The sequence below is a fragment of the Narcine bancroftii genome, chromosome 1, assembly GCF_036971445.1.
Source record: "Narcine bancroftii isolate sNarBan1 chromosome 1, sNarBan1.hap1, whole genome shotgun sequence".
In the NCBI taxonomy this organism is placed as follows: Eukaryota; Metazoa; Chordata; class Chondrichthyes; order Torpediniformes; family Narcinidae; genus Narcine; species Narcine bancroftii.
Window position 1 is genome coordinate 367,834,571 of NC_091469.1, and position 144,179 is coordinate 367,978,749.

At 40.4% G+C, this 144,179-nt stretch overlaps 1 protein-coding gene across 3 annotated transcripts; it reads right to left on the reverse strand.

The window, feature by feature from the left end:
* Positions 1-6,800: 6,800 nt before the first annotated feature.
* LOC138750776 (raftlin-like) lies at positions 6,801-111,261 on the reverse strand. 3 transcript variants are annotated; one of them, XM_069912928.1, is made up of 10 exons: positions 110,817-111,261; positions 107,580-107,738; positions 77,114-77,294; positions 58,975-59,083; positions 51,359-51,920; positions 44,336-44,536; positions 43,836-43,900; positions 22,130-22,233; positions 13,792-13,873; positions 6,801-10,569 (listed from the first exon to the last, which is right to left on the reverse strand). In XM_069912928.1, the coding sequence occupies exons 2-10, from the start codon at positions 107,725-107,727 to the stop codon at positions 9,955-9,957; spliced, it is 2,067 nt and encodes a 688-aa protein (XP_069769029.1). In that variant the 5' UTR covers positions 107,728-107,738; positions 110,817-111,261; the 3' UTR covers positions 6,801-9,954. The 3 variants fall into 3 exon arrangements, with proteins under 3 accessions (XP_069769029.1, XP_069769019.1, XP_069769025.1); XM_069912918.1 differs by having other exon boundaries at positions 43,836-43,942; positions 110,817-111,259; XM_069912924.1 differs by lacking the exon at positions 110,817-111,261 and adding an exon at positions 109,211-109,232 and having other exon boundaries at positions 43,836-43,942.
* Between the last annotated feature and the right edge of the window lie 32,918 nt (positions 111,262-144,179).

The following is a 144,179-nucleotide window of genomic DNA, read 5'->3' on the forward strand; positions in this document are numbered from 1 at the left end:
TTAATCTTTAGATTTAATTTTTTAAAAAATTTAAACATACATTACGGTAACAGGCCGTTTTGGCCCAGAAGCCCATGCCGCCCAATTACACCCAATTGATCTACAACCCTGGTATGTTTTGAAGGGTGGGAGGAAACTGGAGCACCTGGAGGAAACTCACGCAGACACAGGGAGAACGTACGAACTCCTTACGGACAGCGCTGGATTCATACCCGGGTCGCTGGCGTTGTAACAGCATTGCGTGTCCCCGGAAATGGGATGCTTCTGTTTTGAGGAAAGTCTGGAGAGGCTGATTTCCTTGGAGCACGACGAGGCTGATGGGAAGCCTGATCTGGATGCTGTTAGGTCTGCTTTGTTCATGAATGAGTGAGACAAACACCAGGCTGAGTCGAAATCAGGGTTCTTTGTTCTTTATTACCGGATTGTAACACTTGCGACTAAACATGTTAGTCGGAGAATGCATTCTGCCGTTATCAGCAAAATGGTGATTTTTTATACCCTTGGATACATGCTTAGAACATCATCATATCATTACTTGTCCAATGACTAAAACTGTTGCTATCCTTTCCCTGCTAGCTTCCTGCCTCTCAATCCATCAATGTCTCTCTTATCTTGTAAGTACAAGGATGCATTCACATCTTGTTACTGCCCTGTACATTCCCATCTCATGATGTTTTACCTAACAGGAGTACAAGGACACCTCCCCTTCTTGTTACTGCCCTGTACAGGGTAACTCCCTACACATTCCCATCTCATGATGTTTTACCTTACAATGCACAGAGAGGGAAGTGGCAGCAAAGGTCAAGGTCAAAAATGGTGCAAGGCACAAAGAGCTGGAGAAACTCAGCAGGTTATGCAGTGAAAGGCAATCGACGATTCAGGTCTGAGCCCTTCGTCAGGAATCTGGAGAAACAGGCAGAGGCCTGAGTAAAAAAGTAGGGGGAAGCCAAGAATTAGCAGGGCTTTAATGTAAAGGACCAATATGGGCTGGCATGTTGCTGATGAATGAATTAATTCGAAAGATTAATGCTTTTTTAAAAAGTTATAGTTTAGAACCTGCTCAGAAAAACTGTATGTTACTACTGTGCTCCTCGACAATAATTGCAAGGTTCCCACAGGATCCCCATTTTACTCATGGATTCCTTATATAAATGACTCAATTAAAAACAAGTCAGAGAGTATTTTATGCAGAAAATATAAGTACTGGTTTATTTTATTGCCCCTCAGTCAGAGTGCATTTTCATATAAACCTTTCCTTCTTCCTTCTTAGTTCCTTTCCAGTATCCTTTACCTCATTGCCTCTCTGCTCCCATGCAGATCAGCATCTCTGGTATGACACTTGTTAAAATCTGAAATACTTCTGTCATTATAATAATTACCAGTTTATTCCAAACTTGAATTGTGCCAAGGAATGAAATAGAACCATCACAAACACCAACAATGATTAAAAGATATGAAAATGACCATTTTTAAAAGAACATCAAATCTGTGAATACAGCTTTTAAACAGAGCATCAATTCCTTAGTCTGTGGCCATACAGTTATGTTTGTAACTTGTATGCAATCCCAATTTCTTAGGAATGATTTGCTCCCAGTCCTCTCCACTCTTAAAATGGCAGGGAGTAACTAAAATGGAATAATAGATCTGATGAAAATTCTCTGGAGAGGAGCCTAGGGCTTTATATATATGATGATTGAAATGTATGTTGCGGACACATGGAGATGAATAAACCCAGATGTGCAAGAACATTTCTTTTGCTCCCCGGTGCATCATTAACATTCTAGAATTGGCTTGGTGCTGCACCACAGCCCTTGATACACAGCCTTTCTGAAGCAGACATCAGAAGCTAAAATGCTTTTGATCCTTTATTGATCCTCAGAGGCCTCATGTTACCATACAAGAAATTGTGCACGAGTGATTCAATTAAATCTTGATACAAAATTCCTAGTTGTAGTTTCTAAAGTACCACTGACTATGACGACAACCTGGAAGGTCAAGTACGCAGGATTATATTATGAGTTTTTAAACAAGATTTAAGAGAAAATAAGGTGAAGCCTAAGGCCGTGAGTTCAAACAAAAAAGCAAGGCATGTAGGGAATGAGCTGTGGAGACTCAGTTGCTGAGTCTATTTCAGAGATAAATCAATAGCTTCATTGATATTCAGGGAATCTGGGATTAATGAGGGAAAGTGGTGCTAAGGGAAAAGATCTGCCTCAATTAAATGGCAGAGCAGGCATGTTACATCAAATGGCGGACTCCCGATTCTGTTAGGAAGTTCTGATGAGATGTGGATACAAAATAATGGAGAGGAAATTGACTGGTGACTATAGGATGCTTCTTCAAGGGTCAAACAGTGAGAAACAGCCTTCAGATACTCTGGCTGGTGCAGATGGAGGTATTGTGCCTCCCTGACCACCTCTTCATCCTGCAAGGAGTAATTAAAGAGCACCTTTCTCCCCATTCTGTACCTCCTCCGATCTGGAGAAGGCTGGAGAGTCTGAAAAGATACATCAACAGGCTAAAAAGAGTTTCTTCCCTGCAACCCTCTGGCTCCTGAATACATCTCAGAACAGTGCTTTCATGCTGCCCTTGCTTGGTGATCATGGACCTTCCTTTTCATTTTAATGCTATAGTCTGCAAATTTACTCTTTACACAGCTGTATTTAATGTTAGAGATGACCTGTTCTCAGAAGAATCCTTCTCACTGTACCCAGATATAGTGTGACATATAACAAAGTTAAACACCATGACAGGGAGAAAGACTGATCATGATTGGCAGTCTCTGGCCCAAAGAAGAATGAGCTTGGTACCATGGGAATTTTCTTTCCAATTTATGTCAGTACTCTTCTTCTTTCTTCTTCTTTGGCTTGGCTTCGCGGACGAAGATTTATGGAGGGGGTAAAAGTCCACGTCAGCTGCAGGCTCGTTTGTGGCTGACAAGTCCGATGCGGGACAGGCAGACACGGTTGCAGCGGCTGCAGGGGAAAATTGGTTGGGTGTTGGGTACTATGCACTACTTTAGCTACTAACATGGTTATGTCATAGAAACCAGGTGGCATTGACAAAGTGATTATTTTTTTCTGGTGGTAAAATCAGTTGTCTCATTAGGTGGGCTGGGAAATAATGTCATTTACCAAGAATAACACAATTTTTCCATCACATGGATGATATATAATGTATGCCCATAATTATAAATTGACAAATATTTCAGTAATTACAGCCTGCTCCACGTCATACTATATTTCCAAATTTTCACCCTCTCTCTCCTCTTTAGAGATTTGAAAATTTACCTGAACTCTTCAGTTTTGAGTGAGAAACAGTGTTAATTTTTTCAAATTAGTTACTTTCTTCATCAGAGGTCATGGAATATTATCTTGGTTTCCTTTCATGGATGCAGCCATAGCTGGATGTTTCCTAGCACGTCTGCCATTGTTTCAGATTACCAGCCTTTGCAGCATGATATTCTTGTCGTGAATTTATATAGTGCAACAAGGTTCTCTGAAAATGGAATGCCCCAGGTTTCTAGAAACTTAATATGAGCTGATAATTGAAACAATTCATACCGAAGATCTTACAGAACCTATGATCTCTGAACATAGGAAACATCTCACCTGGCCACACGGTTTAAATCTTGAGCGAAATCTAAATGAGGTGTATACCCAAGGAACCACAGATCAAGATTACTTTGACTTCCTTTGTTTTCTAGAGAGGTAATTCAGTACTCTTGTTTAGAAAAATGCAGCAAGATAAACCATAAACAATTACAATCGGCATTCAAAATTAAAAAAATGAAAATAGTTACGTTTTCAAGTTCAAGTTCTAAATGTAATTTAGTTTTAAATTGAATCTTTCTGTGTTTAACATTTCACCATGACTGTTTCATCATCCCATTTTGCCTCCAACAATGTCTGTTTCTATTTTAACAGTAAGAGGCAATCAGAGGAGATGGATCAGTAATTCCCATTATTAGTGAATTATAAACATTCTGCCATAGTTTTAATTTCTTTTTTGCTGAATCACTAGTTTTCTGAGACACAGGGCACCAAGCTGTTAAAGTGAGATAGGAAAAGCCAGACTCCTAGCTTGATGAAAGTGGCGACACAGGCAGACAGAGTGGCAAACAAAACATATGCACACTTGCCTTCATTGGTCAGGGCATTAAGTACAACACCATAGGCATGTCACAGCTGTAAGAGACATTGATGAGACCGGATTTGAAATACTGTGCACAATTCTGATTACCTTGTAACAGGAAAGATGCCATTAAACTAGAAGTGTTCAGGTTTTATCGAGGCGGTGACCAGGAAGGTTGATAGAGGAAAGGCTGTGGATGTTGTCTATATGGACTTTAGTAAGACCTCTGACAAGGTGCCACATAGGAGGTTAGTAAGGAAGGTTCAGTCGCAAGGTATTCATGGTCAAGTAGTGAACTGGATTCGACAATGGTTGGACGAGAGAAGCCAACAAGTAGTGGTGGCAGATTGCTTCTCAGATTGGAGGCCTGTGACTAGTTGTGTACCTTAGAGATCGGTGCTGGATTCATTGTTGTTTGTCATCTATATCAATGATCTGGACGATAATGTGGTAAATTGGATCAGCAAGTTTGCAGATGACACTAAGATTGGAGGCATTGTAGACAGTGAGGAAGGTTTTCAAAACCTGCAGATGGATCTGAACCAGCTGAAAAAAATGGACTGAAAAATGGCAGATGCAATTTAATGCAGACAAGAGCGCGGTGTTGCATTTTGGAAGGACAAACCAAGACAGGACATAAACAGTAAATGGTAGGGCACTGAGGAGTGCGGTAAAACAGAAGGATCTGGGAATACAGATGCACAATAACCTGAAATTAGTGTCACAGGTGGATAGGGTCGCAAAGTGAGTTTTTGGCATAAGATCCATCATAATGTCCGAGGGGCTCTTATCACCCAACTCTTGCATATTTAGGATCTGAATACCACATTCATGCTTGCTGAGTGAGATCCAGTATGTCCAGTAAAATCTGACAGAATCGGGTATACTTCTGGTCTGCTGGCAAGTTATCAAGATATCAGCTCACCTTCACAGCAGTAGCAAATCCAGGGTGCTGACTACATACAAAAATTTGGTATCCTTAGATGCGATGCTTCTGAGGTTAAATTGCACAGCAGACACTACATTGGTGACCCAGATGGTTCCAATGAAATTGGAACTTTTCAATAACTCTGCAGCTATGCAAGAGGCTGCATCAGCTGAAGCCAAGCCCTTGGCTGGTGAGCCCAAAAGTGAGGCAGTTGCAACTGATGCAGCCTCTTGCATGGCTGCAGAGTTGTTGAAAAGTTCCACTTTCATTGGAACCGTCAGGGTCACCAATGTAGGGCCTGCTGTGGCAGCGCTACTCAATAAATGCACACACTAGTCAGATATATTGGTGGAATGACTTTAATCTTACATCCCACTCTCTTTTAAGTCACTTTCGGTTCGGGGACCTGAATCCAGAAATAACGTCATGACGCATTCTGATGGGGTGATTCGGCCCATCCGGACCATGACCACTCTGCTCGCTACACTCTCTTTATATTAGCATTCAAGTCTTTTGGGTCCATGCACATGTGTAGGTCACCATTCTTTTTGACACACAACATCGAATTCACCCATTCTGCGGTCTCCTCCACTTTTTTTATGACCCCTAATGACGCCATTTGGTCAAGTTCTTGCATGAGCTTTTCTTTTAGTGATGCTAGAACCTGCCTCGGGGCATACACTACTGACTGTGCATACTCCTTTAACTATATGTTTTGGTGAATGGTAGAACTCCAAACCCCTTGAAGATGTCTGTAAATTGATCCAGTCTTTCATCTACACTGTTCCATGCCTTGGGCTATTAATGTTTTACACCCTCTTGACTAGGTTTAAGTTTTCACATGATTTGTCACCAAGCAGCAATTCATGTCCATCTTGGACTACCATGAACCTGAGGTAGTGTTCTTTATCTTTAACTTTCATCTTTAGTCTACATGTACCTTTCATGTCAATGTGCTGACCATTGTTGGCTTTGAGCTGCAGAATTTGAATGGATGTATGGCTTTATCTTCATTGCCCTGATGTTGCACTCACAGATCAAATTGGCCTTTCCCCCAAGTCCAGCCTGAAAGGAATCTCTGCTCCATTTGTATGCAATGACACAGTCCACCTGTCCTGCTCAACTTTGCTCATGCTTGGCTGTTCAGTGTCTGTTAGTTTAAAATCTTCCTGCACTACCATGCCCATGAAGAATGAGTCTGCCCTCTGCATTTGCTATGTACCTTTCTATAGGCTGGGCATTGTTTTGCTGCATATTCAGTGCCACATCGTTTACAATTGAATGTCTCTCCATCTTTTTGTGGTTTCCTATTTCTCATCTGTTTATGTGTGTGTTCAGACACTGTGGCTATGGCTATGCCTTCATTTTCACTAAGTCCATTAAAGAAAGTATCAAAACTCTCTGTCAGCAGCTGCATGGGTACATGATGCACGTACCTCTCAATCATTTCATTTTTCATCAAGCATCTCGATAACCTTGTCGAACTTGCCCTGGTCTTCTGCCTTGGCAAAAACAAATGTTTTGAAAGCCTCTAGTGCTTAAGTAGCTGTGCATCCAGTTTTCTAACAAGCCCAATAATTTGCAGATAGAGCGTGAATTGCTGCTTGGACAACCTCCACACGTGGTCAACGTTCACAGCATAAGGAGCCTTTACACTTTCCATGTTTTCTGCTGATACCAATTAATACACACTCCCAGTACCATGTGATGTTTCTTTTAAGTAATAAAGAAGCTTCGGTTCTTTCAGTATCAACTATATTTTATTAACAACGTGGTGCAGCTGTGTTCTTCATTTAACCCAAACTAAAATATTCATCGCTGACTCTCTCTAATGGTCAGGAATGTCACTAGCACTCTATCATGAAGACCCCTATCACCCTGCGCACAGCAATTTTCAGCTACTCCTATAGGCCAAGAGATACAGGAGAATCAGAGCCCAAACCACCAGGTTGAGAAACAGTTTCTTCCCATGAGCAATGAGCCTGCTGAATGACTCAGACAAACGCTCTGTGACTCAACTATTTAACAATAATTATTTATTTTAATATTTGTATATAAGTACTATGCATATGCATCATTTGTCTGTATGTGTGTTATGTCTGCAAGTGTGCTTGCAGTGTGTTGCACCGAGGACCAGAGAATGCTGTTTCCTCAGGTTGTAGTTGAAAGAAAGAATTGTACCATTAGAAGCAGAAACACTTCCTTGAAGATGTCTTAGGTATTGAAGCCCAAAGGCTTCTGAAGCATATCAGGCAGCATCTATGGAAAGCAATGACAGTTAATGTTTCAGGCCATAACTCTTCATTAGGAATAATAGAAAAGAAGGATAGAAGCCCAAATAAATAAAAAAAAAGAAGAGAAGGATAGGATTCCTTGGTGCCATGTGAATACAAGGGAAGAAATGGAAAAGGAGCTAGGAGTTACTTGAAGAGATACTAGAAGATACACTCTGATAGGAGGACAATGGATCATGGATCGAAGGGAAGGGGATGGGGACCTAAAGGAAGAAAGATGTGGGTGACAATAAGGTCAAGAGGGTGAGGAAGTGGAAAGAGAAGGAAAACATAAGTAGGGCCAGAGAAATCAGGGTAAGCAAGGGGAATGGAGTAGGGCAGCTATTCTCAACCTTTTTTTTGATTATGACCTGTTTAGGACAATTCAAAGTTTATGGTTCCCCTTCCCTGCGAAGCAGCCAAGTTTTGGTTTCTTCCATACTTCTCTCCTACCGATTATTTAAAAAATATAATATATTTGTGTTACATGAGATGTAAACAAGGGATTTTACTTAAACACGCTATGGCTCCCGGAAGTGGGAGGAGGAGTGGGCTGTGAAGGGCCTCACGAGAATGGCTGGAGAAGGGTTATTCAGATTTACATTGGGACTCATTATGGCATTAACAGAATAGTTTCAAGTTTACATTTATTGTCATGTGTGCCAAGGTACAGAGAAAATGTTTGTTTGCATTCTGTCCAGCAAGTCCATCCTTACACGAGCACAGCAGAATAAAACAGTACAGAGAGTCTGTTAACAGTGAGAGATCAGATGGAACAAGTAGGGCAATATTGTATTACCAGTGTAAGGTTAGTTCAAGAGACTGATATAGCAGGAAAGAAACATCCTTGTATCTGGTAGTGTGTGATTTCATACTTTTGAAACCACCCCATGGGAGGAGGGAGAAGAGAATGTGTGAGGGTTAAGATGAGTCCTTAGTGTGCCAGCTGCTTAATTGAGGCATCGTGGAGTGTTGATGGAGGGAACAGCAGTTTGTGTGATGGTCTGACCTGCCTCCACAGCCAGGATGGATTCCTACAAAAATAATCTGATTGTGATTAAATTACAAATTTGTTGGTTAAAGGATAAATCTTGGTATGAATAACTTTCTTGTCTTTTTATTAGTGTAGCATATTTCATGTTTACCTGAATGTCAGCACTTCTGACAAAACAGCTCTCCTTCAGTAGTGCACAGATATGACAGCCCAGTTTAGTTTGTACTCAAGACTCTCAAAATGGACTTGTATCCATGCCCTTCTGATTTAGCACTGAGTTTGTTGAAAGAATGACTTAAGTGATGTGAGCAAAGTCAAGTTTATTGTCATCTGATTGCACAAGTACAGCAGGATGAAACAGTGTTCTCCGGTCCTCAGTGCACAACATGCAGACACACAACCAGACGTAAACACGCATACAGTCAAACAATACATATACAGGACAAATACAATATTTCATCTGCACAAATAAATAAATATTGTTTTGTACATATGAAAGTTTTTAGATGGTTAGTGTGAGCAGTTAATTTGGTTGTTCAGTGTCTCTGGGAGGTGCACTTTGATGTGTTCCACCACCAGATGCTCAAAGCATTTCATAATTGTGGAGGTCAATGCCACAGAGTGGTAGACATTGATGCCTGTTATTGCCACCCTCTTGGGCACTGGGATGATGGGGCAGCATAGCAGCTTTTTCAGTACTTCTGTGCACTACAGCTGACTAAATATTGTTAAACACTCTTGCAAGTATCACTTTGTGTAAAGCATTTTTGTAAATCATTGTAAATGAATTGTAAGAATCAAAAACAAGCTGAATTCTATTGAATTATACACATGACAATAAACAATTCAATTCATAGTGAAAATCTACTCCTGAACTAAGCTCACACCTGTAATGTTGCCCCGTTCTATTTATAACTGACCTGTGTTTGTAACTCTGCACTCTGTACTGTTTTTCCTGTTATACTACGTATGGGTTGACCAGCTGGACTGCTCCAAAGTGACCTTTCTCACTGCACCTTCGTGCATATGGCAATAAACTTAGTAAACTAGGAGTTGTGGAGCATCATAATTAACATCTTAATACATATTTAACAAGGGTTAACAAATATGGTCCAACTGTTGATAACATCTATGTTTGAGTTTGAGATCCAATAACTCCATATGACCAGAATCTCAACCTGGTGTTCTAATTTTAGCATCACAGAATAAAACTTACAAATATGATGCTCAAAGTACAGATGTTGAAATGAGTTTCTCAGTGAAAAGAATCTTTTATTTAGAGGGATAATATAAAATTATAGTGGAGCACATAATCCTGTGAGAGAAAACTGCTAACAAACAGAAAGCATTTATTATTGTAATAAAAGGTTTATCTGATTGCATCCACAGAAATATACTATTTTACCTATAACATTAACTGTGACATGTGCACATTTCACCAAATTATTAGTTTTTATGTAAAAACACAAGATTCTCACAACATCTGCATATTTATTGCACAGCAAGCAAAGTTTTGTGTGTGAGCTGATGCACAGGTGCATGTCATAACCTCATCATAATTAGGACAGCAAGAGAATGCCACAAGAAAAAAATGGCATCATCTTTTTATTAACTAGAAAATTATTTTATTCTGTGAAGGTGGTCGCTCCTCCTTCTCCCTCTACAACTCCTTCTGTTTCCTTGTGGACATTGGTGTTTGTTTCTGTGATGGACCCAGTTACTTTCTTCAAGGCTTCAGCTGGCATTTCTGTAACTGGCCTGTTATCAAGGTGCTGCTTTGTGACAATATATTCGTCATTCACAGCAGTGTTAATTTTTGTTTGGCTAGCCTCATCTTCACTTCTATCTCTGGTATCATTTTGCCATTTATTCCCATGCTTCTCCTGGACTTCATTCACATCCACATTATCACACATATTATTGTTGCCACAGACTTTGCTGATTCCATGTTCTGGACCTGTGTTTTCCCCAGAATACCCACCCATTTCACCATTTGTCACACATATGTAGTTTTGGACTGCTTCAGGTGCAGGGATACCTTTTTCATTTCCCTCGGTTTCCAAGGCTATTCTATTTTCAGCATCTTCTTTGTCTTCATTCTTTGCCACACTTTGCTCCAGATTTTCTTTCTGATCAGAGACTCCAGTAGAGATCTTCATTTGAAGAGGCACTTGGCCATTTTTATCTTTTAAGCAATTTTTGTCTTTCTTGCTTGGTTTGTCATCTTTTCTTGATTTTTTCTGCAAAGAGAGGGAGAACAGCGTTGAATTATCACCAGGATTGTCTGCAGTTTTATTTCTCTGATCTTTACTTTTCCTAGAGAATGGCATCATTTTGCGTGGCCATCATATGGAATGTTTAACATCCTAAAGTCCCCAAACCCATGTAATTAAAATACACACCGCTCAAATGTTTCTAAGCAGTTCACAATATTGCATACTTGTTAGCGCCTGCTCCTCCCCCTCCTCTTTCTCCCTCCTCTCCTCTTCCATCCTCCACCCACCTTTTTATTCAGGTGCCTGCCCTTTTTTGCTTATACCTAATGAAGGGCCCAGGCCCAAAATGCTGGTTACCTTTGCATCCTATGGATGCTGCATGACCTGCTGAGTTTCTGCAGCATGTTTGTGCATTGCTCACAACATTGCTGCCTCAATTTTGCATTGTATCAGTACAATCTCTGGCAACATCAAGAACAGAAACAGAATATTTTATAAATAAAGTGTTTGTCCTGTTTGTTTTAGTTCCTTTCATATGACCCATTCAGTTCTATAGATTTCTTTTTCTGTAAGCGAATTGACTAAAATCCTTTCGTTGTTTAACTAAAAGTTTCTCCTGTAGCCCATGATGTTTATGTCTGGCCCAATGAAAGTACTCACTTATTAATTGGAATGAATCAATGCTGCAATATATTGTGTCTCTTCAGAATAATGTTGAAGTAATATTGATTTTCATGATAGTTATCTGTGTAGCTCCTCAGAAAAGCAAAGGGCACGTGGATCAAAGATAATTAGTAAAATGGGAAGTCTTAAACCACTGGGGAAAAATCGTGAAGATCACCAATATCATGAAGGTGTAAAGAGTAAGCATAAAAACCTCAAAGAGCAGAAATCTTTCTTTCAAGTGACACAAACACAATAACCAGTAGCAAAAATTCAAATACGGACTAGCAAGTCCTCTGTAAACTTTATATTTTTAATGGTTGCCAACACTAGGAGTGTTTAACAGGGGTTCTGCAGCCTGTAGAAAGTCAGCATGGGTTGCCAGCACCATTTATTTGACTGAATGGTGCACCAATAACAACCTTGTACTCAATGTCAACAAAACTAAGGAGCCAATTGTTGACTTCAGGAAAGGAAAGGCAGAGGTATACAATCCAATGATCATTGGGAGATCAGAAGTGGAGGGGGTAAGTTCTTGGGAGTCACTATCACTTCCTAGACCCAATACACCAATGGCATTGTGAAGAAAGCATGTCAGAGCCTCTACTTCCCCAGGAGTGCATGGAGGTTTGATATGATACCAGAACCCTTCGCAAATTTCTCCAGAGGTGTGGAAAGTGTGCTGACCGGCTGCATCACGGTCTGTTCTGGAGACACCAATACTAAGCCTAAATCCCTCCAAAAGGTACAGGACATCACAGGGAAAACCCTCCCCACTATTGAGTACATCTAGAGGGAGCGCTGCCATTAGAGAGTAGCAGCAATCATCAAGGATCCACACCACCTAGCGCATGATCTGTTCTTGCTGCTGCCATGAAGAAAGAGGTATAGATGCCACAAGACTCGCACCACCAGGTTCAGGAACAGCTGCTACCCCTCTACCATCAGACTCCTCAACAACAAACTCAATCAGAGACTCATTTAAGAACTCTTACTTGTGCACTTTATCCATTTTTTAATTCTCTCTGTATTGCAGTTTGTTTACATTGATTATCTGCCTACAGTTCTTTATCTGTTTACATATATATGCTGTGCATAGTTTTCTTTGTAATACCAATAAGTGGAAATTCTGCCTTGCCTGCAGATAAAAGAACCTTAGGGTTGTGTTTGATATTATGTATGTACTCTGACAATAAATCTCAAGTCTGAAATACTACAGAAATAAAATATAGGGGCACATGTCTTCTTGCGAACACCACCTAAAATGACCAAATTGATACATATAAAATTGTTTTTTCTCAATTCAAGATAATATGTTTTCCCTTCTAAATCCTCAATTCATGCAGATAGTTACTCCCTTCTAAGCTGGCAGTAACTACTTTTCAAAAGTCCTTGATCACTACACAGCTATCCATGGCCCTCGACCAAAGTGACTTTCCTAAACTTCCTACTCCTTGCAACATGGCCCATATCTGAAGGTTGCTACCATTGAAAATGAACTTCATATTGAAATTCTGCCATTGGGAGACATTGTAGCAACTGTATGCAATGACTTGAGCCACTTCTATAATCACTGCATTTATAGATGAACAGTTCTGAGACAATAAGCAAAGGAAGGGTGATGGATCTTCCATAGACATGTGCATGGACATAGATGGACATGAGCATGACTTGGATATGAGCATGGACAGAGACTGACATGGACATAGACATGGGCATGGATATGGCCATGACCTTAAACTTGGAAGGGTGATAGATGGAGGGAAAAATGATGTAACAAACAGGAGAGAAAAACATATATTCGACAATGAAAAAATAAGGATGGGAAAGGTAAAGGATATTGCCAAAAGCTAGAAACAGGGTAGAGAGCCAATAGACTGCAGATATTGGAATTTGGAGAAAAAAAGTAAACTACTGGAGGAACTGAGTGAATCAGTGATCCTGTAACCTGTGGAAGCTAAGAGGTGATGCATGTTTTGGACATATAATGCCAACTACCCCTTTGCCTCTGCAGATACTACCTGATCCTCTGAGCTCCTCCAGCCGTTTGTTTTTATTTTGTGTGAGAAACAGTGTGTTTGGTAACAAATTCAGAGAGGATTAAAGAGGACATCATCATTGCATTTGTATGACACCACTATGATGAATATAACACACTGCTATTGTCAATCTTCTCTCCTGGAGGTACAGATTGAAATTCATTAACTGTGAGTCAATTAGACTTGATAATCCTTGTTTTACTAACTTCAACCTACTTCAGACAAGCAAAATAAACCTGATGGACATTTATAAGATTGGGACAGGTACACTTATGAGGAAGGCTTGGAGGTTAATGAGCCAAACTCAGGAAAAAGGGACTATCTTGTTGAGCATGAACAGGTTGGGCTGAAGGGCCTATTTTTGTTCTGTAGAGCTCTATGACTCGATAACTCTATTTCAGAATTATGAATGGATTATAAGAGATGTGCTCAGCAATATTCACAACTTAAAATAACCCAACCTTCAATAGTATTGCTGTACAGAATGATGCATGAAGTTTAACTTGCCACCAAAAGAAAGGAAGAGGAATGTGAGGCCATTTACCTTTTGTTCTTTCATTTTTTCTTTGCAGGGGAGTGATGGTCTCTGGAGGAAAATAATCTGTTTTGTAGCAAGATTCCCATCACTGAAAAGTACATCACACCAAGAAAGACATTATATCATTTCATTAATCTCATACAATCTAACCAAATCCACCCAAACACATTAAATTACAAGATTTTGTTTCATCAGCTTCCATTCCCTGATGCTATGAAGAAAACAATGCCTGAAGACACGTTTATCTTGCTATTCCAGTAACAGCTACCCTGCTGCAGTAGCCTTGTTGAATAACATTAGTGAAACATGGAAGTCTGCAGACGCTGGGATTGTAGTAAAAACACATCAAAATGCTGGAGGAACTTCTTCAGCATCCGTAAAAAGTAAAGATATATTGCTGAGGTCTTGGGCCTGATATAACGTTAGCCCCAAGGTACATGTAATTTGCCCAATAAAGTGTGAAGGTACAATAGACATCGCCTCCTCATCATTTGGCTTGCACTCAATTACCCCTTCGAACATAGTTTCTGCTGCAGTTCTTTCCATGTATAGGAATCTCTGTTTGCAATTTCATTTCTACACCATGCAGTGATAGGGCTCAACAGGGCTCTAGGAATGTGGGGATATTGATGTCTACATCAATGGTGTTGCAGGATTGGAAAGATCATACAATGAATGTCTGAACTAGCCTGCAGTATTCCCTTCCTTACAATTGTGTTCTTTTGAAAATGTAATTGGAGCAGGCTCAAAGCTTCAGCTATGTAAGTCTAAATCTGATTGTAACCCCTTTCACACTGGCACCTTATCCTAGTAATTAACGGCCAATATGCAGGTTAAAGGGCAAAGGGCCAGTGTGAATGCTTGCGAAACGGCATGCAGGCGTCAAATCACTCTGGGGATGGACCGTCTCGGTAGGGTGTATCATCCCCAGGGTCATTTGCGTGCCCATTAGCCCAGTGTGAAAGGGACAGGGACTATCCAGGGATAAAGTAGTGAGGCGTTGATGAAGTTTTTGCATGAGTGCAGGAATGTGAAGGAACTAAAGATTAAAAAGAAGGTATAAACTTTAGATTTTATTTACTAAATCCTGATCAATGTATTATGATCTTGTATTTAAACAAAATTAATCATGCCTAATTATAACATAATTAAGCATTATGTTCAGCACTGTATGAGCCCTTCAGCCTCTGTTGTTGGCCCAACCTATATAAACCTTTATAAATTTATAAAGCACATAGACACACAGTTCATAAAGACTGTGGGAAAGTTGCAGAGAGAGAGAATGAGTGATGGTGAACCTGCCCTCGCAGAATTCCGTGGAGCAGAGAAATGGTTGTATGCACAGAAGACTTTTGGAGGAGTTTCTCGGCCACATGAAATTCGGTGGGGGAGGGGGTGGGCGGCAGGTCTGCCATCGCCTGATGTGTCACTCATACGTCACCAGTGGAGGATAGGCACCCTCTCCCTGGGGATGCCTGGTGGAAAGTGTGAAAGGATGCAGAGAACCGGTTAACAGTGGTCCAGCATGAACGGCAAAAACTGCTTCTTTAACCGGTTCATTGAATGGCCAATTTACAAGTTAGCCAGTGTGAAAAGGGCTACAGACTTGATGAATGTAACAGCCTCCTGAAAGTGTTGTAATGAAATATAAAAAAAATGAATATGAGTAAAACACCAACTAATTATAAGATTACACTAATGGTTTCCTGCAATAGAAGCAGCTAGCTTTGTGATTAAATAATCAAGAAAAAATGTATGAGCTACATTAGAGCATAAGATTTGTTGCAGTTGTATAAAGACATTGGTGAGGCCCCATCGAGAGTATTATGTTCCATTTTATTCATTGTGCTGCAGAAAAGATATCGTCAAGCTGGAAAGGATGCTGAGAAGATTAATAAAGGATGTTGCTGGGAGGGGGGTGGGCTGAATTATCGGGAGAGTTTAAGCAGGCTAGGGCTTTATTCCTTGGGGTGCAGTAAGATGGGGGGAGGGTGATCTCAAAGTGCTGTACAAAATCATGAGAGGAATTGGTCGGGTGATCGCAGAGTCTTTTCCCAAGAGTAGGGGAATCGGAAACTAGGGGATATTGGTTTAAGGTGAGGGCGAAAGATTTAATAGGACCACAAAGGGTAAGTTTTTTGTGGAGTGGGTGGTGGGTGTATGGAACAAACTGCCAGAGGAGGTAGTTGAAGCCAGTTCTGTTGCAATGTTTAAGAAACATTTGGATGGAAACATGGATAAGATGATGTGTTTAGAGGGATATTGGCCAAAAGCAGACATATGTGACTAGTGTGAGTGGGGCATTTTGGTCAGCATGGGCAAGTTGGGCCAATAGGCCAGAATCCACACTGTATGGCTCTATGACTATGACATAAAACAGCAGGTAAGACAATATGGGATCAATTTTAAAGCACATCAATGAGAGAAAATTAAATGTGATGCCTTAGTTACTGGATAATAAATCTCTGGGATGTCTATGAAATCACTGAGCTAATCTTAATAAGTTCATAAAATATGTGCTCTACTCTCAGCTCCATTAATCTGTGATCAACACCAACCTCTGGTGCTATGTGTGTGCTCTACTCTCAGGTCCATTAATCCGTGATCAACACCAACCTCTGGTGCTACATGTGTGGACTTTACACATGCTCCCCGTGTCCATTAATCTGTGATCAACACCAACCTCTGGTGCTATATGTGTGTTCTACTCTCAGCTCCATTAATCTGTGATCAACACCAACCTCTGGTGTTATATGTGTGGACTTTGCACATGCTCCCTGTGACAAGGAAGGTTATCTCCAGCTGCTCTGATTTCCTCCTCTATCCCAAAGATATGCAGTTGGTCGGTTAATAGGGTACTGTAGTGTATGAATGCATGGTAGAGTCTGATAGGTGTTAATGAAAACATGGGGAAAATAAAATGAACCAAGGTCGGATTAATGTAAATGGGTGATTGATGATCAGTATGGATTTGATTGGCTAAAGAGCCTGTTTCTATGCTGTATCTTTCTATGACTCTTTTATTCTTTCATCACTCTGGTTTTCATTCATGTCTTTCTCAATGTTTCTTGCTGGCTTAATCCTCTTTAAAATCTCTCCCAAGTAATCATTGCTCATGTGTGACACTTGGTACTGTGTGTTGGCATTGTACGCTGACCGACCAACTTGGTCCTTTGCTCATCCACCTTCCAGCTTTTTATTCTCCCTAACCTGACTCAGATGAACCAACTCTAGCATCTCTACCAACTCTAGCATCTCTATCAGGTTTATATCTATATGTTACCAAGAAATAAAGATTAAATTAAAACTATAATCATATATTATATAATTTTAACATTATAATTTTAAAATATAATTTAAATTGCAATTTCTCAAATTGTAATATTTTGCAACACACTGTATAAACTTATTAAGCTGCTAAGATTCTCATAATCAAGGGACAAATACAAAGTGAATATGGTCACTCTGAATTCAAACATCCAAAAAGAAAATTAAATTCCAATTATCATGGTGTTGATCCATTAATATAACAACGATTTCATGCTCTGATTATTCCTTCCTGACATTGGAATGAAGGAATATCTTCGATAGGGTGAGTCCAGATGAGTTAACATGGACCTACTCTGCTTCTCTCTCCACAGATGCTGCCTAATCTGTTGAGTATTTCCAGCATTTTCATTTTTTATTTCCTTTACCAATACAGTTAATAATCTCTGCAACATGTTGGGACAATCTGAATTATCCTTTTCAAAATATAACAATTTGGATTGTTATATTAACAAATGTAAGCATCTCAAAACTGTTCCACAAAGGTAAAAGAATTCATTTTACATGTAATCTAAGTAGCTGTAAAGCATAAATCAAGTCAAGTCACATTTATTTGTCATAAACCTTGCAGTGTACAGTGAAAACGAGATAGCGTTTCTCTGGACTGTGGAGCTGGTTATTTTCATGAGGCAATTTTTATAAATAACATATCACTTATTACATACATTACATGTGCTAGCCTTGTGTTTCCTCATGGCTTGGGGGAAAAAGCTGTCTCAAATGCTTAAGTACTTCTTCCCAGATGACAGGAGGGAGAACGGATTGCGGGAAGGGTGTGTCGAGTCCTTCACGATGTTTATGGCTTTCCACAAACACCAGCCATTATAAATGTCCATCATGGCAGGGAGAGAGACCCCAATAATCCCCTCGGCAGTCTTTACTATCTGCTGCAGGAATTTGAGATCTGAGATGATACAGTTCCCAATCCAGGCAGTGATGCAGTTACATAGGATGCTCTCAATGCATCCCCTGTAGAATGTAGTGAGGGTGGAGGGTGGAAGCTGAACTTCCCTCAACCTCTGCAGGAAGTAAAGGTATTGTTGGGCCTTCTTGGCAATGGATCTGGTGTTGGGGGACCAGAAGAGATCCTCCACCAGGAATTTGGTCTCTTGACTACCTCGATAGTGGAGCCATCATGCTCAGCGGAGAGTGGTCCTCCCGGGTTCTCCTGAAGTTGACCACCATCCCCTTTGTTTTGTTGATGTTCAGGTTTAGGTTGTTGTCTCTGCACCAGTCTGTTAGTGATTGTACTTTCTCTCTGTAAGCTGACTCATCGTTCTTGCTGATGAGCCCACCACAGTTGTGTATCAGTGAATGTGATGATGTAGTTTGAACTGTATACCGCTGCACAGTCGTGGGTCAACTGGGTAAACAGCAGTGGGCTGAGCACGCAGCCCTGGGGGGCTCCTGTGCTCAGTGTGATGGTGTTGGACATGCTGTCTCCAATTTGGACTGACTGATGTCTTCCAGTCAGGAAGTTGAGGATCTAGTTACAGAGAAAGGTGTTTAGGCCTAACAGGTTCAACTTCCTAATCAGGTGCTGCGGTATGATTGTGTTGAATGCTGAGCTGAAGTCTATGAACAGCATTCGAAAATAATATATAAAAAATGATGAAGACTCTAGAATGATCCTAGTATGTGTTAGCTTATGATTTCTTGCTTTATTCAATTATCATTAATTATTGTGGCTGATAAACTAAGCATGCATGTTCTGAGTTAACAAAGCAAAATGTCATACAGTTATGTGCCACATTCCTGCGATTGTGTGGAATGTTATAATTTCAATGCCCAATTATGTGACCTTTTCAATATCATCCCCGGCACAAAGATCAGTCAGCCTTGCTCATCTTTTACACTGGCTCCAGAGTTTAAGTGCTTGCTTTGTTCTTTAGTGACCCGAGCTAAAGGATCAACAAGAAGCACAAGGCTGTAAGTTTCAATAACAACATTCCATTGAGCTCCATCATCATGCTGAACTCAAACCATAATTAGGAGAAAGAAAATCTTTCATTTATATTGTGTTTTTCATGTCATTTTCAAAGCAACTTACTTAAAAGTATTTATTTGAATCACTGAGTTCTCATAGTGTGGAGATTTTTAAAGAATTTCAGGAAGAAAATGTGCTCTACGTTGAGAGGTAAGGATGTGAAATTAAAGGAAATTTATAATAAATTTCTCATTTAGGACTTTGGCTCCTGTGTGCAGTGGGCTAAAGGTGAGTTGTTATGCTTGAAATGTGACCACTCGCCTACATTCAGGGACTGCAGTAAACCAGGCAGGTAGTAAAACTCCTATCGCTGTGGATGTTTCATCTGGTTATACGTGTTCAGTCAGATGAACATAAATTTGAACTTGAATTCTGAATGATCCTTTTCAAAAAATATAACAATTTACCTTTACTGCATCTTTAAACCAAGTATCTCAAAGGTATGCCACACAACTAAAAGATGAAAACAGATGCACAAGAAGTTTTGGACAAAATAAAACTATTTCTTGTTAAGCCGATACTATCTCTCTACCAAAGGAAGTAAATTAGCAAAGTATACTTTGATTTTTGGGGAGCATATATAAGAAATGAAAATCAATAACCTATTCTAAATCTTCCTTAGATGTATCTAATGGATCTTATTTTTCTTTGCTCATTTGTTTCTAGATTAAAAGAGTACAACTGTACTATAGGCTCTTCCATCTAGTTTGAAGATTGGGAATTGGAATAAGGATGTGTTCATGCAGATGTTATTGCCAAAGCTCTGCAGTTACAATGGCATGACTGAAAAAGTGATAACTGAAAGTGAAGATATGACCAAGGTAGCTCTTGGATGTTGGAAAATCTTAATGAACATTTTCACTAATGTGAATGCAAAGAAGGTGCTTGCACCAGTAAATCAACTGAGTGTTTGACATTTGTGTCTACCACCTATTGCTTACAGAGAACATAGAGCATTACAAGCCTTCAACCCACAATTTCAGTGCCAGACCTGATGCCCAAAATAAATTAAAACTCTGGTCCTTGCACAGGATCTATATCCCCTGCATATCCATGTGTCTATCTAAAAGCCAGCTAAATGTTGCAATCATATTTGTTTTAATCACTACCCATGGCACACCATTCCAGGCACCTACCATCTCTCTGTAAAAAAAAAACTTGCCCACACATTTCCTTTAAAATTTCCCTTACCTCACCTTAAACAAATGTCATTTACCCTGCAAAAAAATTATTCTGACTGACAACCCTATCTCTATCTCAGATAATTGTACAAAATTCCATCAGGTCTCCTCTCATCCCCCGATGGTCCAGAGAAAACAACATATTTATTCAACCTCCCCAATGTCTTAAACCCTTCAATCCGGGGAGCATTCTGGTAAATCTCTTCTGCATCCTTTCTAAACCCGCCACATCCTTCCTGTAATTTTATTATCGGTATTCACACAGATGCTTAGCATTACACATGCCCATTTCGGCGTCAGAAAAGAGTGGTGACATTGGTTCAGGCTATTTTGATTCACACTGACTGATACTCCCATGGTGGAATTTGCTGTATGTGGAAATCATAATGTACCTAGTTTGAAAACAATTACCTGCAAAAACATTGTTCTTTCAACAGTAGGAGCAAATTTGGCTGTAAATATTAACTACATAAATACTAAGTAGTGCATGCAGACCACAGCCAATGCAATTACATCACTCTGGCTCCCTTTACATTTCTGTGAAGTTCACATGGAAGGGACAGTAGGGAGAGTGATCATTCTATATTTATTTTTGATTTACAAATTAATAATCTTCAAACTAATAGAATACTTCAGATACTGTAAATCTAAAACAAAAACTAAAAATGTTGAAAATATTCAGCAGGTTTTTTTTTGCACAACCAATAAGTGGTAATTCTGCCTCGTCCCGCAGAAAAAGGCTTTGCAATAATTCTTCAATTTCCATGAAGAAATGACTTCCTGAACCATTCCTATGTGTTTGTGAACATTATATTAATATTGAAGATATCATTTGCTTTGGATCTAATTTGCATTTAATAACAAATTGAATACCAAAACAGCACTACTGAAAATTCAATGAGGCAAAGATTCACGCACACTACCTCCAACCTCATCTGCTGCATTTGGTGTTCCTGATGTGGCCTCTATATTGCTGAGTCTAAGCACAGATTTTAGGACTATTTCGTAGAGCCTCTACTCTGTCCTCAATGGCCATCCCAAGCTCTCAATTCAGCTTCTCTTCCCATCCCACACCATCCTGCCTCTTGACCTTCTCCACTGCCAAGGTAAGGCCTAATACAAACTAAAAGAGCAACACCTCATTTACTGCCTGAGCATTCTACAACCCAACAAAATGAGTGTTGAATTCTCTACTTTTAGGCAACATTCACTTTCTCTCCTCCAATACACCTCCTCTGTCCTCTTTTCCATACCCCTCTCCAGCCTCCCCCCTACTAGTTCCATCACCTATTGCCCATACATTTCATCCATCAGACCCCCTCCACATCTGCCCTTCATCCCTCCCTTAATGATCCCTATTCTCACCTTACTTATCAGATTCTAATATCTTAGACTTGGTGTCACCTATAGCAGCCGTTTTCACATTCACCCTTCCTGCTCCATTTGACTATTTGTCCTTATCTGTTTCCATCTATCACTTACCTGCCTCTCTCCCAGGTCCATCCCTGTCCTCTCCCATCTGCCCTCATTCTTACCTCGTGCCTCCCCCTCTTCAATCTTAGTTCTGATGCAAGATTTTGACCTGTCACTTTCTTCCTCCACAGATGTTGTTCACTCTGTGTAGTCCTTCCAGTGTGTGTGTTTTGTTCTCTCTCTGCCCTCCAGATTCTAGAATTTGCAGTTTCTTGTGTCTGCAATGCTGAAAACTCAGTATTTGACCAACAAAAGAAATAAGAAACAGTGGGGATAAGGGAGCATTAAGCCAAATAGATCCTTATCCAATTTTCCAATCCTTAGATGTTTATTCAAGCTATTGAAGTTTCTCTCGTCATACCAGAAAATTCCCTACCTGTCTCTCCTCATTATAGGAGTAGGTAGAACACAGGTTAACTGCCAGCCATATGCAGCCAGAGAATTCAACAAAGGAACATAATCAGTTTTCACTTCATTTCCCTAAAGAAAGAAAAGCATGCAGTTAAAGATAGCCATGTTATTTGTGATTAATCCTGTCATTTTTAATTTTCCATTTCAAAATGTTGATTTTTAAAAATATTTTTTTATTTTTCACACTATAAACCACATTGATCAAGATACATACATTTTTCTTTTCAAATATATAGTGTCGTTTTCTCCCGCCCTCCCTCTTCCCATCCCACCCTTCCTACCTCCCCACCCATTCATTTAAAGTTCAGAATCTAAGATACATTAAACCCATCAAACAATGTTGTCACTCAGTAAAAATAAACAAGAAATTCCACTGAGTCAATTCTTTTCATTTCCTTCTCCTTCTGTCATTTTAGGTGGTAGATGTCCCCGGTAGGTTTTCTCTATTGTGTTTCATGTATGGCTCCCATATTTGTTCAAATATTGTAATATTATTTCTTAAATTATATGTTATTTTTTCTAATGGAATACATTTATTTATTTCTATGTACCATTGTTGTATTTTCAAATTATCTTCTAATTTCCAGCTTGACATAATACATTTTTTTGCTACAGCTAGGGCTATCATAACAAATCTTTTTTGTGCACCATCCAAATCAAGTCCAAATTCTTTGTTTTCTATGTTACTTAGGAGGAAGATCTCTGGGTTTTTTGGTATATTGCTTTTTGTGATGTTATTTAATATCTGGTTTAGATCTTCCCAAAATTTTTTCACTTTCTCACATGAATTGCATGAATTGTTGTCCCCGTTTCCTTTTTACAGCGAAAACATCTGTCAGATACTGTTGGGTCCCATTTATTTAACTTTTGAGGTGTAATGTATTTTAATGTTCCATTTTTTTTTAATGCAAATTATGTGCTTTCAATTTTTGATAAATTGAGGGTTGATGATTTGGAACTTGATTGGTTCCAAATTCAAAGCCATCGTCTGCTCAGTTGACATTCAACGTGTGTTGCTGCAAGGAGCCTGTGTCTCCTCAGATGTTTAGATTTTGAATTATCATTGGGCTGCTTAAATTGACTCTGGCAGAACATGGGTCTCTCTGGTGCTTTTAGATGCAATTAACAGTATTGGAGGCAATCTGATTCAGAAAATACCTCTGACGTAAAACTTTGCTGGAGTGTCAATTTGGATACAAGTTGGAATTTCCAAAGCTTATGCTTTTTGCTAAAATTACCAATCATCCAAATTTCATTTTCTCAAGGGTGAACAACAAAAATTTAAGACATAGATTCTAGTTTTATGGGAATTCAGTTGTGCTATTCACTTTAACTCTTATTTTCATTTCATATTTTTCCAATACTTCGCTCTCTTATGTGCTTCTTACAAGAAGTAAGCATTTTACTCATCAACTAACCTGGATGTAATCTGACAACTCAAAAAGCCTTTAGAACAATTAACATATGTAATTTATTTCAAAATTTACACTTTATATGCTTACCTCTCTGTTTAACGGCCAATTAATTTTATTTCAAAATTTGGTTTCTGCTAATTAATCCTTAAAGAACTTAACACTCATTTCCCAGAATAGTATTTCATGATTTCATGAAGAATAAAAAGAAGAGTAAATAATATTTTGAGAATGGATAAAAATTGTTCAGATTGAGTTAGGGTTATGTATAGTCATTTCCTCTTACTCTATTCAGAACATGTGAACATAATCAGATGTGAATGACTGCAGTAAAATTTGTCTCTCAAAACTAAATATACACTGTTAAGATGCACTCAAATTTCTTGCAGATTGCAACGCAAATCAGGCAAGTCAACACAAAGGCTTTTTAGAAATTATATCCAATGAAAGTTGAGTTGTCCTGATTTTGTGTTCTAATTTAGGAAAACATCTGTCCAGAAATCAGTTCCAGGCCAACAGAACTGTATTCTCACTCTGAAAATGCCAATCGGGGGGAAATTTCCAGCGATCAATGCTGGAAGCTGATCTCAAATCAAATAACTTGTCCCTATTTTCAAAGATCAACTTTGTTTGGCAGAGGGATGTCAATTTAAATGTTCACAAATTATTAAGCTGTTCCTGCTGTACTCCTAACACAACCCATGCTAGTTCTATTTAGTCCTTTCTCCTCGTATTAAAACCGAGTTACTTTCAAGTAGTCCCAATTCATTAAAATGTGCTTATTTTTCTTGACAATTTCATTTTCAACTGTAATAAATGTTTCAAGGAATTTTTATTGATGTTTTAAAGAAATTACAAGCTAAAACTCACAAAATTTTATTTCAACTACAACAGCAAATGCCACTGTGTTGGATTAGAGATTTGTTTCAACAATTCAGCACAGTTGCCCTTCTGACCCACGAAACCAATGAACCTAACAAGCCCATACATTTTGGAAGGTGGGAGGAAATGAGAGCACACACAGAGAAAACCCATCAGGTCACAGAGTAAAAGAACTAACTCCTCACCAACTGCAATGGATTTGAGCCCTGGTTTGCTGAAATACCATCGCGTTAATCGCTAACCTAAAAGGGCCCAACTGCAGTGTGGGGTGAAAATCAGCTTGTGTGTTTCTACAAGTGGGCAATGTGAACTTAGAACAGTTATATAGCAAGACTTAGACTTACAGATTGATTTGATTCATACATGAATCCTAGCTGTAAAATTATATTGTTTTATACCTTTCACCAAAAGGTAAATTATTTCTTCATGAAATAAGTAAGAGAAACCAAGATCCTGAGTCCACATAAGAAGTGACCTATCCTGGACGCAAAACATTTCCTTACTTGTCAGGAAAGAGCAACAGTTACTTCACGTCCTGATAAGACTGAGGCAGGCAAGGTTTTTGGCCACTATCCTACAGGAGCTCTATTGAGAGCATCCTGGCGAGCTGCATCACAATATGGTATGGTTGTTTTAGAGCCACAAATCAGAGGTCAATCCACAGGACCATAAGAGAGCCAGAGAAGATCACTGGGGTCTCCCACTCCCCCACTGAAGGGATATACTGAGATCATTATCTAAAGAGAGCTTTTGGTTTGAGGACTCCTACCACCCTGCACACAGCATTTTTCAGCTACTCCTGTTAGGAAAGAAATACAGGAATATCAGAGCCATAACCACCAGCCTGAGAAACAACTTCTTCCTTTGGGAAGGGTGACTGTTGAATGACTGATGAACTTCACATCCAAACCCTCCATGACTCAACGGTTTATTTAACAATAATATTTATTTATTTTAATATTTGTATACAGGTACCCCTCAACAAGATGGGGGTTATGTTACACTGTATAAGTACTGTGCATACACTATATATCATTTATCTGATTGTGTGTTATGTCTCTGTGTACTTGCAGTGTGTTGCATTGATGACCAAAGAATGCTGTTTCGTCAGGGTGTACTTGTACAATCGGGTAATAAATTAAATTGAATGTGAACTTGAAAACTTCTCTTTTTTCAAAGTTGCTCTTGAATAATATATTTATTTTTGATTCTTGCCTTTAAATTTTTATTTAACTCTGTGTTCTATTCTGGGCCAATCTAATACTTATGATTTTTCTAAATTATGAATACTAGCTGGTGAATAGAATTGGTGAAACTCAGTTAAATATCAAATCAGAAAATTTCATGCAAAATATTTTGCCTGGAATTGTCCATCTGTACAAACTGCCTAAAGAAATCTCTTGGGACTGCCTAAAGAAATCTCTTGGTGCCTGCCACATTGACCACCGCCAGTGGGCTGATAACGCCTCAAACCGTGCATCTTGGCGCCTCACAGTTTGGCGGGCAGCAACCTCCTTTGAAGAAGACTGCAGAGCCCACCTCACTGACAAAAGGCAAAGGAGGAAAAACCCAACACCCAACCCCAACCAACCAATTTTCCCTTGCAACCGCTGCAATCGTGTCTGCCTGTCCCGCATCGGACTTGTCAGCCACAAACGAGCCTGCAGCTGACGTGGACTTTTTACCCCCTCCATAAATCTTCGTCCGCGAAGCCAAGCCAAAGAGAAGACAATTTTTCTTGTACACCATATATAATAGAACATTCAGATTTTAACTTGAATCTTAAAAGTTTGAGGTGCTTTTGTCAGATTACTGTTAACTCTGTTCTTCAACTGAGCAGGAGGGCACAAACTGCCCACATTTCTCAGTTAAGGATCCTTCTCTTCATGTGGCAGAAATTTCTTTGCTCCATTGAACATGGCCAAGATTATGTATGAGCTGCATGCTTTTTCTGATCAAAATGACAAGATTTCCTCACAATTAAACTGTAAATATATGAAGCTGGAGTCTTTAGTTTGATCAGGAAGAAAAAAATACTACTTTCCACCAGAAGTGGAATGCTTCTATATTTTTTTCTTGAGTTATGTGCCAATTGCCAAGGGACCTGTTCAATTTCAGTCAGTGTTAAAAGCTGGACATAGAAGACCTTGGAGAATTTATGAGGTGACTGCAATGCCTGGTCCCTGACAGATTTCTATCTCAAAACTTTCTACGAGAAGGGAAATTTTCCAGATGTCAGATGGTATAAACCTATAGGTAATTCAATTAACATAATTTGTAAGAAGTGAATGTCAGTGGCATACATAGAAATGCCAACGCTCAGGACAAGAAAAATCTCCAGAGGATTGTTAATTTGGTCTGCGATATCTTCACTATCTTACTCCAGTAGGGTGTGGTACCCATCTGTTTCAAACAGGTGTCATTTTTCCAGTGCCCAAGAAGAGTGCAGTAACCTGCCTGAATGACTATCACCCAGTAGCATTTACATCAACAGCTGGAGATGAAGCATATCAGCTCCTGTCTGAGCAGTGACATGGATCCATTCCAGTTTGCCTATCATAGAAACAGATATATGGTGGATGCCATCTCACTGGCTCGACACAAAGCCCTGGAACACCTGAACAACAAAGATGCATACATCAGGATGCTCTTTATCGACTACAATTTGGCATTTAACACCATTATCCCTCAAAACTAATCTGCAAACTTCAAGACCTGGGTGTTAACACCCCGCTGTGTATATGGATCATGGATTTCTTCATCTCTAGACCACAATTCATGAAAATTGATAAGAACTTCTCCATAATCTTCATCAGCACTGGAACACCACAGGGCTGCGTTCTCAGCCAACTGCTCTATTTACTTTACATCTATAACACCTATTGGTAATGACAATAACTCCATCCATAAATTTGCTGACGATACCACAGTAGTAGGTTGTATAAAGGAGAGGGTGAGTCAGCGTGCAGGAGGGAGAATGAAAACTTAGCTGCATAGTGCACCAACAACAACCTTGCTCTCAGTTTCACCAAAACTAAGGAGCTGACTGTTGACTTCAGGAAGGGAAAGTCAAAGGTATACAATCCAGTGATCACTGGGGAATCAGAGGTGGAGAGGGTGAGCAAGTTTAGGTTCTTGAGAGTCACTATTTTGAAGGATCTTTCCTGGACCCAACACACGAATGGCATCATGAAGAAAACACATCAGCACCTCTACTTCCTGCGAAGTTTACAAAGGTTTGATATGGCACCAGAAACCCTGGCAAATTTCTACAAAGGTGTAGTGGAAAGTGTGCTGACTGGCCACATCACGGTCTGGTATGGGAACACCAATACCCCTGAGCATAAAGCCCTACAAAAGATAGTGGACACAGCCCAGGACATTACAGGCAAAACTCTCTCCACTATTGAGAGCATCTATAGGAAACACTGCCATCAGAGGGCAGCAGTAATCATTAAAGATCCTCACCACCCAGCACACATTCTGTTCTTGCTGCTGTCATCAGGAAAGAGGTATAGATGCCACAAAATTCACACCACCAAGTTCAGGAACAGCTGCCACCATCAGACTTTTCAACAACAAACTCAATCAGAAACTCATTTAAGGACTCTTACTTGAGCAGTTTATTGATTTTCTTTTGTTGTCTCTATATTACACAGTTAGTTTCTTTATATTCATTATCTCTTTACAGTTTTTTGTTTACATGTTTACACTGTGTGCAGTTTATTTTTGTACTACCAATTAGTGGTAATTCTACTGCGCCTAAAGGAAAAAGAATCTCAAGGTTGTATGCCATGTCATGTATGAACTCTGAAAACAAATCTGAAATCACAGGCACCAGACTTCACTCCATCGAGGACATCAATAAGAGGTGGTGTCTTAAGAAAGCAGCCTCAAGGACCCCCACCACCACTGCCCTCACCATGCCCTCTTTATTCTGCTACCATCTGGAAAAAGGTAGAAGAGTCTAAAGTTCTGCTACAATCTGGAAAAAGGTAGAAGAGTCTAAAGACAAGCACTCGACGACACAAGGACACCTTCTTCCCCGCTGCCAAAAGATTCCTGAATGATGAATGTACTAAAGACACTGCCTTATTTTTTTATTTATTTTTGTAAGGTCATTTACATGAACGTTTTCACTACGATTCTGCCACAAAAAAACAAACTTTGTGACTTATTCATGAGAATAAATTCTGATTCTGATTGACAAATCATGGGAAAATGTTTCATTGATAAAGACCTTGATGCTTTCACATCGGGAAAATTAGTCTCAAATTGCATTTGAATATGGTGCTGAAGTACAGGGCAGAGAGACAGTCTGATACAATGAATTTAGGCACAGCTGCATCAGTTGTTGGGTAATTCTCCTCCTATGCATACACTGAAGGCTTCCTAGTTGTACAAAGGAAATGTACCAGATGTATTGTTGCTGAAGACATTGGTATGTGAGTGACTAATATCTACCAAAGGTCTGCAGGGCAGGTTATCGGTCATTATTTGATGGCAACAGTAAGATTTATTGCCCTCCATGTGTTGAAGAGTGCAAAATATTACCCCTTTTCAGTCACTCTCAGCATTATTTAAATACAGGCAAAATATTCGCGAGTATTTTTCTGGCTCTTCCTTGTTTTTTTTTTACAGGGTTTACAACTATCCTTTCCAGTTGCAAATTCATGCATTGTGCAAGAATCAGATACTGATGGATTTTTTTTAACTTTAAGACCCTGAATAAAAGGGTCCTTAATGCTGACCCCAGATGTGTATATTAATGGAAAATAGTCTGACGTGAAGAATGAATAAAGAGCATACAGAGCAGCTCACGCTGCCAGAGATAAGAAGAAGAGGAAAGGGAGATGGATACTTAGCAGGAGGCCGGTTTTGTCCAGAGCACTCAGACAACAATTGTCTCAGCTGTTAGTCAGTGAAAAGTAGATGAAGGCAGCTGGCCAGGCCCGAGCATGAGCAGCAGGGTTAGGAACCCCAGTGCTGTCATCCAAAAGCACATTGTAAAACCACAGGGAAAAGCAGAAGCAATCCAAGTAATCAATCCAGAGGATGGACTGCTGTACTGCTACATGAACAGCAGGCTCCTTCTCATGCAATAGTCCACAGCAGTGAGAGAACAGACTAACACTCTATGAGAATGAACAGAAATTCTGGTGAACCGCATTATGTCATGCCAGTGGCCTTGGGTGGGACCAAATGCGCATGGCCATCACTTCCAATTCAAAAAAGATGAGGGGAAAACTGAATACAAAGGTTTTGGCACGTTGGTGCTGGACTCCTCTTTGACAATGAGCATAGCCTTCCCAATAAACCAAGTAACTCATTGTGTATACACATAACCTACTCTGTAAGGCTGCTCTTCCAAAGTCTCCATCTGAGCCCTCTGTCATGTAATCGATCAAAGAGCTTACACTTTAGCGAGGTGGTACCAGGATTCTCTTTGGCCCTATCACTTATGTCTTATCTTCCAGCCCTGCCCAACTTTCCAATACCCAAGTTGTTAGTTGAGATTATAAAATTTGAACAATGGTCCATCTTAATCATTACTGACTTTTGCCTTACCTAGGCTACTCTTCTCAGCTACCTGAAATGGTAGATGCAATGAAGGAGTTGTGCTAGTTGTGCTCAGGGTAGCAGGGAACAGGAAGTTATACCAACTGGCACAGAGAGTGGGGTCAATAGGACACGAGAAAGCTGATTAGGCCATAGAAGCCCCAATGATGGTCAGCATCATCTTCTCTAATATGGCTAGGTCATGATGGTGCATGGCCCCAAATGGCCTACTCACACTCTGCCTGCTCCTGATCATGTGTCATCATCTACAGGAAGAGGTGGGAGGTAGGAAAGTCATTAAAAAATATTGTACATTATGTTTGATGAGATGGTTAAATATTTTTGCATCATTTGTTAAGATTATCTTATTTGATGAGGAGAACATACGAATGTTTTGTTTGCAATTGCTAAGCCCTCAAGAATGTTGTAATATTTTGTATTAAGCTGCTTGACTTTTGCATTGTCTCATAGTGAGCTCAACTTTTCATAGGAAAAAGATGATCAGCAAATCATATGACTCTGGTTTCAGTATATTTAATACATTTTCATGTGCTTTGCAATAATAACAGGAAGCTGCAGTAGTTTTGCAAACTGCCACATTGCCCTAATGAAGCATCGACTAACACTTTCTGAACTTTGCATGAATGTAGAACAGGTTAATCATTATTCACAGTGTCTCAAAGTGTGCAGCTTATAACTGTAGCTAGCCTACATGAAATGTTAACAGCTAACAATTTAAAACTCCACATGCAATAGAAATAATCCTCATCTGACCTTGGTAAACTGAAATTATTCCTCAAAATAATCCAATTACTATAACTGTTTTGAAAGGATTTATACTGAAAATTATGTTCATTAAAATTGTATGAAGGCTTTACAGTCAGGCAATTTGGATCATAGTTTTACAGCATAGCAGCAGGCCCTTCAGCCCAACATACCCATGCCAACCAAATTGTCTACCAAAGCTGGTTCCATTTTCCTGTATTTAGCTAATATCCCTCCAAAATCTTTCTACCCACGCACCTAAATGTATTTTACATGTGAGATACAGAATGTTTTTCACCTATTACCATTTAGCTGGGTTCATTGCTGATGGTGGATCAGGATTTTAAATGACGAATTTTTAAACTGTGCCTTATATTAATATTGCACATTGGGATATTATCATGATAATAATCTTAATGATTCAATTGTAGTTCCATCAATGCTTTCCCTATTAATTAATATTTCCATCTGTCCCCACTGAACACCACTATAGTCACACAACACTTCAACAATTTGTTTTCCAGATTCTGCATCAAAAGTATAACATTCAACACACATTTTCTAGGATCAACAGTTCCAATCTCCCAGTTGCATGCAATTTCAACTCTACTTCCCATTTCATTCTCACGTCTCTCCACTGTTGAGTGCAATCTAGAACAACAACACATTATAGACCAGGTGGTCAGCGACTCAATGTCATGAACATTGAATTTTACAATTTCAGCTAAGCCTTACCTTTTATGTTCCCCCACTCCCTCCTTCCAATCCACCTCCAGTCCTTCCATTATTACTCCCTTTTCCATACCTCTTGTCAAGTCCAGTCATCAATATTCATTCCCTTCCCTCTCCCATTCTATCCAGTTGCTATCCACATACTTCACCCATCAGATATCCACACCCATCAGATATCCACCCCCACCATGCTCGATCTACCCTTCATTCTCAATGATTCCCATTATAACTTTCCTTACATATGATTCCAGCATTTAAAGCCTTGTGTCCATGCTCATCATCCACCAGACTCTACCTCTTTCCCCATCTCTTCTCCCCCCTCCACCTAGTTCCATGCGCCTAGTCTGCTTCCAACTATCCACCCACCTGCCTCAGTCTTCCAGCTCTACCCTCCTCCACCTGTTTCTGCTGATCACCCGCAACTCCCCTTGGTCCACCTATTATTTACAGGCTTTGCCTCATCCCCTGTTCCCCTCTCATCTTTATGGACATTTTCAATGCCTCACTGCAGCAGTCTACCTTTCTCGCAGGATTCAAAACAGTGACCATCATCCTTGTGCCCAAGAGGGCAAAATAACTGGTCTCAATGACTATCAGCCTGTGGTAGTGACCTCCACCATTATGAAATGCTTCGAGCATCTGGTGATGGAAAACATCAAAGCACACCTCTCAGAGACACTGAACCCATTTTGATTCGCTTTTAGAAGAAACCGTTCCGCAGACGATGCTATAGCCTTGTCGCTTCACTCTGTCCTGACTCACCTTGAGAACGACACATCATATGCCGAGCTGCTGTTCATTGACTTCAGCTCGACGTTTAAGACAATCATCCCCCAGAGGCTGGTGGAGAAACTGCCCTCACTGGGACTCAACATCCCTCTCTCTAACTGGATCATGGACTTCCTAATGGAAAGACCATCGTCTATATGGATTGGGAGAAGAATGTCGAGCATAATCACACTGAGCACTGGCTCACCTCGGGACTGTGTGCTCAGCCTGCTCCTGTTCACACTACTGACCCATGATTGCTACACTAGATCCAGCTCTAACTATGTCATTTTTGCAGATAACACAACATTAGTTGGCCTTATCAGCAACAACAATGAGTGGCTCAACAGAGAAGAGGTGCAAAATCTTATGATATGATATGGTACGAGAGTAACAACCTGCAATTCAATGTGGACAAGATGAAGGAGATAATCGTGGACTTCAGAAGGATCAGGAACAAACACCCTCCATGACACATCAACAATTCTGCAGTGGAGAGAGTGGAGAGCACTAAGTTCCTTGGAGTTCACTTAGCCAGTGACCTTTCGTGGACACTCAACAGTGACTGCATTTCCTGAGAAGACTGAAGTGGTCAAGGTGACCAGCCAGCATTATGTCAACCTTCAACCTATTGAAGGGACTTGGCCAGTTACATCACAGTGTAGTATGGTGGCTGGAGAGAAATGGACTGGAGGTCAATCCACAGGACCATGAAAGTGGCAGAGAGGATCACTGGATTCTCCCTCTCCATCATCGACATGATCTATTAGGTTTATCGTCTGAAGAGGGCATTCAAAATCATTGAGGATCCCTTCCGCCTGCACACAGCATGTTTAAGCTGCTCCCATCAGGAAAGAGGGAAAGAGCTACAGGAGTATCAGCATCACCAACTTGAGGAACAGCTTCTTCCCAGAGGTAGTGAGAATGCTGAACGACCGAAGGAACTGCTCACACTAACCATCCGAGACTCTCAAATGTTCAAAGCAATATTAATTAATTAATTAATTTGATTGCATATATGAATACATGGCCTGCATATGTATTGTTTGAAGTAAAAGATGAAAGTTTGCAGACACTGTGGTTAAAGTTAAAACACAATGCTGGAGAAACTCAGTTGGTCAAATAGTGTCCTTTATATAAGCAAAGATAAAGATACATAACTGATGTTTTGGGGTTGAACCCTTCAAGATAGGGAAAAATGTTGGCTGGCTTCCAAGCAAAAAAGGTTAAGGGTGAGGGGTGGGAGGAGGACCATGGTCCCAAAGGCAGGAGGTAATAGGGGGAGAAGGGAGGGAGGGCACAGCAGCAAGCAGGGGAGGAGGGAATGGATAGGTGAATAGAAAGGGAAGGGGAGAGGGGGAAAGGAGAGCAGGTTAGCAGAAACCGTAGAGGTTGATGTTAATGCTATCTGACTGGAGAATGCACAGACAGAAAAATCAGGTGATGTTCCTCCAATTCACAGGTGGTTTTGGTAGGTTAGTACATGAGGCCATGTGAGTATGGGAGTGGGGCACAGAACTAAAATGGTTGGCCATTGGGAGGTCCCTATCACTGGTGTGGACAGAGCAAAAGTGCACACCAAAGTGATATCCCTGTCTGCGGCTAGTCTCTCCGCTGTAGAGAAGGCCACAAAGGGAGCACTGGTTGCAGTAAATCAGTTCGGCGGATACATGTGAAGTGTTGCTTCACTTGAAAAGCCTGCTCGGGGCCATGAACTGTGGTAAGGGTGGAGGTGTGGGCACAAGTGTGGCAACTCCTGCGGCCACAGGGGAAGATGCTGAGCGGGTGGTTGGTGGGGTGGGATGTACACAAGGGAGTCATGGAGGGAGCAGTCCCTACAGAAGGTAGAGAGGGGAGGAGAGGGAAAATGTGTCTAGTAGCAGGATCCTGTTGTAAGGGCTGAAAATTCCTGAGGATAATGTGTTGGTGGGGTGATAGGAAAGGACAAGGGGAATCCTGTGTTTATTGTGTCGAGGGGCAGGGGGGGGCCAGGGCAGATGAGTTTGGAAATGGAAGAGATGTGGGTGAGGGCTGAGTTGATGATGTTGGAGGGAATGCCACATTTGAGAAGGCAGACATTTCGGATGTTCTGGGCTGGAAGACCTCATCTTTGGAGTCGGAGAAATTCTGAGAAGGGAAAAGAATCCTTGCAGGGGACAGGGTGTGAAGGAGTGTAATCAAGGTAGTTGGAGGTGTTAGTGGGTTTGCAAAATATGTTGGTGAAAAGCCTGTCTCCTGAAATAGAGGCAGAGAGATCCAGAAAGGGGAAAGTGTTGTTGGAGATAGACCAGGTGAGTTTGAGATCGGGGTGGAAGTTGGCAGAGAAATGAATGAAGTTGACGAACTCATCACGGGTGCATGAGGCAGCCCCAATGTAGTTGTCAATATAGTGGAGTAAGAGTTGAAGGCCTTGCCTGTGTAGGCTTGCAGCATGGATAGCATGTGTAATGTCTGCATGTGTTATGTCCGATTGTGCGTCTGCGTGTTTTGCACCGAGGACCGGAGAATGCTGTTTCATTGTGTTGTACTTGTCTAATCAGATGACAATAAACTTGACTTCCCTTCCTACTCTCAATTGTGATGCAGTTTTGACCCAAAAAGTTAACAAGTTCTTTCCTCCCCACAAATGCTGCTTGACCCACTGAGCAAGTTCCTCCAGCAGTTTGTTTTTTTTTTGCTCCAGATTCCAGCAACTACAATTCCTTGTGCCTCCATGAGCCAGTGGCACAATTGTTAACCAACACACAATCAGATTAGGGGATCAGGGATTGGGGTAGTTTTCACTTTACCTGGCAGATCTGTTAATGATGGTGTTGCACAAATACCATGAACATGAGGAGTAAGTGGAGGGGCCTTACAACAGTGGGTGTTTCTAGAACCCAGTGGAAAGCCAGGTAAAGAGGCAAACCGTAGAGAAGCTGCAGTAAATGGGCGACAAAGCCAAGTCCATATGGGGCCCCAACCCATATGGAAGGTTCAGAAGCCTGAAATTTCACTCTTCGATGTTCATGAACAGTTGCTTTCCAACAGTTAGCAGGCCTCCTGAAGCCCTTTGCATTACTCTCACTGTCATGCTTCTTCAGGGCCACCAGACTTATATTTCCACCTATTGATGAACCTTTTTCTTGCACTGTGACAAATTGCTCTTATTTATTTTTATTATTATTATCATTACTTTCCTCTTGGTTTTTTTTCCCCTCTTCTTATTTGTAGTTTTCTAGAGCTGTTGAGGAGTGTTTAAACTAGTTTGGCAGGGTGTGGGAACCAGAACTGCAGAGGATAGTGGAGAAGCATGATGCATGTGTTCTGAGTTTGCAAGTAAGGACAGGCAGGGGACAAACATAAAGGTAGTCATTTAAAGGGTTTGAAATGTAACTATTTCAAAGCTAGGAGTATGAGGAATATAGGCGACGAACATAGAACATGGATCAATATGAAGAACTACAACATTGTGACTGTTACAGACATTTGACTGGAGGAAGGACAGGCTGATGCAGATATTGGGGTTTAGGTGTTTTAAAAGGAATAAGTTCAGAAGTAAAGGTATGGGGATAGAGCATTACTGGATAGGGATAGGGATAGTATCACAGTTTAAAAAAAGGGGGATGCTGTTGAAGGAATGTCTACTGAGACGGTGTGGGTGAAAGTCAGAAATAGGAAGGGAGCAATCACTGTTCTGGGAGTAGTCTATATAGGCCCCCAACTAGCCCTCAGGATGCCCAGAAGCAGATAAGCAGGCAGATTTTTGGAAAGGTGCAGGAAATACAGGGATGTTGTTATGAGAAACTTCAACTTCCCTAAAATTGACTGATGCTTCCTGACTGCAAGAGGAATAGATGGAGCTGAATTTGTCAGGTCTGTTCAAGAAGGATTCCTGACACAGTGTGTGGACCAGCTGACGAGAGGAGAAGCCATATTGGATCTAATTCTGGGTAATGAACCTTTTGGTGGGTGAGCATTTGGTGAGAGTGACCACAACTCCATAAGCTTTAGCATAACAATGTATAAGGATAAAAGCAGACAAAATGGGAATGTGTTTAATTGGGGAAGGGATAATTACGATGGGATGAAACAGGAACTAGTGAGATTAAATTGGAAACAGATGTTCCAAGGTGAAATTACAAAACTAATGTGGAGGAAGTTTAGGGACCACTTTTGCTGGGTTCGGGATAGGTTTGTCCCAATGGGACAGAGAAAAAATGGTAGAAAAAGGGAATTGTAGTTGATGAAACAGATGAGGCAGCTAGTCAAAAAGAAGAAGGAAGCATACCTTAGAGACAGGAAACAGGAAGGGCTCATGATAATTAAATGTTAGCCAGGAAAGAGTTTAAGAAAGGACTTAGGAGAGCTTGAAGGGGGCATGAGAAGGTGGTAGATGTAATTTATATGGATTTTAAGGGCAGTAAATGTGGACTTTACTTGGTTTGGCTGTGAGTCGGAGGAGGAGCTTGGAGAGAGTCGGAGGCTGTGAGTTGGAGGAGGAGGAGCTTGGAGAAAGTGATGAGAAGGTAAGCTATAAAAGTCGGGGGCTTACCGGGGCTTGGGCCTACTTGATTTGGCTGAGAGTCGGAGGTGGAGGAGCTTGGTAATAGTGATGAGAAGGTGAGGTGAGCGGCCCGGTGAGCGAGCAACGCGGCGAAGGAGTGGGACTTCCAGGCTTTGGCTCAACAGGCTTAGGAGAAAGCAGGCGAGGAGAAAGGTAAGTGGCATTATTTTAACTCATTCAACCCTATGGGCTTAGTGCTTTGTACTGGGTGTCAGATGTGGGAACCATGGGTGAGTTCCACCCTCCCAGATAGCCACATCTGCGTCAGGTGCACCGAGATGCAATTCCTTAAGGACCGAGTTGGGGATCTGGAGCTGCAACTTGAGGACCTGTGGCTGGTAAGGGAGAGTGAGGAGTTGATAGATTCAACTTTCAGGGAGATAGTTACCCTGAGACCAGATGTGTCAGGTAAGTGGGTAACTGTCAGGGGAAGGAAGAAAAATGCCTGGAAAATGGAGAGCACACCTGTGACTACTCCTCTCAGCAACAGGTATATTGTGTTGGATGCTGTTGAGGGAGATGACCTGACAGAAGCTGGCCGCAGTGATCAGGTTGATGGCACTGAGCGCCTGGTATGGTGGTACAAAAGGTAAGAAGGAATGCAGTGGTCATTGGGGACTCCATAGTCAGAGGTACAGACAAGAGATTCTGTGAGCAAGATAGGTATACCCTCATGGTGTGCTGCCTCCCTGGTGCAAGGGTACGGGATATCTCAAATCGGGTCCAGAGTATTCTGAAAGGAGAGGGCAAGCAGCCTGATGTCTTGGTACATGTGGGTACCAATGACATAGATAAAAAGAGGGAGAAGGTACTAAAAAAGGATTACAGCGAGCTAGGACAGAAGCTAAGAAACAGGGTGGTGATCTCTGGATTGCTACCTGTGGCCAAGTGCAACTGAGGACAAAAATGGAAGGTTAAGACAAATTAATGTGTGGCTGAGGGGCTGGTGTAAAAGACAGGGTTTTGGCTTCTTGGACCATTGGGATCTCTTTTGGGGAAGACATGACCTTTACAAGAAGGATGGGTTACACCTAAACCCAAAAGGGGTCAATATATTGGCAGCTAGGTTTGGTGCAGCCGTCGGATGCAGTTTAAACTAATTTGGCTGGGGGATGGGAACCTGTATGATAGGGCAAAGGACAGGAAAGATAAAATAGGAAAAGTTGGGTTAGGCAGCGAAAGTAAAAAATCAGAAAGAGCAAGGAGGGTGATAAAAGCAAATCTGAAGGCTTTGTATCTTAATGCAAGAAGCATTCGGAACAAGGTAGATAAATTGGCTGTGGAAATTGAGACAAACAAATACGATTTGATTGGGATTACAGAAACATGGCTGCAAGGTGGGCAAGCCTGGGAACTTAACATCCCGGGGTATACAATATTTAGGAGGGATCGGCAAGAAAGAAAAGGGGGTGGGGTAGCTTTGATGGTGAGAGAAGGGACCAACACAATTGACAGGAAGGATATTAACTTGGAAGATGCGGAATCTATATAGGTAGAACTGAGGAATAGCAAGGGGTGGAAAACGTTAGTGGAGGTGGTATATGGGTCTCCAAATAGTAATGTAGAGGTGATGGAAGGCATAAAAAGAGAAATTAGAGAAGCGTGCAATAAGGGAACAGCTGTCATCATGGGAGACTTTAATTTGCATATAGATTGGACTAGCCAAATTAGTAAAAATACTGAGGAGGAGGAGGAATTCCTTGAATGTTTACGGGACAGTTATCTAGACCAATATGTCGAGGAACCAAGTCGGGAGCAGGCCATTTTAGACTGGGTATTATGTAATGCAAAGGGGCTAATGAGCAATCTTGTTGTACGAGGCCCTTTGGGTAGGAGCGATCACAATATGATCGAATTCTCACTCGACATGGAAGTGAAGAAATTAAAACCGAGACTAAGGTCCTGAATTTAAATAAAGGGAATTATGATGGTATGAGACGGGAATTGAGTAAGATTGATTGGGTGATGTTTATAGGGGGGTTGACGATGGATAGACAATGGAAAGCATTCAAAGATCTAATGGAAGAATTGCAGAAATCGTTTATACCAGATTGGCATAAAAATAAACCAAAAAAGGTGACTCAACCATGGATAACAAGGGAAATTAGAGACAGCATTAGGTCCAAAGGGAGAGCATATCAACTGGCCAAAAAAAGTACCAAATCCGAAGACTGGGAACAGTTCAAGATGCAGCAAAGGAGGACAAAGGGATTAATCAAGAGAGCAAAAATAAATTACGAAAGTAAGCTTGCGGCAAACATAAAAACCAACTTCAAAAGCTTTTATAGATATGTCAAGAGGAAAAAATTGGTGAAATTGCAGGAATATATAATGGGGAATAAGGAAATGGCAGACCAATTAAATTCTTACTTTAGTTCTGTTTTCACAAGAGAGGATACAAATAACCTCCAAAGGATTTTGGGAAACATAGAGACTAATGCAAGGGAGGAGCTGAAAGAAATCAGTATCTCTAAGGACATGGTCTTGGGGAAATTGAAGGGATTGAAGGCCGATAAATCCCAAGGGCCTGATAATCTTCATCCTAGGGTACTTAAAGAAGTGGCCATTCAGATAGCAGATGCTTTAAGAATTATTTTCCAGAACTTGATAGACTCAGGATCAGTACCCATGGATTGGAGGGTAGCTAATGTTACCCCACTATTTAAAAAGGGGGGTAGAGAAAAAGCGGGTTATTATAGACCAGTGAGCCTTACATCAGTAGTAGGCAAAATGATGGAATCCATTATTAAGGATGTAATAGCGGAGCATATGACTAGCAGAGAAGGGATCAGACAGAGTCAACATGGATTTACAAAAGGTAAATCGTGCTTGACAAATCTATTGGAATTCTTTGAGATGGTGACAGGTAAAATAGATGGGGGAGAGCCAGTGGATGTGGTTTACCTGAATTTCCAAAAGGTCTTCGATAAGGTCCCGCATAAACGACTGGCTTCCAAAATCAAGGCTCATGGGATTGGGGGCAAAGTATTGATGTGGAGTGAGAACTGGCTGGCAGATAGAAGACAGAGAGTTGGGATAAACGGCTCATTTTCTGAGTGGCAGGCAGTGACCAGTGGGGTGCCACAGAGATCTGTACTGGGACCCCAGCTGTTCACAATTTACATTAATGATCTAGATGAGGGGATTGGATGTAATATCTCCAAATTTGCAGACGACACTAAGCTCGGAGGGGTTGTGTGCACAGAAGAGGGGGTCAGGAAGCTCCAGTGTGATTTGGATAAATTGAGGGACTGGGCAAATACATGGCAAATGCACTACAATGTGGATAAATGTGAGGTTATCCACTTTGGTAATACAAACCGGAGGGCAGATTACTATTTGAATGGCAATAGATTGGAAGATTGGGAAGTGCAGAGAAACCTAAGGGTTCTTGTGCACCAGTCACTGAAAGCGAGCATGCAGGTACAGCAGGCGGTTAAAAAGGCAAATGGTATGTTGGCCTTCATATCAAGAGGATTTGAATATAGGAATAAGGATACCTTACTGCAGTTGTACAGAGCCTTGGTGAGACCACACCTGGAGTATTGTGTACAGTTTTGGTCACCTTATCTGAGGAGGGATGTTCTTGAAATGGAGGGAGTGCAAAGGCGATTCACCAGGCTGATACCTGGAATGGCAGGAATAACTTATGAGGAAAGATTGCGCAAATTGGGATTATACTCACTGGAGTTTAGAAGATTGAGAAGGGATCTCATAGAGACATATAAAATTCTGGCAGGACTGGACAGAATGGATGCGGAAGGGATGTTTCCAATGGTGGGGGAGTCTAGAACCTGGGGCCGTGGTTCGAGGCTAATAGGCAAACCATTTAGAACCGAGATGAGGAGGAATTTATTTACCCAGAGAGTGGTGAATCTGTGGAATTCATTGCCACAGAGAGCAGTAGAGGCAGGTTCATTGAATATATTTAAGAGGGAATTAGACATATTTCTTCAGTATAAGGGAATTAGGGGTTACAGAAAGAAGGCGGGGACGGGGTACTGAACTTTAAGATCAGGCATGATCTCATTAAATGGCGGAGCAGGCTCGAAGGGCCGAATGACCTACTCCTGCTCTTCTAAGTTTCTATGAAAGACTTCTTTAAAAGTCATGAGGCATGGGATCCATGGAACCTTGACTGTATGGATAAAAAAATGACTTGCAGTAGAAAGCAGAGAGTAGTAGTGGAAGGAAAGTATTCTGTCTGGAGGTCAGTGACTAGTTCTGGGACCCCTGCTCTTTATGATCTTAATAAATTAGCTAGATGAAGAAGTGGAAGGATAGGTCAGTAAGTTTGGAGGTGATATGAAGGTTGAAGGAGTTGTGGATAGTGCTAAAGGTTGTCATAGGTTACAAAAGGATATAGACAGATTGTAGAGTTGGCAGAAAAATGGCAGATGAAGTTCAATCTGGATAAGTGTGAGGTGATGCATTTTGGAAGGATAAAATCTGAGTTCAGGGTTAATAGTTGGTTATTTAGGAGTGTGGACGAAGAGAGGGATGTTGGGATCCAAATCCATACATCCCTCAAGGTCACTGCGCAGGTTGATAGGATAATTAACAAGGCCTATAGGACATTGGGCTTCAAGAGTAGAGCGGTCATGTTGCAAGTCTACAAATCTCTGGTGAAGCTACAACTAGAGTATTGTATTCAGTTCTGATCACCTAATTATAGGAAGGATGTGGAAGCTATAGAGAGGGTGTAGAGGAGATTTATCAGGATGTTGCCTGAATTGGAAAATAAGCCTTATCAGGCAAGATTAGCAGAGCTGGGACTTTTCTCTTTGGAGAGTAGAAGGATGAGAGGAGACTTAATAGAGATCGACAAGATTATGAGAAGCACAGGTAGGGTGGACAGCCAGCAGCTTTTTCTCAGGGCAGAAATAGCAAATACCAGTGGACATATGTACAAGTGAAGGGAAGGAAGTTTAGGGGAGACATTGGGGTAAGTTTTTTTTATATATACACACACAAATTTGTGTGTGCCTGGAATGCCTTGCCAGGGATGGTGGTGGAGGCTGAAACATTAGGGGCATTTCAGAGTCTCTTAAACAGGCACATGGATGGAAGAAAAATAGCGGGTTACAGGGTAGGGATGGTTTAGTATTTTTTTAAGGAATATATGGATCGCGACAACATCAAGGGCCGAAGGGGCTGTACTGTTCTATGTTCTGTGTTTTACAGTGCCCTCCATGATGTTTGGTACAAAATTTTTTTTTTGGTTTATTTGCCCCTGTGCTACACAGTTTTAAATTTGTAATCCAACAATTCACATGTGATTAAAGTGCACATTTTCAATTTTATTCAAGTTTATTTATATACATTTTGGTTTGATGATGCAGAAATGACAGCACTTTTTTTATACCTAGTCCCCTCATGTCAGGACACCATAATATTTGGAACATAGCAATAGCATGTATATTAGTCATGTTTAGTACTTTGTTGCATATTCCCATTACATAAAATAACTGCTTGAAGTATCTGATTAATAGTTATCACCAGGTGCTGAGTATCTTGCAGTGTAGCCTCTGTATTTCTGTTCATGAAATCTTCTGCACACAGTAGTCATTGACACGTCCGCACCTGCCTCCAGAAGAGTATTTTTGATCTGTCAGACAGGTGTTTGGGGACATTTCTTCATTGTGATGAGAATTCTTATGTCATCAACAGTGGAGGTCTTGGGTTACCAGTCCCTTTGCGATTACTGAGCTAACCAGTACATTCTTTCTCTTAATGATGTTCCAAACAGTTCATTTTGGTAATCCAAAGGTTTGTGTAATGTCTCTTACTGTTTTCCAGTCTCATATTGGCTTCTTTGGCTTTCATTGGCATAACTCGTCCTCATGTTGAAAAATGGCAATGACAGACTCCAAAGGTGTTCAAAAGCTTAGAGGGTGAGCTTAGCTCTCTTATACGTGCACCGATGAAGCTTTTAAACATACCTGAGTGCTCACAAACACCGGTGAAGCCAAATATCCAAACATTATGTGGCCCTGAAATGAGGGAACTATGAGGGAAGTACTGTAATTTCTACATGGTCAAACCAAAATGTATACAAATAACCTTGAATAAAATTTGGAATGTGCACTTTAATTACACGTAAATGGTTTGATTACAAATTTATAACCGTGAAGCACTGGAAATAAAGGAAAAAAAGTGTCTTTGTCTCAAACATTATGCAGGGCACTCTATGTACCTGGGAAGCTGAAGTAAATAAAACTTTCATTGCATCTGTACCTTGTACTTATGCATATGACAATAAACCATTCATTCATTCATATATAAACCAATTGGGGAATAATTGCCTGAGATGGTTTTGGAGTGCCAGTCTGATACCTGCCCACAGTCTTAAAGGAACAGGCTTCAATGTTTGTTCTTGCATCAGAGTCCACAGAGCACTGCATTTGTCTTTGAAAGATGTCAATTCTTGTAGATGATCGGATGGCACTGCACATGTTCAGAGTTTACCCTGTCAGCACATCAGAGGACCCCATTTGAAAATCAAAATGAGAGTCATAGACTGCCCTTCACATGTGTAGTCTCCAACTTTCATCGCACAATTTTATAGGCAAACATTTCTATCTCGAAGTGGTTCTTCATTCTTAGCCGTGATCAAGTTCTGCAAGCAAAGCTAAGTGGTGCATCTTACTTTGAGGAGAATGTGTGCAATCCAAGTCACTTAGACTGAAACTTTCTGAGGATTCCTTGGTAATGCTGTTTGGAAATTGGCCATTTTCTCCTTCACTGAGCACGGAGATGAAGAAAAAAAATTAATTTTAAGTTTATACAATAAATGATCATTTAATTTGGGTTCTTGAGAATAAATTTTAAAGGAATGAAACTTTGAAATACCTGAATATTTACCAAACTGCTAGTAGGTGTACATTTTAGGAACAATACTGAAAGGATCCTAGCCTTAGCTTTGAATTCATCAGTGGCTAGATGTATGCCATTGGCCCACATGTTAAACCGGCATGCTGTACTGCAGCTCACGCACCAACACTTACGTTCATCACTGTCCACTGCTCCACCACTATGGCATCATACATTTCATACTTCTCCTCAGAAACTCCTTCAAAGATAAAAAGCCCATCCACTGATTTAGATATTGATTCTGTCCAAACATGAAACACATTTAGTCAATATAGGTTCACAAATCGAATGAAAAAACTGCAAAAATTAACAATAAGCTAAATTAGACCTGATGTGTCCCAACCCTCATGCCTGCTCCAGCCTCCATAAGTTTGGTTCAGCTGATGCTCTGCTATCACACAGTCCTATCGAGTGCAGCCAACCAGAAACAGGTGGCTTTGACCATTTGCCTCTGGATAGCCTTTATATGAGTTATGTCATTCACCACCTCCCATAAGACATTAGGCTTGATGTACAATTTAGTTGTGTAAATTAGAGTCAGTTATAGTGTCATAGAGAGGTATAGTATGGAAAGAGATCCTTCAACCCTCCAAATTCACTAAGTTAATCAAATGGTAAATTATCTTTCTCATACCTGTCGAAGTTCCCAGACAAATCAAGGCATCCACTAACAAGGCTCCCTTTGTGAAGTGTTCTGTCATGTGATGTAGCCAGTCTGCTTCTAAACTAATGATATCCTGTCCTTTTTTACTGATCTTCAATGGAATTGTAGTTGTATAATACTTGCAAAATTTCTGGTTTACTTGTTTATTGAAAAGGAGGAATATCTCATTTTCTAGAAAGAAACAAATGTGTTAATTCTGTAAGCTTGTGTAAGTTACAATTCTATCATACATGCAAATTAAGGAACTTTAAAACATTCTATATTCCCATTACATGTATTCATTCAAGAACTGCTTGTAATTGAGCTGAAGAATGAACTATTAGTCTGATTTTTTTTAGCTGTCTCTCCTTGTCTGAGCCTCATGCAACATAATCAGGTCACAAGGGTGGGTCAGTCAGCCCTGCTTACAATCTGCCGAGGATAGAAGATAACAATGGCAACTATGCATCCTTACCTTTCCCATTTGTCAAAACTATCAAGTTTTGGAATACCTCTGAATTTTCTTGACATTCTTAAATTACATGACTTAGCCTATCATTACGCATAGAAAATCTGTCAGTGACCCATCGTGAAGATTGGGAAAGAACAATGCAATTGAATCTTCAGTAGGAGAGAAGATTGGGAAAGATGTGTAAACTAAAGGGTGCTTTAATGATAGGATGAGTTGAATTAACTTCATTTCAGTGGCTATCAGCAAATTTAAGGTTCTTGCTTTGTGTAATGAGTTGTTAATAGTAAGGGTAATGAGATATGTCCAGCAGGCTAGACTAGTGGATTCAGGAAAAAAAAAACTGACCCAATATGATCTAAAACAGAAAATAGAATCTGCTGGGGGGGAGGGGGGGGGGGGGGAAACCAAGCAGGTCAGGCAGCATCAATGGAAAGAGAGATGCTTAAATATTCATATATGGGACCTAAAGCTGGATAGCAGAAAAAATGTGGGTGAACACAAGGGAATTTCTCTGATGAGAGTGAAGGCACAGCAGATTTCCATCCAGTTTGCCAACATGCCTTGTGCCTTAAACCTTTGGACCAGCAGGACCTTGTCAAAAGCTTTACCAAAGTCCAAGTAAATCATCTCCACATTCAGAGCCTCCACACTATTTTGGGTAGAGAATTTGGAAGATTTACTACATTCTGTGTGAAGTAATTTCTTCTCACATCAGTAATGTATGGCCAAATTTAGGCAATGCCATGATTCATTTATTAATTCCATTCCTCACTAAACTAGACTAAACTATTAAACATGCTTTGAAAATGGCAAACCACCAGATAAATACTGTAGTAATTTCTTCCCACCTCAGAAATGAACGATTTATTTCTGGACACCCCAGCCAGGAGAAGCATTATCTCAGCCTTTACTTTGTCAACTATTTTTTAAGTTTATATGTTTCAATTAGATCACATTAAATTTTTCTAAATTCTTAGTCTATCAAGCCAAAGTGCTCAACTTATCCTTATAACTCGACACCTCAGGGATCAATCTCATGAAACTTCGCTGCACATCCTCAAATGCTCTTCCTTTACCCGAGAGACCAGACCCAGACACAACTTTGGACCAAAACTCTACAAATCCAAAATTAAAATGGAGAATGCTGGAAGCATTCAGCAGTTCAAACAGCACCAGTAGGAAGAGAAGCAGGGGAGAACATTTTGGGTAAAGACCTTTCAGCAAATGGAAAATTGAGAAAATAAATGCGTTTTAGGTTGTAGCAAGAGGACTGGAGAAAATGTTGTCAAGGTACTAGTGACTTCAAAAACAAGCAGTTGGAAAATAAACAAAAATAATTTGAAACATAGATAAAGCCACAGCCGTGGAGAGAAACTGTAATAAGTTCAATAATAAATCCTGAGTGCCTCAACATTCGGAAATTGACTATTTCAATGGTGGGATGGAGCGGGGTAAAAAGGCCAGTGTTGCACAGGCATTAATTGCATAGGAAAGTGTTGTGAGAAGGGAAGTGGATGTTGGGAATGGAAGAGAGGACTTAGCCGTCACAATGGAAATGGTTCTGGAATGCTGAATGGGGTGCCGGGAGGAGGTGGGGGGGGGTGGTGAGAGTGGAGAGGAAGATTTGTCTGTTGATGGAAATGCATTTTGATGGTCATAGAAATTATCGTTAAGAGTGGAGGGGTGGAAGGGAACCCTGCTCTGGCTGTGGAGCAGAGGGAATGAATGTGCTAGAAAAGACATGATTGAGATCCCTATCGGGGAAGTTTGATTACAAAGTGACCTTAAAGACACAGATGTGAAAAGTTGCACCATCAGAGCAAATGTGACAAAGACAAAGCAACTGGGAGAATAGAATTAAGTCCTTGCATAAAGCAGGGTGGGAGGAGGAGCAGTCAAGATAGTTGCAGGAACCATTGGGCTCATAATGGTTATTGACAGTGGATCTATCCCTGAAATGACATTAGAGATGTTCAAGTTCAATTTCAAATTTATTGTCAGAATACATTGATTACATTGCATACAACCCTGGGATATTAAGAAAGGGAAAAACATCTCCACAGATGAGACTGTATCTTTCTGTTTCAACATTTTTTGTTATTTTTAGTTTCCATCTGCTAGTTATTAAAGTAATTGTCACCCTGACAACATTGGTCTGGACCCGATCACATACATTCCTTCTATTCTCTCCACCCTCTACTCCTTGTCTGTTGGATAGGCTTGCATTGAGGGGGGATCTTATAGAAACATAAAAAATTCTTAAGGGTTTAGACAGACTAGATGCAGGTAGGTTGGTTCCAATGGTGGGAAAAACTAGAACCAGGGGTCACAGTTTAAGGATAAGGGGAAAGTTTTTTAGGACTAAGATGAGGAAAAATCTCTTCTCAGAGAGTGGTGGATCTGTGGAATTCTTTGCCACAGGAAGTAGTTGAGATGGTTCCTTGTCAATATTTAAGAGTAGGTTAGATTTGGCCCTTGTGGCTAAGGGGATCAGGGGGTATGGCAAGAAGGCAGGAACCGGGTATTATTCAGCCATGATCATATTGAATGGAGGGCCAAATGGCCTACTCCTGCTCCTATTTTCTATGTTTCTGATTTGATGGTCATTATCCTAAAACATCACTGCTTTTCTCCCCAGAGATGATGCCTGACCGCTAAATAATTTTCAGACATTTTCTGATTTTGTTTCTGTACAGAATATTCCAGCTGTGTTCTCACATTGCCATATATGGTGGAGCAGGACATCTTTTCTCATGCCCATGAATTCAGTTTTCCTTCCAAAACTCTAATTGTCAACATCAAAATTTATCTCTTCAGTTATAATTTATGTTTTTGTTCTTTTTCTGACTAGAACTTCCAATGCTACTTTGGACATTTCACATGAAAGATAACTTCTGAGTACAAATTATTGTTGCATACCATTCTATTTAACTAGATAACTGTAGATTTTACTAGTCCTTTGAAGCTCCTCCCTGTGTCTTCTTCTCATCTCTATTTATCTGATGGGCTGCCATTTTCAAAGCTTGTTTAATAGTTCAGTTGAGTTTAATGTAGAATGGAATTGATAAATGGCATTGCCTAAATGTTTATTTCACATTGCTAAACCAGAAGTATACAAACTGAAAGTGACCCTTGGTGTAAGTGTTTGAAGGCTGCTAGTTAATGAGGGAAACATTCTGTTAGTTTATAATTCAGAAGTATATATTTTAATTGGTTTCGTACAACCATACATTTATTTGGATTTGTTGCTTCTATTCAGGAATATTGCTCTTTGATGAATCCTAAATTAACTTTAATTCCTTAATGTACAATTTATTAAAGTCTTAACCAAACTGCACATGCAACAATGATGGTTTAATTGCATTCATAGTACAGAGTTTCTGTACGTTTATTTTATATATTTGTTTTCTTCTATTTGATATTTTTCTTGATGCCTAATCTGAACAGCTTTCACAATATAATGTTGTACTAAAAGCTCTGCTCTGCTGTTGGAAGAGAAAGGATTACTTAAACTTTTGAACTTGACAGCTAGACTTTTGAAAAAAAATTCAGAAACTAGTTGGTTACCACAGGCATTTGACATTTTCAAAAATGCCCTGAAAAATGAATGTTAAATAATTCAGTAGTATGATGATTTATCAAAGCATTTTAAGATGAAAGGGACATATTTATGTTCATAAAATTTGTAATTATACACAACAGTGATTAATAAAATGTGTGGAATTATAAGAGATGATGCTGAATATTGGAACATTTTTTACAAACATAACTTCCCTGAAGTGGCAAGGGAGAAAGGGCAAACCATCACATAAAGGAAATCATGAAACTGTAAAGTCAAGAATTCACAAACAAAAGGTAACACTTTCTGTGAGAGATTGTTTCTGTTCTGATCTTGGTTCAGACTGAGAGGGCATTGATTTCTGAGGAGAAAGGAGGTACAATGTAAATTAATTGCCCACAGGATTCCAGGAGTTTATAGCGTTGTATATAGAGTATGACAGAACAGAACAAGCCCTACAGCTGATATAAACCCACTCCTCAATCTAACCATTCCCACTCAAACACCCATAACCCTCTGTTTTTCTTATATTTATTTATTTTTATTTTAAATTAAATTTAAAAAAATTTAGACATACAGTAATAGGCCATTCGGACCACAAGCCCATGCCGCCAAATTGACCTAGATCGCTGGTGCATTTTGAATGGTGGGAAGAAACCAGAGCCCCCGGAGGAAATACAGGGAGAATGTACAAATTCCTTACAGACAGCGCCAGATTCAAACCCCAGTCCCGATTGCTGGTGCTATAACAGCATTGTGCCAACTGCTACACTAACCATGCCGCCCTTGCCTTATCCATGTCTTTTATATGTCCCAATTGTTCCAGCCTCCACCACCATCCTGACAATGCATTCTAGGCATATACCATTCTCTGTTTAAAAAAAAAACTTACTTCTGACAACTTTCCTGAACATTCCTCCACTCACCTTAAACAGATTCCTCTGGTACTTGCCAGGAAAATTGTATTATTTGTCCACCCTATCTATGCTTCTCATAATTTTATATACCTCTATCAAGTTTCTTCTCATCGTATGTTTCTCCAAAGAGAAAAGCCCCAGCTTGGTCAACCTTACTTCATTAAACTTGTTCTCCAATCCAGGTTGCATCCTGGTAAATCTACTCTGCACCCTCTCTATATCCTTTATGTAATGAGGTAGTCAGAACTGCAATACTCCAAGTTTGATCTAACCAGTTTTATAGAGTTGCAACATTAAATCATCTCTTTTGAACTCAATCCCATGAGTAATGAAGGCCATCACCCCATATGCTTTCTTAACCACCCTATCAACATGCAGCAAACCCTAAAGGATCTATGGACTACCCTCTTAAGAATCCTGTCATTGACCACATACTCTGCCCTCAAGTTTGACCTTCTAAATTGCATCAGACTTATAGAACCATAGAAACATTGAACATTACAGCACAGAAACAGGCCATCTAGTCAGTGCCTAACTATTTTTCTGCCTAGTCCCATTGACCTGCACCCAGACTATCCCAAACAGAACACAGAAAATAGATATTGATCTGGTTTTTGTAAATCAAGAAGGGGCATTGGAGGTAAGCAGTTGACAACATTAAGCCTGAAATCCATGAGCTAATGGTGTTATCCTAGTCCAGTCTCTGAATTCTATCCATCCATAAATGTCGTGCTGTTGAGAGAAAATGACCTATGCAAGCATTTCCCAAACTCACAATTATTTCAGTAAATTAAGTCATTGATCCCATGTGATTTCCTTAAAAAAGAGATTGATCAGCTAAAAATGGCAACGCCGATTTGCCTTTTGGGGAGAAACTGAAAAAAAAAACCATTTCAGCTTGAACTTCCTCTATCAGATGGTTTGTACCATGTCTTTGGGGAAGAAGCCCTCTTGTACTTCCAAAATTGGAGGCTGCATATCCAAAAAATGAATATAGCTCCTGTTCCAGAATTTGTGATGATGTGTCAGGACACAAACCTCTCTCTCTCTCCATTGTCCTTCTTGAGGGATATCAGCAATTTTAGATTTAATCTCGGTTAAACTTATGTAAACAAAAATAAAAATGTCATAAATTGCTTTCATATTTATAAACAACAGATACATCTTTTTAACATAAATATAAACAGCCTGAATAAGCATTTTTCCTCTGCCATGTTGTTCTGATTAAGAATATATTGTCTGAAAAGGTGGTGGAACCTACTTGAACAGGAAACATTAACAGGGGAGTGTGACTTGTAGCGTGACTTGTTTTCAAAATGGCTGCTCAAGGATGGCTGAGTAGGTCCTTCTGGGAGTGGAAATTACTTTCTGCCTGTTTTCTAACTGAGAGATAGATCTCTGATCTCATCATCATTATTGTGCAGGATGCCTCTCTAAAAACGAAGTGTTGCAGATACCAGAATACTAAAATATAAACAGAAGTACTCAACCAGGCCAGGTACCTCTCGGGAGAGAGAAAGGTAATGCTTCAGGTCAGAGGATTTTGTTTCCACCACCACCCACACCTCCCCCCACCCCGCCCCCCACCCCTACACGTGAATTCACCCTTTCTGAAAGCTCATGTTTTAAGATGCCTCTCTCTAAAATGTTGCTAGGACTTAGTGTGGAGAGTGGAGGTGTGAGTGAGGGCAGAGAAAGTTGGTAGAGTTGTGGGGTGACAAAGGGAGGTGACGGGTGAGGGGTGTGAGTGAATTGAAGGGAAAGTCAAGGGTGTGATGTGAGCAGCAACTGTGTGACCGGCATAATGCACTAGGAGACAAAGTGCTCATTAGTGATCCCATCAACTCAATAAAATACTGGACTTAGGAACATGTCAAAACCGATTAAGAGAAGAAGACAAAATAAATATTTATTTGGCACATTTATGTGTTTAATTCTGAGACCTATTAAACAAAACGAAGTATCAGACTGGTTTAAAGTGAGATTGTTTTGCTCAAGTATTACAAAAGAAATGATAGATAAATCTCTCGCTGGGGCTGAAACAGTGTTCAGTGAAAGCAACTCACCCTCAACATCCTTCTTCCTGATCCCTCCAGCCATTTCTGGCTCTGAGGGCACATCTTGTTCACTGGCATTAGCTGCAGACATGCCGGCTTCGTGACCTTCTGTTCTGGGTATCCCGTCCGTTGCCAACTGAGATTGCTCAACTACAGCTGTCCCCACTTTGCACGGTCTGCCTACCCCTTCAGTTTCCCGAACCTCCAGCGGCGACAAAGCTCCTTGTTTACCACTCACTTTGTCTTCGACATCACCACCAGTTGCGCTTTCATTCTGTATCACCTTTTCATCTTCTGGGCACTCTGGACTCATTCTTTTTGCGGATGGCTGATCCTCAGCTTTCACTTGTTCTTCACACTGGGATCCTTCCCCGCGTGTTCCTTCTGCATCCTGATTCTGTGCAGGTTCATCTGCATTAACATCGCTTTGTTCGTTCTTTTCCTCTTTGTTTTGATTCCACATGCCATTAGTTGCTGAGCTTTCTTCGGGCATTGCTGTAGGATTGGCTGAGGAATTCTGATGCTGTACATGTCCAACAAGTCGAAAGCCCTTTCTTGACTTTTCTTGCACCTGGTTATTAATCAGAAAATGTTTACATATATTTAAAAGAATTATATTCTCTTCAATCCTCCTCTTCTGAAGACAGTAAGGGCTTTATTTTTAACTGACAGCTGATCATTCCCTACCCAAGGAAAGGTTGGCCAGCCACTAAAATTCAGGGGAAGGAAATCTCTGATCATTGCATTCAATGAAAGGAGGTTGGAAGGGTTTAAATAATCTCTAGTCAGGTGCATGGTCAGTAAAGGATCAGAGTGATATGGGCCAATGTCAGGCAAATGGGATCTGCTCTGGAAAACACCTTGGTTGGCAACGACAAGTTGGGCTGAAGGGCCTAATTTTGTCCTGTAAAACTCTATAACCAATGACCTAAGGCAATCAAGCAGCTACTTGGAATTAATGAGAGCATCCAAATAAGGTCCACTTTTAAAATGTTGTCCTTCACATAGTCATTTAGTGGAAGCCTGCAAGTCAGTCAACCACAATGTACCTTATATGTTCATCCACATTCTTTGAGGTATTTATGAATGGTGAAGGATTACTGGAGAATATCAAGAATTCAAGGTGACATTCTCTTCCCTTGGCAAAAAACACTAAATCAGGTTTATGCCCCACTATGTCTATCTGAGATCGGCTAAATTCAACACATGAGAGACTGAACGTGAATCTTTCTGTCTATTTGCACCTATCTTATAACACAAAAAATATAACACACAATACCATGTAATAGTAACGGGCTACCAATATTCTTATTATTTAAACCAGTGGTTCTCAACCTTTTCCTTTCCACTCACATACCACTTTTAATTATTCCCTATGCCATCATCGCTCTCTAATTAGTAAGAGATTGCTTTAGGTGGTATGTGAGAGGAAAGGGAAGTTTGAGAATTACTGCTTTAGACCCAATTGTTACTGAAATATTTTGCTTGAGAAAAATTGTAATTGGCCTATTTCCTTTGGAGTTATGAAACCGTGCACGTAACGAGTCTATGATTAAAACAGTGGTATTTAAACTTTTTCTTTCTACCCTCAGAGCACCTATGGCATAGGGATTACTAATCACAGAGCACCTATGGCATAGGGATTACTTAAAGTGGATTGTGAGTGGAAAGAAAAAGATTGAGAACCACTAGTTTAAACCATATCTTGACATGCTTTGAAAAGTCATAATAAAATCTTTGGTTTATTTAGACATCGATGGTAGTATTTTTACTTAATAAGAAGGGAACATATAGTTTCTAATTATAAAGATTTGACAATTTATAGAGCATCTGATTGATTTTAACATATTAATGTTGGTCATACAATGCTGATGTCAGGGTATGTGATAGCATCAATATTAAAGGACTGGACTATGCATTGTTGTGGGCAGCAGTGTCTTGGAAATTCACTCTCCTCCACCCTCATTGTTCAGTGTATCTTTAACTTCCATGCCTATACATGGCAGGGCAGAAGTATGAGACACACTGAACATTGGAATGTTGGTGTACCTGACCTCTTACTTTGTAATTAGATTCATCAATAAGTCCATCAATAAGGAATAAATCAAGAATTTATTTAACTTGTGTTTTTTACTGATTTCAGGGGAACAATTTATTTGGTTCAGCATCTTACCCCTCTCTCACAGAAGAATATTTAAAAAAAAATATGGTCATGGGCAGCAGCAGATAGATTGACAAATTATTCCTGTATCAGTTTTAATGCTCTAGAATAGCTTTATGATAACATTTTACATCCTGACCAAAGAGGAAAAATCTAAAAGACCTCATGTATCCTGTCTTTCCCAGCTGCACTTTGATTAAAGTGCAATTTTATCGCAAAAATTGAAGTTTTTTGTAAAACAGAATAAAATATGAATGGGGCATCATGGTTAGTATAACAGTTAACTGTTACAGTGTTAGCGACTGAAGTTCGAATCTGGCACATTCTCCCTGTGTTTGCATGGATTTCATCTGGGTGCTACATTTTCCTCCCATCGTTCAAAACATATCAAGGTTGTAGGTCAATTGGATGTAATTGGGTGGTATGGGGTCATGGGCCAAGAGGGCTCATTCTGTATGTCTCAATTTAAATTTAAGTCATTACTTGTAACTATAACAATTACCGTACCATGAAATAAATTATGCCCTCCTCAGTTAGGAAATAGACATTAGAATTTTTTTAGACCTCAGCATATTAGTTGAAAGTATAAAATTAAATATAACTTTTATTTGAGGTATTTAGTGTTTCAGTATTACTTTGAAGCCTAAAAAATAACTTTTTTATTCATTAAATTACGTGGGCTTTACAGGCTGAGCCCGCATTTGATTGCCCATCCCGAATTGCTCTTGAAAAGGTAGCAGTGGTGAGCTACCTTCCTGAACTGCCACAATTCTTGAGGTGAGTGCATTAGCCCCTAGTGCACTTAAGAAACGAGTTCCAGGAATTTGACTCCGAGTCAGTGAAGGAATAGCTATATATTTCCCAATCAAGGTGGTGGGTGGCTTGTGGCTTGGAGGGTAAATTCCAGGTGGTGGTTTCCTTCTGGCTAGTAGAGGTTGTGGGTTTGGTAGTTTTCGTCTAAGGAGTCTTGGTAAGTAACTGAGGTGCATCCTTCAGATCAGTGATTTTCAAATGTTTTCTTTCCACTTACATTTCACCTTAAGTAATCCCTATGCCACTGGTGCTCTGTGATTAGTAAAGGATTACTTAAGGTGGTATGTGAATGGAGAAAAAAGACTGAGAACTACTTAGGCCTTGGACACTATCCTATTGAACTTCTGCAGAGATATCCTATGGCTGAGTAGGTATGATTCCAACCAGCAGAGGATTTTCTCCTGATTTTCACTGAACTGGTCTGTAAAAAATAAACTTGCTCTGGATTTCAGATGAATTGCAGTGTATTGGCTTAATTCCCATGGGTGACATAACTGGCACGTCATTTAATCCTACTTGTGTTTTTGCAGCCGAGATCTACAGTGTCAGAATACTTTGGTTATGGTGGGTGAGAAGAAAATAGTACTTTTTACTGTTCAATCTATGAAGGCCTTTCAGAGAATTGGAATTCATTGTCTGTGTGTTGTTCAGATGGCTGGCTCCTCCCCTGGCTCCACCCTCACCTACCCCAATATAAACCCTAGTTTTCATGCCTTACCTCAGATTTACCTGAGAACTATTGTGTCTACTGGCCATTGATTGTAAGTTATTAAAAGCGTGCTTGTACTCCTCACTTATCTCTGAGTGCATTCAGTTGCATTACAATTTTAATAGCTTTTGAAGCCAGGCATGCTCCAGATCAACCCTCTGTCCCGAGGCCCCAGAGGAATTTGCTTACTGGCTGGAGTGCTTCCAGTCCTACCTGAAGGTCACACAAGACGTCTTCAACTTGGATGGTCTATAGAGATTGGCAATTCTCTCTTGTGTCAGCCCCAAAGGGTGTAATCAGAGACTGTGCTACCTATGAGTTGGCCATAGAAGGCTTGAAGACCCGCCTCATGAGGTTCCAGAATGATATGCTGGCGAGACACCAACTCTCTTAACGTTGGCAGCGTCTAGGTGAGTCACTGGATGACTATATTCTTGAACTGTGAGCCCTGACCAGAAAATGCCACGACAAAGTGGTAGCAGCCCAAGTCAGAGAGGAGGAACAAATCCGGGACACCCTCGTGGCAGGAGTGAGGTTGAGGTATGTGAGGCAGCAACTGCAAGAGTTGGAGAAGAAAGACTTGGCCAGCATCCTGGAGCTGGTGAAAGTGCTTGAGCAGGCCCAACTGGGAGTTGACAACATAATGGGTGATAGTGGTGCCTTTTCAGAGGACTGGGTCATTGGGGCATCTGTGACCCCCACAACCCCAGCGCCAACCACTGCAGCCACACACGACCAGGAATACTACTTCTGTGGACAGGTACAGTACCCCTGCACCCGATGTCCTCCCAAGGACTCCGTGTGTGCAGGATTTGGTAAGCGAGGACTCTGGGTGAAGGTCTGCTAGGCTAAAGGGAACCCAAAGAGGGTGACCGCGTGTGCAGCCTCTGAATCATTGTTCAACCCGTGCCTGAATCCCGAAGGACCAGCCCCCACCTCTCCATACTGTTCATTGCCAACTGAGACACAGCAGCTGCTCGAAGAAAACATAATTGAACCTAGCAACAGCTCATGGAGAACCCATGTAGTAGTCATGAAAGGGGAAGAAAGGTCTAGGCTAGTGATTGCTAGTTTCACACTCCTAGATCCGTACCCCCTCCCTCGAATTTCGGACTTGGTAAACGAAATTACATAGTACCGTGTCTATTCGACCATTGACCAGAAAGCTGCATGCCATTAGTTACTGATCCATTCCACAAGGACTGCCCCTACACAGCATTTGAGGCAGACGGATGGTTCTATCAGTTCCAGAGGGTCCCTTTTGGTATCACAAATGAGTTCTTGGTCTTCTAGAGACAGATGGACAAAATAGTCGACAAGTTTGGATTAAAGGCCTTCTTTCCTTATCTCGACAATGTCACCATTGTGGACACTCTCTGGAAGACCATGACACCAACCTCTAGAGGTTTCTCCACACGGCGAAGGCCCTGAACCTCATGTACGTCTCCAGTAAGTGTGGTTCTGGACGAAATGTCTGGTGATCCTGGGCTATGTGGTAGAGAATGACATCATTGGCCCTGACCCCAACCAGATGCACACCCTGTTAGACATCCCAATCCTGAGGACCATAAAAGCCTTAAAGAGATGTCTGGGCTTTTTCTCCTACTACGTCCAGTGGGTCCCTCACTACGTGAATAAGGTCCACCCCCTGTTAAAGTCCACTTCTTTCCCATTGTTGGCTGAAGCCCAGATGGCTTTTGATTACGTTAAGAGCTACATCGCAAAGCCCACCATGCATGCAGTGGATGAGAACACACCCTTCCAGGTGGAAAGTGATGGCTCTGACATAGCTCTGGTCACTACCCTTAACCAGGCAGGCAGGCCAGCCTTTTTCTCCTGCACCCTACAAGGCCACGAGCTTCAGGACCCATCTGTGGAGAAAGAGGCTCAAACCATTGTAGAGCCCATCAGGCACTGGAGGCATTACCTAGCCAGCATAAAATTTACACTGTTCACCAGTGTTTAATAATGTTTAATAATGCAAAAAGGGGCAAAAGATCGCTAGGTGGAGGATCGAACTCTCCACCTATAATTATGACATAACATACAGGCCAGGTACTCTCAATGAACCACCAGATGCCCTGTCAAGAGGAAGCTGTGCCTCTGCACACACCAGCCAGTTGCGGTCACTGCACGATGAGCTTTGCCACCCAGGCATCACTTGCATGGCTCATTTTGTCAAGGCTTCGCAACCTGCCCTACTCCATTGAGGACATCAGGGAAATGATCAGGTTCTGCCATGTCTGTGCAGAGTGCAAGCTGCACTTCTACTGCTCCAACAAAGCACACCTGATAAAGGCATCCCACCCCTTCGAAATGACTCAGTGTCCACCAATGGAAACGTGTACTTTCTCAACATTATCAACGAATATTCACATTTTCCATTCACCATCCCCTGCTCAGACATGACCACCACCACAGTCATCAGGGCCTTGCACTCTATTTTTGCCCTGTTTGGGTATCCCAGCTATATTCATAGTGACCAGGGCTCATCATTTATGAGCGAAGAGCTACACCGTAGCTCATAAGGGGCATTGCCTCAAGCAGGACGACTAGCTACAATCCCCGGGGGATCAGAGAAGCTGAAAAAGAGAAAGTGACTGTATGGAAGGCCATGAAACTGGCTCTTCGGTCCAAAGGCCTTCCAGACTTATGCTGACAGGAAGTCCTACCTGTGGCACTCCACTCCATTAGGTCACTCCTTTGCACAGCAAACAACACACCTCTTCTCGAGCTTGTTTGCTTTCCAAAGGAAATCCATGACTGCAACTACTCTCCCAGCTTGACTGATGGCACCAGGGCCAGTCCTACTAAGAAAGCATGTGAGGAGGAGCAAGACAGACCCCCTAACCCAACATATGCCTAAGTGGCTTACCCTGATGGCACAGAGGACACCGTTCAATCAGATACCTGGCACCCACCAGAACTGAGGATCCGATGCTTCAAGTGTGCCAGGAACTACTTAGTACCCCACTCAGGGTCTCAGAGCACACTGCTTGGGGAAGTGAACCAATCCACCCCACGACCTGAGTCAGAGCCCTCAAGACCCACTGACCCTGTACCACAGGGGGTCCAGGAAGCTCAAAGTCCTCCAGTACTGTGGCACTTGTCCAGAATTACCAGAACCCCTGACAGACTTAACTTAAAAATATTTGTAAACTTTTTTTTTAATGAATGGTCTCTGTTGTTCACCCACAAGCTCAAAGGATGGTGTACCTGTATTATGTTCAAAATACTTGTTAACAAATGCAGGCTCTTTCTCAAGCCTCCAGATGGATTAAGCATTTCACTTTGCAGACCTTTATTTATAATCTCTCACACTGAGGTCCCAGCAGCAGAATTTTTTCACTCTGGTGAAACTGCCTCCTGATGGAGCATCTTCTTCTGATGGAATGCCCTTGACATGAAACATTAATTTTGATTCTCCTTTCATGGATGGTGTCTGACCTGCCAAGTGTTTACAAGACTTCCTGTTTTCTTTCTGCATATTAAAGGATGTCAGAGGTGATGGGGAGAAAGCCAGAGAGTGGGGGTAAGTGGGAGAATGTGATCAGTTCATGATTAGAATGGCAGGACGGGACTCAATGTGCCCAATGGGCCTATTTCTGCTCCTATATCATCTGATTAAAAATAGGCATCATTTTTTTCCAGAAGAATACCACTCTTGCCAGTATACTATCAATATCAATATCATACTATATTGTATACTATCAATGTTTCCATTACACCTCAAATTAGTCACAGCTTCAGCAGTTAAAAATGATGAAAGTATTGGTGAGGGAAAGCCTTTGATGAGGAAGGGTACTACCCAAATGCTAAAAATTTACTGAGTTCTCAATTTACAACTAATACTGAAAATATACAGATTGGTGATGTTATTTATATAATGTCAACAATACCAATGCATTTAAAAGAACTAAAAGAAAAGGATTGTGTTCTTACATTTTGCATGACATCTGTTAAACCTTTGGAATTAATTGGTTGATTGGTAAGAAAACATGATTCAACTTCAAGGCTGCTTGGTTCAATCCTGATGTTATTCTCTTCAGAGCTGAGGAGATTGTAGAATAGGTATAAGTTATCATGATCTTCAAAGACATTAAACTATTCATTCATTTTCTTACTTTGTTTTATTTTATTTACACAGAGTGTTAATCTCCTCAGGAGTTGCAGAGGTTTGGTAAGACTTTGGAAACCCTAATGAATATCGATAGATGTATGGTGCTGACCTGCTGCTTCACAGTCTGTTTAGGGCACCAATACCCCTGAATGTAAAGTCCTGCAACAGGTAGTGAACACAGCCCAGGACATCACAGGCAAATCCCTTCCCACTATCAAGAACATTTACAGGGAATGTTGCCATCGAAGAGCAGCAGCAATCATCAAGGATCCACACCACCCAGAACACACTCTGTTCTCGCTGCTACCATCAGGAAAGAGGTGTCGGTACCACAAGATTCACACCAGCAGGTTCAAGAATAACTGCTACCCCTCCAGCATCAGACTCAACAACAAACTCAATCAGGGTCATATTTAAGGACTCTTACTTTTCCACTTCATTGATTTTTTTTAATCTCTCTGTATTGCACAGCTTGTTTCTATTTCTTCATTTGTTTACACGTGTACATTGATTCAGTTTTTTTTGCACTGCAAGTAAGTGGTCATTTTGCCCTGCCCCCAGGAACAAGAACCTCAGGGTTGTACATGATATCATGTATGAAATCTGACAATAAATCTGAATCAGAATAAATCTGAAATCTTGGATTAATAATTATTTTATTTATTCCTTATAAACACAAATTACTGGAGGTGAATACTTGATTCAGGCAAAATGAAGTGGAACAATTGGACGACTCTGCAATAACAGTTAAACTGCACAGCGCAAGGTTGTTAGAACTTTTGAAATTCTTCAATAAAATGTTTTGTCACAATTTACAAGTTGCAAAAGCTAAACCAAGTTGAAAGGACAGAGACTCTGAATCCAAATATTATGATGTTTTGTTATAAATCTTATACAGAAAATATTGATCAATTCAATCCTCTGTTCTCAATGATCTTTGAAGGTCCAGGTCAGCCAGCGGACCTGGCTCATAGTAAACAGAAGCCACTCATTGTGTTTTTAGGAGAGCTCGGCATCAACAACTCAAGCAATAACTCACTGTTTCCAGCTTACACAGACTAAATAAGGTGGTTACCTGCTATATAAATTATTGAAGGATAATAATATGAATTTTGTTTTTTTTTGATTGATCGTATTTCTGTTACAATATCCTGCCTGATTGTGAATTGTATGGAAATGTGTACTTGGCATTTTTTTGTTTTTGGTAATAGCAAAATTGTGCATAACTTTGATAATGAAGTACATGTTTCATCATTTGCCTATTTTAATGAAAAAGCACAGGTAATTGGAAGAAATGTAATACCTAAGTGCATCTCATTCCTTTATGAAGTTCAAAATTAAGAAACACTTATTCAATACTGTTAATTGATCATTAAAGTTTTACAGTCAGAATGGCATAGAATTAAGATCACGACTGTATGCTATGTGATTGCAGCAATCATAGTCTTCGAATGTTACAGCACTTTTATGGGCCCTTTGGCCCATTTGATCCATGCTGACCAAGTTGCCTGCTCAAGCGAGTCCCATTTGCCTGCACTCAGTTCTGAATATTTCTTAGCCATGTACCTATCTAAATATTTTCAGTTTTGCCTGCCTCTACAAACTACTCTGGCAGCATTTACCAACAGAGCAGCAACTGAGAGTTATCTGACAATTTCAGAATTAAGGATTTAAGTAAACTATTATCAGATATGTGATGAGGAGAGTTTGGCTGGCAACTGCCCTCCATTTGAATGCCATTTCAATAAAATTATCTTTGTCTGGCTTCATGCTAGGAAAAATCATACAGTGTAAATTTTTTTAACTGCATTGTTACTGTGAATATTATTTATCCTTTGTATTTACTGTCCCTTTCTGCACTGGGGTAATTTAATGTACACTATTGGAATGGTTTATTTCTTACAAAAATATCTGCCTGGCTGCAGCAAGTAAGAATTTTGATACATATGTACATTGTACTTATGTAGATGACAATAAACATCATCATTTAGTCTGAGCCCAATTCCAGAAAAAGATTGAAAACAAAAGCAAATTGGAATAAGGTGATTAGAATCAAAAAGCTGCCAAGGCTGATATTTCAAATTAAAAACAGAAAATGCTTTAAACACTCAGTGTGTAAGGTAGTATCTGTGAAATAAAAAGCAGAGCTCATATTTCGGTTAAAGATCCTTCGCTTGACCTGCTGAGTGTTTCCAGCATTTTTATACCTGAAATGAGGCTGGAAAGTGAGGGTGCACCAGTTGAAGTCGGTTATAGAAGATTTGTGCCAAATCCATGACTAAGCTTCAGAGGGAAGTAGGAATCTCAGGGCAGGCCCTCAGAAAGTCAATTAAATCCCACTCTGACTCAGTTGAAGTGAGCAGTCACTGGTTCTAGCAAAAAGGAGGGATCCTATCTGGGCTCCAAATGACCAATCGGAGAAACATATATAGGACACACTCCCAGATCTAACCAGTCTGTGGTTGCCCTGCCTTAGCAGACAGGGTATTGTATTTAAAAGGCTGAAATGTAAGTCAGGAGAACACGACTCAGTCCTCATCGAGGGCTCAGTAGTGGAGAGGGTAAAGAACTTCAAATTCTTGGGTGTCAACATCTCCAAGGATCTGTCCTGGAGCCTCCACGTTGATGTAATCACAAAGAAGGCTTGCCAGCGGCTATGCTTTGTGAAGTGTTTGAGGAGGTTCAGTATATCATTGAAGACTTCTACAGGTGTACTGTGGAGAACATTCTGGCTGGTTGCATCATTGCCTGGTAAAGAGGCGCCAACTCTCAGGACAAGAATAAAGTGCAGAAGTTTGTTAACTCAGCCTGCAATGTCACAGGCACCAGACTTCACTCCATCGAGGACATCTACACGAGACGGTGTCTTAAAAAACAGCCTCTATCCTCAAAGACCCCCACCACCCAGGCCATGTCCTCTTCACTCTGCTACCATTGGGGAAAAGGTACAGGAGCCTAAAAACGAGCACTCAGCGGCACAAGGACAGCTTCTTCCCCACTGCCATCAGGTTCCTGAATAATCAATAAGCCAAAGACACTGCCTGACTTTTCGTGCCCTATTATTATTATTTTAATTTTTCCAGTAATGTCGTAAGGTAAGATGGTTGTAATATTTACATTTGCTCTATGAATCTGCTGCAGAACACTGAATTTCATGACTTGTTCATAACAATAAATCCTGATTCTGATAGCAGGGAACAACTGAAGATGTTCCCGATACTGGCTAATATTCCCTAATGATCATCCTCCATTGTCGTGATAGAGGTAGCTGATTATACTAACTCAATGAGAGAGGAACAATCTAAACCAATATCGAAACATCAGGGATTGCAACACCTTGTCCTATCTTTCAACCTGACTGTTCCTAAGATTAATTTCAGACAGACGCAAGAGACTACAGATGCTGGTTTCTGAAACCAAAAAAATACAATCCCCTGGAGGAACTCAGCAGGAAGAGCAGCATCAGTGGGAGAAAATGAATGATCAGAATCTTGGGTTTAAACCCTTCACTGTGGTTCCAACCTGAAACATTGACCATTGTTTTTCTGCCACGAATTTGCTCATACCTTGAAGAAGGTTTGCAAGATTGGTTATGTAACTTTACCTCCCATAAATGCTACAAGACCTGGTGAGTTCCTCCAGCATTTCTGTGTTTTGCAGACTTCCATGCTTCACTCTGATGGTTTTAAGTTACAACTTTATCAATCCATTATTTTCAGTGTATGTCATTGCAAAGAGACAGATGTGTTTTTTGTCTAATAAAACCTATATATATATATATATATATATATGATTGAGTTATTTATTTGCTTACCTCAGTGACAGCATACCTGGCAATATTAGAAATCTATCTACAGAGAGGAGAGTAAATGGAGAGGAGCTAGTGTACAGCTAGTCAAAGTTTGCATTACTTCAGTGTTGAAGACAGAGATCCTAGAAGGAACATTAAACAGTGCCATATACTGTAGGTAGAGGTTAGGTATAATGGTGTCATCACTTTGTGGGTGGCATATTAGAGAGCTCCCAGTAGTCAACTGGAGATAGGACAACAGATATAATAGGCAGATATCAGAGAGAGGCAATAAATATAGAGTTATTGTACTAAAAGATTTCAAATCTCCCAAGTTAACTGTGATTGCCTCAACATTAATGACTCAGAAAGCAAGTTTTTTTAAACATAGGAGATCAATGAGTATTGGAGTATTACTGAACTTTAACTTGGGGATTGTAGCTGGTCAAGAGGAGGAAATGTCAGTGGGGGGTCATTTTTGGAAAGTGACCATAACTCTGTATTTGAGAGTCATAAAGGTCTTAAACTGAGAATGGTCAATTTTATTAACTTATGGAGGGTCAGGCCAAAGTAGATTTGGTGCACCTACTTGAAGGCAAGTTTACATCTGCACAGAGGGAACTAATAATCACCAGGCCTGTCTCTGGCCAACATTTACCAATTTATTGGTCATGTATTATACTGTTGATTTTGCCTTCAGAAACTACAAAAGGTCATGGGTGACTCATTGGATATTCCCAGAACATTTCAAAGGATATGAATAGTTTATTTTAAATGCATGAAGAAATTATTAGGATTTGAACTAAATACAAACCCCACATCAAACCACATAACAATATTACATTTTGTTCAAAAGATTAATGGTGTGTTCACACATTATAGATATTAGAATCACAAACCATGGAAACACGAATATTGCAAATTCCACCTATATATAAGTAAATGGTTCAGATGAATGATTAAAAATGTTTTTAAAACTGCTCATACTGTTGCAGTGTAAAAGCTGAAGTAGAAATACTTTTGTGTGTCCATTAAATTTACATTGGGTTTTCTGCAAAACCATAACATCGAACTGGGGTGAGCCTCCATTACCACAGTTTCAGATAACCCTTTTCTTTCCCACAAAAATAGAGTTCAAGTAATTCTGAAGTTTCTGTGTAAAATGCCCATAAACTACTCCTACATCACAAAAGAACTGCCTGCATTATTGCAAATCCTTATTTTTGCACCAGTATTACTGTGAATATTTATTATCTTGTGTATTTACTGACTCTGTTATTTAATTCAATTAGCTACTATTACAGTTTTTCTTTACTATCTGTTCGGCTGTAGCAATTAAGAATTACATTGTGCATGTGTATGTCAATAAACTCATTACCATCATTATCATTATCAGTGGAAATGAGAAACAGTTTATATTCCAGGTTGACATGAAAAGTTAACTTTGTTTCACTTTTCATTGTTGCTGACCTAATGTCTTGAGTGTTTCCAGAATTTTCAAATTTTGTTTCAGGCTTGTCGCAGCTATTTGTCACCTTGCTAAACCCTGCTTTATACCACCGAATAAAGTCAAAATTTCATGCTTAAATTCCAAGATTGAGGCTTGGGCTTCTTTGATGCACCATATATGTCTCCAGGAGATTAAAGGGCTGATCTTGCTATCCATGTAAAAATGTTCATGACAGACAGATTGTAAACAGCCAGATGAGGAAAGGAAGTTCAAATACTGATGCAAAGTCTGTAGATTTCAACAGAAACAACTTAATTCTTTGAACAATACTGCTGTGTTTTATAAAAGTAATTTCTGCAGCACAAATGGTTTTCTGCCATGGAGCCGACCATTATGTCTTCACATTTTCGAACAGCAGAAAACAACATTTGGATCAAATTAGCAATCTGGATTCGATCACAAAAAAATGCAGCACATTACTATCTTTCCCACAATGATGCTAGGAAAGGATCCTTTATACATTATTACTACTAAATCAACGTTATAATAGTGCAGTGCTCCCCATTGCTTGGAACCAATTACTGTTCCAGCAAATCAACAGTGAATTTGTGAAAACCATGGTTCAGTAAAACCCAAGGTGAAACCCCTAACTTGATATTTCTTAATGACATATTTATTTCACTTTGCAGAGAATGCAGTTGGCTATTAACATTCTGAATGTACAACAGTGATATACTGACTGAAAATTAATTGACCTTTCCATACACAGATTTCATCATTGCCCATCACAAAACTGGTCTGTGACCCAGAAGCAGCAGTTCCTCACTTTACACTTTGGGACTTGCACAAAGGCTTGTTAGGGATGAGGAGCATTTTCTTGCAGCAATAGAAGTGCTTCAGTTGAATTCGTGGTGGGAATGCAGAAAGGTTGGACCATCCCATGGTCATATGCTATAAAAAGCCTGCCTTGCATTGGTGATCTCTTGAGTTGACAGTGGAGATGATGGGTATTCAATCAAGTGCATTCTCTCACCTTTCCATCTGGTCAACAGTCCGCCTCATTTCAGGCAGGTTCGTATGGCACGGGCTTCAGCGTGGTTTCACTTTGAGCAAAAATCAGTGCACAATGCCAGCGAGCTAAAGTCCATTGGCATACTAAAGGCCCAGTGCAACATTTCCTGCCTGCAGTGGACAGGTCCAACCACATGCACGTGGACATTGTAGGGTCCCTTCCCATCAGCCCGGGGATGAGGTACCTTTACACCATGGTCGACCTCTTTGCATGCTGGCCAGAGGCGGTGCCCATGCCAGCCTGCGACAAGGAGACCTGTGCGAGAGCCTTTACCTCACAGTGAGTTGCTAGTTTTGGAGACCCTTCCCATATAACTTCAGACCGGAGAGCCCAGTTTACCTCTTCCCTCTGGCCAAATTCTGCAGCAGCCAGCTACACTACATAACTGCCTACCACTCCCAATCCAATAGGCTGGTAGAGCGCTTCAATTGCCATCTAAAAGCAGCTCTCAGATCATGGCTGCGTGGGCCCAACTGGATGAATGAAGTCCAATTTGTCCTGCTGGGCATCCACGCAGCACCTAAAGAGGGCCTCCCTACCTCACTGGTGGAAATGGTCTACAGCACACTGCTCTCCATCCCAGGCGACATCCATTTCGGCTCCACAGATGTGCTACAGTGCTTGAGGAACCACACCGCCTACCCACCTCCAAATCCTACCACCACCCACAGGACAGCAACTAGTCATGTCCCACAAGAACTCAAAGCCATGGACTTTGTCTTTGTAAGACAGAGGCAAACCAGGAACCCCTCTGCAGTGCCCTTACAAAGGGCCTTTCAAGGTACTGAGAAGGGAGGGGGTTGTATATACTCTAGACATTGGAGGCAGGTATTACATGTTTACTCAGTTGACCGCCGCAAGAAAGCCCAATTGAACTGTTTAGGGCCTTTCTCTGCCTCTACACTACAGTGCCAGAGGTGTCCACACAAAAACAATCTCCTAAACCTCATCCAAAGAGACTGCGATTCGGGGTGGGGGTGGTGTAGCAGGCCAGATCAACCCCGCACGTGATGGGCTGAATCACCGTAGCAAACAGCCAGCGCAGCAGGGAACGGGTGCTTTCCCACTACCACACAGAAGTTCCAGGCTGCAGGAGCGCATTGCCAGGGGAACGGCCAAGCCTCACAGCAGCATTACAACATCACTCCTATGAGTCTGTTGCCTCCCCTTAAAAAGGAACGCACATGGTTTGAATGAACGGCAGTTACTGGTTTACTTGCTTGGTGTGGACAGCATTTATTTCACCAGCTCTGTCTTTAGCAGTGCTACATCTTCCTCTTTATATAAGTTAAACATAGTTTGAGAATATGGGCACAATTTAGATTTAGAAGGTTTTACGGATTGCAGAATTTTTCCCTTGCCAGTCCTATTATATCTAATCACATTTTTTTTATTACCCTCGTTGCAGGATATAGCTTTTAAGGATTGGCACAGATTGGACATTAAATGTTTTAAAGACCTTTTTTAATCAAAATAAGTATGCTTCTTTTCAACAATTGATGGTTAAATTTAAATGGCCAAATGGTACTTTTTTTATATTTGAAAGTTACACGTTTTGTTCAATCTCAGATCCCTGATTTTCCACAAATTCCTGAGGCAAATATTCTTGATTTACTTTTTGATTTACAACTTTCTCATAAAGGTTCAATATCTCTTATTTATAACAATTTGCTTAATTTAAGAATGGCCTCGTTAAAGAGAGACTGGGAACAGGATTTGAATCTTTCATTTTCTGATGAGGTTTGGGATTCCATTTGTCATCTGATTAATACGACCTCCCTTTGTGCAAGACATTGCTTAGTGCAATTTAAAGTGGTCCATAAAGTACATATTTCTAAAGTTAAATTATCTCGCTTTTACTCTGATATAAATTCTCCATGTGACAAATGTAAAATTGCTGAGGCTTCTTTGATTCACATGTTTTGGACTTGCCCTAGTTTAGAAAAATTTTGGAAAGATTTTTCAAACATTATCGGTGATTCTTAAGGTTAAATTGGAACCTTGCCCTTTAATTGCTCTTTTTGGATCATTTCTTTCATTGAGTTCAACTCAAAACCAAATTTTATCTTCGACCTTTTTAAAAAATATATAATTTTCAATTTTCCCAACAATAGTGTCTATTGTTTACACAGTCTATTTTATCCCCAACCCCTCTCCCCTCCCTCCCGAACTCTAATACAACAAAGAAAAACATTATATAAATTAAATAAATACAAAGAAGAAAATAGCTTTAAAGTCAAAAAAAACCTTTAAGGGAACTTAAAAATAACCCAAAAGAAACCTAAAAGGGTAAGGAACAAAATACAAGAGCACGTCACCTGCGCCATGTCCCACTTCACTGATCTATAGCATTTCACAACTCGCACGGTGGTTGATTTTACTTTATTCACTATATCTAAAAGGGGTATAATTACATCTGCACACCAATGTGCTGCAGGTAGGGTTGCCACACCCTATGTGCCACATTTCCTCCTCAAATTGTATGTAATTTTCTCCTGGGGAATACAACTCTGCATTTCCGTATTCCATTACGTAATATTTAATTGGGAGTCGGACTTCCACAAGACCACTATACACTTCCTGGCTACCGAGAGGACAACCTTCACAAATTGAATTTGGTGCCTGGCCAGTTTAAAACTCATGAATTTTATCTTTTATTTCATTGATAGCCAGATGTGCAATTTTGATTAAATGGAAAGAAAACACTTCACCTAAACACACACAATGGTTAAATGATATTATGTTTTGTTTTAAGTTTAGAAAAAAAATTAGATATGCCATTAAAGATACAAATACTAATTTCATAAAGACATGGGGTCCTTTTATGGAGCATTATCATAATCTAAAGGTTTAGGGTTGTCATATCCCTCGCTGCTGTGCCATCCATTTCCAGGTTGTTGTCACTTGATATCCACGTTAGTTTTTTTTCCAGCCTTGTATAATAGTAGAGGCTTTGAATTATGGATTTTTTTTCTTATTTTCCTTACAATTTGTGTCCCTTACATAATTGTACTGTTTAATTTCTGTATTGTAAACATTAATTAAAATATTTTAAAAAGGAAAATTTAAATTTAAAATGCATTGGGAGGGATTCCATTGATGGAAACATAATGGTACTTATGCAGAAATTATTATGGGATCTGGTATAGAAGAAGCTTGGGGTTGCTCAGCCATTATCATACTATATGGAGGGCAGGCTTGAGGGGCCATTTTGCTTCCGCCAGCACCTATGTTCTCATGACTCATTTAATTTTCTTTTGTTGCTTTTTTTCTGTTTGTAAACAAGTATATTTTTAAATGAAATACATCTTAAACAAAGATAAGTTGACAGAATATTTTTCTTTATGATATTAAATTCATATAACAGTTATACATAAATAAATACAGCCTAGATCACTTGGTTTATAAACGAGATGATTCAATGTTTCCTCAGAGGGCTTGGTTTGGTGTTTTATTAGTTCATCATATCTTTACAGTTTGCAGTGCTATTTTCTGGTCCATGACACTTTTGAAGAAATATTTTTAAAATATTACTGAAACATTTTCATTATACTGGCTGGAAGAAGGCTTGTTTTGTGTCTTTGATTTTTATGCATCTGTGCATTCTTGCCATATTCCTAAAGTGAGCAAAGTTTGTTTCATAAGAAATTAAAGTAGAACATTTTCATTACTATGAATAGCATCAAGATGCCTGATGCCTTAAAATTCAGACAAAACTCCCAAATGCAAATATTCTTAAAACTGACAAAAGTGTGATGATCAGAATTTGAAATGTTATTTATCTGCAAGCTGGTATAATAATTTGAAAGGTGTAAAATCTTCATGGAAGAAAGAAAGCAGCATAACAGTGTTGTGTTTAGCCATTCTCTGCTCTGATGATAGATTTATGACTGAAAATTGCATCCTTCTTTTCTACAAATGATGACAAGTGTATGTGCCAAGTCATTTTGGTGAACTATTTGGTGCATTAGATGTTTCTTGGAAATGGGACCAAGATTTACCAAAAATTCTACCAGAAATCCTAATGACATAGAAGCAGATCATTTTGCCAACTTTTTGAGCAATTACACTCATCTCCCAGCAACCCATTCTCTCACACATACCCATTAAGACCCTGCTGACTCCCTCACCACCTACCCACACTGAAAATAATTTATAGTGGGCCATTAATGTAGTGATCAGCATGTCTTTGGGACATGAGAGGAAAGCAGAGCACTCTGGAGGAACCATGTCCCCTGGCAGAACAGACAAATTCCACAAAGCCAGCATCGCACCTGGATCGCTGGTCCTGTGAGATAGATGCATGACCTGCAGAGGCAGTAATTTTAAGAAATTGCTTTCTTGAGCAACTGTTTAACAATGTGAACTCCTTTCTCTGCTTTACAATTTGATTGTGGATGCAGAGGACGAAGTCACATCTAAAATCATACTCTTCTGCAAAGTTCTGGAATTCTCTACAAGTACAGCCGTCGGGTGTGGTTTAAACTAATTTGGCAGGGGGGTGGTAACCTGTATGATAGGGCAAAGGACAGAAAAAATAAAACAGGAAAAGTTAGGTTAGGCAGCGAAAGTAAAAAATCAGAAAGAGCAAGGAGGGTGAAAAAAGCAAATCTGAAGGCTTTATATCTTAATGCAAGAAGCATTTGGAACAAGGTAGATGAATTAGCTGTGGAAATTGAGATAAACAAATATGATTTGATTGGGATTACAGAAACATGGCTGCAGGGTGGGCAAGCCTGGGAACTTAACATCCCGGGGTATACGATATTTAGGAGGGATCGGCAAGAAAGAAAAGGGGGTGGGGTAGTATTGATGGTGAGAGAAGGGACCGACATGATTGACAGGAAGGATATTAACTCAGAAGATGCGGAATCTATATGGGTAGAACTGAGGAATAGCAAGGGGCGGAAAACGTTAGTGGGGGTGGTATATAGGCCTCCAAATAGTAGTGTAGAGGTGAGGGAAGGCATTAAAAGAGAAATTAGAAAAGTGTGCAATAAGGGAACAGCTGTCATCATGGGAGACTTTAATTTGCATATAGATTGGACTAGTCAAATTGGTAAAAATACTGAGGAGGAGGAACTCCTTGAATGTTTACGGGACGGTTATCTAGACCAATATGTCGAGGAACCAACTCGGGAGCAGGCCATTTTAGATTGGGTATTATGCAATGATAAGGGGCTAATCAACAATCTTGTTGTACGAGGCCTTTTGGGTAGGAGCGATCACAATATGATCGAATTCTCACTCGACATGGAGAGTGATGAAATTAAAACCGAGACTAAGGTCCTGAATTTAAATAAAGGGAATTATGATGGTATGAGACGGGAGTTGAGTAAGATTGATTGGGTGGTGTTTATGGGGGAGTTAACTGTGGATAGACAATGGAAAGCATTCACAGATCTAATGGAGAAATTGCAAAAATCGTTTATACCGGTTTGGCATAAAAATAAACCAAAAAAGGTGACTCAACCGTGGATAACAAGGGAAATTAGAGACAGCATTAGGTCCAAAGAGAGAGCATATCAATTGGCCAAAAAAAAGTACCACAACCGAAGACTGGGAGCAGTTCAAGATGCAGCAAAGGAGGACAAAGGGATTAATCAAGAGAGCAAAAATAAATTACGAAAGTAAGCTTGCGGCAAATATAAAAACCGACTGCAAAAGCTTTTATAAATATGTCAAGAGGAAAAATTTGGTGAAATCCAGAGTAAGTCCTTTGCAGTCGGAATCAGGGGAATATATAATGGGGAATAAGGAAATGGCATACCAATTAAATTCTTACTTTAGATCTGTTTTTACAAGAGAGGATACAAATAACCTCCCAAGGATTTTGGGAAACATAGAGACTAATGCAAGGGAGGAACTGAAAGAAATCAGTATCTCTAAGGACATGGTCTTGGGGAAATTGATGGGATTGAAGGCAGATAAATCTCAAGGGCCTGATAATCTACATCCTAGGGTACTTAAGGAAGTGGCCATTCAGATAGCAGATGCTTTAAGAATTATTTTCCAGAACTCGATAGACTCAGGATCAGTACCCATGGATTAGAGGGTACCTAATGTTACCCCACTATTTAAAAAGGGGGGTAGAGAAAAAGCGGGGAATTATAGGCCGGTGAGCCTTACATCAGTAGTGGGCAAAATGATGGAATCCATTATTAATGATGTAATAGCGGAGCATATGACTAGCAGAGAAGGGATCGGACGGAGCCAACATGGATTTACAAAAGGTAAATCGTGCTTGACAAATCTATTGGAATTCTTTGAGATGGTGACAGGTAAAATAGATGGGGGAGAGCCAGTGGATGTGGTGTACCTGGACTTCCAAAAGGCCTTCGATAAGGTCCCGCATAAACGACTGGCTTCCAAAATCAAGGCTCATGGGATTGGGGGCAAAGTATTGATGTGGATTGAGAACTGGCTGGCAGGTAGAAGACAGAGAGTTGGGATAAATGGCTCGTTTTCTGAGTGGCATGCGGTGACCAGTGAGGTGCCACAGGGATCTGTACTGGAACCCCAGCTGTTCACAATTTACATTCATGATCTGGATGAGGGGATTGGATGTAATATCTCCAAATTTGCAGACGACACTGAGCTAGGAGGGGTTGTGTGCACGGAAGAGGGGGTCAGGAAGCTCCAGTGTGATTTGGATAAATTGAGGGACTGGGCAGATACATGGCAAATGCACTACAATGTGGATAAATGTGAGGTTATCCACTTTGGTAATACAAACTTGAGCGCAGATTACTATTTGAATGGCAATAGATTAAGAGATGGGGAAGTTCAGAGAGACCTAGGGGTACTTGTACACCAACCTCTGAAGGCGAGCATGCAGGTACAGCAGGCGGTTAAAAAGGCAAATGGTATGTTGGCCTTCATATCAAGAGGATTTGAGTATAGGAACAAGGATACCTTACTGCAGCTATACAGGGCCTTGGTGAGACCCCACCTGGAGTATTGTGTGCAGTTTTGGTCACCTTATCTAAGGAAGGATGTTCTTGCAATGGAGGGAGTGCAGAGGCGATTCACCAGGCTGATACCTGGAATGGCAGGAATGACTTATGAGGAAAGATTGCGCAAATTGGGATTATACTCGCTGGAGTTTAGAAGACTGAGAGGGGATCTCATGAGACATATAAAATTCTGGCAGGACTGGACAGAATGGATGTAGATGGGATGTTTCCAATGATGGGAAAATCCAGAACACGGGGCCATGGTTTGAAGATAATAGGCAAACAATTTAGGACCGAGATGAGGAGGAATTTCTTTACCCAGAGGGTGGTGAATCTGTGGAATTCATTGCCACAGAAGGCAGTAGAGGCAGGTTCATTAAATATATTTAAGAGGGAATTAGATATATTTCTTCAGTATAAGGGTATTAAAGGTTACGGAGAGAAGGCGGGGACGGGGTACTGAACTTTAAGATCAGCCATGATCTCGTTGAATGGCGGAGCAGGCTCGAAGGGTCGAATGACCTACTCCTGCTCCTATCTTCTATGTTTCTATAGTATGGTCCATTGTCACTATAGGCAATTTGAGGAATTCCATGTCTTGCAAAGATCGAGCACATATATTTGATCACACAAGTAGCAGACATGTTAGGAAGCACTGTAATCTCCAGATAGTTTGTTAGGTAATCAATAACCAGCAAGCAATTCTTTCCATCAATGTGGAATAAATCAGTCTCAACTTTCTGCCATGGCGTTGCTGGCAAGTCAGTTATGATGATGGATTCTGCCAATAACAGTGATTATCCCTGACCAATATACAGGAGTTTTGGTCCATCTCTTGGATTTTTCCATTCCAAAGTGCCCCTCATGCACCCTTTTCAGCATCTCTTGTCACAGTGATTGAGGGATGGCAATTCTGCTCTATTTGAGTAGCAGCCCATTGACAACACTCAGTTCAGGTCTGATGTTGTAATATGGCTGACATTCACCTCTAGGCCATCCTTCATTCAGATTCTTGATGATCTTCTGTAGAACTGTGTCCTTTTCTGTTTCAGCTGCAATCTATCATGTCAAATACTGGAAGAGATTCAGTGATCAAGGTCACATGGAGATTCACATCTGTCTTTGTGGAATCCTTATTGTGTGCTTCACTCTGCATAATTGCCCTGGATAATGCATCAGCTAACACAATAGGTTTCCCTGGTGTGTACACCCGCTGGGCTTAAATTTTCACATGCTTTGTCACCAAGCAGTGATTCATGTCCATCTGGGACTACTGCCAATCTGAGGTGGTGCTCTTTAACTTTCATCTTGAGTTTCCATGTACCTTTCAAGTTGATCCATTGTAGGCTTTAAACTGTACAGGATTTGCATGGATGTCTGCCTTTTTCTTCATTGCCCTGATCTCACGCTCGCAGATAAATTGACTTTTGCCTGAAAGGATATTTGTTCCATTTGTCCTGCTCATCTCTGTTCATGCTTGGTTGTTCACTGTCTGTTGGTTTATAATCTTTCTGCACATCCATGCAAACGAAAAGTGTGTCACTGAAAGTAGTTTCTTCCATAGTGTGTACAGTATCTTCAATGGTGCACACACTTTAACTTCTGTATTGTTTCCCTTTGGAAAAACATTGCTTTGTATAATGATTCTGTCCTTTGCGCTTGTTATAAACTTTTCAATAGCCTGGGTATCATTTTGGTGTAAGTTGATGCATTCATTTGCAATTGAATGTCTCTCCATCCTTCTGTTTGTTTTCTATATCTCACTTTGTTTTTGTGCGTGGGCACACCTACGGATATGCTTTCATATTCACTTTTTTGTGTGCTGCAGAGTTAATTCACTGGCATGAGATATCTGCATAGGTCCAGTTAAGGTAAACTCTGTCGCTCGCAGAAACCTCTCTTTCTTTCTTATCAATAATCTCAAACACATTTTGATCATGATCCAAAAATGTATGTTCTCGCTTTTAATTTCAAGTCCGTTAAAAAAGTATCAAAGCTCACTCCTTGCATCAGTCTTCTTTGGTCTTTGGCTTGGCTTCGCGGACGAAGATTTATGGAGGGGGTAAAAAGTCCACGTCAGCTGCAGGCTCGTTTGTGGCTGACCAGTCCGATGCGGGACAGGCAGACACGATTGCAGCGGTTGCAAGGGAAAATTGGTTGGTTGGGGTTGGGTTTTGGGTTTTTCCTCCTTTGCCTTTTGTCAGTGAGGTGGGCTCTGCGGTCTTCTTCAAAGGAGGCTGCTGCCCGCCAAACTGTGAGGCGCCAAGATGCACGGTTTGAGGCGTTATCAGCCCACTGGCGGTGGTCAATGTGGCAGGCACCAAGAGATTTCTTTAGGCAGTCCTTGTACCTTTTCTTTGGTGCACCTCTGTCACGGTGGCCAGTGGAGAGCTCGCCATATAATACGATCTTGGGAAGGCGATGGTCCTCCATTCTGGAGACGTGACCCATCCAGTGCAGCTGGATCTTCAGCAGCGTGGACTCGATGCTGTCGACCTCTGCCATCTCGAGTACCTCGACGTTAGGGGTGTGAGCGCTCCAATGGATGTTGAGGATGGAGCGGAGACAACGCTGGTGGAAGCGTTCTAGGAGCCGTAGGTGGTGCCGGTAGAGGACCCATGATTCGGAGCTGAACAGGAGTGTGGGTATGACAACGGCTCTGTATACGCTTATCTTTGTGAGGTTTTTCAGTTGGTTGTTTTTCCAGACTCTTTTGTGTAGTCTTCCAAAGGCGCTATTTGCCTTGGCGAGTCTGTTGTCTATCTCATTGTCGATCCTTGCATCTGATGAAATGGTGCAGCCGAGATAGGTAAACTGGTTGACCGTTTTGAGTTTTGTGTGCCCGATGGAGATGTGGGGGGGCTGGTAGTCATGGTGGGGAGCTGGCTGATGGAGGACCTCAGTTTTCTTCAGGCTGACTTCCAGGCCAAACATTTTGGCAGTTTCCGCAAAGCAGGACGTCAAGCGCTGAAGAGCTGGCTCTGAATGGGCAACTAAAGCGGCATCATCTGCAAAGAGTAGTTCACGGACAAGTTTCTCTTGTGTCAGTATGCATCAGTATGCATGAATTAAACACATACCTCTTGAACATTTCATTTTTCTTTAGTGAACAGTCTTTATCAAACATCTTGATAACATTGTTGAACTAGCCCTGGACTTTTGCTTCAGCGAAAACAAATGTGACCTCTCGTGCCTGAGGTCCCGCCATGGTAAATAGGAGTGTAATCTTCAGTGCATCAGGTTTGCTATCGAGTCCAATGGTTTGCAGGTACAGCATGAATCTTTGGTTGAACAACCTCCAATCATGGTTGACATTTCCAGCCCAATTTACAGCATCAGGAGTCTTCATACTTACCATTTTTCTGCTGCTATCGAGTGATTCTCTTTCGACACACACCTGGTGTTTCTTCCACTCCTGGATCCATGTGATGTTTCTTTTATTGTAATAAAGAAACTTGTGTTCCTTTAAAATAGCTATGCTTTATAACTCATGACAGTGAGGAGGCATCCATCTTGAATCCAATCAGGCTGCAGCAAACTAACCTCCAACTTCCTCTAATGGTCAGGAGTATCACTAACATTTTATCACAAAAATGATATCACTGTGATATCACAAATATTCTGAGATTGAATAACTGTTTTAAGTCCACAATCAGAAACATATTATTCTTTTAAATATCAAATAAAACATCATATTTTTAAACATCTATGCAGTGAACATGCTGATCATTAGGAATTGTTCAACTTATGGAGCAAGTAACACCAAAGCTAATACAGGAATGGAATGTTTCACCTTTGGGGAAAATGGTAGTATCATTAGATTTTTCCCATAGCCATACAAAAAAATTAACATTGAATATGAAATTGTTGCAAATGTATGTTGAAAATCTACCTGGCTTTGGTTTAAGGAAAACTGTTCAACAAATGAATTCAGTTTTTGGTTAATTAATATCAGAAGACTTTTAAAAAAACTTTTATTTAAAATTTAGGAATACAGCACCGTAACAGGCCATTTCAGCCCATGAATCCATGTCCAATTTACATCCCATTAACCTACACCCATGGTACATTTTGAATGGTGGGAGGAAACCAGAACCCTTGGAGAAAACCCACGCAGACACGGGAAGAACATACAAACTCCAATGTAAACTCAAAAGTATATTAAGAATGCATTGTTTATATTCCTTTGGTTGCAATATGAAGAATTATCCCTAGAGTTACATATGTGACTTTAAATGGGTAATTATAGCTCAATTACATTGGTAACCTTGGGCAATGATCTACTCTGATAACCTCTGACGTGACAGTGTTTATATAGTATGGAATGAGTATCACTTACAATTGAATCAAATAATGTCCTTTCCTTCAACCAAGGCAATTTTGAAAACACTTGATAAAAAAAAGCATTTCACAAAAAGAATTGTTTATAATCAGTCAATAATCTCAAACTTCATTTAAAAACATAGACTTCAAGATAATAATCAATTTATGTTTGGAATAGAGAGCCTCTTTTCATGATATGTTCCTATGAAGTTAAAACTCCTGGTTTGCACAATTATGGATGAATAACTTAAATATTTACATTGTCAAATGATCCTCTATCAACAAAAATAAAACTAAATTTACCGTGAAGAAAATCTATTTGAGTAACCCAGTGCCCGTGTTTATCTCCCACTTATTTAGTCTGCTTTACCTCTCTGCTGCCTTGATCAAAATAGCTCTGAACATTTTCTCTAGAGTTGTTTTCTTCTGCCCATCAATGGACTGAATGAAAGGGTGAAAGCCAGCCAGTACATAGCCTCTCTGGTAGAGTTCCTGCAGCCGATCAGGAAGATCAGACAAGGTGAAAAGCTGGACTGCAGACGATTCGACATCTGAAGAAACACCACACAAAAGTGAGAATGAGAAATCAATAGAATTAAAACAAATAATTAATTCTGTAGCCAAAAATATGACAAAACACTTTTTTCCCCAAACTGTATCTCCTCAGAATAGCATTTTACCAAGTATGTCAGTACCTCAGTTTCATGAAAATGATTTAGTCTTGTCCCCAGCGAGAAAAGTTGCATTAAAAATAGGAAATGCATAAAAGTATATTTAAGCTACCAGTCCATTGATATTCTGCAGAGTTTTTATACCATACATTGTGCATATTGTTAACTAGCATGTTTTAATGTTGTAGAACTATTGCCAAGACCCACTTTAGTGTAATAATTATTCATTAGTGTCACCTTTTCCACAAGAATGCAAAGAGATCTATTTTTATTTTTTTCCTAGAGGACAAATTAAATTCAAACACAAGGCATTTCTGGATTGGACAAAAAACAGTTCCATTGGCGTCTGTAGTTAGACATCCAGGAGAAAACTTGTTATTGAAAGAGCAGATGGTGGTGGAAAGAGCGCAAGGGGATCAGTAACTCATTGACTGTCAAAATACCTAATATTTATTCAGGTATGCAGTTTTTAAACTTCTAATTTGTATTATTTTCAAAAAATCAAAAATACGCAGACTGTATACGCATGTGTAATAGTTAAATTTTGTGGCCAGTTTTTAGGGTGAAATTTAGACGGTCGACTATTACACGCATACTACTTTAGACTGCAGTAAGTACCTGCATCGCTCGGGTCGTTGGGATCTTTGACGTGTGGATACCCGGGGTCGGGTAGTAAGTCCATATTCAAGGTGTCGGGAGCTTGGATGGGAGTACAGGCTGCCGGGACCTAGGTGAGATTCTGTGGTCGAGCATCGGGAGCTCGTAGGGGAGGATGGCCAGGGTCGTCAGGAGCACTGGAGCCACAATTATACAATCCTACTAAAACTACCATTGTGAGCACCGGCTCATCTGATTCTTGTCTCAGCCAACATATTTTCCGCAAGCCACACATTATATGTGAAATAGCCGCATGTGGCTCACAAGCCATCCCTGTCTTGTCTAAGACTCTCCCACCATTTCAACATTCGAATTGTTTCAATGAGATCCCCCCTCATTCTCCTAAATTCCAACAAGTGCAGGCCAAGAGATATTAAATGCTCCTCATATAATAGCCCTTTTATTCCTGGAATCATCCTTGTGAACCTCGTCTGAGCCTTCTCCAACATAAACACATCCTTTCCTAAATGAGGAACTCAAAACTGCTCACAGTACTCCAAATGAGGTCTCACCAGTGCTTTATAAAACCTCAACATCACATCCCTGCTCTTATTCCTTTTGAAATGAATGCCACATTCAATGAATTGCCTTCTTCACCACTGACTGAACAATGCAAGTTTACCTTCAGGCTATTCTGCATGAGGACTCCCAAGTCACTTGGCAATTTACTTTCAATTTTCTCTCCATTTAAAAAATTGTTTGCCCGTTTACTTTTTCTATCAAAGTGCATGAGCGTACATTTCCATCATTGTATTTCATTCGCCACTTCTCTACCCATTCGCCTAATCTGCATCCTCCATTTCCTCAACACTACATGCTCCTCCACCTACCTTCGTATGGCCACAAAACCATTCATTCCGATGATCCATATCATTGCTCAAAACGGACCAAGGATTGTAGGTCAATTGGGTGTAAAAGGATGGCACGGGGTCATGGGCCAACAGGGCCTGTAATTGTGCTGTATATCTACATTTAAATTTAAAAATTAATATACAACACAAAAAGAAAGGCTCCAACCCCGACCCCTGTGGAACGTCACTAGCAATTGGCAGCCAACCAGAATATTATCCCTGTTTTCCAACTCTGCTTCCTTCCAACCAGCCAATGCTCTATCCATGCTGGCATGTTCCCTTTTATACCATGAGCTCTGATCTTGTTAAGTAGCCTCACGTGTGACATCTTGTCATAGGCTTTCTGAAAATCCAAATACACAACATCCACTATATCTCCTTTATCCAGCTTGCTTGTTCTTCAAAGAATTCTGATTGGTTTATCGTGCAAGATTTCCCTTAAGGAAACCATGCTGACCTTGGCCTATCATGTCATGAGCCTCCAAGTACTCCATAACCTCATCCTTGACAATTAACTCAAACTTCTTCTGAAACACTGATGTCAAGCTAACCAGTCTCTAATTTCCTTTCTGCTGCCTCCTTCCTTTGTTGAAAAGAGGGTGACATTTGCAATTGTCTGGTCCTCTGGGACCATACCAGTATCTATCGATTCCTGAAAGATCATTACCAATGCTCTACATTCTCTACCCCCGTTACTTCTTTCAAGACCCGAGGGTGCAATCCATCTGGTTGAAGAGACTTATCCCACCTGAGACCATTCAGCTTTTTGAGCATGTTCTTCCTTGAAATAGTAACTGCCCTCATTTCATTTTCATGATACTCTTCAACTGATAATCTCTTCCACAGTGAAGACAGAAGCAAAATATTCATTTAGATCCTCTGCCACTTCCTTGCCTCCCATTATTATTACTCTGGCATCATTTTCTAATGGTCCTATATCTACTCTCACCTCTCTTTTACTACTTATGTAAAAGGAGAAGCTTTTTGTTTACTCTTTGAAACTATTTAACCTATTTTTATACTAGATTTTTCCATCCTTGTAAGTTTTTTTTTACTTCCCTTCTGCAAGTATTTTTTAGAACTTCCCATCCCTCTATCTTGCCACTAATTTTTGCACTTTGTATGTCCTCTCTTTTGCTTTCACGTTGGCTTTGACTTCCCTTATCAGCCACAGTTGTGACATTTTTCCTTCTGAATATTTCCTCTTTTTTGGTCTGTATTTAACCTGCTCCTTCCTCATTTCTTGGATAAACTCCACCCATTGCTGCTCTGCCATCTTCCCAACTCAGACCCTGTTCCAATCTACTTTGGATAGTTCCTCTCTCACGTCACTGCTATTTCCTTTACTCCTCTGAAATACATCTGACTAGTTTCTCCTTATTAATCTCAAATTGAACTTAATTATATTATGATCACTGCCTCATCAAGGTTCTCTAATCACCTCGGGTGCATTACACAATGCCATATCTAGTACAGCTGATCCTCTAGTGGGCTCATCAACAAACTGTTCTAGAAAAACAAAGTCAAAATGACTATATACCAATTTAAGATTAAATATGTCTGAGAGGCAGACACTTTTCCCACTTGAATTCTAAAATCTCACAGTGAAGAAGCGCATCATTTGGAAAGAGAAGGATGCATCAAGTGACCTCAGCGATTAATTCACCGGTATTGCATCATCTGCTCAACATTTGGAAGAAGATTCATGTAGAAAGGAATAAAACAAATTACCAACTACCAAAACTAATATTGACACAAAATCAGCTAATCCATTTTACAATAGATAACCTTTCCTTTAGAGAATGGGAGAGAAAAGGGATCAAAAGAATAGAAAATTATTTTTCGGGAAATAAATTATTATCCTTTCAACAAATGAAGGATAAATATAATATTACTCATGATACAATGTTTGCATACTACCAACTGAAAACCTACTTGAAGGACAAATTGGAAAACAGTCTGAGGTTACCAGAAGGAAGCAATTTTGAATATGTGATTACAGACACAATGATAATCAAAAAATTTGTAACAAACATGTACATCAAACTGCAAGAAAAGGAGAACGAGGAAACAAATGGTAAAACTAAACAAAAATGGGAACAAGATCTAAACATAACGATAAAGAATAAAACATGGGAGAAGCTATGCTCCGGAACTATGAGAAATACAATAAACACGAGGATACAATATAACTGGGGGTGAAGTCACCAAAGGAATGTGGGCGAGCCATACATATGAAGCATACATATACACAGAACTAGTAACCAAGCCACAGTATACAGTGGTGTACCACCACAGTTGGTACCTCTGGAGTGATTTTCCTGCTGTCAGCCACAGTCATCCTCGGGCTCCTTCTCAACTCCCACTTCATAAAATAGTTCAGATTCCATTCATTAAGAAGCATAGTTAGCATGACCTTCACCACCCAACATCACATTAACTTGGAGACCTATGAACCAGGTTCTGATAAATGGGATCTGTGCAGATGGGTGCTTTGTAGTTGGCACAATGGCTGAAGGACTTAATTCCATCTCTAGGAGTCCAGACTTGACAACATCACTAAAGCATCGACTTCATCAACCAGGAGCAATGTCTTGCATTCCTCTCAAATTTGGCTGCCCTCAGAAATTCAATTCTACATTGTGTTTGTTTCATGATAGCATGAAAGCCATGATACCCAACCAATGGGTTGTGTCTACGACAGAGCAATTCCCAATGAAGAACGGTGTCAATCAAAGGCTGCGACATTACCCCAATATTTCACTCAATCTTTCTTTCTTTAACAAATGCTTACAGGAGCAAAGCTGATGGAAATAATCTGAAACTTTTCACTTTTGACAAGTGAACTCCAGAATCAAGCTCTATGCCGCAGAGGAGCTGCAGTATCTAGCCAACACTTGCATTTGTGCACACTTAAAGGATGAGTTCCAAGTCATCACACCACATTAAATAAAAGCTTATGCTTAACTTCTGCAGGGTGGTAGGCAATCTTCTTCAGAAGAACAAGGGATCAGGGAAGACCACTCTTCACTATACATTAATAGCTTTGTGGTGGAAAGTACCAGGTTCCTCAGCATCCACTTAAGAAGTGACCTATCCTGGACACATAATGACTCCTCATTTGTCAGGAATGGACAACAATGACTGCACTTCCGAAGCAGAATGGGGCAGGCAAGGCTACCAACCACCATTCTGTCAAATTTCTACAGGAGTTCTCTCAAGACAGAGTTATGTCCTGGTCGGCTGTATCATAGCGTGGTATGGTAACTGTAGAGCAGGGATGTCAAACTCAAATTCACAGAGGGCCAAAATTAAAAACTTGGACTAAGTCGTGGGCCAAACTAAATATTCATTGAAAATTTTCAACAACATCTGCATGTTTTCTCTTCTTTCAACATATGTAATGTTAAACTTTTTCTTATCAAAATAAATGTTTAATAATAGTTTTGGTTAAACACTTTCCAGAAGAAGCATTAACAAATGAGAAATAAAATATTCAATAAATAATATTTCTCTATAGCCTTTAAGCTCCTTTTAAATTTATTTTTTTTCACAAGCCAACAAGTCAAAAAAATAACAACTTGCTTCAATGACAAACAGGTTTGTCTTTTAAAATGATGAACATAAGAGTCTCCCTCCCACCTGTCTTGAAAGGTCCTGTTTTCTGTCTTTCGTTTGGCCATTTTCCGTAAGGGGTTTATTACATGTGAGTTCGGCGACAGGTCACAGATGCTAATAAAAGTAAAGAGAGGAGGAGGGGGCGATTAGCGGGCTGACGGGCCGGCGCCAATGCATTTGCAAAGCATTCTGGGATTTGTAGTATTAGCTGTGCATGCGCTATACTGGTGCGGCGGCCAGCGGGCCAGCTCTAATACATATTTGATATGATCTTCCGGGCCAAATATAATTATATCATGGGCCAAATTTGGCCCGCGGGCCTGAGTTTGACATGTGTGCTGTAGAGCATCAGATTTCAGGTTAATCCCCCAGACCATAAAAGCAGCAGAGAGGATCACTGGGGTTGCCTTCTGCCCCCATTGATGGGATTAACTTGGATTGTTATTTAAAGAGTGCCTACAAAATCAGGCAGAACCCCAACCCCATGGGAAAAGATACAGAAGTATCTGAGCAAGAACCACCACACTGAGGAACAGCTTCTTCCCAAGGGCAGAGAGATTGCTGAACGACTGCTAAAACAACTCTCCCTGACTCTACTATTTATTAAGAATATTTATTTTAATATACAGTACGAATATATGTAGTGTGTATATGATCATTTTGCTGTATACGTCTGTACGTGTGTTTTGCACTGTTCGACACCATGGACTGGGGGCTTGTACTAGTACAATTGGATAACAAATGAATTTTAACCACACTGTCATCCGACAGAAAAGGTTCAAATGAAGATCCTGGAAAATTTAGTCGCACTTGCCATATTTCAGGAGTCAGTTCTGAGTAAGGCCGGACATCAATAATAAAATGCACCACTGCCCTCAATGTACCACTCAGCTTGTGTTAATTGACGAAAATTACATTTGAAGACAAAGAATGCAAACTGGCATAAAACTCGTGGTTGACAGGACAGCAATTATCCATGCCTTCCCATATACAGTGGCCACCTCAGTGTACTGGGAAAGTACCACAGTGCAGACTCAGCAAAATCCTCCAAATTCACTCGAAGGATAAACAAATCATATCTTCTTCCAAGCCAACATTTTTAGCAGTTATATGTAGTTGAGCTAGGCTGGGTCAGATATACTAAGGGAAAGATTCAAGATTACGTTCCTTAAATGGAAATCCTGGGAACTGGTCCATGACATCTCAAGTGGAGTAGGTTGACATTGAGAACTTTGCGCCATGTATTGAAAGCACATGTAGGCCTCGTGTAAAGGAACATGTAACCCATAAACTACTCAACTGTCCACCTTGTTTGTCCTCAAGGTGACTCACTGGCTGGATATAGAAATCCTAACTGTGGGCAGGATGAATTTCACTTGTGCCTTGCAATGAAGTGAAAGGCGCAGGTTCATTACGTGTCAGGATGTTCCTGTTCAGTACTACAATCAAGTCTGCAATACCTGCCGGTTACATTATATCAAATATAGTTAACTAATCAGGTGTTCTGTCACACAAAAGATTCAGACTCCGTTTTCTTATATTTGTCACTTACATCTATCCAATGCAGCAAGTTGAAAACTTCCAGAGCTGTCAATCAGATGTAGATTTATGAACAGTAACAGAGACAGAAGTTGTAGACACATTTAAATTTATGGAGCCAGTCTAAACTGAAAATGAGCTACTGTCATTGTCAATTACAAGTAACTGCTGATGGATCTGCCAGAAATCAGGAGGAGAGTGAAGGTCAGCACCATCTGTAAACAAGCTCTTTGTAATATTGCTGCAGTGTAATAAATCAAATTATGGGGATTTTACCAAGCTCCAGATCGGAGGCCGTGCTCAGAAGTACATTACAGATTCAGGGATATTTGTTCACTCAACTCCAAAACAAAAAAAAAGAGCTACTCTTTTGAAAGATGTCTTTGACTTAAAATTTGAACATATTTCTGGGCACCTTAGCACTGTTCTGAAATTGATCTCTTCACTTTTTGATGGGTTTTCATTCTCCTAAGCATTTTTTTTTGTGGTGTAAAATTCCCCCAAATAACAGCAATAATCACATAGAGATAATTTACAGTTTATGATTAAGTTTAAGATATTCAAGCTCACTGTTCTGTAAAGCAAATGTTCTCATACACTCACAGAACAACTTACTATAACTAACCCTGCTTCCCTCCAAAACTGGGCTATTTAGTTTTTTTAATTGAAGACATCAGTTATCTTGTTTTACACGTCCTCACTAAGATCCTTGCCTCCTTTTGCCTAAACTGCAACTTCACATGTATGCTTTGACTGTATTACCCTTGGAGGTTCAGTCAAAGACACTCAGTTTCTCAAATTCTTTCCATGTGGATCCTAATCTTTACAATTTCATTGGGAAAACAGTGCTGGGTCACTGTTGTTTGATTATTTGTATTAATGATTTGGATGGCAGCGCAGTCAACGTGATTAGCAAATATGGAATGATACCAAAATTGGTGCTGTTCAACAACAAGGAAGGTTATCTAAGTTTAAAACAGGCTCTTTATTTTGATATTCAAAATATTAGACTTATTTATGGATAGGAAGAGCATAAAGAAGATGGATCAAATGCAGGCAAATGGGACTAGCCCAGAATGCAAATTTGGTTGACATGGATGAGTTGGGCTGACAAGCCTGTTCTGAGCTGTATAACTGTGAAAATACTATTGCAGAAATATTGCATGAATTTTGGTTTGTTTTGATTTCCTTCCCTTTTAAGTGTTTGATGTGCAAGGGAAGCAATTTGGGATTTTACCACCCCTCAGAGGTGTTAAAAACTGACAGCTTTAGACTAATTACATCCAAATGAGCTAGTCGTGCATAGTTTAAGCACGTGGTCATGGATTATGAAATGAAGACTAGACCTAAAAATATAAAATATTCTTCTTAAATTTAACTCACAAGAGTAATTCAAGAAGCACATAATTATTTTATTTCCAATGGGAATCCCTCCCCTAATGACATAGGGGAGTGATCTGGAACTCTATAGAGATTTACAGGAGTAATTTATATTCAATATGAAATTACTCCTATAAATCTCTATACCTGTACCTGATTAACACTTGATTTGCAATTTCCTTTCATTATAAAATAATGTTATCTCTTTGTATATCTTTTATCTTCTGAGGTATTACATGTTTAATTAATTTGCATTGCAGATGTTACCACAGAAAGCCACAATTGAGTCAGGATTTCCGGTCAGGTGACCAGACTAACTGCCACATAAAAGCTTTCAAAGTAGCTTTGCGTGCAGATGAGAACTTAGCCTAAATCACTATTCATTCCTGCCAGCATCAATTCACTCTCCAAGCCCAGCTTTGGTATTGACCACACAAATGTGAAATGTGCATAGCTTGAATGCACCATAACATATAAAAGAAGGGGAATTTTCACAAAGGGATTTCCTCTATTAACACAGTTTTCAATGATTGATCTCATTTATTGGTCTCTCTGAATCATCTGCTGATGTTCTGCTAAATTTATAAAACCTCCAAAGAAATTTTCAGAACTCTTTTAATCATCAAGAATGAATCAACATTGGAGAGAATGTGCAGTGAGAGGAGCAAGATTATTCTTTCACCAAATGCCCTTAAGGATAAGACAATTAATTATTTACATTGGACCTTCAGCTCACGATGTCAGATCCAACAATCAGTATAACCATCCATTTACACTAAACCTGCATAATCCCATTTTTCTGTATATTCCCATCAACTCCCCTTAGAAACTGGGGACAATTTATAGTGGTCAAATGGCACATCCTTGGAGTGTGGGAACTAATCAGAACACCCAGGGAAGACCCATGTGGTCACAGTAAAAATGTGCAAGCTCCACACAGATAGCATCAGAGGTTAGAATTGAACACCCATCACTGGAGGTGAGAGATAACAGCTTTACAAGCTGCCGCTTGCCATTACTGTGCCATTCACAAATTATACTTCCAAAGTCAAGGAAAATTGTTTAAAGAAGGGGCCGAGCTGCCTCTATCTGTCACCCTTCACCCTGGTTCAGCAATCCCCACAGGCTACCCCTCCCTCACTGCCCTCATTATATTAGCTCTCTCTCCTTCACACTTTCTGTCCTGATAAAGTCTTTCTACATTGACTACTGATGTTGTTCAACCTGTTGAGCTCCTCCAGCAGATTGTGTACTGTTGAAAAATACTATTGCTGCACCTTAGTTTTATTCTAAATACACTTTTCTTCTGCAAAGGCAAAATGTGAGAAAAATAAACCATCTCTTCAAGAGCAAATTGTTTACAGCAATGTCTCAGAACTGGTGAAGCGTCTGGTTGGAACCTACTGAAACAAACTTTCAATCTATATTCACACTGTGTTTCTGATGAGCCAACGAGGGACCTGGTGGCCAACATTATATCCACATGTATTTCTAAATTCTGGAAAACCTTAATTCAATGACCTCTTGCTCTGCAGATTCTAACAGTAGAAAACATTCTCAGGAGTCTCAATACTGATGGAAACAAGCCAAGCAGATGCCATTTATTTCCATAATGTTACTGAATTGCAGTGTGCTTTTCCAAGTATGCTTAAAATTTAAAATCACCCTTAAAGCAAAGTTTTTATAGATGGAAGATATTTCTTCTGAGTCAATATAGATTAATTCAGATCATAAGAACAGTAATGAAACTTTATCTGGGGCTGTGAAACTTTGGGGCTGTGGATTAACACAGAAACAATTGTAAATATGATCAATCGCAAATATTTTATGTTATCTAATATAATGTTGAGAAAATTGTTGCAGTTAATCACTGAAAACATTTCAAGCCATGACTATAGATTATTCCTATCCAGATGAAGTTGTAACTAATTTAGATGGGCATTTAATTATTCACTAAAAAGCCATAATAGTTAAACTAAATTCTTTACGCTAATTTTCTATCTGTAATACAAGGGAATGGGAGTAATACCATTACTGTGCCCGGAGGAGGGAATAGAAGTAATGCAAGATAAGGGCGTAACTTATTTGTAACTATATACACCCAGATCATGAATATCTGTCTGATAAATGTTGAGGAAAAATATTTAATCATATTTCTATTGAACACCCAGCAGAGCAGAGGCTGAGGACATACAACAGGCAAGGTCAGGTAAGATCTTTGCATAGTAACAAGGAGTAAGTAGTGGAGATGATAACTAGGGCAAGAGGTTCTTAAAGACCGGGTTAGGGAACTAGAGCTGGAGCTGATGAACAATGGATCATTTGGGAGGGAGAAGCTATCAGGAGACAGTCACGCCCAAAAGTCAGGAGGCAGCTAACTGGGTGACTGTTAGGAGAGGGAAGGGAAATGAGCAGTCAGTGCAGAGCACCCCTGTGGCCTTTCCCCTCAACAATAAATATAACGTTTTGGATATGTTGGGGGAGGGGGAAAAATAACAATCAACCAGGGCCAAGTCAAAGTGGTCAGATCTCTGGTAGAGTCTGGGCATTTGGCTATGAAAGGAAGGGGGCAGAAGAGGACAGTTATAGTGATTGGGGTTTCGATAGAAGGAGGATCTGTGAACAAGATAAAGAATACCGTATGGTACGTTTCCTCCCAGGTGCCAGGGTTAGAGACATCTCATGTCTAGTCCACTGCATTCTGAAGTGGGAGGGTGAGCAGCCAAATGATGTGGTCCACATTGGCACCAATGAGACAGATAGGAGTAGGGATGAGGTCCTGAAGAGGGAATATAGGGAGTTAAGAAAGAGGCTGCAAAGCAGGTCCTGAAAGGTGGCAAACTCCTGATTGCTGCTTGTGCCATGTGCCAGTGAGGGTTAGAAAAGGAAGTTGTAGCAGATGAATGCATAGCTGAAGAGTTGGTGCAGAGTGCAGGGATTCAGATCTGTGGATCATTTGGATCTCTTCTGGGAAAGATACATCCTGTACAAAAAGGATGGGCTGCATCTGAATTGGAGAGAGACCAATATCCTGGTGGACAGCCTCACAAGAGCTGTTGGGGAGAATTTAAACTAGTTTGGCAAGGGTATGCGAACCAGAATGTGAGAGCAGAGAATAGAGCAGAAGGTGGAAGGGATGATGCAATGTGCTGTGGGCTTGGAGGAAGGATAGGCAGGGGAGGAAGCATAAATGTAGTCAATTGGAGGGTTTGAAATGTGTCTTTTTCAATGCAAGGAATATTAGGAATTAAGGAGTTGAACTTGGAGCATGAATCAGTACATGGAATTACGATGTTGTGGCCATTAGAGACTTGTCTGATGCAAGGACAGGATTTGCTGATTCAGGTGCCAGGGTTTAGATGATTTAAAAGGGATGGGATGAGGGGAGGGGGTGTAAAAGAGGGGGTAGAATTACTGGTCAGGGCTAGTGTCACAGCTGGTGAAAGGAAGGATGCTGTGGAGGGAGCATCATCTGAGTTGGTGTGGGTGGAAGTCAGAAATAGGGAGGAAGCAATCACTGTATTTCTAGTAGTCTATAGGCCCCTAAACACCACTTGGGTCTGAAGAATACACAAGTAGCAGATTTTGGAATGCTGCAGAAATAACAGGGTTGTAGTTATGGGAGACTTCAACTTCCCAAATATTGACTGGCAACTCCTTACTGCAAGAGAATAGATGGCACAGAATTTGTCAGTGTGTTCAAGGGGGATTCCTGAAATAGTGGACCAGCCAAATAGAGGTGAGGCCATAATGGGTCTGGTACTAGGTAATTAAACTGGCCAGGTGACAGACCTCTGAGTGGGTGATTTAGGTGATAGTGATCAGAATTTTCTGCACTTTGGCATTGCTATAGACAAGGATAAAAGGAAACAAAATGGCAAAGTGTTGAATTGAGAAGGTGTAATAATGATGGGATGAGGCAAGAACTGGAGAGGGTAAATTGGGAACAGTTTTATTTTGGGAGAATGCACAGAAATAATGTGGAGGATGTTTAGTGACCACATGCGCAGGGTTTTGGCTAGGTTTGTCTCACTGACACAAGGAAAAGATGGTATGAAAAGTGAACCATGGCAGACACAATAGTGAGGCAGATAGTTAAGAGGAAGAAAGAAGTATATATTAGATTTAGGAAGCAAAATACAGGAAGGGCTCATGAGAATTGTATGGTAGCCAGAAAGAAACAGGAATTAGGAGAGCTGGAAGGGAGCATGAGAAGGCCTTGCCAAGTAGGATAAAGGAAAACCTGAAGACATTTTATGCATATGTGAAGAAGAGAAGGATGATAGGAATGAAGATGGGGCCTCTTCAGATTAAGGAGGCAATATACATGGAGGTGGAAAAGGTTTGGGAGGTCCTAAATTAATACTTTGCTTCAGTATTTACCAGATAAAAGAGTGCTGGTCAAGGTGAAACCAGAATAGAACATGCTTATGTGCTAGACCATGTTGAGATTAGAAAGAGGAATTGCTGGATCTTTATAAAAAAACATTAGGATTGATAAGTCCCAAGGACTGGATGAGATATACCCCAGTTTGTTATGGGAAGAAATTGCTGGGGCATTGGCAATAATCTTTGCATCCTAGTTGGCTACAGAGAAGGTGCCAAGAATTGGAGAATGGAAAATGTGGTCCCCGTGTTCCAAAAAAGTAATAGGGAGGATCCTGGGAATTACAGACCAGTGATTGTATCAGTGGTAAGCAATCTATGGATAAGATTCTTAAGGACAAGATACTGGCTTCTCGGGGATAGTCAGCATGGCTTTGTGAGGGGAAGGTTGTGCCTCACAAGCCTAAATAAATTTTTTGAGGAGGTAACAAAAGAAATTTATGAAGGTAAAATAGTAGATGTGGTGTCGATGGATTTTAGAAAGGCATTTGACATGGGAGACTTGAACAGAAAGTCATGAGGCATGGAACATTGACTCTGTGGATTCAGAATTGGGTTGTCTGTAGAAAGCAGAGAGTAGTAGTGTTTGGAAGTCAGTGACTAGTGGAGTTTCACAGAGATTCCTGCTCTTTGTGACTTTTATTGGGATGGGTCAGTAAGTCTGTGGATGATACAAAGGTTGCAGGGGTTATGGATAGCGTTGAAGGTTTTCATAGGCTACAACAGGATGTAGAATTGAGTAGGAAAAGCAGCAGATGAGGTTCAAACCGGATAAATGTGAGGTGATGCATTTTGGAAGGTCAAACTTGAAGGCAGAGTACATGGTTAATGGTGGGATACTTAGCAGTGTGGAAGAACAGAGGGACCTTGGGGTCTAAATCCATAATCTCTCAAGGCTGCCGCACAGGCACAAGAAGTCCTATGGTGGGGTGGCCACATGCAGCTCTTGAACATATAAAGTGTGGTTTAGGAAATATGTTAGCTGGCTATTTGGGCCCCAGCTGTGGACTTACACTTGACTGAGCATATTCGTACAGCCTTGACAACATATCAGCTAGATTTTCAATGACTCACAGCCAAGATGGAGACTCACAATAATCACCAGGATTTTGAAAATATCTGTTATGTATATGTGAACTTTTTGATTATTGAATCTAATACAAATTAGCATTTTAAAAACTAAATTCATGAATAATATTACTTACATGTATTTTCTAATATCTATAGAAAATATTTATAACAAAATTAGGATGGCCAGGTGTCCAGTTTTAGCTTGGACAGTCTGGCTTTTGAGTACTCTGTCTTGTGCCACCTCAAGCCAGATGCTAATTTGTCCTCCATTTGAGGGTGTTGGGCCCAAATGGGGGAAAAATTAAAGGGTAAAAAGGGCACTTGCTTTTTAATTTTGGCATGCGTGTCTGTGTTTCTCACGTGCATGCATGGCTCACCTCCCACATCCCTCCCCCTGAGTTTCTGACACTGCCCCTGCATGTCCTCTGTTTTGGTAAGTTTGAAATGGCCACCCTAAACAAAATGTGCATGTAAGAATAAAAACATTTTTGTAATATTTTTCAAGTCTTGCTACTCCCAGACCTGTTTGTCATATGTGTCTCTTTGGTTAAGCAAGTTTGGACACCCCTGGCCTATGGGATGCTGGGTTTCATTAGTTGGGAATTGTGTTCAGGAGTTGTGAGATAATGTTGCAGCTCTTTAAATCGTTGGTGAGACCACACTGAAATATTGTTTCGTTCTGGCCACTTCATTACAGCAAGGATGTGGAATCTATGGAGAGGGTGCAGAGGAGACTTAACAGGATGTTGCCCAGATTGGAAAATATGTCCTTATGAGACAAAGTTAGCAGAGCTAGGGCTTTTCTCTGTGTAATGAAGAAGGATGAGAGGTGACTTAATAGAGGTCTATGAGATTATAAGAAACGTCGATAAGGTAGAGAGCCAGAAACTTTTTCCCAGGGTGGGAGAGGCAAAGACTAGTGGACATATGTACAAAATGAAGGGAAAAAAGTTTAGGGGAGACATCAGGGTAATATTTTTGACACAGAGGATTGTGGAAAGAATTGGCAGGGGTGGCGGTGGAGGCTGATACAATAGGGGCATGTAAGAGACTTTTGGACAGGCACATGGATGAAAGAAAAATAGAGGGTTATGAGGTAGAAAGGGTTTTGTTTTTTGGGGAGAGGGTATAGAATCAGTCAGCATATCACTGTGGGCTGAAAAGCCTGTAATGTTCTATGTTCTCTTAAATGTCTCCAAATGGTGTTCCATATTGTTCACTAATTCTATTTTCTTTTCCCACAGTCTGAAGGCCATGGTTCATTCCCATCATGCAGTTGTGAAATGAAAATGACTGGATTGTGATAAAAATCCGTTTAATTTATTAACATTATTCATATGAGAAGGTTTTCCATCTGACCCTTCCCAATATGTGGCTCCATAACCACACTCATGTGGTTGATTCTCAAAAGACCTGTGATGGCCAGTGTAAGTGAGAGAATGCTGTCCACCAGGCTACAGGATTACGTGCTGAGAGATGCACTGAGGCTTGGCTCAGCCAACTTGAGAGCTTTGTGGTGAAGAACCTGATGCTACCAGACATTGAGCACTTGAGCAGTTGAGGGAAGCCCCTCAAATTCGAAGTGGGGGGGGTGGGAGAAACTACAAGGGGCCACAACGCTACCAAAGGCACTCTGTAGTTAATTTGAGAATTAATGTTACAATGTACAGTAATGGAATGTATATATGAATATGAATCTTAGGTTGCAAAAAGACTTTGCACAGTTTTCCTTTGAACAGTTATATTGTGAATAAAGTTTAGTTTGAAAAAATACCAGAAGTGGACACTAAATGTTGGCCTTGTCCGAGAACATCTGCTCAAAAAATGAACACAAAATCACTTTGCTAATTAACTTTTACTCCCAACATGGGAGATCGTTCAGTCCATCGGGTTCATGCCAGCTCTCAACAAACAATTTCACAAGTCTCATTCCTTCTCTCCTTATTTCCCAGCCCTCCTGCACCTGCTACCAGTTATATTTGTTCATGAACTCCTGTTTGATTTCTGCCCCCCCAACATGAAAAGTGTAACTGTAGCCAGCACATCTTTACTTGGGGTCTGGACACTGAGAGGAAGCTCATGGTCATAGAGAAGATACAAACTTTATACAGACAACATCTAAGTTATGGATTGAACCAGATCACCAGAGCTTTGAGGCAGAAACACCAAGTTCTACACAATCATATCACCCATACTTTTGGGAAATTTGTTATGGCTACAGAGGACACAATTTAGCCCAACCCCCCCCCCATTATAGAATCCCATAATTCATTGTTATGGGATCATTGATGGAAAAATAAATCTGCAGCAATTGCTTTATTGACCATTTTGGTATTATCAGCTGATTTTGCAAACTTGATTTCAAATTCATTGATAAATCTTATAGAAAGTCAGCACAGGCACAGGGAAAACGTTAGCATTTTGGTATAATTCCCTGATAGTAACACTTTCTGTTTTTTAAATTTTTTTTATTTTTCACACTATGAACCATACTGACCAAAATACACACAAACATTTCCCTCTTATACACAGTGTCATTTTCTCCCCTTTTACCCCCTCCCTTCCCTCCCTCCTTCACCCCCCCCCACCCACTCAACGCTCAACATATATGATACATTAAACCCATTAAACAATGTCATCATACAATGAAAATAATCAAGAAATTGGTGTCATCCACTTTTACATATTGGGTCAGTTCATTTCGTCTTCTCCTTCTGTCATTTTAGGTGGTTGATTACATTGTTGTCATGCATTTTTACTCAATTTTCACAGTAACTGAATAGATCTGTGACTAAGTATGTTTTTTGAAATAAAGTTCTGCAAAATTGGTTTCCAATAAATGAGATTCAAAAGGTTACAGAGAAAATGATTGTTGGAATATTATCTTGTATTCCAGCAATCTATTATATTCCAGAGAAATATTTACTAGGATGTTTCCCGGACATCAGGAACTGAGTTACAGGGAAAAGTTAAACAGATTAGGACTTTATTCCTTGGAGCGTAGAAGAATGAGGGGAGATATTTAAAAGGATGATGGGTAGAGAAAGAGTAAATGGAAGTAGGTTTTTTTCCCACTGATGGTAGGTGAGATACAAACCGAAGGACATGGTTTAAGAGTGAAGGGAATAGTTTAGGTGAGACATTAATAGAAACTTCGACACAGAGAGTGGAATGAACTGCCAGCTGAAGTGGTGACTGCAGACTCAATTTTAACATTTAAGAAGAATTTGGACAGGTACAGGCTATGGACTGGGTACAGGTCAGTGGAACTAGGCAGAATAATAGTCCAGCACAGACTAGAAGGGCCTGTTTCTGTGTTAAAATGTTCTGTGGTTCTATAGTTTCATCACTCCAAATCACAGAGACAATTAAAGTAGATGGGCAATCATAAAATTCCTATTAAAACAATTGTAAGCATCCATTTCATTATATGCCCTTTATAAAATTAATCATCTCTGAAGGTCAGGTCTCACATGAAAAAAGTTAAATTTATCTATTACATCGAGAAATTGTGACATTACTGAGAAAGCCTTGACATCTGAACATGAGACAATAAAGTTTTTAAAAAATCTGTTTGGGTAACACGAGTTTATGAATGAGAAAGGACACAGAAAAGTAACATAATCATTTTAAGAAGCATCTTTAACTCATAACTTGTAAAATTTATGCCATGGATTAAAGAGAAAGTATAAATTTCCACTGTTTTCTGGGACTCCATGATTCCTCCTCCAATTGTTCTGTATGACGTCAAGAATACCCCAGCAAATTCCCCCAGCAAGCATGGTGCCAAAATTATTTCTTTCTTCAGTTCCACCACCACCAACAGAATCTAAACACCAGCCACATCTTCCCTCTCTACACCTTCCAACTGCCACAGGGACAACTCCTAAAATGACTCCGTTTCCCCCCCCTCCCAGTCCACTTTCCATCTCCATTCATCCCTTTCTCATCCTTGGAATTTCCCCAGTTAATGCAGTAGGTGCTACACTTGTTCTTACAACTCCTCTCACACCACCATACAGGAGAAGATTCATGAGCACCTCCTCCACCCTTATCTACCACAGTACTCCCAATATGAACTCAGCTATGGTGGAAAGTCCAATCTTAGATGAGACATCTGCCCTCAGGTCACAAAAGCCATCCCCAACAGCCATTCTGATCTTCCGAGTGCATGTCAGTTCAACTCCCACACCAACATGTTCATCCCCAGTCCTCTCCACTGCAATCCAAACAAGAGGAACAGCATCTTGTAATCCACTTGGGTAATCTAGTCAATGGCACTGACCTCCACAATCCTGAAGTACTTTGAGTGGCTGGTAATGGAGTGCATCAAAGCATACCTACTAGTCATAATGGACCCACTTCAGTTTTCCTATTCACAAAACTGATCCACAGACAAAGCAATAGACCTGACCCTCCATCTTGACCCACCTAGAGAATGATGCCTCCTATACCAGGCTGATGTTTGTTGACTTCAGCTCAGCAATCAACACAATAATACCTCAAAGGCCGGTGGATAAACAGTCCTCACTGGGACTCAGTACCTCTTTCTGCAATTGGATCCTGTACTTCTTGATTGAAAGACCGCAGTCAATCTGGGTTGGCAGAAAAACCTCAAGCCCCATCATACTGAGCACTGGTGCACCTCAGGGCTGTGTGTTCAACCCACTAATGTTCATTCTACTAATTCAGTTCTAACAGAATCATCAAGTTTGTGGTAGTTGGCCTCATCAGTTGGCTTACAGGGAGGTGTTGAAAGGCTTGTACAGTGGTGTAAGACCAATAACCTGAGTCTCAATGTGGACATAACAAAGGAGGTGACTGTGGACTTCAGGAGGATGAAAAACATTTCACACTATATATCAATGGCTCTGATGTAGAGAGAATGGGGACATAAAGTTTCTTGACACGCAATTAAAGGGCAACCTATCCTAGACCCACCACACCACCTTATTTGTCAGAAAGAAGCAGCAGCACCTACACTTCCAAAGGAGATTAAGAAGGGAAAGGCTACCAGTCACCAGCCTACAAACATTCTACAGGAGAACAAGAGAGTTTTCTGGCTGGGCTGCATCATGGTGTAGTATGTGAATGAGAGTGAGCGAGAGAGTGAGAGAGAGAGAGAGAGATCAGTTCTACAGTGTTACAGCCAGCGACAGCAGCTGGAACTGGAACAGGACAAGCTGGCAAGCTTGTGGAAAACCCCATTTGGAAGATGGGTTGTGAGTTCTTATTTCAGCCTGGTCAAAGGCCTTATGGTTCATACAAGAGGAGAGGACTGGCTGTCTAATGTTTCATTTGGAATAAGAGAAACAAAAAGGCACTCTATGGTGACCTGAAAGAAAGAGGTTATCAGTTGGAGAACCCTGAGGGGGCAAGTTTCATCAGCAAGACACTGAAGTGGCTGATTGAAGGAATCAGCTGTGGATGTCCCGGAACAACCTCTCTGAAAACCAACAAGAATCTTCCTGAGCAGTAACCATTTACCTTTCAAGCATCAAAGCCTGGTGAACTTTACAAACGTTAAATTATGTGTACAGTATAAGAATTTCCTGCAACCAGTGAACTTGGAGGAATGAGAAGTGAGATTGGACTGTGAATCAAAGAACGTTTCTGAACTTACACACACATTACATACATGTGTGCTTAGAATTAGAAGGGGGATACGTCAATAGTGATCAGCTAAAGTGTGATTCTGTTTTCATGTTTAAAGATAATTAAAAATAACTTGTGTTTAAGTAACCATTTGTCTTGGAGAATATCTATTGCTGCTGGGTTTTGGGGTCCTCTGGGTTCGTAACAACAGGCTTATCACACTCTATTTTCTACCTCCTGCCTGGCAGAGGATACACAAGTTTGAAAACACACCTTCAGATTCAAGAATGTTTTCTTTCCTGCTATTATTGGGCACTTTGTACAGTCCCTCCATGGCTATGATTAAGCCTTGCACTGCTTACATTGCACTTTTGTTTTATTCTAACACTATATGTTTATTCCTGCATTGGCTGAGTAGTTCATAGATCAAAACTTTTCATTGGTTCATGTGGCAACAAACAATTCAATTTGATTCAATAGTATTTTGAACATATTTCTATAAATATTCCTCTCTGGTTCCTTTTTAATCCTTTGAGGTTACAGCAAGTTGACCATCTTAAAGTACTCAACCTCTGAATCAAACCATCAGATGGGGTGGGGGAGGGAGGTGTCAAAATTCTGCCAGACCATATAACCTCAGCTGCCAAGGAACTGTCACATTACAGTGTTTCAGAATAGGTATTACACTGAAGATTGTTAAAGTAGATATAAAATCAGATTTGACAACTTAATGAGCAGGATTTACTCTTTAATCAACACGATCAAAACAGATTAAACGGTTGTTTATTTCATCTTTTTTTAAATCTGTACGCTGATAGTCACATGTGTGAAAATTAAATACGAGTACTGATGCAGGGATTGACGACAGTATGCAAAACCCAAAAACAAATTTTTCTTCTTGTGCTTTGATGGTATGGTATATCTTTGAAAGTACAATGTATAGATATTTAGCCATCAATTGATATTCAGACTTTAACATAGCAAAATTAATCTAGCCCAGTTGTGCAAGCAGGTTCATGAAAGGATTAGGGAAGCAACTTGCGTAGTGGCATTTATTGGAAGAGGACTGGAGTTTAGAAATAGGGATGCATTGAAACAATTGCACAGAGTAATGATGAGGCCTCATCTGGTCTGGTGCACATGGTTTTGGACCCCTCATTTCAGAAAAGATATATTGGCATTGGCCAGACTAATTCCTGGAATAAGTAGATTGTTTGTCACAACAGGCTAAAGAAATTATATATACATACACACACACACACACATATATATATATATTTTAAGAAACAAATATATATACATATATATATATACACACACACACACACACACACACATATATATATATAAATATATATATACATATATATTTATATATATATACACACATATATATATACATATATATTTATATACATATATATTATATACACACACACATATTTTTTTAAGAAACAAATATATATACACATATATATATATAGATATATATATATCTATATATATATATTATATACACACATACACACACACACACACACACACACACACACACACACACACACACACACACACACACACACACACACACACACATATATATATATATATTTATTGGAGTTTATAAGAATGAGAATAATCTTATTGAAACATATAACATCCCTGAGGAGTTGGAGGGAGAGCGAGACAGGGTAGATGCTGAGCTATTTCCATTAGTAGGAATATCTCAAACCAGGGGATACAGTTACAAGATAAGATGGTGGTCATTTAAAACTGGCTACAGAGGACCTTTTCATAGAGATAAGCAAATCTTTGAAATCCCCAATCCAGAGGGTTGTGAAGGCATGGACATTGTGGAAATATAAAGAGGAAGTAGACTTTTAGTTTTGTTTGGAGAGATTTCTTGTTGCTGCCTTTCCATAGATGCTGTATGTCTACTTGCACAGTGTCTAATTGCATGGAGTACTTCTTCCATGGTGACTGGGGTACAGCAAGTGGAAGAGATGCTGGCTGGTTCATGTGTAGTAAACTAATCAAATGAAGGATACTTCAGACCAGTGGAACGTAGATCCTGCACCAGGCAAGACTGCCTGGACACTGCCACAGAGCTGGTGGTGCTGTCATCTGGAGGAGCTCAGCTGTTGTACTCGATGAGCTTGAGAAACAGTTGACACTGAATGCTCTATACTGTGAGACTGAGCGCCTTGCAGGAAGTGAAATTTCAGGAAGTGGTCAGGCCGCTGATCAAGAGTGGGCAGAAAGAGACTGGAAACTGTCACCCAGACAAAAAGAACAGATGATGTAAAAAAAAGCCATCGATGTAAATGGTCTCAGACCTGAAAGATTAACTCTGTTTTTCTTTCCACAGATACTGCCTGACCGACTAAGCATTTCCATCATTTTCAGTTTTTATTAAAAAGAACTTGCAGTTAGTTTAGGAAAGCATCTTCCAACAGAGTAGTGTGCCAGACAATAGGCTTGCAACATACATTAAAGCACATAGAATAAGGCAAGTAGCATGGACAGAAAATTAGTTTAATGACAGGAAACAGATGTGTGCAAGAATGGCAGGAAATAAACAGGGGAGATTCCCAGAGGTTAGTTGGGTACTAGGATCAGTGCTTTCATATATATAAGATATATATGGACTTGACAGGTGTAGATCACACAAACCTTGGAGACATGGTGAACTGTGAGGAGAACAATGAGAGACCAGAAGAAGGTGGTGGATTGAACAGTTCAAATTTAATGCTGAGGTGTGCAAAGAATGGGAAGAGGTAATATCGACAAGAAAGCATAATTCTAAAAAGGATCTTGGAACAGAAAGTTGAGGGTAAATATACATAATTCATTGAAAATGGCCAGTCAGACTTATAAAGTGGTTAGAATTATTTGTAGGATCCTGGACTCTATGAAAAGAGTCATCTACTATTGCAAACAAAGAATTAATGAATCTTTATAACATCCTCTTTGCCATAACTGAAACAGTTCTGGGGAATACTCTTCAGGAAAGAAATGTAGACCTCTAGAGAGTCCATTTACTAAAAGTATTCGAGGAATTATTCAACTATTCATCTACATTAATATTTCAAAGAAACTAGAGTTATTTTGTCAAGAATTAGTGTAGGGAGAGGATCAGGTAAAATGTGTTTCAAATCACAATGGGTCTTGACAAAATAGTTAAGAGAGATCATGTTTCTAAACTTCTATTCCTGTCTAAGGTCTTCCAAAAGTTGTTCTTAGCCAATTGTTGCCCTACTTACTCAAAACAACAAATCCAAAAGATTCCAGCCAGGTGATAAGGCACATGATAGCCCAGAGTTGGCCTTACTAAGAGTATACAATGACCTGCTCCTTGCCACTGACCCAGGGAGCTCTGCCATTCTAATTCTCCTCGACCTTACTGCAGCATTCTATTTTATTAGATCACCTCCAGCAGAATGTCGGTGTCGATGGCATGGTCAAGAACTGGTTTAAATCTTATCTTAGTGGTAGGACTTTCTCAGATAACATAGGCAAATTTTCATCCTCCTCTGCTACCCTTTCCTGTGGGGTCCCACAAGGGTCTATTCTGGATCTCATTCTCTCCTCCTTATACATGCTTCCCTTTGGCCATATCATCCAAAAATGCAGAATCTCCTTCCATTGCTACACTGATGATACTCAGCTCTATCTCTCTCTGAAGCCCAATGACTAAGCAACAATAACCAGCCTCAAAAACTGTCTGGAGGACATAACATGCTGGATGCCTCAAAATTTCCTGCAGCTAAACGAAGGCAAACCTGAGATCATCCTATTTGGTGCCCCCCCAACTCCACCAAAATTATCTCCAATAAATTGGCAACTTATCCGCCCTCATTAAACCACACATTAAATCAGTTGGTGTTATATTCGATTCCACCTTCAAGTTTGACAAAAAAGCCAATGCAGTAAAAGCTAGCATTTTCCAGCTCCACACTCTTGTCAAATTCAAATCATTCCTGTCACTGAAAGATCTCGAGAAAGTTATCCACACCCTCATTTTCTCCCATTTAGACCACTCTAACTCTCTATATAGAGAAATTAGTCAGTAGTCATTATCCCTCCCATCTGCCACTGGGAGCCAAGAAAAGGGACTACATCATCCCTATTCTGTCTTCCCTCCACTGGCTACTGGTACAGCTCAGAATAGAATTTTAAGTTCTCCAGTTTGTTTACAAAGCCCTTAACGGACTAGCCCCCTCTTATATCATCAATCTCCTAACACCTTACTTCACTTCAAAACCCCTCAGATCGGTCAATTCAGGACGTTTGGTTGTTCCGCGCTCTAATCGCAAACTCACGGGAGATCGCACCTTCGTGTTAGCAGCCCCCAAACTATGGAACAATATTCCTCCCTGCATCAAATCAGCCCCTTCCTTTAACTCTTTTAAATCCAGGCTGAAGTTGTATTTTGAAGTGATGGTTGATTGTTACCATATTGTATGTATAATTCTGAACCTCGAGTACACGCTTTATACCTCACTTTAAAGAGCTGCTTAAGTTGAGATGTAATTTATGATCTGCACAGCACTTTGGTCAATGTGAGTTGTTTTAAATGTGCTATATAAATAAAATAAAATAAAAAAATATTGTTCCCATTGATAGAGGGTTCATTAACCAAAGTGCATGAAACAAAAATACTGGCACTGCAATAAAACTTTCTCACGCAGCAAGTTCCTAAAATCTGCTATACACTGTCCATAATAGTCAGGAGGCAGATTCAATTAGGGCAATCAAAACATTGGTTCACCTCCAACTGGAATATTGTGTTTAGGTCAAGCACAGTACAATGGGATAGTTGTAAGGATTCTGGGGGGGTGTGCAGAAAAGATTTACCAAACTGATTCCAGGCTCTGTGGATACAGTGAAGAAGCTAGGGTTGCACTCTTGAGGTTATGAGAGTATCTGATAATAAGAACTGCAAAAATAAGTGCATATATGGAGAAGATTGCTAAAGAAATTATTTCAGTTAGACAAAGGATAAAGAACAAAGATTTGCAAAAGAACCAAAAATGACACAATTTTTTTTAATGCAGCACATGCTCACTGCCTGGCATATTTCTGACAGCATGGTTGAAGGTGGATCACTGAAAGCATTTAAAAGTGTTCATATGAGCACTAAAATTGTTTAGGCTTTTAGGGCTATGGACCACGAGTTGGGGTTGAAACTAACTAATGGTCACCTTTGGTTTGAATGGGCAAGTTAGGCCGAATGGCCTGTTTCCATTTTTATGATTATATCGTTTAAAAGGAAGGCGTATAAATATCTGAAAGGAAAGAATGGGGAGAGATCTGCGATTTTTTTCCTCCCACCAGATTAGGTTCATGGTGCTGATGTGGAGCTGGGGTTTTCGGCTGGGGAGTGCAACTAAGATCAAGACCAGAGACCATGGGTGCCTCAGCAGATTAGAGAGGGAGAAAGAGTCTCATAAGAACAATCTTGGAGGGTGTTTCATAGTCCAGGGCCAAAAAAGAAATTTCTACGATTGCCGACATGATTATCACATGGTGAATTACTTCACTAGAACCAGAGTCAAGGCTTTCAGTGAACAGCTACAGAATAGTCTGGAGCTCAGCAGCTGTGATCTACTTTGTACAATGTACATGTGAACCTAAACTGGTTATGACCATAAACTTGCTATCATTATTGGTATTAATAGGTTTTGGTGGGGAAAAAAAAAGGCTAAGGTTCTGTAGGAAGATGTTCAAGAGTCAGGAAAGTGAATGAGGCAGAAAGAAAGAAAAGGAATAATCTCCAGATTATTCCTTGCACTTTATAGAAATAAGAGTAGAGTGCAGATTAATGTATAGCTGGAGAGTTGAGGTTTTGGTTTCTGGGAGTCTGGAACCAGATCTGGGCAAGATGACAGGGCTGGGGCTTATCTTCTCACAGATGGATTTGCTATGGTTGTTGGGAAGGTTTTAAGCTAGATTCAGAGAATAGGAAGCTGAGCAAAGATCCTGGAGAGTAAAGCAAAAGTGGAAAAAGAAAAATATCAGTGAGAGAAATTGAAAAACTAAAAAAAGCAAGATTAGAGTCTGGCTATGGTTAAGATATACTGCAAATAGTAAATAATACAGGTACACAATCCTTTATCTGGAACCCTCGGGGAACAGTATGTTCCGAATTTTGGATTTTTCCGGATTTCAGAACAAAAGCCAGCTGCCCACTTGAATTGTGCTGCTGTATCCACCTCTTTCTAGTCGTGCTTGTGCCTCTCTCCACCCTCACCAACCTGAGTCGTGCTGCCTTCTCTCTACCCACTGCCCACCTGAGTCGTGCTGCCATTTCTCACCCACCCGAGTCACGCTGCCATCTCTCTCCCCTGCCCACCCGAGTCGCGCTGCTGTCTCTCTCTCCTCCCCCAGCCCACCTGAGTCACACTGCTCTCTCTCTCTCTCTCTCTCTCCCCTCCCACCCCCAACCCGCCCAACCTAGTCACGCTGCTGCCTTTCTCTCTCCCTCCACTGTACCAGCACCATGAAAAAAATGCTGGTTTTTGGAGCTTTCCAGATTTTAGATGTCCAGATAAAGGATTGTGTACCTGTACTGTATAAATGAGGGCAGGAATGGTAGTTTAATGTTCCTGGCTACAAAATTTTCAGACCAGATAGAGATGGGAATTACAAGAAAAGGCAGTGACATAATCAGTTAAAGAAACAATCAAGGCTGTGAGAAGAGATGATAATTCAATGAGGTGAGAGAAATTGAATTGCGGCATTCCCACTGTAGGAAGAGTTTTCCTTAACATTAATTAGGATACAACACAAAAAGTACTGAGGACATTGAATTTATCAATCATATTTAGAAGAGTGACTACAGAGAAGCTGGAGGGACTCTGTAGTAAGAAATTAACAATCAACATTTTGGATATTCTAGCATGGCAGTTTATGTTTCTCGTGTTCAGAATAACTAGTTTAACTAGTATTCAGTGAGTTAAACCTGAAGGGGAGATTCATTTAGGAAAAAAAAGATGGGGAGGGGGATGGAGTATCAGCGGGGGAACATTTTTGTGATGACTTGGTTAGTATTAGCATAGTTAGAGAGAAGGACAAGGATATCATGGCAGTAAAAGTTTTTAATTGGGATAAGGCCAAAGTTATTAGAAATAGTTTTCTGAAATCAGTCAGAGCAGTGAGAAGCAAACTCAAGGAGGTCAGGCTAAACAGGTTTAGGTGTGGGGGGGGGGGGGGGAGTCAGAGAAGAGGAAAAGCTAGAAGGAAAGGTGATTGATGATGTTGGGATCTGTGACTGCTAGTAAAATATCAGGAGTGACCCTATACTTTAACCCTATATTCTAAATTGTGCACTGTACATGACTGTGTGGATGTGAGAGATAATCTGTTAGTCTGCTTGCAGAAGAACCATTCTCACTGTAGCAAGTATTGTGACAAATAAACAATCTTAAACTTAAACAAACATATTCAGGGGTTATTGCTGAGATCACAGTTTGAATTAAAGGTTCTTTTTATAGTCACATAATAATACAATAAAAATGTAATATACATGATGTACTTCAACTCTTGTCTGCCATTGAGCATTGCCCAGAAACCTTAACAATAGGAGAAAGATAAGCAAAAGAGAGTTTATTAATAATATCTGTGAATGATGGAGACAAAGTTTGCAGTGTAATATTTAAAAATGTGCAGATGACATGAAATTTAGAGTGAGGAAGATAATAAAAGACTACAAGAAAATATAATTAGCCTTTTAAAAAGGCAGAAAAGATACAGTGAGTGATGAAGTAATGTCATTTAACAGAATGACGGAAAAGATATAATAAAGGCTGAATTGCACTCATTTAAAAAAATATGTAGAAACAAAGGAGCCTTTGAGTAAATTGGTCAAAACATTTCAAAACGTATGTTGCAAGTGCAGCTAGTAAAGTGCTATATTTAGCATCCTGGGCTTCATAAGCAGAGGAACAGAGTCCTTCAGCAAAGTTGTTAGATTGAAGGTTTGAAAATATTGGTTAAACCACAACAAGAATATTGCATCCCATTCTGATCAACACTCTTCAGGGAGTAATATTTCTAGGAAGGGTGCAGAAAAGATTTACTGCTGGGAAATTTCAGCTATGAAATAAAACTGGGGTTATTTTTCTTGGAGTAGATAATGTTGATAGAACTTTTGCTGCACATAATAAATCAGGTTTTGAACTGGTAAAAGGAGAAGCTGTTCCAGTAGCAGATTGTTCAAGAACCCAGCAAAGAGAGATTTAAAGCATGAGCAAAAGTCAGTGGAAGGATGGATGAAAACCTTTATTCATGAAGGGAGCAGTTACGATGATTTTGGACCTAAGTGGTGGAAACAAAGATGAGCATGAAAATTGGATAGGCCTTCGAGGAGAATAGTTTGCAGGGGTGTGGAAAGAGAATGGAGGAATGAACTGAATAGGTTTGACTACAAGGAACCGTAACCAGAATAATGCGTTGAATGGTTTCATTCAACAGGTACAGTGGGTTGCTGTAATGTCACTAGGACTGGCCGGCTTCAATTTCAAGGAGAAGCTGGATAGACAGGATCTTATCTCCCTGGAGCAGTAGAAGGCTGAGGGGAAGCTTATTGGGGTTTATAAAATCCTGAGGGACTCAGATAAGGTAAATAGTTACAGTCCCTTTCCCAGGATAGGGGAGTCTAAAAGTAGAGAGCATTGATTTAAGGTAAGAGAGAAAGGGACACCGAGGGGCACTTTCCACACAATTATGTAGTGGGTATATGAAACGAGCTGCCTGAGAAAATATACAGGCAAAGACAGTTGTAATGTTAAAAGACATTATCCAAGTTCATGTATAGGAATGATTTAGAGTGATAGAGACCGAACACTGCCAAATGACATTAGCTTATGCAGACAACTCAGTCAGCATGGGGAAGTTGGGCTGAAGGGCCTGTTCACATGCTGTAAAACCCTGTGACTCCAATGTTTCAAAATTCTATGATTGTTTTGATTCAGTACTTTTGTTCAGAAAATAGTTAGATCAAAGTTAGAAGTATAACATGGGCATGGATGATGAAATACTACAGAACATGGATTCTCTGAAAATGCCATCTGTGGATTGGACTTGACATACTGATCTACTGTTGGTTATGATAGATTGACAAATATCCATATCCAGTGGAGATTTGGCTTCTCATCGGAGAGGATGAAGAAAATGTTTCACAGACTTTTATCTTTCTTGGAGATTTAATTTATGTATTTTTGATTCTCAGTAGATTAAAGATGTTGCATGTAGTTTAAACCAAAATAAATTGTCCAGTGTATGTTAATTGGAACATGCTAGATACCATGAAAGATATTACATTGTTTCATACTTTATGCAATGGTGCAATGGAGTTCAAATAGTTACCTGATATTGTTATAACAGAAATGGAATTCCATTCAATGAGGTGAATAAAAATGAAAGACCTTTTCCCCTCTATCTGGCAACTCTCAACCAAATTAATTTTGTTAGTGACAATGTATTTGCCTTGTTAGCTACTCTAATTCCAAGGGATTTAATTATCCTCCAAACTATTGTAATGAGTTTTAATCAGAATGAATCAAAGAGAAATAATACTCTTGGCAAACTAGGAAGATTGAACATCAACTCTTTCACACCGAGGATACTATCCCAACATTTATGGAAGTGAGTTTGGAAGGTGAATAGGTCACGTTTCCTGAAACAGGTACTGATAAATTAATTACAGGAACTAAGTTACATGTTGTGGTGTTGTAAATTAAGAAGTTATTTGATGCTTAGGATGAAAGAAAAAGAGCTCAGTTCTAACCAGAGTAGAAAAGAGAGATTGGCTGTGGTGCAGAAAGGTCGTGGGCTTGGAAGGGATAGAATGGCTATCAGGGATGACATGGTGAGACCAAGATAGATAGAATTAAGGCAGAGACCAAGAATAGATCAGCAGTGAGGGATAACATGGAAGGGAACCACTGATCTAGACCCAATTATACTGAAATATTTTGCTTGAGAAAATTTGTCATTGGCCCATTTCCTTTGGAGTTATGAAACCGTGCATATAACGAGTCAATTAGGTACGACTAAAATAGCTGTTTTCAAACGTTTTCTTTCCATTCACATACCACCTTAAGCAACCCCTTACTAATCACAGAGCACTTATGGCATAGGGATTGCTTAAAGTAGAATGTGAGTTAGGGGGCAGTATGAAAACCACTGATTTAGGACATGTGGGAGAAATGGGCAAAGGTTGTGGTGCATTGGATAAGATGAAGACATATTGAAAGGATGTGGAGAGACCAGTGGCAGTAAAGGACTGACTAGAGAAGGGCAGAGAGTTCAGTGGGAACTTAAAGAATAGAAGGTTAGAAGAGGATATCCCTTCAGGTTTATTGGCATGAGGAAGGAAGAATGCAGGGCTGAGTGATTAAGCCTGCTCCTTATAGCTGTAAAGCTGTGTTTGATGTGAATGCATTTGTGGCACCCAGCCATTCTTGTCTCCCTCCACTAATGAATGTGACTAAGAAACATAATTCAGGAGATTTAAATTATGGCTTAACATTTAGGTGTACAGTCCCATCCAAAGATTTAAATGACCTGAGAAGTTTCAGCACTTGAAGTGGGCTCATTGGAAGAAGTTTGTGGTTTCCTCCCACATCCCAAAAATGTTTGGGTTTCTCAGTTATCTGTCCATTGCAAATTGACACACACGACTGGATGAGGGGTAGAACCAGTGGGAGTGGATGGGAATGTGAGGTGGATTAAATAAATTAGGGTAGGATTAGTATAAAAATGGATGATGAATATTCAGGGTGGAATCACTGAGCCAAAGGGCATGTTTCTGTGTTTTAATCTCACCACAATTCCAGGTTTCCCCTAATGAGTAACCACCTAAAAGAAAGTGATGAATCTTTTGTTGATACATGGAAAGATAACTCCATTGGCAGTGAGATAACTGCTTTATTCTACCATTACACACCTTAACCATTTTATCCATAAAGGCATGAAAATACTTCTTTGAAATTAACATATTAGACACGGGATCACAAGCTATGACTTAGCTTTGTAAATGTATGTAAATGTGTGCACCACTTACCACCCTCTTCTGCTAAAATGAAGTCTAGGAGCTTATAGTCATAGGTCGTATCCACCTTTGTTTCCACTTGGGGTCTTTTGAGTGTGGAGTAGATTTTGCCAGGACTGCTTTCATCAGATTTTTCCAGCTTTGGTAAGCTGCAGCCCATTTTAACAGTTGCTAATTCAAATTAGAACAGAACAGGAAATTAGAGAATCAAGTGAACAGCAGCAAAAAATGACACCTCCAGATTTCTCTGAGAAATTTAATAAATCTTAATCAACTAAACATGCTGTTAACTGCATGAATTCTATTTATCATAGATGTCACATTCATTTTGTTTAATAGATCCTTCACAATGCAGCTGGCATTGTGGAAATATTTAGACGCATTAACAGTCCAATGACTCCATTATAAAATATTTTCCACATTTGTTTTTACTCTTTTAACTGTCAACATGGTTTAACTGCACATCACTTATACAAGAGTAAAATGAATGTGAAGCCATTTACTACAACTGAAAACAACCATATCAACTGTTGACTGTCACTAAGCTTTAAAATAGTATTCCTATCTTAACCATAGAACTGTTATGTCATAAGCTACGATGTTGATATTTTGATTACTTAGTTCTTTCTCAATGTTCTTGTTATCAATCAATAAATGCCTGATAAATGAATCTGTAGGGGAAAAAGCTGATTGCTGGTTTTGGCAACACTAAATAACAAGCATCAGAGATTTAAAAGAAAAGTAAAAATAAAATTCATTTTTTAAAAATTTACACATACAGCATGGAAACAGGCCCTTCCAGCCCACAAACCTGTGTTGTCGAAATACCCCAATTAACCTACAGTCCCCTGGATATTTTGAAAGGTGGGAGGAAACTGGAGCACTCAGAGGAAACCCAAACAGACACAAGGAGAATGTGCAAACTCCTAAAAGACAGCAAACCGCTACGCTAACCATGCTGCCCCTTTCTTTGTTAACCTATTTTTTTCTTTCAGGACCTGATATTTCCAGCATTTCATTTCTGTGGTCAATAGTACTTCTTATTTAATGGAAACACCACAATATGTGACTTAAATAAATAGTCATTAGATATAATTAAAACTGAAATGAAGGAGAATTTTTCATCATTTCAAAACAGCAATGTTTTAACTCCACCCACACCACACTCGCACACACACGCGCGTGCATACACAAACACACACACTCACACACACAAACACACCCTCTTACCAAAATAAGAACACTGACTTGGGGACAATTTAACCTTGGTTCCCAGTAAGATCTTCTTCCTCAAATCAATAACCTGTTGGATCCTGCTTTTCACAATTTTTAACAAATATCCCAACACATTAAAAGCCAGCTTGATCCAAAATTGCACATGCTAATTAGGAATTTCCTCAGTGGCTTAAATTTCTCTCAAAAATCTTGCATGTGAGTTCAAATTACCCGCAGGAGAAGGAGTGCATGTTAATGAAGTCCATTGGTAAAATTATTGCATCTTCATACCCTTGTTTTAAACCTTAAAACCTGTCCTGCTTTTCAATCAGATTGGCTGATTTCTGCCTTACCCACATTTACTGACCTCGATGACCTTGTCATACAGAAATTTATTTGCTCATTTTGAGAGTTACATTTGACTTAACTTTTTGGGGAACAGATTTTGGGATTTCCAGTCTCCTTTCTGTGAAAGTACTTCCTTTTTGCATGATTCAGCTCCCTCGATCTACCATGAGGACAAATAGTTTCTCCACATTATTATTATTTTAAACACCTCATCTTCTCAATCAAAGAGAAGACGAGGAATGCAACCCATACTAATAATTTAATCCTTTAACCTGAAAATAACTCTTGTGTAAACTGTAACAAGAGGCTAAGAAATCAATTGACTAACATTTAATTCACAGCCTGCCTCCACTGGCAAGAGGTTATATGGTGAATTATTTCATGGCAGACCTCTTGAAGAGAATCATTAAGAAATATATTTGATAGTTGACTGATGTGCAGTACTAATTATGTTATGATTGCTGGGCCTAGCTCCTAAATTACAGCAGATATCAATTATCATAAAGCACTCTTTTTCTTAAGATTAATTTCTAATAAATGTTACATTTGTTATTTTCCATAGAAATCAAAGAAGAATAATTTTCACATCCCATAACATGTTGGAAAGTTTGGCCAGATTTATTCATATTTTTGCTTTGAAGATATGTGGGAATTCACAGACAACGTTCTCAAAGGTTCTTCAAATGAGTCAAGTGTTCAATTAGTTAATTTATTAAATTAAGACTTTTTTTGCCATCCTATTCATAATTTTGGGTTTATTAAAGTACTGTGCAATTTACTTCTTAAAAATAAGTCACTCAAATAATCAAAACAGTTATATATGAAAAAAGTAACACATACATTTTTAAAATGCCTCCTGTGGTGGAAGTCTTACCACCAGATTCATAATGACAAAACAATACTCTTGACAGACTCTATTATGGTATTATAATTGTAGTTTTTAACAAGCACAAGTTCTTTTCAAAGAGTTCTCCATAAGATTGTCAGCATGGAAAAAAAATGGTCCTATACACTAAATAAAAATTCTACAGCCTTGTAGCACAATATTCTGAAAGTATTTTAACCATATTGTATTTTCTGGAATAATTTTAGGAAGATGCAAAGAAGGTACAAATAAATCATAAAATATCTGTTGGAAATAATGTCAGTTTGGCTGGATTTTAATTTTGATTACATTATATGCAGCCAGTAAATACCAAAAGAATTCTATGTTTCTATGTAATTATTTATGAAGTATATACTAAACAGAAAATTTAACCATTTAAGGGAAGCCAGGCCTTCTTTATATTCTAGGTACACTAAAGCCACAAATTCAAATATGTATTTGAATCTTAATTGTAAAACAAATTTTCTTCCGACATCTATCATGAGACACAGCAGAATTTAATATCACAGACCATATTTGTTTATCAGACACAGAGATTAGTTCATCGTGAATTTTAAAAAATCACTTTCAGTAGCCTCACACCTACAAAGTAACTCACTTTCTGTGATAGTTAAATGAAGAATGGAAAAAAAATGCTAGTTTTATATTCTAAAAACCAAATAAAATTTTTGCAGCAAATTCTCACATCTTGAAGCAAAGCTTTAACTCCTTTTGGATTAGCACCAAATTTTACTGCACAGGGTACAATCAGTACCAAATAACCAGCACTTAAACAGACAAATGATTATTTATTAATTTACCTGAGAAATGCTTGCCACGAAAATGTTTCAAACAAACCAGCAGCTTTTTCAATAATTGCCAGCGATCAAAATGCCACCACAATTAAAGATACTTTCATTTCAGGAATGGAAGTTACTGACTCTGAAGGAAACTTAGATCAGCTTTACAAGCAAGAACTAATTCAAAACGACTGAGTTCAACAAAGCACTATTACAAGAATCATGGTAGAAAATCAAGCTACGCAAGAAATAGTCTGATACTTTTTCAAATGTTGCAAATGAATTATTTGGGTCTAAAATTATCCGTTAACTTCCTTTTGCTGTTGAAAATGTCATGCATCAAAAATTTTAATCTTCAGTGCTGCGTGTTCAGTGAAACCACATCCTGTACAAGTTCAGTGTTTTTCTTTTTTACCCCTTCTCCTTTACTCGCCCAATCACAACAGCTTGAAGGCGACACAAAAATACTAACTACAGTCTCACAAAGATCGCTGAAATAAGTGAACCAATAATGAGGTGAAAAAAAGAACACCAGCCAAGAATGCACCACAAACGTCTAACCAGCTGAACTGTGTGCGAGCTGCAGTTCAACAGCCAGATGGGGCGAGCTAGCATGCTGACTTAACTCTTCAATGAAATTCATATTTTAAAACCCAGAACAATCCCCCCCACCCCCCCCAAGTCTGAAATGCATTACTCTGATCTCCATGGGAGACTGTTAAAGAGGAAACCCACTCCTAGGACAATCTGTGACTAATTGAAGTTTTGTTTAAATAAAACAATAGGAAGATCTGATCATTTCAAACTAAAATGCCATATGGGTCTTAATTATCTGGTTGACAAAGAATGTTGAAAATGAACAGCCCTGAAACAGTTTTACTGCACAAGGAGATGGAAAATATGTAATGTTTTTGTAAAATAGGAAATGGAAAGCCATTTTCTCCCAAATTCAGAATCATGCCTAATTGCATCAATCGTGCAGAAACTAATTTACAACCATACAATGCAATGCGAGAGCTCTTTCATCATCAGGAGGTGACAAGCACACTGGGAACATTCATCACACATCAAACCCAGCAAGGAAGAGTGTTGTTCAGTAGAGGTGTAAGCACTCGAGCCACTATGAAACCACCAGACAGGGGTGAAATTGGGGAAGGAAGTGCTAAAGGGTGTAAGTAATCAGCTCAAACAGAACCTCCTTGCTCCCTCTAGCTTCACATTCATGTAATTTCACATTTTTGAATGCAGCCTCCACCAACCCTTTGCAAGAATATTTGTTTCGTTATCTTTTTCCTGCAAAAAATGTAGCTGCATCGTGCTTAGTGGAAAGCTTGATCAGTAGGAACTACTTCTGTAAAGGGACCATCAAACACTTATGCAGTGAGCTTGATGTGATTCAGACAAGTCTGATCTCCGGATGCCAACGGAGCAAGACTTCACTCTCTGAACATAGAGCAATTAACATAGTACAGAAACAAGCCAATCCACTCCACCATGTATGTACTGACCATGATGCTAATCTGAATTAATGTCATCTACCTGAACAAGATCACTCTTTCCTCCATTCCCTGCCAGTTCTTGTGTCTGGCTAAATGCCTTTCAAACATCCCCATTATATCTGCCTCTATTATCTCCACTGGAAACATGTTCCAGGCATCTAACATGTCCAGTATACAAAAAAAACCTGCATTATAAATCTTCTTGAAACTTTACTCTTCTTCCCTTAAACCTACATTCAGTAGTATTGGACATTTTCACCCTGGGAAAAAGACTACTGGGAATTACCCTACCCATCATCAGGTTGTCCCCCATCTTCCAATGTTCCAGAGAAAGCAATCCAATTTTATCAAAGATACTCTTATAGCTAATCAATCCAGGAAACATCCTGGTGAACTGCTTCTGCACTTCTCCACCTTCACATTCTTCCTACATTGCAGTGATCACAACTGCATATAATGCTCCAAATGTGGCCTAACCATAGAACTGTGATATAACTGCCCAACTCTCTGATCCAACCAATAAAGCAAGTATGCTGTACACCACCTTTATCACACTATCCACATGCGTTACTGCTTTTAGGGAGCTATGGGGCTATACCCAAGATCCCTCTGTTTGCCAATGTTCCAGAGGATCTGCTATTTGCTGCATTCTTTCCTTTTGCATTTGAACCTCCCAAAATGAAAGACATTGCACTTGTCTGATTTCTTCACCCAAATCTCCAAATGATCTTTTGGTATCCTTTCAGAATTTTTCTCACTATCAATAGCTCCACCAACAGATTAGAGTATCAGGTGGATAGTGGAAAAGATTCAATGATGTGCTCAAAGCTTACTTGAAGCATAGAGCAAATCTCTCCCTCCCCTGCCAAACAAAGAATAACAACAAAATATCATAATGACATAAAATTAAAGTAAGAATAAGTAAGTTCTATTCATCCAAGAGATTCCAAACTCAATGACCCCATTTCAGGAGAAATTAGACTCTTTCCATTCCCATTTCTCCCATTTCCAGAACAACCAGATTTTTCTTTCGGGGACAATGGTGGACTACGCCTTAATCCTCGTACATCTGGCAACGAATCAGCAAAAATCATTGCTTCACACTCATTCTCAAAAAACCGAGATTGAAAGTCTCCACAAAACATCTTCAACACTGCCGGATAACGAAAAGTAGACTTATAACCTTTACACCACAAAACTTCTTTAACTAGATTAAATTGACGCCAACGTTGAATAACCCCTTGACTCAAATCGGGATAAAAAATACTCTACTATTCTGAATCATTAACGGAGCTTGTCGTTGTCTTGCATTTTGCACTGCAAGACGAAGTATCATTTCTCTGTCCATATAATTCAAGCATCAAATTATCACGGGTGTCAGTGATTGATCAGGCGGAGGTCGTCTTCTTAAGGCTCTATGAGCTCTTGCCAATACCAAGCCTCCAGAGAAAAATTCTTGTCCCAATATTTGTGGGATCCATTCTGTAAAAAAACGAAGAGGATCTTGTTCTTCCATACCTTCTGGCAAACCAACAATCTTCACATTGTTCCTTCTACTTTGATTTTCCAAATAATCTACTTTCCTCTCTAACTCCTTTTCACGTTCTCGCAATTCTTTAATGGATTTTTCCACCTCCATCACTTTTTTTGTATTAGAGGCCACTTGCTGTTGTGAGAGATGGGAAAATTGACCTAAAATTATGAACATGGAAGAAACTAAAGTTCATCAGTAAAATGGCTGAAACCAGTTCAAACAGGATAAGTTTGGGGCTTAGGATGCAGGAAAGCAGAGTCAGCACGATTAACATAAGAATCTTCTATCCTTTGTGACAAGACCATAGGACTAAGATAAGGAATGGTAAGGTACAATAGAATGTAGGAAGTTGAGGTAGTCTGGATCAGATAAGGGTCTCCTAGCCCTGGACAGAAGTACCAAGTCATACATTTCTAATTAGCTAACCATACACAGATTTATACATATGAAATTAGCCAACCCTAGATAGAATGAGTCAACTCTGCATATCAAGAGACTGTAGCCCAGAGAATCAGGAAGGTGTGAATAAGGACAATGACATGAAGGGACACCGACAGGATACCCCCCCTGGTCCTCCAAGTGTACTGAAACTGCACGTAGGCAGGAAGAATTACCTATGCCAAACCCATCCAGGGGGCAGAAGAATGTAAGGGGGAGGGCATTCTGATACTGAAATTGACTGTATAAAAGTTGGGTGAGCCCCAGTATGTGTGTGTATTCCCAGGGTAAGGGGAAGCACCCAACTTTGCATTGTTGTAGTAATAAATGTTCTTTGTTCTCAATTTTTGTCTCGAGCAATTTCTTTAAAGGTACTTTAATTCCTAACAAATGGGGGCTCGTCCGGGATCACACTCCCTCCACTGACAGAGTACCCCGACGACGAGAGTAGGTGCACCCTGGCTGATTCAGCTGGACTCACGGGCGACGGGTGGCTGGTCAGTGGAAGAAGCGAGTGATATCCGAGAAGAGGCATTGAGAACAAACGGCGGAAGGACGCGCGCTAGAGCAGTACTGCCAGAACTCGGTAAGAGTATTTTACTTGTTCCTAAGTATGGGAATAGCGGGCAGTAGAGATGAGAGTCCTGACACAGGACGTGACCACCAGATAGCTACGTACAGCCCGCTTGGGATGATGTTATCTGAGTGGGGCACAGGAAAGACCCGCGGTAAAGACAAACTGACGACGGTCAGGTATTGTTGTAATGAATGGGTGAGATACCCGGTTAAAGGGAGCTCCGTGTACTGGCCAAAATTCGGATCCGAGGATGAATGGATGTGTGAAGCTTTGAACTTATGGCTCTATCAAAACCAGAAAGACAATGTTGAGAGCAGGGAATATGCAGCCTGCTGGCTCAAGGGATCCATTGAACAGCTGGTTTTGAATGAGAAAGAATCCAGGGATAAGAGAGAGGAGGAACCTCTTGTCCCTGAATCACAGGGTTGGGATGTGTTACATTCCCTCCCTCCACCCTATGTTCCTCCTATGCCAGCTCCTATCTTTCCTTCCCCTCCTATGACCTACCCTTCTGCACCTTCCCCACCTCCCCCACCACTAGAGAAGAGAGAAGAGAGCAGGAGTGGTATGATAACTTGCTCACAAAGCACTCGATTACCACCTCTGTTGGCAGGAGAGAGAGGTAACTTTAATTCAGAACAGCGTGAGACTCTTCAGGAAGAAAGGGCAGAACCCTTTGATTCATTTCCCAGGGAGCAGGAACCCAGACCTAATAAGCCAGAAACCAATTGGATGAGACCACTGCGGGAAGTTCCCATGAGAGAGGGTCTCGGTTTCGTAAATGTGCCCCTGACCAGTACTGAAGTGTGTAACTTTAAGAAAGAACTGACCTCCCTGATAGAAGATCCCCAGGGATGTGCCGAACAGTTAGACCAATTTTTGGGACCAAATATATATACAATATGGGGGTCTCGACATAGAATCCCCAGCAGGGGAACAATTGGTACTAACAGGTTTTGTTACCAACTCAGCCCCAGACATTAAGAGAAAATTACAAAAGACAGAAAATTGGCATGAGCAGGGAATAACCCAGCTTCTACAGATCACACAAAAAGCATTTGTCCAGACATCTGAGGATAAGCAGAAAGCAAAGGCTAACATTTTGATGCAAGCAGTTAAAGGAATAGTAGATGAGTAACATGAAAAAAAAAAGGCAGGGACTGTGTGCCAGCTCCTGAATGTTGGGAGAAGTGCAGGGAGTGGGAGAGTAGAGACCAGAGATAATTTCATAAATCACGACTTCCCACTTCAGTCACTGACCAATATTGATTAAAATTCATGCTAAAAATTAAATGTCATAAATGATCGTTTTTCAATACTGTAGAATTAGCGAATTTAACTACCAGTTAATTCCAATTTATGAAATAAATTGTATTTAAATGTGATTTTGCACAGGGAGTACCTGAGAGTTGAGTGATGTTATAACATTTGCAGGGAGAAATGTTTGCGCAAAGAGGGTGAGTTCTATACATCTTAACTTTAAGTGTATGTGAGATAAAGAAAGGATCTGATGTGTAAAGTGGCTGGATCAGCCAGTTGAAGGGGGAGTGTGCATGTCCCTTTAAGTACACTGTGGCACTTGAAATTGAGGCTTCAGGCTCTTGTCTTGCAGTTAGAGGTATGGAGCCCTATCAACACATTTAATACATTTCTTCTACACATTCAGCAGTCAAGGTCCGTGAGTTTAAAGATCACCCACCTCTGGAGAATAAAGATACCTCTGGGGATTCCTATGGGGATTCCTATAAGTTTAATCATTCATTTCTCTGGTGCATTTTCCTCTGGAGTGAAATTAATGCCTCAGCACAATTTCTCTGTATTGCCGCTGTTATTTAATTCATGATAACTTTCCCCCATTCATCAGGTTTATATTTAAATCCGGTAGTGCGGAAGTTACATTGTAAATAATCACGGAGGTAAATCCTGCGCAACTGGATTCAGCTTAATGGAGAAATAAACCTGCGAACTGGTCTATGGTGCTGTGTGAGTACTGCAATAGGTGGAATATGATTTAAATTGGTGGCATAGTTCAGAACAATTGGGTGCATAAGAATAATAATATCATTAAGAACTCACAGATCTTGTACCAGATGCTATTCAGTACATCTTGACTTAAGGACTGGAGAAATTGGCATGTTAGAATGAGATTGGCATGGTACCAATATTTCTTGATTCAATAATGACTCCACAAGCTCCAGGATTCATGCAGCAGAACTTTTAAGTGGAATATAATAGAAACTAGCCTGTACTTAAATTATTGTGTGTGCAATCTTCATAAGAACATCTTTTAACTTTTTTTTGGTGCCTGTTTTACAGACTGTTTTAAATAAGGCCAGCTCCTGTGAGCTGTGGCACAAGGCATTTTACTTAAGGCAGAACTAAAGGTTGAATATGTTTCAAGTTCTCTTGCAGGGGCTCTTGTGCTGCAATGTCTGTTATGTACTCACTCTAACAAATTGGAGGGTTGTGCCCCATACAGACAAGCAGCTCCAACTGCATTTTAATAAGGTCTAACATATTCAAAACCCATGCAAATATGGTTTGTGTTTCATTTTACAATTTTTACACTAACACAAAGGAAAGTCAGATTGTTATTCATTTTATTAAAATCTAGTGATTGGTTATATGTAAAAGCATGGCAAGAGGATCAACTAAAACCTGCCTGGGATGGTCCCTTCTGTGTACTAAGAACAAGAGAGAAAGGCTGGACCCACATTCAAAGAATTAATGACAAAGTGCCATAATGTTACAATTTTATTCGTTTTTTTAATGGTTTATTCAGTTTTGTGTATTTTATTGCTGTTTTCAATGAGCTTTACATTTATCGTGGTTTATTCAGTTTTGTGTATTTTATTGCTGTTTTCAATGAGCTTTACATTTATCGTGGTTTATTCAGTTTTGTGTATTTTATTGCTGTTTTCAATGAGCTTTACATTTATCGTGGTTTATTCAGTTTTGTGTATTTTATTGCTGTTTTCAATGAGCTTTATATTTATCGTGGTTTATTCAGTTTTGTGTATTTTATTGCTGTTTTCAATGAGCTTTACATTTATCGTGGTTTATTCAGTTTTTGTGCATTTTATTGCTGTTTTCAATGAGCTTTACATTTATTGTGGTTTTATTCAGTTCTTCTTGCATTTTATTGCAGTTTTCAATGAGCTTTACATTTATTGTGGTTTTATTCAGTTCTTGCATTTTATTGCAGTTTTCAATGAGCTTTACATTTTTTGTGTTTTATTAAGTTCTTATTGTATTTTAATGAGCTTACATGTATTCTTCATTGTTGTTTACTAATTTCTTTGGAATATTGTTCGTTAATGTTTTAAGCCCCCCTGGAATAGGGGCAGCAGAGGTTACAATTCAGCTCCTTTAGAATGTAGACAGGGCATAGATTTAATGTATAGTCATAATGGGATATAAGGGATCCCAATACGGACCAGGGGAATTAAACAGCTTTAGTGGAGTACTCTCGATGTTTTAAGTACTTCTGGAGAAGGGGTAGCAGAGGTTACAGATTGTACTGTTTTACAGGCTAGAGAGGGCATAGAGGCAAGGTATTTAGAATACGGATCAGGGAAACACAGTGGGGATAGGCAGTCACACAGTGAGGCACCTGTGTACACAGACTAACCGCAAAACAAACAATGTACATTTCACACAAAGGGGGAAACTAACAAGCTAACCGCAAAACAAACAGACACTTCACACAACCACGAGACACATAATCCCCCACCTGGCTCTCTCTCTCTGATCATCCCTGAAGGGGAACACCTGTTTTCAGGGAGCTGCTGCTCATCTGGTGCTTATATAACGTGGAAAGGAGCGAAGTAGAGTGCAGGGTGTCAAAATCCTCACAAAGGACATTGGATTGTACATGTAGCAGAGAGAGAGAGAGTTGACACATATGCTAATGTACACAGACAGGCTGCAACTCACAAGTTCAATGAATGTTAGCAGACAAGCTGCAACACACAGTTAAATCACAAGAAACAATCCCCCCCCCAGCTTGGTCTCTTTTCATCACCCCATGAAAGGGAGCACCAGTTTCCAACAACGTGAGCTGCTTGACACTTTAATATCAGGCTCCAAACAGCCTTCGGAGATCGGTGGCCCTAGGGTTCGGGGCTGAAGGGGACATCAGATACTAGCCACAATCAAACGGAACCGCCTGACTACTGCTACTCGTTCGCTGCTGAAGGCAGCGCTTCTCATAGACTGCGACTCGTTCGCTGCTGAAGGCAGCGCTTCTCATAGACTGCGACTCGTTCGCTGCTGAAGGCAGCGCTTCTCATAGACTGCTACTCGTTCGCTGCTGAAGGCAGCGCCTCTCACAGACTTCGTCGGGACAACACTTAACAAAGGTCGTGTGCTTCAAAGACACTGCTTCCATATTTCAACGTATGGGATGGACTAGACTCTTTACTGAGAACTGGAGCCTGATACTCCAAACCCTAATAAGCAGCTGGACTCACTCCCCTGACCTTCATGGTGCTCCCCTACCTAAAGACTTTACACAGACATTACAATTCGGTTATTGACCAGCTGGGTAAAACTACACCTTACACTTGAAAGATCAGTGTTACTGATCTAAAAGAAAAGTGAGGAAGGGGGGGGGGGGGATCAGTCACACTGACACTAGTAACCAAAGATCAGTAACACTGATCATGGTGAAAGATCAGTATTACTGATCTAAAAGAAAAGTGAGGATTGTGAGAGATGGGAAAATTGACCTAAAATTATGAACATGGAAGAAACTAAAGTTCATCAGTAAAATGGCTGAAACCAGTTCAAACAGGATAAGTTTGGGGCTTAGGATGCAGGAAAGCAGAGTCAGCACGATTAACATAAGAATCTTCTATCCTTTGTGACAAGACCATAGGACTAAGATAAGGAATGGTAAGGTACAATAGAATGTAGGAAGTTGAGGTAGTCTGGATCAGATAAGGGTCTCCTAGCCCTGGACAGAAGTACCAAGTCATACATTTCTAATTAGCTAACCATACACAGATTTATACATATGAAATTAGCCAACCCTAGATAGAATGAGTCAACTCTGCATATCAAGAGACTGTAGCCCAGAGAATCAGGAAGGTGTGAATAAGGACAATGACATGAAGGGACACCGACAGGATACCCCCCCTGGTCCTCCAAGTGTACTGAAACTGCACGTAGGCAGGAAGAATTACCTATGCCAAACCCATCCAGGGGGCAGAAGAATGTAAGGGGGAGGGCATTCTGATACTGAAATTGACTGTATAAAAGTTGGGTGAGCCCCAGTATGTGTGTGTATTCCCAGGGTAAGGGGAAGCACCCAACTTTGCATTGTTGTAGTAATAAATGTTCTTTGTTCTCAATTTTTGTCTCGAGCAATTTCTTTAAAGGTACTTTAATTCCTAACACTGTTTACATTCCAAAAAGGCAGACTGAAATTTTTTTAAATCTTCAGAAAATACTTCCATTCGTGTATTCACTGTAGTGATTTCTGACTTCATACTATCTTTCATTTGAGCTAACTCTTGCAATATCGGCTGAGACGGTACTTAACAGGTTAACTTGTAGTTCAGAAACACCCGATTCTGTTTTCTTTAAGATAGTGTCAGAACCAGATAACGGCAACTCCTGCTGCAGCTCAACAGCAGGCACTTTAACAGTCTTACTGTGAGTTTGACCTTCCTCCGGAAAATGAGTAATTGCAGTGATATCCTTCTCCTGGTAAGTAGTAATCATTTTTTTTTTCAGCTCCCACAGGCAATCTTTGTGACTTCGAGATGGAGAAAAGCAAATCTGAAGTCATAGCAGTTTTTCAGGTCCTGAATCTTCAACACTCCGAAAATGTAGTTTCTTCTGCAGTTGAGGTTTAATCTTTTTACCATTAGTAGCCATAACAATTCCTTGATACTTTGAACTAAGTTTTTAAAAAAAGTTTAAACTTAAAAACAAAGAGTTAAAAATGGGTTCTTAAAAGTCTGGCCAGAGAGGTCGAGATTACACGTCTAGACTCTATGCCATCTTGCCACGCACCCCCCCCCCCCCGAATGCTCTTTTAAAGGTAGTCCTGAGTCTGGAGTATAGGACAGTTCACTTATAGCAGTTTTACTTTTGATCAATTAACAGTCAAGGATGAAGAAGCTGATGATGACTGGGCCTTGGACACCGTCCTGAGGAACTCCTACAGTGATATCCCAAGGCTAAGATAACTGACTTCCGATAACCATGGCATCATCATTTGTGTGAAGTGTTATTCCAACAACTGGAGTTTATTTTATCTTTTGATGCCCACTGACTTCAGTTTTACCAGGGCACCATAATCCCTCACTTAGTCTGCCTTTATGTCCAGGGTTTTCACCTCCACCTCACCTCTGAAATTGATCTGGTATACTGGCAAAAAGTGATCAAAGAGAAGCTGATCTTAAGGTGGTATGTGAGTGGGAAGGGAAGATTGAGAATCACTGCTCTAGACCCAATTGATACTGAAATATTTTGCTTGAGAAAAAATGTCATTGGCCCATTTCCTTTGGAGTTATTAACGTCAATTAGGTAGGATTAAAACAGTGGTTTTCAAACTTTTTCTTTCCACTCACATACCACCTTAAGCAATCCCTTTCTAATCACAGAGCACCTACGGCATAGAGAACACTTAGTGTAACAATTTTTATATTTGGGGAGAATTTATATAGAGTAGGTCACATACATTCACACATTTTAAAACAGATCTTATTTGAAATACTGAAGAATTCACATTGCAGGATCTCTGGAGAATGTAAGCACCTTTCACAAGTAAAGTGTTAATTGAACTGACATCATAAAATACTTGACCATTGTCTTGCTGGAGTCATGCTGTCTATCAGTACCCTTTCTGCAAAGGGCTCATAGAAAGGTCACTCCTGGATTTTGTTAATCTAACAACAGATAGGAGCAGAAGAAAGAACTCCTGTTGTTTTGCTCAGGAAGGTGGGGGTTTTTGCAAGACATGAGTCGCATGCTCTCTTTGGAGTTTCAGTTGAAAGAGAGAGAAAGTTGAGTTCACAGTTCAGTCAGTCAGTGTGTGGGACACTGACAAGTAAGTGAAAAGTGCAATCCAGGGAAAACTGTTTGAAACTGATGAAAGCAAGTTCTAGAGCAGTAGATTGCTTGAAGAAAGAGGTTACCCTGAAGACCCTGATGGGGCAAGTTTCATCAGTGAGACTCTGAGGTGACTAGTGGTGGTACCTCAGTTGTGGAAATCCTGGAGCAACAAATATCTTTCTGCAAATCCTACAAGAACATTCCTGAGCGGTAAACATTTACCTTTCAAGCACCAAGCCTGGTGAACTTTATACATGTTAAATTCTGTGCACAGTATGGTGACTGCCTGCAACCAGAGAACTTGGAAGGAGAAGCGAGATTGAATTGTGAACCAAAGAACTTTTCTTAATGATTGATTCTATTTTCATGTTTGAAGTTGATTAAAAATAACTTTTGTTTTGAAAGCCACTTGTCTTGGTGAATGTCTATTGCTGCTGGGCTTTGGGGTCCTTTGGGCTTGTAACAGTAGTACGTGAGTGGAAAGAAAAAGGTTGAGAACCACCGGTTTAACATACAAGCATGAATACAGAATTGACAATTTGTATAGTACTGCATCTTGATATGTAAATATGTTTCTTCAAAACCATGAATAGTTTTTAATGGAATTATAACAAATATTTGAAAACAAATTTTACATAACATTGTTTTACCACTCATTTTCCATAGTAGCAAAAGTAGAAAACATATCTCTTGTGGCTTCCAAACTTGCAATCTGAATGCATAATGACTATAAATATATTTTTCTGCAATTGTGTAGTAGTAACACTACTTCAAAGCTATGGTAGGTTATGGAAAATCTGCTCATTTTGTTACTATTGATAGTGTGAGAAATGAGTAAAATTAATATGAAAATATGAAAGATGAGGAAACTAGTATGGATATATGTGTAATGAATAAAGCCAGTATGAATAGGATAAGGATAGATAATAGAATGTAGGAAGTAAAGTTAGTCTGAATAAGATAAGGGTCTTCTAGCCTAAGACAGAATTAGCAAGTTCTGCATATAAGAAGTTAGTAAGTCCTGAGAGTCGGGAAGGTGTGAATAAGGACAATGACATGATGGGACACCGACAGGATACCCCCTGGTCCTCCAAGTTCACAGAAACAGCACGTAGGCAGACAGGATTGCCTAATGCCAAACTCATCCAGGAGGCAGAAGAATGTAAGGGGGAGGGTACTTCTATACTGAAATAAACTGTATAAAAGTTGGGTGAGCCTGTTGGACTCTGGCTTTAACTTACTCTTAATTTAGTCTATGTGTAGTCTGAGTCCAGCGCGTTCTTTGAATGAAGTGATAGGAGAAGGTATTCGGTTCAACAGTCAATTTATTACACAGCACAAGAATAAAACTTAACAGAGCTCTGGGTCAGTCTGTTAGTTCATAGGTCACCTGCCAGTGAGCTACTCCCCGAGACTGACCCCTATGGTCCAGTTGGTTCAGTTTATATAGGTCAACCTTATCATACAGAACAAAAGTTGGCTTCCTTTGCTAGATTTCATTATCATACAGAACAAAAGTTGTCTTCCTTTGCTAGATCTTTTTGCATAAGCGTTATCACAAGTCATCTCCTGTTTTGCAGATATCTGGGGTGTAGCACTCCCATGTTAATCCTCCTGGCCAGACTATCCCATTGTGTTGATCAGAAATTAATTCATCCCCAGATATCTATAATCACCATTCTGTTCTTGTCCTGCCAATTTCTGCTGTTCTCTTTAACACCTCCTCCTGCCTTAATCTTCCTCCTAGACTTGTTTTCCATTCCCTTTGTTTCTTACAGGCCATTCTTTGTTCTGATCTGGCCTGTGTCTCCTGTGCTACTCACCACCTCATTTCGTTTGAGCATTCCTCCTAAATTGTTTTATGCATTTCCTCTCCCTGTATTTTGGAGAGACAATTTTGCTCAGCCAACTTTTGCTCCCTGCTGTGATTGCCACTTAATCACATTCCTTTTTCCCTGAACCATGCAGTAAATATACACTTATTAATTAATCATTTATTTTATACTGTTTTAACCCCTAGATTCCAACAGTCCCCCTTTTGGTCTCATGAAAATGAGACCAACCACCAGTTAATTTATTAGATAGAGAAATCCGGGTTACATGCCAGGGTTGGCATTTCTGATCCCTTGTAATCATTACACTCTTGAGAGGGCAGTAGGGACAAATACATGCCTTGGGGTCTGGGGATGTCTCTCTGTGACAGCGCTCGTTGGATGAGGCACTGGAGGCAGGGAAGGATGCATGGGATCAGAATTAACGCCAAAACCACAAATCCAGCAACTAGCACTAAAGTATGTATCCATCCCCAGTCTCCAGAGAACAAATTTCCCAGCCATGCGCTGCCCAAGGGTCGCCAGGTCTGAACCGGGACGTGAGCTAATTTGCGAATGCCAGATGAAATTTCTTTTACTGCTTGCCCATTGTCATCAATTTTCAAACAACAATTAGTGAGATTCAGTTTTCCACACACACCCCCTTCAGTGGCTAACAAGTAGTCTAAAGCTAAGCGGTTCTGAAACACCGTGGCCCTAATCTGTTGCTGCTCTTCTGCCAACAGATCAAGGGCTGCGGCGGTGTCATTGGTGATAATTTCCAAAATAGCTTGTAAACGAATCAGACGGTTTAACATGTAAATTGGGGTTCGATATCCCCAGGACCCATCCTGTGCCCAAGTAGCAGGTCCATAATAAGAAATAATGCGCTCTGGAGGCCAGTCCTCTCCCCACTCACCGATCTTTAAATCCCTCTTCTGGCGGAGCCCCTGATATACACGCGCTGCTAACTGATGGGAGTCGTTCTGTGGTAACAGCACAAATTGTGGTTGAATGATACCTATACAGCACGTTCCCCTCCAGTCTGGCTCCAAAAAAGTGTAAGCTGTATTCCCACAAATCCAATATAAACCCTCTGGGGCAAATCCGTGTGGATAGGGATGAGCCCAAAATTGTCTGAGTGAGGGAACCCCTTCATATGGATTAACACCCGTGCAATTCCATACCCCTTTCCCACGGGAGTTATCTGTTATGGGTCTACAATGTGTTACCTTCTGTGGGGACAGGAACCACCGGGGTCGCTGAGGATGCCATCGAGGGAATTTCCCCAAGATCTTAACCCTTGTGCATCTCGAGTCTCCTTTATAATGCCTGCCTTGCTCCTTCCTGATACATTCCTCTCCCAATGGGTGATTAGCTAGATGCCATGTCTGGCGGGGGCGCGTTTCATCTGCCGATCCGTGAAAGCTCATCAACTCCCATACTTCCAGGGGCTCCCCGCTCCATGGCCATGATCCATCTCTTGTGGGTCCCCCACATACCCAACAGTTTTTAACCCCCAAGAGTTCTGCCGTAGTTTGGCAAAGGTCTACCCATCTGTTGTCCCCTACTCTGTGAGTGGCAGCCTGGCGTTTAGCGTTGTCATAGATATCCCCCTTCTCTATGTCCCATACGTATGGTTGTTCTCTCTTTTGCCACATGGGGTCCCACTGTATCCTCTGAATGGGAATTGAGCCCCCTTTCTCCTTATCTTGGTCTCCCTCCGGGGCACAAAACCATGTTACTCCTTGGGGACAGCGGTCTTGATTTGATGTGAACTGTAAAGAGCCCTTATTGAATTTAACATCATACACTTGTCCATTATGCACACACTTACGTCCTGTGTGAGCCCCCACACAGTGTTCAGGAAAGTTAGTCCAATCAGTAAAGTACTGTTCTTTTTCGTTGTGCGACCCCCAGGCCGAGTGCACACACTTTGTACAGTGGTTTTCTACTCCAGCCCCTTCAAGGGCTCGGAATACCAGTACCCATAGTCCCCACATAGTATTCATCCCAGCTTCTTTCGTTGTTTTGATGCCAATAACTTGATTATGCCGTCAACCACTGATACACAGTCACTGTAGTCCAATAGTCTCTTTAAAAAGGACTTTAAGTGTTCTTAGTCCGTGGTTGCTTCACAGGTTCTCAGTCACCTCCGTTCGAATCTGTTCCAGTGTCCGTGTCGGTGGGTCCGTTGCTGCACACTGACTCCAATGATACCACGTCTCGCCTTTTCCTTGTAGTCGAACCGCGTGGGACGTCCTCTCCACCACTCTGTAGGGTCCTGTCCACCTGGGCTCCGACCCCTTTCTTTTGATGACCTTTAGCAGAACCCACTCCGCGACTGAAGGTATCGGTGTTTCCCCTTCTCTGATGGGACTTGTGACCTGTTGTGAAAAATCTGACACCAGAGCCGTTAGTTTTTCATAATAAAGCTTGCATCCCATTGAGCTTACCTCATTCTTCGTTGTCTGAATTCCGGCTCCCGGTCCTGGAACCTGGTGCCCTGTTTGTAGTTCATATGGAGTAAATCCTGTCACAGAACTTACCGAACTCCTTACTGACATTAATGCCAGGGGCAACGAATCCACCCAATTTAGTTTGGTCCGTGCCTGTACTTTCCTGATCTTACTTTTTATTGTTTGGTTCATCCTCTCCACTATTTTCTGCCATGTTAATGCCTTCATGGGTAAACGTAACATTTGGAGCATTCAGTATCTTTTCTAGTCTCGTCTGCCTTAACGAAGTCATTGTAAATGCTGTGGAGCTCACAAATGCTACAATACTATGTGTTGTTAATACTGTCAGGCCATGTCCCATTACTATGTGTGCCACCTTTTGTAAAATCTTTGCTACTCCCGCTGCATGTCTTGTACATGGTGGGTGTCTGTCTTCCGTTGGGTCTAGTGTGATACTCACATACATCAGCACACATCTTCCACCCCCTTTTTTCTGAAAAAGAACACCATCAATTGTGTGTGCTTTTTCAGAAACATCCAAAAAGAAAGGTAGTTTATAATTTGGAATCGCCAAATCTGTAGCTGTTGTAAGAGCTTGCTTCAATAGAATAAAACTCATCTCAGCCTGTGCAGTCCAATCCAGTGTAGCTCCCAGGTTCCTCATCCCCTGCTCATTCACCAAAGTTCGCAGTGGATGTGTCAATTCACCATACGATGGGATAAACTGCCTACTATAACCTGACAAACCCAAAAACGAAAGCATCTCTTTAACTGTCTTTGGTTTTGGATGATGTAGTATTGCATCTGCCAAATAGGGGTGTAATCTGACAGTTCGAAGGTCATGGGATCAACCTGCTGACAAAAACCCACATCTGCTGGTCCCACTGACCACAGGTTCTCAGGGAGAGAATCTAGCATAGGGGCTGAGTCGGGGTGATCCATCTTCTCCCTACCATGAAATCGTTCAATCTGTCTATGCTCAAGGAGGACTTGATCATGTGTCGGAGACAAAATTCTGTATGCCTGACCAGATGAGGAGAACTGCATTGTCGGTATTTGGGTGTCAGACCAGTCCCTTAGGGACTTCAAGTTCCGACACATCGGTCCCAAATCTTTTGCCTGATGAGTAGTGCCAATTGCAAGGGTGACATGAGGAATGGCCTCACCTGCCATCTCATACCATTCCAGCTGTTCAGATGTCAGTGCCACCGCAGCGGCCACTCCCTCCTTTCCTATCACTATGTAGTCCGAATTAATTTCCCATTGCCTGCCCTCTACCTCTTCATAAAAGGCATGCTGATACATTTCATCCCCATCCCTATCGTAAAAGAGGGTCATATGGGGAGGGTCCGAGGGAGGGGTATACGGGTGTAACGTCTGGATCCACGGCTTCCATTGATTATAAAGCCTTAGCAGCCCTCCCTTCTGTGGGTCCTCAGGTTGCAGCAGCCCCCAGTAAATGTCAGCCCATTGTCCCTCAGACGCGGATCCTCCAGCTGCCGCCAACAACATCTGAGAACTGGAATGCAGTGTAGTTACTGAACAGTTCATAGAATATCCATTTGGAAAGGTAATCTCTATTCCGCTGGGTCCACAAAGGATCGATGCTCCGCACTTGACCAACAGGTCTCTGCCCAAAAGATTGGTAGGGCACCTGGCTGACAAAATGTATTGATGTGTAAAAGTCTGTCCTGCCACAGAAGTGACTAGTGGTGTAGAAAACGGCAGATTTTCTGGTGTACCCGAGAACCCTATCAGCTGGACGCTAGAGGATGATGTTTTATCTTGAAATTCAGTGCCAGTCAGTGTTGAAAATCTGGCTCCCGTATCCACTAAAAAGGATACTTCCATGTCCATAACTTTAATCTGCAGGAAAGGGTCTGCCAACCTAGCCTGCTCGTGGGTGCTCGGGCTCCGTCACTGTGGGCAATCTTGCTCCTCCTCTGTCAGCAAAGGGAATTGTCTCTTTGGAGCTAAAGCCGCATGGGGTGCCTGCTGTACCGGGGGTGGCACTGACGATCTCTGGGACTGGACCCAATGCTCATTTTGTGGTGGTCCATATCCCCTTCCCCCAGTGTCCCGAGGATCCCAAGCCAGGGGGCAGTCTCTCTTCCAGTGTCCTGGCTGACCGCATACAAAGCATACGGCTGGCTGCATTCGTGGAGCACCCCGACCTCTCCCTCTTACTCGGAATCCCCCCATTGGACCTCCCATTCTGGCCACATAGGTGGGACCCGGTGCCCAATATGGGGCCGGGTGCCAACTCATATTATTCCCTTGTGGTGGCTGCGTTGGCTGCTGAATCATCTGGTTTGCACCCTTTGAGGAAATCTTTTTTGCCTCGTTTGCCTTTTTTCTAGCCTCTTCCAATTGAAGCTTAAGGAGTTGCACTTGTGCCGACTCCATAGTATGTTTGTCCTCCTTTTGCTTAGCCCTGTAACGTTTCATGTGATGGGTCAAATGTTTTTCCCATTGCTCACTCGAGCAGCCAGGAATATCAGGGTTATTCTCTAATGTCTCCCTAACTACAGCTGGCAGTCCACTCGTTACTGCAGCCCTAAAGAGTGTAGTCTGCAAGGGATCTGTGGCTGGGTGTACTCCTGCCTTATCAGTCCAACTCTCCCTACACTGACTCAAAAAAGTCGAGATCTCCTCATCCTCCTTTATGGAAAAGGTCAGGGACTGCATGACACCGGGGGAAACGGGGAACTTATCTCTCATAGCCCCTCCTATTGCCGTAGCATGGTTGGCAAATGGCTCGGCATCGAGGCAACTAGTGATTCCTGCGACTATTTCTACCTGCTGTATCTCCCACAGCCCAAGCTGTTTACCCAATAATGCTCTCCAATCCCCTATGGCTATCTTATGTCCCATCGTATATTGGCAGAACTTTCCCATCCACGCTCCACCTCCCTCAGTCGGAGGTGGCATTTTATCCACAATACAATTCATGTCAGTGAATGAGAAGGGTTGATACCTCTCCCCAATTTGCGGACCCTTATAAATTAGCGGCATCTGTCTATACCTTTCTGGAAGCCGTACTTCCTCCCTGTCCCGCAACGCATATCCCAAAGGGGAACGAGGGTCATCCTGACTCTGTCTTCTATGTGTGATCATGCTTCCCCTGATCGTGACTGGCTGTTCCTCCTCTTCATTCTCCACACTCACACTAGCTAGATCAGTATCCTCGTCCTGCTCTCTCTCCCGTTCCCATCTGACACTCGCGGGGTCATTTCCCTTCCTATTCTCCTCTTGTCCCAGCTCTTTCTCATCTGTACTTCCCAAGCCCCTACTATTTTTCCTTACTGCACATCTATCGTTCTGTACTTCGTGCACCCACTCTTTTGTTTCCTCCACTCTCCCCTGTGCAACTCTCTTCAGTCTCTCCTTCGCCTCATGTAGTTCTGGACCTGTTAACTCAGTGACATTCACTATTCCCTCACTTATCTGCATCGCTGGCATTTGGGGAATAGGATAAGGTGGTGGCAATGTCTCCGGTAACTCTGGATATAACGGGGCTGACGGCTTCACCTCCCCCGTATTCTCCTTAGTGTTATGGGATCCCTGTTTAATATCATGTTGAAGGTTCGCATCCACAGCCATGCAAGCCAATGTTATAATGTGTAAATCTGCCCTTCTCTGTTCCTTCACTTCGCTCTGTTGTTTAAACCTTCGTCTATTCCACATAGATCCTTGTCCTTTTGCCTCATGTTCCTGCACCTCCTTGGCTGCTTCCCTCTCTGCTTCTCCTAAGTACCGTACCAGTCGGATTTTTTCAAACCCTAGTGGCACCTTCCCCTGATCCTGCAGCTCTCTCCATATCTGTTCGTACCGTGCCATAGCCTGTACCTCCTCTCCCTTCGGTACTCCTCCCAGTAATTGATCCCTTGTTTTCTCCCACTGTCGGTGTACAGATAGGGGAACCCCTCTGTCTCCCCCGAGCTCTTGCCCTACATCCCTAATTACTCCTTCCATCTCCGTTCTGATCTTTAACTCTTTAGACTTCGTGATTTTGACACCCTGCAATATACTTCGTCCCTTCCCCCTTTGTATAACCACTAGATGACCAGCAGTTCCCTGAAACCAGGTGTTCCCCTTCAGGGATGATCAGAGAGAGAGAGCCAGCTGGGGGATTATGTGTCTCGTGGTTGTGTGAAGTGTCTGTTTGTTTTGCGGTTAGCTTGTTAGTTTCCCCCTTTGTGTGAAATGTACACTGTTTGTTTTGCGGTTAGTCTGTGTACACAGGTGCCTCACTGTGTGACTGCCTATCCCCACTGTGTTTCCCTGCTCCGTATTCTAAATACCTTGCCTCTATGCCCTCTCTACCCTGTAAAACAGTACAATCTGTAACCTCTGCTGCCCCTTTTCCAGAAGTACTTAAAACATCGAGAGTAACACAGTGATATACACAGCAACAATACCAGCGTGCATGAAAAAACAGTTAAATGCCGAACACCTTATACAGATACTTATTACTATTATGGTACACGATTCTTAAACAAATACTTATTCCACACTATAGAAACAAATAACTATAACACAATACACCTTATACGGATACTTATTATACCCTACTATGGTACATGATTCTTAAGCAAATACTTATTACACACTATAAAAACAAATAACTATAACACAATACACCTTATACGGATACTTATTATACACTACAGGAGCAAATAACCATCACCATACACCTTATACTAATTGGCCAAGTGTCTAAAGCTATCTCTCGAGATCGCTACGAGGGGACTCCAACCCCGTTCTACTAGGAGGACTCCAACCCCCTTTCTACTAGGAGGACTCCAACCCCCTTTTTCTCAACCCCCTTTTACTAGGAGGACTCCAACCCCCTTTTACTAGGAGGACTCCAACCCCCTTTTACTAGGAGGACTCCAACCCCCTTTTACTAGGAGGACTCCAACCCCCTTTTACTAGGAGGACTCCAACCCCCTTTTTCTAGGAGGACTCCAACCCCCTTTTTCTAGGAGGACTCCAACCCCCTTTTTCTAGGAGGACTCCAACCCCCTTTCTCTAGGAGGACTCCAACCCCCTTTTTCTAGGAGGACTCCAACCCCCTTTCTACTACAGGGGACTCCAACCCCGTTCTACTAGGGGGACTCCAACCCCCTTTCTACTAGGGGGACTCCAACCCCCTTTTGTTTTATTCTTTGGCTTTAACGAGGGCTTTTGCAGAGTAGTGACAACACACAATTTATCTTTGCCAATAGCAGAACTTCGTTAAAACAGGCGTCTGCTTACCTCCCTTTGTAGGATGGTCACTTGTTGTTATCACCACACCACAATCGACCGGTGTTTCGTATCTTTTTCTTCCGTCACTTCTCCATCTTCATCACGTCGGGGTCACCAAATTGTTGGACTCTGGCTTTAACTTACTCTTAATTTAGTCTATGTGTAGTCTGAGTCCAGCGCGTTCTTTGAATGAAGTGATAGGAGAAGGTATTCGGTTCAACAGTCAATTTATTACACAGCACAAGAATAAAACTTAACAGAGCTCTGGGTCAGTCTGTTAGTTCATAGGTCACCTGCCAGTGAGCTACTCCCCGAGACTGACCCCTATGGTCCAGTTGGTTCAGTTTATATAGGTCAACCTTATCATACAGAACAAAAGTTGGCTTCCTTTGCTAGATTTCATTATCATACAGAACAAAAGTTGTCTTCCTTTGCTAGATCTTTTTGCATAAGCGTTATCACAAGTCATCTCCTGTTTTGCAGATATCTGGGGTGTAGCACTCCCATGTTAATCCTCCTGGCCAGACTATCCCATTGTGTTGATCAGAAATTAATTCATCCCCAGATATCTATAATCACCATTCTGTTCTTGTCCTGCCAATTTCTGCTGTTCTCTTTAACACCTCCTCCTGCCTTAATCTTCCTCCTAGACTTGTTTTCCATTCCCTTTGTTTCTTACAGGCCATTCTTTGTTCTGATCTGGCCTGTGTCTCCTGTGCTACTCACCACCTCATTTCGTTTGAGCATTCCTCCTAAATTGTTTTATGCATTTCCTCTCCCTGTATTTTGGAGAGACAATTTTGCTCAGCCAACTTTTGCTCCCTGCTGTGATTGCCACTTAATCACATTCCTTTTTCCCTGAACCATGCAGTAAATATACACTTATTAATTAATCATTTATTTTATACTGTTTTAACCCCTAGATTCCAACAAGCCCCAGTGTATGTGTTTATTCCCAGGGTAAGGGGAAAGCACCCAACTTTGCATTGTTGTATAATAAATGTTCTTTGTTCTCAATTTTTGTCTCGAGCAATTTCTGTGAAGGTACTTCTGTTTCTCACAAATGGGGGCTTGTCCGGGATCCCACTCCCTCCACTGACAGAGTGCCCGACGACGAGGGTAGGTGCACCCTGGCTGATTCAGCTGGACTCACGGACGGCGGGTGACTTGTCAGTGGATGAAGCGAGTGATATCCGAGAAGAGGCATTGAGAACAAACGACGGGAGGACGTTAAGGAAGCGCGCTAGGAATAGCTACTGGATCCCGGTAAGAGGAATTTTACTTACCTGTTAGTATGGGAGGTGTGAGTAGCAAGGGAAATAGTCCTAAGGAAGGACGGGACAATCAGATAACTAAGCAAAGTCCATTAGGATTAATGCTATCTGATTGGGGTGCGGGGAAAACCCGTGGGAAAGACAAACAAACCATGGTCAGGTATTGCTGTCTGGAATGGGTTAAAAAAACCCGATAAAAGGGAATTCGGTATATTGGCCAAAGTTCGGATCCGATAAGGACTGGATGTGTCAGGCATTGAACATCTGGCTCTATCAAAATCAATATGCAGCCTAGCCTGCTGGCTCAGTGGATCAGTTGATCAACTGGTTTTGAATGAAAAGGAATGTAAGGACAAGAAGGATGAGGAACCTTTTGTCCCTGAAACACAAGGATGGGATGTGTTACATTCCCTTCCTCCACCTTATGCTCCTCCTATGCTGGCTCCTATCTTTCCCCTCTCTCCTATATTCTACCCTTCTTCACCTTCCCCTCCTCCCCCACAGCTAAAGAAAAGAGAAGAAAGTAGGGGTGGTATGATGACCTGTTCACAAAGTACTAGATTACCACCTCAATTGATGAGAGGGAGGAGACTTTGATTCAAAACAGTGTGAGACCCTCCGCGAGGGAAGGGCAGAACCCTTTGATTCATTTCCTGGAGAGCAGGAATCTAGACATTATAAAGGAGAGGATAAGCCAAAAATTAACTGGATGAGACCTTTACGGGAAGTTCCCATGGGAGGCGGTCTCGGTTTCGTAAATGTGCCCCTGACTAGTATGGAGGTGTGTAATTTTAAGAGAGAATGCCCAATAAACAGAAAGGAAAGGCTAAGATTTTGATGCAGGCAGTCAAGGAAGTCGTGGAGGGACAGCAAGGAAAGGGTAGGGGCTGTGTGCCAGCTCCTGGACATTGGGAGGAGCTCTGGGAGTGGGAGAGTAGAGACCAGAGAAGGGGCAAGGGTAGAGGGGAATTCCGGGGATGACGACCGTTCCCGGGACCTCATGGTAATCCCAGTAGGAATTGGGAAACAGGAGCATTAGTTTGCTACCATTGTAAAAAGGAGGGACATTTTAAGAGAGAATGCCCAATGCGAGCCAGGGAGACGCGATCTTACGCACTGATGTGTTGGAATATAGGGGTTAATTAATCATAGAAAATATGTAGAATATATGCTTATGTACTATTCAATTTGTATACATGAATCCAGTACTATGTAACAATTTAATATTTACCTCATGGTGAAGGGAAAGAGTAGTGTAAGTAAGGGGCAGCCACAGTATGTAGCAAAGTTGGCTGATTGCAGTAGGTTTAGAATTGCCTGCTCCCAAAATACAAAAGAGAGGATATGTATGAAACAACTTAGTAGGAATGTTAAGGCAAAAGGAGGGTTGATTAGCACAAACAAAAAGAATCCTGACAGAGACTGTCAGAAACAAAGAGAATGGAATCAGTAAGAAGGCTAAGACAGAAGGAGGTGTTGAGTAGAACAGAAGAATATGGCCAGATGAGAATAAAGAAATAATTAGAAATATCTGGGGTATGAATTGATTTCTGATCAAAACAACAGGATATTCTGACCTTGAGGATTAAGATGGGAGCTCTACACCCCAGATAAGTGCAGAGCAGGAAATTACTTGTGATAAATCTTATGCAAGAAATCTAGAAATCAACAAAGAAAGCCAACTTTTGTTCTGTATGATAATGGAATCTAGCAAAGGAAGCCAACTTTTGTTCTGTTTGATAAGGTTGAGCTATATAAACTGTAGAGACTGGACAGTAGAGGTCAGTCTTGGGGAATAGCTCACTGTGCAGGTGACCTATGAACTAGCGACTGAACCAGAGCTCTGTTAAGCTTTATTCTTGTGCTGTGTAATAAACTGATTGTTGAACCGAATACCTTCTCCTATCACTTCATTTAACGAACATGCTGGACTCAGAAGACAATATAGACTAAATTAAGGGTAGGGTAAAGCCAGAGTCCGACAGATGGAAGCAGATTATGAATAGGGGGGCCACGGTTCTCAGTCAATACACACCGTGGGGCTGCACAGAGAACCATTGGTAAATTTAAGCATAGAACCCCACAGTGACAAGATTACCTTTTTAGTAGATTCTGGGGCAGCCCGGTCTAGTATTTTACAACCACCCGAGGGTGTTAAGATAGAGGGGACAGTGATGATTTCGGGAGTAGGAGGAAGAGATTTTACGGTCCCTGTAATAAGGGATGTAAGAATACAGAGGGGAGACAAGATAGTAATGGAGGACATTCTACTGGTTCCCCAAGCTGGAGTTTGTTTGTTAGGATGAGATTTACAGGACCAATTGGCTATCGGCACCAGACCACAGGAATCAGGTATGGGGTTCAATTGTATGTATTAACTGAGGAGGATCGGGAACTAATAAATCCTGGAGTATGGGCAAAAAGAGGCAATAGAGGAGTGTTAGATATTCCTCCCTTGCAAGTTACTTTAAAAGATCCTGAGCAAGTAATTAGACGAAAGCAGTATCCAATTCCGATGGCTGGCCGAAAGGGGCTGCAGCCAGTAATTGACCAGTTGGTGAAAGATGGTATACTCGAACCTTGAATGTCACCTTTTAATACCCCTACCCCTGAGGCGAACGACCAGTACATATCCAAATATTTAAAGGGACTTTCTGCCTCTCTATACGAATTAAAATGGAAGGGTTTATTAGCTCAAAACCCACCCCTGGAGCATCCTATTCATTTTATTAAATGTGGTGATTGGGTATATGTAAAAGCATGGCAAGATCACCAACTAAAACCTGTCTGGGATGGCCCCTATTGAGTATTTTTGATTACAGACACTGCAGTGCGAACGAAAGAAAAGGGGTGGACTCACATAGAATGAATTAAACAAGCTGCTGATCCACGGACTAAAGACATTGATAATCTACCCTCCACCTGACGTGCAGTCCTTCATCCTTCTGATCTGAAAGTTACGCTACACTGGGAAAAAGTGCTGTAATGTTGTTTTTACCATTTGCTGGTTTGTTTAGTTGTTGGTTCCCAATTTTTGGGAAATCACCAAATTGCTCACAATGTATTAAGTCCTCCTGGAATAGGGGCAACAGAGGTGACAATTATTTACCTTAAGAATGCACACAGGGCACAGGTATAGAGTATAGTCATAGTGGGGTACCTTATTTAGTATGATTTAATATAGGATCCCAACATGGACCAGGGGAACAGAACGGCCCTAGGGGAGAGTATTTCGGCCTCTACAGGTATTAAAAAGAGGAGTTTTAAAGAGATAGCACAAAGAAGATGGTGGGACAATGACAGACAGAATGTTAGTCAGGATTGTACATGTAGCAGAGATAGAGTTGAATACATATGGTAATGTTCACAGACAGGCTGCAACTCACAGGTTCAGTGATACTTATGCTAATATTCGCAGACAAGCTGCAACTCACAGGTTAAGTGACAAGAAACACCCCCCCCCCCCCCCCAACTTGGTCTCCTGTAAATCATCCTTTGGGTCACACAGACATTCGGAATGTTAAGAACCACCACTGTAAGGGGAGTTCCAGTTGTAAACGACGTAAGCTGCTCCAGAACACCACAGCTGCATTTAAATCGTTTAATCAGACTCCAGCCTTGGAGATCATTACCAAACAGACAGTGATGGCCCTGAATTTATGGGCTGAAGAAAGACGACAGATACGAGCCACAGCCTGGCTCTCGATTACTCGTTGGGTGCTGAAGGCAGCATTTGTGAAAGACTGGTTAATGACAATGCTCACAACGGTCAGGCGGTTAAAGACACTTCTTTAGGAGTTCGAAAATCTTCCCATGCCCAGGTTCAGACTTGGCAACCTTGGTCCGGTGTGGGATGGACTAGACTTTTTATTGGTAACTGGAGTCTGATACCCACAGCCCTTATAGCAGCTAGACTCGCTATTCTGGCCATTATGGTGCTCCCCTGCCTAAAGACTTGTGTGCAGTATTTAATTCAACGGACCCCTCGTCAGAACACTGTAACCCAAAGGATGTATGTTTCCCAAATTCTGTCTGATGATGCTGAGACTGCTGGGAAAAAGACCAAGTTTATAAGTAATACATTCCAGTTGAGAATTCACGAAGCATAGCTAAAAGAAAAGTGAGGATTGTGAGAGATGAGTAAAACTAATATGAAAATATGAAAGATGAAGAAAACTAGTATGGATATATGTGTAATGAATAAAGCCAGTATGAATAGGATAAGGATAGATAATAGAATGTAGGAAGTAGAGTTAGTCTGAATAAGATAAGGGTCTTCTAGCCTTTTAGACAGAATCAGCAAGTTCTGCATATAAGTTAGTAAGCCCTGAGAGTCGGGAAGGTGTAAATAAGGACAATGACATGATGGGACACCGACAGGATACCCTCTGGTCCTCCAAGTTCACAGAAACAGCATGTAGGCAGACAGGATTGCCTAATGCCAAACTCATCCAGGAGGCAGAAGAATGTAAGGGGGAGGGTACTTCTACACTGAAATAAACTGTATAAAAGTTGGGTGAGCCCCAGTGTATGTGTGTATTCCCAGGATAAGGGAAAACACCCAACTTTGCATTGTTATATAATAAATGTTCTTTGTTCTCAATTTTTGTCTCGAGCAAATTCTGTGAAGGTACTTCTGTTTCTCACAACAGGAACTAAACAAAGTAGGCTGCAATTTCCAGCACTAAGTTCTGTATTCAGCTCTGTTCAAACTTTGCACTCAGGAGTACCTTAGACAAAACCAATCAATGCAAAGAATAACTGCAAGTTGCCTCCTCTTTGAACTTTAAAAACTCCATCAAGGTGGATTATATCAAATGTAACCTGTACCCAGTGGATCAGCTCAAGCCCTATCCAGGACCATAGGGTGAGAGGCAGAATATAATATTCACACATCACAGTCACTATGTGTGGTCATCAGAAGCACCAGCTCCAACAGGTAATATTTTGTGGTCATCAGATTATTCAGGTTTTCCTATCCATCAATATTAAGAAAGTATTAGAATTTTCAGCCTAAAAATATAGTGAAATTCTGGTGGTGGTAGTAAACTAAAATGAATGCAGTGAGCTAAATTAGGCTGGATTTTTACAGAATAGGGAGAAGTCCCGTGATTATTTTATCTTCTTTCTTCTTCTTTGGCTTGGCTTCGCGGACGAAGATTTATGGAGGGGGTAAAAGTCCACGTCAGCTGCAGGCTCGATTGTGGCTGACAAGTCTGATGCGGGACAGGCAGACACGGTTGCAGCGGTTGCAGGGGAAAATTGGTTGGGGTTGGGTGTTGGGTTTTTCCTCCTTTGTCTTTTGTCAGTGAGTTGGGCTCTGCGGTCTTCTTCAAAGGAGGTTGCTGCCCGCCGAACTGTGAGGCGCCAAGATGCACGGTTTGAGGCGATATCAGCCCACTGGCGGTGGTCAATGTGGCAGGCATCAAGAGATTTCTTTAGGCAGTCCTTGTACCTCTTCTTTGGTGCACCTCTGTCATGGTGGCCAGTGGAGCTCGCCATATAACACGATCTTGGGAAGGCGATGGTCCTCCATTCTGGAGACGTGACCCACCCAGTGCAGCTGGATCTTCAGCAGCGTGGACTCGATGCTGTTGGCCTCTGCCATCTCGAGTACTTCGATGTTAGGGATGAAGTCGCTCCAATGAATTTTGAGGATGGAGCGGAGACAACGCCGGTGGAAGCGTTCTAGGAGCCGTAGGTGATGCCGGTAGAGGACCCATGATTCGGAGCCGAACAGGAATGTGGGTATGACAACGGCTCTGTATACGCTAATCTTTGTGAGGTTTTTCAGTTGGTTGTTTTTCCAGACTCTTTTGTGTAGTCTTCCAAAGGCGCTATTTACCTTGGAGAGTCTGTTGTCTATCTCGTTGTCGATCCTTGCATCTGATGAAATGGTGCAGCCGAGATAGGTAAATTGGTTGACCGTTTTGAGTTTTGTGTGCCCGATGGAGATGTGGGGGGGCTGGTAGTCATGGTGGGGAGCTGGCTGATGGAGGACCTCCATTTTCTTCAGGCTGACTTCCAGGAAAAAACCTCCTTAACTAACATACAGCAGACAGGACTACTTATCACAAGATATTACTTATCACAAGATATTACTTATCACAAGATATTATTTATCAAAAGATATTACTTATCACAAGATATTACTTATCACAAGATATTACTTATCACAAGATATTACTTATCACAAGATATTACTTATCACAAGATATTACAGTACGTTTCTGATTATCCAAAAATCATTCTACCAAAATTCTCAAATATTTTCTCAAAATTTTCTCAAAAGTTTTCGGCTGAGATATGATGATGTTACAAGTTGAAAAAAGTTGATTTTTTTTTAAATTACCGCGCTCGAGTGGGGCTCTGCCTATGACGCACTGTTAGCACCAATTTGGTAACAACAGAGCTCAGAACCAGCTGAAGCAATTTGTAGCATGAAATGGGGGGGGGGGGGGGGGCGGGGGGGTTTGGTGGCAGATGTGACTACTGTTTTTTTTTAAACTTTATTTAGTCGTTCAAAAAAGAAATAATATGACATCTACAATTATTAACCATAAAAATGAATGTTATTTTTTATATATATAAAAAAGAGAAAAGAACCCTCCCCCCCCCAGCCAACTCTCCTAAGGAGCCATAAAGAAAAAAAAATATTAAAGAAAAATTAAATATACATATTAGATCTAATCAATGTAAATTCAAATTTAAATATGAATATAACGACCACTTATTAATAAAAAATTATAATTATCGTGTGAAACATACATAATTTTTCCATTATTAAACAATATTTAATTTCATTATGCCATCTATTAATATCAATCATTTATATCTTTCCACGTACTAGCAATACATTTTTTTGCCACTGATAAAGCTAAATATACAAAAGCAAGCTGAAACTTATCTAATCCCAAGCCTTTCAAAGGTTGTCAACTACCCAATAAAAATACTGTTGGATCTAAAACTATTTTAATTTTATACAGATATTCTAAAAACGATTGAATTTTCTTCCAAAAATATTGTATATGTATACATGACCAAACGGCATGAAAAAAAGTTCCAACCGTATCACCACATCTAAAACACAAGTCTGATTCATGAAAACCATACTTCTTTAATTTTTCAGGTGTTAAATATAATTGATGTAAAAAAATTATAGTTAATCATTTCATAACAGGCATTTATCAATCTAGTTACACTTTCGTAACAAATATCTAACCAATCATCTTTGGAAAAAATAAAACCAGTATCCGCTTCCCATTTACTTTTAGATCTATCCCAACCCTTTTTATCCATACCATCCTGTAATATTTGATACATAGATGAAATATAACCTTTCTCTGGTAACTTCATAAGAAAAGTCTCAAATTTAGTAATTTCAAGTAAAATCATATCTCTACCAAACATACATCTTACAAAAGATCAAATTTGATAATATAAAAACAAAGAATTCTTATCAATACTAAAACCTTCCCTCATCTGATTAAAAGATAAAAATTTACCCTCTTTAAAACAATCTCCCAAATTTTTCACACCTTTAAATCTCCAATGCAATAAACTTCAATTATGTATTGAAAAAGGAATAAGTTGGGGTCGTGGCAAGATGGCGTAGGGAGCGGGAGCGGACGTGCATTCCCGGTCTCCCCCAGGCAGTTATATAAATACCCGTTTTAAGAATATTTATTTTCTGTTAAAAGTCTTTGTTTTGTTTATCAATTGTTTTTAGTTTAAAATGGCAACAGATTAAGGAAAATAGAGTTCAAATACAGAACAAAACTACACTCTCCGACTTTGGAAGAAACTCGGCCTATTTGCCCAGACAGAATCACGGAGTCAAGGCTGGAATTTTCTTAAGAACGGAGCTCATTAATTGGACTGTCGGATAAGCTGGTCTTGGACACCCCTCTGAAAAATGGTGATGAATATTGATTTGAAATGTTTTATGAAGATAAATTGCAGTAATTGGCATTGGTTGCCCGTGAGTTTTAAAAATCCAGATAACATTAAAGTTTATTAGTGATTTTTTTTGGATGGAATATCGGAAGGATGAATTTATTATCTATAAATACAGAACAAAATTACATGCTTTGATTTTGGAAGAAATTTGACCTATTTGCCCAGACAGAGCTGGAGTTGGTGCTGGAATTTTCTCAAGAACAGAACTTATTAAAGTTGATTTCGGACTCCTTTTTGAAAGATGGCGACGAATGTTGATTTGAAATATTTGAAATATTTTCTGAAGATAAACATATATATGGAACTCCTTGACCTGCACTAAGGTTTATCAGTGATTTTTTTTTGGATGGAATATTGGAAGAGTGAATTTATTATCTGTGAGTATGCATACATTGCAAACAGATTTTAATAGTTTTGAAAAGGTTTTTTTTAAACTAAACAACAAGATCAGTTTAATATTGAGAAAATTGGAAAAAACGGAAACTTTATTATTAAATTTGGAAATTCAGTAGAAAGAAACTATGAACAAGATTGATGATTTATAAAATTAAAGTCGAAGGAGCAATGTCCAAGAAGAGTTAAAATTTTTGAATAAGTTTTTCTTGAAAATAAACAATAATTTCAACTTAACATTGAGAAGATTGACAAAGAAGAAAATTTGGTATTAAATTGGGAAACACAGAAGAAAGAACTTATGAATAACATTGATGCTTTAGAAGATCAAGACCGAAGGAATTATGTTCAAGAAAATTTTAAAAGATTTGAAAAAAACTTTTTTGAAAGTAAGCTACAAATTCAACTTGAGACTGAGAAGAATGGAAGATTCAGTGTTGAACTGGGATGTTCAGAGGTGTTTTAATTCAGTGGATGAAATTCAGGAAGACTTGAAAAAAAAATTAAAAAAAAACCTTTATTGATTGTAAACAATGTTTAACTCAGTGTTGGGAGGGTGGAAAGGGTGCAAAATTTAATATCAAGTTTGGATTTTCAAAAAAAAGAGTTCATGAATAAGATTGGTTAAATTGATGGACCGGGGTTTTATGGATATAAGAAATGATGATTTTTTGGTTTATACGTGTGTTTTGTCTGCCTGGGGGGGGGGGGGGGGGGGGGGGGGGAGGGAGTGGTACTTCTGCTCCCGAAAGTCATATGCCACTTGTGGTGTATACCACACCCATTTGGGTTTTTGGGAATTAACCACCACAAGGTGGTTTCCAAAAGGGTTAGGGGAGGTGGGTATGACAACGGCTCTGTATACGCTTATCTTTGTGAGGTTTTTCAGTTGGTTGTTTTTCCAGACTCCGAATCATGGGTCCTCTACCGGCACCACCTACGGCTCCTAGAACGCTTCCACCAGCGTTGTCTCCGCTCCATCCTCAACATCCATTGGAGCGCTCACACCCCTAACGTCGAGGTACTCGAGATGGCAGAGGTCGACAGCATCGAGTCCACGCTGCTGAAGATCCAGCTGCGCTGGATGGGTCACGTCTCCAGAATGGAGGACCATCGCCTTCCCAAGATCGTATTATATGGCGAGCTCTCCACTGGCCACCGTGACAGAGGTGCACCAAAGAAAAGGTACAAGGACTGCCTAAAGAAATCTCTTGGTGCCTGCCACATTGACCACCGCCAGTGGGCTGATAACGCCTCAAACCGTGCATCTTGGCGCCTCACAGTTTGGCGGGCAGCAGCCTCCTTTGAAGAAGACCGCAGAGCCCACCTCTCTGACAAAAGGCAAAGGAGGAAAAACCCAACACCCAACCCCAACCAACCAATTTTCCCTTGCAACCGCTGCAATCGTGTCTGCCTGTCCCGCATCGGACTGGTCAGCCACAAACGAGCCTGCAGCTGACGTGGACTTTTTACCCCCTCCATAAATCTTCGTCCGCGAAGCCAAGCCAAAGAAAGAGGGGAGGTGGGGGGGGGGTGAAAATTATTTAGTATCTATTATGTAATATTATACTAAGTCAATTTGAAATGAATGTATGGAGATACTATAAATAAATTTCGGAAAAAAAAAGAAAAAGGAATAAGTTGATTATTATATAACGGAGTCAAAGCCGATAATTTACACCTAGAGCCTGTCATTTTATTTTTCTTTATCCATAACTTCATTAAATGTTTTAATATAGGCACATTATATTGTAACAAATTTATATTCCATCTAAACAAAAATTGATGTATTTCAAATTCAGAAATATTTGCCATCTCAATTTTGGACTAACTAGGAGGCCGTACCAAATCCATCAAGGAACTAATAAATTTAAGTTGGGCTGCTTCATAATAATTTTGAAAATGTGGTAAATGTAATCTCCCCAACTCATATTTCAAAGTTAATTTATTCAAAGCCACTCTCGAAAATTTACCTCTCCATAAAAACTCCCTAACCATTTTATTCAAATCTCGAAAAAAAATATTATCAAGTAAATACAGAATAGATTGAAACAAATATTGTATATGTGGAAAAATATTCATCTTAATTGTATTTATCCTACCCATTAAATTAATAGGTAAATCTTTCCATTTAATCAAATCAGTTTTAATTTTTTTCATTAAAGGAACATAATTTAATTTATATGAAGATTGATAATTAACATTCAAAATTATACCCAAATATTTAATTCGATCAGTCCATGTCAAATTAATAATATTCTTATAAACTGAACAATCTCCTTCACTCACCGGTAATATTTCACTTTTTTCCCCCAATTAACTTTATATCCAGAAAGACATCCATATTGTATTAAACACTCCTTCAAGTGCAAAAGTGACTGAGCTGGGTTTATTAAATACACCAATACATCATCACCAAATAAATTAATTTTATACTCCTCGTCTAAAACTTTCATACCTTGTATCTGCGTATTTTGTCTTATCAATTGTGCTTAAGGTTCAATCACTAACGCAAACAAAGCTGGTGATAAAGGACAATCTTGACGAGTTGATCGAGATAGCTTAAAGGGTTCCGAAATCAAACCATTCATCAATACTCTAGCTACCGGTTTACTATATAAAGCCCTAATCCAACCAATAAAAAAAGGACCAAACTTGAATTTCTCCAAAACTTTAAACAGAAAGTTCCATTCAATTCTATCAAATGCCTTTTCTGCATCTTGAGATATCACCATCAGATGATCTGGAGATTGTCAAAATCTATTAATCAAACTAATCACGCTCAAAATGTTATCTGAAGCATATCTATTCTTTATAAAACCTGTTTGATCCATATGAATCAACTTTGGTAAAAATTTATCCAATCTATTCGCTAATATTTTAGCTATTATTTTATAATCTACATTTAACAATGAAATTGGTCAAAATGAAGATACCTTCAAAGGATCTCTATCTTTTTTTGGAATTACTGTAATTAAAGCACTAGAACAAAATTCAGGTAATTCATAATGTTCTCCAACTTGACGTAATACATCCCCAAATACTATAGATAAATCATCATAAAAAATTTTATAAAATTCAACCAAAAATCCATCATCACCAGGCGATTTACCGTTCGGCAT

Excerpts from the sequence above, each read along its gene's own strand:
- LOC138750776 (XM_069912918.1), bottom strand. The coding sequence starts at position 107,727 with ATGGGCTGCAGCTTACCAAAGCTGGAAAAATCTGATGAAAGCAGTCCT. Across the intron at positions 22,234-43,835 it reads AGCAGTGGACAGTGATGAAC|GGAAATGAAGTGAAAACTGA; the intron begins GTAAGTGTTGGT and ends TTCTTTCTTTAG. Across the intron at positions 13,874-22,129 it reads CCTATAATGAGGAGAGACAG|TGATGGGAATCTTGCTACAA; the intron begins GTAGGGAATTTT and ends TGTACTTTTCAG.